A 144,179-nucleotide genomic window follows, 5' to 3' on the forward strand; every position below is an offset into this window, starting at 1 on the left:
ATCTCTCATGCCTTGGCCAAGACCCCCTGTGCACAATGAATGGTCTGGGCTTCACACAGGTCATTCCTTCTGCCACACATAATAGTGGTCACACTCTTGATCTTATCTTTCAGATTGGATTAGAAGTCACTGACCTAAAAATAAACCCAGTCAACTGGTAAAATCACCACTCCCTTTGGATCTCAGTTGCAACCCCTCAAATTAGATCTTTGCCCGTGGAGTTGACCAGGTATCAGCCAAGGAGGGGTATGACTCCCCAGGCTCTTGGAGCAAATCTGAATCTCTCTGCTATACTGGGTGCCTGTGAAGATCCCTGCTCCCTAGTCCATTATTATAATAGGGATGTAATGAATTCAACTGATATTATCTCCCCTGTGCGTAAAAGACCTCGTAAACCACAACGTCAAGCTCCCTGGTTCGACAATAGTGTTAGTGAGCTCAAGAAAAGGGGGCATAGACTGGAAAGATGATGGAGGACTAACCTAGTGGATGAAAAAATAAAACTAATAAAGCATAATGAAGAATATTAATCGACAATCACACCGTAAGAAATCAGTTCCTGTCAAATAAGATCACTGCAGCAAACAATAGGCCAGCTCAAGTTTTCCATACAGTGGAGATGCTTTGCAAGCCAGCATGCCTGCAGACTGATGAAACCTTCTCCCAGGCAAGATGCAACGAGTTTGCAAACTTCTTTGCAGATAAAATATCCACCATCCGGGCTGGAATCTCCACAGTGCCATCAAAGGAGTGCCAAACGACAAAAGCCTGCCAACGTAAGCCACCTGCCTTCATGGACCAGCTTTGACCCAGTGGATGTAAAGGACATTGCTGAAATTGCTCGAATTTTGCATCTCACCAACTGTGATCTGGACCCTGCCTCACCCAAGCTTCTAATAGGTTGTATGGATATAATTGGTCCTGTCTTTGCAAAAATAGTTCAATGCTCTCTGCAGACAGGCATTTTTCCTGAACTTCTAAAGGAAGCTATTGTTAGACCTCTTCGTAAAAAAACTAATTTAGATCCCAACTGCATGACCAACTACTGACCGGTATCAAACCTTCCTTTTCTAGGAAAGGTTATTGAGAAAGTGGTTGCAAATCAACTGGAAACCCGCCTGACAACCCATATTTATGATCCATTTCAATCAGTATTCAGGAGAAGACATAGCACTGAAATATGCCTGGTGTTTGTGTTAAATGATCTTCTGATGGCAAGAGACAGAGGTGACTGTTCAATCTTAATCCTTCTGGATCTCTCTGCAGCATTTGATACCGTGCACCATGGGCTTCTGATTGAATGACTGATACATTTTTGTGAACTGGATGGCACAGTCCTAAGCTGGTTCAAATCATTTCTCACAGGCAGGTCACAGAGAGTATGGTCTGGAGTATACTCATCACCATCAGTGCGATTGCCATGTGGTGCCCTAAAGGCTCTATACTATACCCATGCTTTTTTCAGTATACATGCTCCCACTGGGTGAAATAATCAGGAACCATGCCCTGGTCTACCACTGCTATGCAAATGATACACAACTGTACTTGTCCTTTGCTCCGGGCACTGATAACCCAATAGCAACCCTAAATGGCTATCTAACTGAGCTCCAGAAGTGGATGAGTGCCAGTTGGATGCGACTAAACCTGGATAAAACAGAGGTCCTTATGATAGGACCGCAACATCAAAGGACAAGACTGCATCATAGCCAACCAACTGGACTTACACTTGGGGATTCAGAATTACAAACCACTGATCATGTGCGGAATATTGGCGTTGTCCTGGATGGTGGCTTGACACTTAAACATCAGATATCAGCCACAATCAAATCCTCATTCTTTCACCTGAGGAACATAGCCAGAATCAAGCACTTAATTATCTCAGATGATCTGCCAAAAGACATACATGCATTTGTATCATCTCGATTAGACTACTGTAATGCCCTCTATCTTGGTCTCCCAGCAAAAGAATTGCACCACTTACAGATGGTGTAAAACACAGCTGCCAGGCTGTTAACCAACCATCCCCTTTCTAGCCACATAACACCCATCCTCTACTCCCTTCACTGGCAGCCTGTAAGATGGCAAATCATCTTCAAGATTGGCTTACTGAGTTTCAAAGCACTACATGACCAGGGCCCAAGGTACCTGAAGCAGCTTCTGATTCCATACTGCTCCACTCGATTACTGCGATCTGTAGATGAAGGACTTTTAGCAATACCTAGAATCTCCTGTAATTAATCTGGGGGTCGAGCTTTTAGTCACGCGGCTCTGACTCTATGGAACTTACTTCCCCGCACAGTGTGAGAGGCCCCAACTATAGAATCCTTCAAAAATAGACTCAAGACTTTCCTGTTTACTCAACATTTCCATAATGTCCCTTTAGTATCTACATGCTTCTGTATTTTATGAAAAACTGTTCTGTACCTAATTGTTTCTGTACGATATTATGCTGTGTATCTGTTAAGCGCCTTGGGTTCTATTGGAGAAAGAGCGCTATATAAATAAAATTATTATTATTATTATTATTATTATTATTATAAGGTGAATTTGGGGACACTGTATGTGATAAGGTGAATTGGAGATACTGTGCTGCATAATGCGTACTGGCAGCCCTACAATGTGACATAATGTGACTAGGGCACTACTAATTTAGTATAGTTCATATAGTAAAATAGGGCACTTTTATTGGGCATAAAATAAACAACTGCTGCAGAGAAGTGTCTCTCTAGGAGCATTTGGACAGGGGCCCCTTCAAAATGTTGCTGTTGGGCCCCAAAATTTTGGCTACGCCCCTGGAAGTCAAAGTTGGTGAGATGGATTGGGAGGGGATTTCAGGGAAAGGAGTAGGCAAGTTGTTGAGGGTCTGTTAGAATGTGATAGCCTGACATATGGGCCAAAATTTACTAAGAATTCGAGTTTGTCCGATTTGTGTTTTTTTTTTTCTAAGTCCCAATCCGGGAATTCACTAAGCACCAATCTCGGCAGTGTTTGGACTATTCGTAATGGTTTGATTATCAAAGTTCAGAAATACGAATGAATAGACCATCGGTCAAACACGCTGTTATTTCATACAATACGGGCATTCACTATTCATTCGTATTTGGGTGTTAGTCTCTGAGTGCTCAAGTGCGGGTCTGTTTTTTTTCGATTCGTTAAAAAAAGCAGCAAAAAAATAGACCTGCTTTTTCCAGTCGAGTTTGGATACCCATGCACGGATCAGTGAGATTTGTGCATGGTTATCTATGGGAAAGGGTCTGTTTAGTGTTAAAACATAAAAAAAATTGCGTGGGGTCCCCCCTCCTAAGCATAACCAGCCTCGGGCTCTTTGAGCCGGTCCTGGTTGTTAAAATATTGGGGAAAAAATTACAAGGGTTCCCCCATATTTCATCAACCAGCACCGGGCTCTGCTCCTGGTCCTGGTTCCAAAAATACAGGGGACAAAAAGTGTAGGGGTCCCCCGTATTTTTGAAACCAGCACCGGGCTCCACTAGCCAGGTACATAATGCCACAGCCGGGGGACAATTTTATACTGGTCCCTGCGGCCATGGCATTACATACCCAACTAGTCACCCCTGGCCCGGGTTACCCTGGAGGAGTGGGAACCGCATAAATCATGGGGCCCCCCCCTCCAGTCACCCAAGGGCCAGGGGTGAAGCCCGAGGCTGTCCCCCACATCCAAGGGCGGCGGATGGGGGGCTGATAGCCATGTGTAAAAAATGTGAATATTGTTTTTAGTAGCAGTACTACAAGTCCCAGCAAGCCTCCCCCGCAAACTGGTATTTGGAGAACCACAAGTACCAGCATGCGGTTGAAAACCTGGCCCGCTGATACTTGTAGTACTACTACTAAAAAAATACCCCCAAAAAAACAGGACACACACACCGTGAAAGTATAAGTTTATTACATACATGCACACCTCCATACATACATACTTACCTATGTTCCCACGAGGCTCGGTCCTCTTCTCCATGTAGAATCCTTGGGGGACCTGTGAAAAAAATGATACTCACATAATCCAGTGTAGATTGTGTCCAAAGTATAATCCACGTACTTGGCAAAACAAAATAATGGAAACCCGACCACGCACTGAAAGGGGTCCCATGTTTACACATGGGACCCCTTTCCCCGACTGCCAGGACCCACCCTGACTCCTGTCAAAGAGGGTCCCTTCAGCCCATTAGGGAGCGCCACGTCGTGGCACTCTCCTGATTAGCTGTGTGCTCCTGTAGTGTCTGTGAGGCGGCACATGGCAGAGATACAATGTAGCGCCTATGCGCTCCATTGTAGCCAATGGTGGGAACTTTGCGGTCAGCGGTTGACCGAAAGTAACCTCACCGCTGACCGCAAAGTTCCCACCATTGGCTACAATGGATCGCATAGGCGCTACATTGTATCTCTGCCGTGTGCCGCCTCACAGACACTACAGGAGCACACAGCTAATCAGGAGAGTGCCACGACGTGGCGCTCCCTGATTGGCTGAAGGGACCCTCTTTGACAGGAGTCAGGGGGGTCCTGGCAGTCGGGGAAAGGGGTCCCATGTGTAAACATGGGACCCCTTTCAGTGCGTGGTCGGGTTTCCATTTTTTTGTTTTGCCAAGTACGTGGATTATACTTTGGACACAATCTACACTGGATTATGTGAGTATCATTTTTTTCACAGGTCCCCCAAGGATTCTACATGGAGAAGAGGACCGAGCCTTGTGGGAACATAGGTTAGTATGTATGTATGGAGGTGTGCATGTATGTAATAAACTTATACTTTCACGGTGTGTGTGTCCTGTTTTTTGGGGGGTATTTTTTTAGTAGTAGTACTACAGGTACCAGCGGGCCAGGTTTTCAACCGCATGCTGGTACTTGTGGTTCTCCGAATACCAGCTTGCGGTGGAGGCTTGCTGGGACTTGTAGTACTGCTACTAAAAACAATATTCACATTTTTTACACATGGCTATCAGCCCCCCATCCGCCGCCCTTGGATGGGGGGGACAGCCTCGGGCTTCAGGGGGGGAACCCCTTGATTTAAGGGGTTCCCACTCCTCCAGGGTACCCCGGCCAGGGGTGACTAGTTGGGTATGTAATGCCAGGGCCGCAGGGACCAGTATAAGATTGTCCCCCGGCTGTGGCATTATGTACCTGGCTAGTGGAGCCCGGTGCTGGTTTCAAAAATACGGGGGACCCCTACGCTTTTTGTCCCCCGTATTTTTGGAACCAGGACCAGGCGCAAAGCCCGGTGCTGGTTGATTAAATATGGGGGAACACCTGTCATTTTTCCCCCCATATTTTTTCAACCAGGACCGGCTCAAAGAGCCCGAGGCTGGTTGTGCTTAGGAGGGGGGACCCCACGCAATTTTTTTCAGATTTTTTAAGACTTTAAACAACTTTTTAAGGTACACAATGAAGCCCTGCACGGATCTCACAGGTCCAGCCAGGATTCCTTGTGTTTTGTCAGGCAGTGTTTTACTCATCACTCCCGTAAAACACTGCCTGATATTACGAATCACATCGACATCGAAAAAAACGATTGTGCAAAACTCGGCAGCTTAGTGAATGATCGTATCAGGATTCAAAAAGTTGCAGTAAAATGCACCCGATACCATTTGAGTTCAAACACCCTTCAAAACGGCAAAAACACGTATCTTTGTAAATATACCCCATGGAGTCAATTTTGGATATGGGCAGTGGAGGTGGGCAGAAGAGGGAGATGACAGTGGCAGAGACACCGGGGGTATTGAAGATTGGGACATGAGGTTCTTGAAGTATGACTGCTTAGAGATGGGAAGGGAAGTATTGTAGGATGAGAATTGACATTTGAAATGGAGGAAGTCCTCTTTATAGCTTGATTTCCTGTACTGTCATTCAGTGGTATGTGAACAGTTTTGAAGATATCTGGTGAATTTGGAATGCCAGGGTTGAGGCATTAATCTGCGAGGGTGAACAGTGTTCACTGGAGAAACAGAGTCAAGAGCAGAAGGGAGGAATTGTATAGGGAAGTGGCTTGATCAGGATAGAGAGAGAGAATTGGAGAGAGAAGTGAGTCAAGCAGGGAGGATAAGGAAACTGTGTTGATGGCCTCAATGTTATGCTTAGTGATGATAGTCTTAGGAGGTAGAGATGGAGAAGCAGAGAGGGATAAGTTAAAAGAGAGCAGGTTATGGTCAGAGAGGTGGAATGGGGAGTTGGAGAAGTCAGAAATATAATGGTGAGTGAAGATCAGGTCAAGTGAGTTCCCACTCACATGGGAGAATGAGGTGGTCCACTGGGAGAGACCAAGATATGCTGTGAGGTTAAGGAGTTTAGAGGCAGAGGATTCTGTTGGGATATTGATTCAGATGTGGAAATCACCTAAGGTAATGCAGAGAGGAAGTAAATAAGCCAGTAAGCAAAGTGATTGAGGAATTTGGTAGAAATCACAGGTGGACAGTAAATGACAGCTACTCAAAGGTGAACAGATTGGAAGAGGCCTATAGCACTGTCCTCGAATGTGTAGTATTTAAGGGAAGGTTTTGATGGTATGATATGGTAGGAGTAACCGCAAGATAGAAGACCCAAATACCACAGCCACGTCAACCCCCAGGCCTTATCGGAGACAGCAGCGGGAGAAGTGGTGTTAGAGAGGGAAACCCAGGTTTCAGTAATGGCCAGGAGATTTATACCCCTTTTACACCTAAACCGCGGCTCGCAACCGGGAACCTGACACGGGTGCTACCCGGCTGTGACTTTCCTTCTGCAGTCACCAACCCCGGCATATTGCCAGGTTGGTGACCTTGCTGGTGACGCAGCGGGGGCAGCGCTGAGAGATCACATGATCTCCCAGCGCTGCCCTTCAATACACTGTGAATGGGAGCTGGGTTGCATCGACCCAGCTTCCGTTTACACAGCACAGCTTGCCGGATTGAACCTGTGTTCAACCCTGCAAGATACCCGAGTTGGAATACCGGGTCACTCAACCCAGATTATTCCAATTCAGACCTTTTACACCAACCAGCAACACTGGTTATGCGCATTCATGTGCAGTAACCCGTGTTATATGCTAGTTGGTGTAAAAGGGGTATTAGGGAGTTGGAAATGAAAAGGTCATAGGTGGGGACCGATTTGTTACAGACAGATCTGGCATTCCAGAGGGCACATGAGAGAGGAAGAGATGCAAATGAGACGCATCTTTGATATTGATAAATAATTGCAATACAATCTAAGTTAGTAAATACTTTGGGAATTTGTCTTTTGTACGGTAAGGGTATCGATTTTCCTATCATCCATCCTAGAGGTTGGCGCTCCATTTGTTACAATTTAAATAAAACAACTGTATTTTCACACAGAGTAAAGAAAAAAATTACATTAACAGACTCTAGTTAAATTGTCAAACTATGATTTATAACAATTGACTGAATTAAAGAAAATCAAAGCTTGGCAATACTGTTGATGCTTTCGTTAATTTTTTACTTTTACAAGATACAAATATTTAATTTTTAAAGCAAATTGTTAGGGATTGCGACCATAATGTGGGCATACCCATAATATTTTGTCTTCATTCTTCGTTAAGGTCACCTTTCAAAGGCATCACTAGGGGCGCGCAGACCTCACTGGTGACACCATCTGAGGGGTGACACCAAAATAGCAGAGCTGCTCTGCTATGGTGGTATCACTTCCACGGATGGTGTCACCAAGCAGCATCCACACTCTTTTCTTGTGCCAGGACCTGGAAGACAGGCTGTGGCAGCATGATGAGAGTGCCAGGAGAGCTTTTGGGGGCTGTCCTGCATGACGTGAATGGGGGTGTGAGTGCGCACACAAAGATATCACTGCACTGGGTGACACCACACCGATGACTCTGCTACCTATTGACTATATAAGTGTATTTTCAGATTGGGATGAGACCTCTGGACAGACACTGGGGGTCATTCAGATCTGGTCGCTGCTGTGCTTTTTTGCACAGTGGGCGATCAGAACCGAACTGCTCATGAGTATGCACCACAATGCGCAGGCGCAATGGACGTCTGCAAAGGGGATCGCCGGTCAGCGACGAGACTGTGTGATGGATCCATTCGCACAAGTGTTGGTGTTTGTGGGTGGCAACTGACCATTTTCAGGGAGTGTCCAGAAAAACGCAAGCAGGATCAAGTGTAGTCAGGGAGGGTGTCTGACATCAAATCCGGTTCCGACAGCCTGATGTGATTGCAGCGGCTGTGTAAGTCCTGGGCTGCGCAGAGAATGCACAAAATCAGTTTGTGCTGCTCTGCTACACATGCGATCGCACACTTGCACAGCGAAAATACACTCCCCCTGTGGGTGGAGACTATGTGAACGCAGGACAGCAAAAATTGCTGCCTAGCTATCAGATCTGAATGACCCCCACTGTCTGCGGTAACCAACAAAAGTCTACAAAACAAGTTTAGGCACTTGAAATAACTGTTTAATGATAATTTTCCATAGGATGATAGTGTTTGGAAAGCTTAACATACAAACAGTTGGAGTAGGGTAATATTTTATTAAAGGAAGTTGTAAAATATTCAAAACCCTTTAGAACATCCCTACTTGAGACGAAAATGTTTTCCCACAGAATTGTCTATAAATGCCAAGAATAGTAATTTATCATGTAAAACTGGAGTTAATAACTGCCAGTTGTGTCTTATATTAACTTTTTGATAAGGATTCACAGATGTCCATGTCTTGTTATCACTAAAAACCAGGTGTTAAATTGAGAACAAATTTACTGTTTTATTCTTTGGAGAAAAAAAAGAAGCCACGACACAGTCTATATTGAAAGGTATTAAAAATAAACTAGCATTTTATTTTAATTCAAGAAGGACACATTTCTGTTATTATAAAAACCATTAAGTGGTCAAAGAAGTCAGAATTTTCTTTTTTCTAAAATCTATGTTGGGTAGGTAATGTGACAACATGTGAAATGTATTATGTTCCAGTTCTAAAAAGAGGCACAATTGTGTGATTACTTTCTTCAATGAAAACTAGATTACTAACTTATTACGAAACATTAGGCAGTAGAAAAGATTTTTCACATTAATTTTTGTTTTATTTTCTTTCAGTTTAAAAAAAAAAAAAAATTATAATTTGGGAGAACAGACAAGAATAATTTTCTTGTTAATTTTTTCCTAAAATATAATTACATATGAATTTATTTATTGATAATTTCCGCGAATTAAGGAAATATTTGTTAAAAATACTCAATATTACATTTATTTTAAGAAGAATTAAGCATGACAAACTGCAACAGAACTCAACATGAAAATGCAGTTGCTACTAATTAGGATTTCAAATCCCTAAGTGGATAACATTACATGACTACATTAGTGTAAAACTATACAATACAAACTACAACTAGAAGACCGATTTTTGGTCTCTGTCAGTTTGGGGATCATGACAGTAATATAGTAATTTTTTTTAATGTTGAATTTCACAGGGGCTTAAAAAATATCCTTCTAAGCTGAGCAATTTTGTAATTAAAAAGTTAAAACCTTAAGTTAAATAATCAACACTGCTCCAAAGGGTTTCACTGAGACTCTACTGCTTATTGCAAACCAACAGTAAGCAGTAGAAATGAGCTATGACACTTCTCTATCATAATGGATAACCCCCAATTATTGGAATTTTTAACACTATGATTTCCAGAATGCTCACTTTCCAGGGAATAGTATATTGGAGATGTGCCAGAGGTCAGTTAAGAATTTTTTTTACTAGACTTATTGCACCTTTTAGCAATACAATCAACTACAGGGTTTGTTTAATATAAAAAAAAGGAAACTTTCATAAATGCACATTTCCCTACTCTCCTGCAAAGTCCAGTAGACTACTGAATTTCAGTGAGTTCTCCTGAACTTCAAGGGGAGTAGCCAAGTTTCAAGATCCAGCCCAATTTGTAGGGGACTGCTTTGTTAAGACTTGCCCCCTGGTTGTAGAGATCATAATTCTTTGTACTGTGCATTGGGAGGTGGGGCTTAATTATGCAAATCACATCACCATGATCCCAGTTACAATGCCAGCAGGTATGCATTAATTTAAATTATGCTTTATGCGAGCTTAATTAAATCAATGACGCAGATGAACTAGCTCGCTTTCAAAGGGCCACTAAGCCTACAACACAAGTTGGTTCAATATGAAAAATTATGTAACAACATCCACAAATGTGTGTGTCCCCATGCTTCTGCAGAACATATGATGTTTGGCATTGTGGGGGCTCTTTTAGTATTACAAACCAATACAGCCAATGGTTGTAAATTGCACTTGGAGATTATAATTTTTTCGTAACTGGTATGCAGGGGAAATACTGTAAATACTGCAGCTTTATTTTAAATCTGCAATTTAGAATTGAATTAGGACACTTACCTGTCCCAGATCTAAATCTGCAGCACATTTAACATTTTATACCACACCCCTCCCCCTCCCTCATTACCCCTTGTTTCACCAATGTGAAAGCTGCACTTTCTATCTGGATTTACTCCTAATTCCAAATATCTGCATTCACTCTGGAGCTATGTGCAAGCTATTGCATTCTGAAATGAGACATGCCACACTAAGTAATGGGCTGAGGTATCCTTTAATAATGTCCCAGATAGGAAGCCCAACATGCCTAGGCAAACACATCTCCGCTTGTGATCACAGCTTTACTTAATATATTTACAGTTCTGATAAATTCCTGAAATGTATTTATATATTTCTGATTGCTATTAGTAATCCCATATAAACCAACTTGTATTTTAGGTTTTAGTTGTTCTTTAAGCAATATGGTAACTCTAATAATTTATTTTCACATTTCAGAAGTTGCTAAAGAACATTAATCTTGATAAAAAATAATTTAATGGGGGGTGCAATATAATTTTCACTTTTTGAAAATACAAAACAGTTTCATTATGTCATCTTATTTCCTGGCATATGCATAAAAAGTAGAGATGAGTGGGTTCGGTTTTACTCGGATCTCAAAACGGCATCTTATTGGCTCACGGATGTCACGTGTTTTGGATAGCCATTAAGAAAAATCCAGATAAAACTAAACTGGCGTTAATTCTGGCGTTAAATCCGAACCCGCTCATCTCTAATAAAAAGGAACAAATGGGTTTAAATATGCAATCAAGTATCAATGACATAACATCTTTAGAAACAATGATGATCTGTTTTCAATGTCACCTGGAAGTTCGTGGGACACACCAAACAAAACGTTTGCACCTGGTGGGTGTGTTCAGTACTACATACCTTCAACAAGAAACATGAACTACATACAGTACCGTCAACAAGAAACATGAACTCGTAAGGAAACTGAACCATTTCCAAATTCCCAGTGTTCCATCTGTCTCAGCAGCCTTCCAGCACGTCATTGCTTCGCGGCAGAAATCTTAACAGTCAACAAATTTTACAGGCAAATTGCTTGACAACCCGGGAACACTGGCAATTGCTCACTATTTTATTTTAAAACAATTTTCCTATTAACCTATACATACAGCTATCAGGAACATTCAACTCACCTCTCTAATAATTATGAAGCTTACAATTTATGCATTTGAACATTCAACAGAATTTGTAGTCTCTGTGGTCATATAAATCAGTACTACTAACCCAAAGATGCATTGCAGAAGAAATAAACTATTTTCTGTTAATGGGCAAATGGGACCTTTCTAATAAGAGGAGTGTATAAATGTTGTATGTTGTGTGCAGACAGGATGAAACCAGAACAAATTGTTAGACATAAATCAAATATAACCCAGTGATTCTTTAAACATGCTTGAGATACTCGTGTATCATGTTTCTTGTGCTGCAGAAGCAAAGCTTACTTAATCCTCATATTGGATAGTCGTGTATGTCATTAAACAGTCCAAAGTCCATCATTTCTGACTGTTATTCCGGATGTAAAAGTAAAAAAAATAAAAAAATAAAGCATGAATCATAAATATATTGGGGAGGTTGAGAACCATTACAGTAACAGTAATTCTTATTATTACAGCAGAACTAAACCTTTCCAACAAGACAAATATATATTAGTATTAACGTGTGGAATATTGCCCACTGAGATTTCATTTACAGCAGCTTTTTCAGTCTCTTGTAGAAAAGCTCCTATTTTTGTTCCTGTCTAAAAGGAAACGTTTTCTGCAGATATGAGTAATTAATTAAAATAAGCCAAAGTTCCCAACATTCCTTTTTTTTTTAGGAAATATGGTGCTAGGCTACCTTCAACCCGTCTCCCTTTGCCTGAAAACAGGCCCCTAAAACCCTTCACTGATCTGCCTCAATGACTGTTGGGAGGAAACATTACGTAAGGGAGGGAGTGGGTGGTTTAATATCATTCGTTTTTTTACAACCCGTTTCTATCCAAAAATATGGTGTTTATTTTACTATTTGTCCCTATTTATAATGATGTGAAGTGCTTTTATTCTGGGTTATTTTTTACTGTGAAAAAAGTCAAGGTTGATACAAAAGGTATATTTCATGTTTGGCACGTGTAGGTTCTAATCTATACTGAAAACCTGCACTTACACCTTATCCGACAAGGGTGAAAGCTCTCCCTGTTTGTTTTTCAGGGTCATTCACAAAATGGAATTTCTCCAATCTGCACATCCAACTTCCCTTTTTGCTTTTTGGGTGGGTTGTGCTGCATGCACCAGGTAATTGTTCAGTGGAACCCCATCTGCAGGTTTGTCTGTCAGGGACATTTTCATTTGTAAAATTGTTAAATAGGTTATAAAAATATGCATACAAAATATATTATTTCTCCACAAGATTTCTCTTTCATGCCCCATTTTTATGATATATCTATCTAATATTTTATAATAGGCTATAGCACTGTACCTCCCGATACTACAGTGGTAACTATTTCATAGGAATGCAGCTTTTTGATGCTTGTTTGCAGTAAGTGTGTCTTATTAACTGATTCTTCAAAAACACAGCTGTTTACTTTGATATCATTTTGGAAAAGTATTATTTAATGGATATGTTTTTAATGAGATTCCATAATGCCCAATTAACATAAAATGGTTTAAATATATTTCCTTATCTTGGACCCAGGGAGTTACTGTAAAAAAAAAAAGTAGAAAAGTATAAACAAAATGCTAAAAAATAAACCCATAAAACTATAAAGCATATTTTACTTCTTTCAGCATTTTAACATAAATGCCAAGGTAGCAGTTATGCTTCATTCATTCATTCTTGTACTATATTACCCAACATAATTCAGCAGGAAACACACCGAAAAGGAAAAATAACAATTCTATGTGAAGACCAGCATACATCTCTGTCCATAGTCTGTCCTCAAGGAATGAGAATATATACTAAAATCTTTGTATTGATCTCATAGTTTTCTTAATAATCTTTCTTGTACAGAAATATTTGTAATACAAAACATGAATTTATATTTATATACATTGGTATAGATATAAAATACCTATGCTAACATTTTTGTTTCCATTTAAAAATATAATGAAAGTTCATTAGTTATTTTGGTCATTTGGTGGAAGTTAGTTAAATGTCACTGGAATAACAAGGTGGATAGTGGTCACCCTATATAAGTTTCTAGTATTCTCTATTTCTTTTTTCCATTTTGAAGATTGTTGGAGTTAACATTCCTTCAGCAGTTTTTGTGGGTCGTCATGTCTCGTTCTCCGTCACTATAGAAGCAGCAACATAAAGTAATTTCCACCATGTGTAGATGGGAAGCACGGACTCACAACCTCGTTGTTTGTTGGCAATAAATAAGATAAAGAATACAAATATACATCAATGATAATTTGGGACTTTAAATATTCTTAAAAAAAAAAAATCTATTGTCCCTTATCTTCTTTGCAGTCTTTAGAGCTACACCTGTCGTGGTAGAAGGAATGACATTGGTGGCGTGGAGAGATCCAAATCGTCCATTCTGGTTAAATACAGTAGGTTATTTCAGTTAGATCACCGACACGTGTGCATTTCTACTACTTTGTGGCACTGTTTACATTTGACAAAGCAGCACCAGTGGAATTTACAACTGCACCTTTCTATTATTTCAACTTCTTCTGTGTGAAACCCTCGACCACAGCACATTAGCTCACAACCATCAATAGCCTTGGAAGTCTTGTTACACTGTCGGCCAGTAGTTCCTAAGACTCCATTCTTTAAGTCGTGGTCACAAAAATCTGGGCTGGAATCAAGATATACCAAGTCTTCATCTGTGTGTGGTTTGAACTGAGAATTTTTAGGAACCAAGACTTTGGTTGTACCAATCTTTTTCTGCTCCACTTCGGTAGCTCCGTCAAACTTTTCCTTTAAAACGTTTCCAACTTTTCGAAATGGAGGCATGGCCTTCCAGCAAGTCTTCACCTCACAGGATCCAGAGACACCATGGCACTTACATTCCACTCGCATGTTGTTAAGGATGGCCTAATAATAAACGAGAGAATAGTTCAGGTGACAATTTCATTTTATTATATTTTCAGACAGAACAGGAAGTATGTGTACAGGAAGGAAGAGTGAGCAAAATCTTATGTTGGGATGCAGTTAATTTGCCGACGATCTTAATCCTAGCGGTCAGGATCCCGACGCCGGAATCCCGAACGCTGACAATGCTGACAGAAAGAATCAGGTCTAACAGTGGCTATTCCCACTTGTTGGTGTCCACGACACACATAGGGGGTCATTCCGAGTTGATCGCTCGCTGCTGTTTTTTGCAGCGCAGCGAACAGGTTACTACTGCGCATGCGTATGCACCGTCGTACGGGTACAAAGCGGATCATTGCTGGGCGATGGATTTAATGAAGAATCCATTTGCACAGCCAATCACAAGGAGATTGACAGGAAGAGGGCATTTATGGGTGTCAACTCACCGTTTTCAGGGAGTGTTTGGAAAAACGCAGGCGTGTCCAGGCGTTTGCAGGGCGGGTGTCTGACATCAATTCCGGGACCAAAAAGACTGAAGTGATCGCAAGGGCTGCGTAAGCCCAGAGCTACTCAGAGACTGCAAAAAATGTTTTCGTCCCGCTCGGCTGCACACGCGTTTGCACACTTGCAAAAAGAAAACACACTCCTCCGTGGGCGGAGACTTTGCGTTTGCACGGCTGCTAAAAGTAGCTAGCGATCGATCAACTCAGAATGACCCCCAAAGATTGAGAACAGAACCTGTGGCAAGTGCAGCGAGCCACCGAGCCTGCAAGGGGACTCTTTGCACTCGCCCCGCTACCGACATACTGTATACCGGGATGCCGTTGTCTGTATCCTGATGGCGGCCATCCCGGCTCGTTGGTATATCATATTGATCCCCTTATGTTATATCCCTCTCAAGTGTGCAGTTCAATATTAAGGGGGAGTATCCTATTAGCCGCCATAATTTTTCTTGTGAAAACAGACAGTTTTTTGCCAGATGGTAATTATGCGAGAAATCGTAAAAGCCGCGGACCTATGTGTTTTCGCAGCCGCGATCTATAAGAAATGTTTACTTATTGGAGATTTCGTTTTTCCTGCCTAAGGCAGTCGAAACAAAATCCCTGATAAGTACCGGCATCAGAGCTAATAGGATAGCCCCAGGTGAGTGGATTACTGGGGATAATTGAATACTACCCTAAATTGGAATGACATGGGCAGGTCACGATTTGCTCTGGGTGGCTGGGGGCATGAACTTATTTTGGAAAGTATGCACATCACAGAAAAATGTTGACTCCTAAAGCACATAGCAAAGCAAGAAAGTGGTGTACAGGTACAGTAAACAAGGTACTGTAACCCTTAATGTCAGTGTCTGTTGTTTTATGAGCACACAGTAGTTCTAAAACACTATCTGATTGTTCACTCATGTCTGTGTCCCCATCTTTCATTTCTATTCTTCGTACCCCAACCATTTCCCTGTATTTAAATTCTGCCCCCCTCACCTCCCCTATCTGTATCTCATCTCAAAGCCCTTACCTCCAATCCTCCCCATCTGTTATCTCTATCCACCTTACTCACTTCTCCATCTCCCTGGCTCTCATGTGTCTTCCTTACCTTCCGGCCTCTAACGTCTGTCTTTGTCATCTCCCTCCTAGTCTGTCATGTCTGCTCCTTTAAAACTGCCATCTCCTCACCTATATCCTACTTACCGCCTGTCTCCCTCTGATTCATCTCTGTCTCTCTCAAACCCCCCCCCCCCCCCCCAACCGTCTTCCTCCAACTAATCTTTGGCCCACCATCTCCCTGTCTCTTATATCAGTCCCTAATATCACAGTCCCTCTTAGTTCAGTGTGTGTTTGGGGGGTGGGGTTGTTGGGACAGTACAGACCCCTCCTTTCAGATCCTGCAGACTGATCCCAATGGGGCTGCTTGCTGCAGGTATTATTGGGGGAAGCACTCCTAAACTAACAGCCCTAGCCATAGAAGACAGTAGAATGTATCAATTGACCATCAATAGTTAATAACAATTGATTGTTTGCTACCAATGGTTGATGAGATCTGATGTTTCTGCCCCATTAATGACAGAAAAAGGTGCAATGTTTTCTTTTCTTTCTGATGAAGGAGCATGTAACCTAGCTCCATCGTCAGTTATGCTTACTGTACTTCTATATTGACCTGTCAGTTACCCCTGCCCCATTCAGTCCCACTCCCAAGCCTGTTAGAGACATTACTCTCAGTAAGAATGTTCATCTATGGGTTCCTGCCAGTGGTTTGATGCCATCAATGGTGACCCCTTTTATGGCCATCTTTAGAAGTAAGGCTATGTCTGTAAGTCTGCCAGTCAGTGAGATCTGTGCAGAGAGGGAATAGGTCCTCCCTGCAGTTAGACACACACTGAGATTATATAATAGATTCTAGCCGAATACCTGTGCTTCGCTACAGAATTTCAAGTCTAATTACAAAGAGATGAAGTTCGCTGGTATTTAAGCAAATGTACTATTGGTTTTTAAACTTTTTTTACATATATCTTTGTCAGGCCGTACCTCCGGACGGGCCCTCCCTGGATTGAGGCTGTCAAAAGGCTGATGCTGAGGAGAATAATCCACCTCCTTCTCTGCCCCATCCTGCCTCTGATGCTGCCCTGCTCAGTGCTGTAAATGCTGAGGCGACAGGACAAGCTCCGCCCGCTGTATGTTAAATATGCAAGGTTTGCAGGGATAGGCTGACTCTATTCCAAAGGGGGCTAGATCTCCTTGCTTAGCTTCTCGCTTTCCTTAGGGCTCCTCCTTTGAGATAAAAAGGTAAGGATTTTCGCACAACACTTGAGTCACTGGGAGAGCTGTCGGTACCCTTTACACAGCAGATAAGAAGTTGCTGACTATAAAGCTTTCCTTTAATGCATTTAAGAGTGAAAATATCTATCTCTCCTTTCCTCCTATTGCTCTCTGAGAGGTTCGGCAATGTTTTGTTCAAGTGACAGGTTAACCTCTGATAATTGAGACACTACCCTCTCCTGACTGGAAATAGGTTGGTTAAGTACTTATATCTGAAACCTATGTATATAAAAGGCAAATACCACTGACTCATTACAAAATCTCCTGAACCATAAGACTGGACTGCCTTGCCAGTGGCAGTTGCAGAGCAGTCCATTATTCAAATAGGGGAGCCACACCCAGTGATGTTTGACAGTGTTTAGGGGTGGCAGTTGATGTGGCTCCCCTATTTGAATAATGGACTGCTCCGCGACTGCCACTGGCAAGGAAGTCCAGGAACAGAGCATTGTTTTCTCCCCCCTCCGCAACTTGGTATCACCAGCACCATGCATTCTTTATAGCCCTGGCTGGGTGGGCTGTCTTAACTCTGCTCTGTGAGGTGCGAATTTCCAATAATCACCTCACCCCTTTTAACCCTTTTGTGGGTGGAATTTTGAAAAATCCCTTCTTAGTGGGTGCCAACAACACAAAATCAAGCTACTGTGCAAATGTCAAGTTCCTAGTTATTATGTTTCAGGAGATTTTGTGATGAGTCAGCGGTATTTGCCTTATATATATACATATATATATATATATATAATTCATAGTTGTCTGCCCTCTTGTGATGTCCAGAAGACCACAGAAACAGACCCGTTATACAATGGAATGAGTTTTGGATGCTGAGCTGTGATGACATAAATTGTGTCACCATACCACCTTCACTTCACACTTTGACTGAGTATATTACAGTATAAATGTATAAGAGCTCTTATAAATGAAAATCTTTGCACTTTGTGTTAAAGTGCACAGTATCTGTAGTTAGAAACGAAAACTTATGTGGTTAATAAAACATGATATCCTTACCTTGCGTCCTGCCTCATTATTGTGGAGATTCATGAGAGCGCGACTAGATGATGCCCCTTTGCTTCTCTCTCTAACATCTACAAATGACTGTGAAAAGGCTACGCCGTATGCAATATTATCCGAACAGCCAGACCACTGGAACCCTAAAGGTGGACGGAAAGTACAGTTTATCCTCTGCAGAAACAAATAATACTTTCCCAGTTTTCCATATCTCTTTTGAATTTTTTTTAAATTGTATTTTAAAAAGGTCATATGTTACTGCTTGTTCTTGCATACCCTGTATTATAATAGCTTTGATAATAAATTGCTCTTCATTTAAAATAACAATAATTATCTGAGTCATTTATTTTTCTACAATTTATTAACCAAACTGCCCCTAGGTTGTAATGGGCAGGAAGCTGTATAATAAACACTCAAATAAGCAACTAGGTGTGAAATTAAAGGCACAGGTATCAGTAATTAATGTCAGACTGGGGCAGGCGAGTGTCATACAAACTTCCACCTAAAAGATTCTTTTACAGAACAATGATTACATTATCAAGGTGTAATGGTTTAATATGTTATGAAAAGTGAAGATAGGAAATATACAATAGAGGATGATCCGTCAGTCTCGATTACTATATAGGAAATTAGAGATTTATGTCCCTTTACATTTCGCTATTTTTAAGCTGTCAACCATGTCTGAGCACGGGCATTCAGTTGGTTGAAATTCAGTTAATTTTCTGTTTTAATGCTATGTTTATAATTGAAATACATTATACATCATACAGTATTTGTTTCTGTGCCATTGTTTCAATACTTGTGCTTATCTCTTATCCCACGATACAGCAATAAATTAATTGTTGCACTGGTAATCCACCAATATATGCAAAGTATTTTAATTACTCATGAGGAAAATCAATACTTCATACTTATGTAATATTATTAAATGTGAAATTCCCTTAATCTCCCTTTATATACCAGTATGATGCAAATTAAAGAATTTAATAAGGAATGTTCACTTTCAGTAGTTCTATTATCATCCTCTCCCTAAGTATGGATCACTGTGGCCATTTTTTCAGGACCAGCCTCTCACCCAGAAAGGTTCAACCTCTAAGATAGCAGAACACGCTGCCTTGTAACTGTGTTGGATACTACTAAAGGCAAAGTTCCAAAAGGAGAACCCTCCTCAATCTGCTAGTTAAGCACATGCGAAATTATGGTTAAAACACTTTTTAAAGTGAACCTTCCCTATTTGAGGGGAATGGAACCGCCAGGATCATTCCAATATTTATAGAGATTGGATGTAGGAATACCTAACCAAGCAGGCATCCAAGGAATGCTTATTAATTATACAGTATGCTTAAATCTTACCAGGTGATAGCCTCATCTACCAAAGGTCCCCAGCCAATAGCTATAAATATTACATTGCTGCTGGAGGACTCCATTAAACTGCTATTAAATGATGCCATTTCAAAGCAAACATAAGGGACCGAAACAGTAGCATGCTGAGACATATTTGTCATGTAGGTTACAGGCTCAGACCCTACCCCCAGTGGTAATAAGTTCCAGTGGCAGAACCCCATTCATCCTTACACTTTTACTTCTAGCGTTTCTGCCCCAGAGTGCTGTTTGCACAGCATTTTGAGGCGTGATTTTGGCAGGGATATTGGCAGTCACAGCCACTGCTGGGGTGGGGGTCGGAGCAGGAGGAAGAAATTAGCTGGGAGAGGCACACGGACAGTACGGTCACATGGGACGTTCCGGGATAGAGTGGGCAAGTATGGTATAAATAGGAAAGTTTACAGCTATGTGATTACATACTGTAGATATTTGCTTTTACCTTGGGGGCTGACCCCATGCACGGTCCTATCACAGCCACATTTTTCTAGGTCTCCGCTACTACATGCCCGAGTCACTGCGAAGGCTACTCCTGCTGAAGATATTGCATACACAAAAGCTGCCTCTCTGGTGCCTGGAACAGAAAAATTATAGGTTATGAAAAATCACTAACTTTTTATTAATTATTAACCCCTATTTGTATAAATGTAATTTTGGACATAATAGGCCAATAAAGCATGCTTGAGTATGTATCGAAAATAATCAGAAGACCAAATCAAAATCTGATTTTGATTATTTAGATTTAAGTTTGGACAGATGGCTGCAATAGGCTCATGAACTACTGCCTGAGTCATGACTAACCAGATATGTCCAATCGCTGGACCTGTCCATCTATTATTAACTTAGAGGGTTTTTTTCACCTTCAGACAATTTTAATGCAAGTGCAAATGAATCATTGTTTTATCTTTCTGGCACCTTTCTCTGTTATTCAGTGTGTGCTTACAGCATCAAGAACAAATGATAATGTCACCCTGAAATAAGACAAGGCTTTTCTGTGCACTCTGTACTGGTCCAACTATGGGCCTAATTCAGAGATGTATGCAATCGTCATGTCAACATACATCTCCGATGATGTGAGATCTGCAAATTTGCAGATGCTACACTGTGTATGCGCAGATCTTGTTCGTTAGCAGTCCCTGGATGCCAGGCTGCGGACATTTGGGAATGTTGGGGTGGCGGCGACAGGGAACGTTTGTCTAAATGAGGGCATGTCAATCAGTTCTGTGTTATGCAGAGGCCAGAGTTTTATGGACCTCTAAACCATGATTGTACTGGGATACTCAGATGTCCGATAAAGGTCATACAGCATGGCAAGACTGAGCACAGCAACAAGACACAAGGTAGCTAAACTGCATCAGCAAGGTCTCTCCCAGGCAAAGATTTTAAAGCATACAGGACAACGAACCCAAACATACAGCCAATGTCATTAAGAACTATCTTCAGCGTAAAGAAGAACAAGAAGTCCTGGAAGTGATTATATGGCCCCCTTAGAGCCCTGACCTCAACATTATCGAGTCTGTCTTGGATTATATGAAGAGGCAGAAGTATTTGAGCAAGCCTACAACCCCAAAAGATCTGTGGTTAGAACTCCATGATATTTGGAACAACCTCCCTGTTGAGTTCCTTCAAAAACTGTGTACAAGTGTACCTAGAAAAATTTATGCTGTCTTAAAGGCAAAGGGTGGTCACACCAAATAATTTAGATTTCTCTTCTGTTCATTCACTTTGCAGTTTGTTAATTAATAAAAATAAACAATTAACACTTCTATTTTTGAAAGCATTCTTACTTTGCAGCATTTTTCTGCACCTGCCTAAAACTTTTGCACAGTACTGTATATATCATACATATGTAGCCAAACTCATCATTGCCACGATGCATACACACGTGCATACTGTACGCATCTTGGAAATGACTAGCTGCACCTGGCTGCACCAATTTGCACCCACAATCCATCAATGGGCCTAATTCAGACCTGATCGTAGCCGTGCAAAATTTTGCATGGCTACGATCAGTTACTCAGACACGCGGGGGGATGCCCAGCACAGGGCTAGTCCACCCCGCATGTCAAGCCCTAACACCCCCCCTCGCACGGGTACAAAAGCATTGCACTGCGGCGATGCTTTTGTACCTGGAGAGTAGCTCCCTAAAAGCGCAGCTCCTGCGCGCTGGCAGGGAGCTACCCGTCACTGTCCGGATCGCAGTGGCTGCATGTGACATCACGCAACCGCCACCTGCATGGTCCGGGCATGCCTACTTTGCGAGAAAAGTCTCCAATACAAGTCTGTTGGTGTGCAGCTGCAGTGTGAAAAAGATGTTATGCTGTATGAATAAGACGCAATGCTGTGTGAAAAAGATGTTATGCTGTATGAAAAAGACGCTATGTGGTGAGAAAAATATGTTATGCTGTATGAAAAAGACGCTATGTGGTGAGAAAAATATGTTATGCTGTATGAATAAGACGCAATGCAGTGTGAAAAAGATGTTATGCTGTATGAAAAAGACAGAATGCCGTGTGACAAAGACGCTCTGTTAGGTGAAAAAGACACTGGGGTCCATTCGTGAAGCAGTGAAAAGAGTAGAGAAGTGAGCCTGTCGAGAAGCAACCAATCAGCTGCTCCATACAATTGTATAGTATGCAAATTGTTAATGTTACTTCAGTGCTGATTGGTTACCATGGGCAACTTCTCCATTGGCTCACTTCTCTACACTTTTTACTGCTTCATGAATAGACCCCTCTGTCCCTCATTCAGATGTGTTTGGAGTTGCTGTCGTTGCTGCTTAAATAGAAGCAGCAGCGATAGCACTAATTTGGCAAAGCAGTAGGAGGCATCATGCCTCCTACTGCATTATTGATCTGAACTGTACGCAGTATTGGATCTTCCCCTGCACCATCGGGTGGCTTGGGGACGGGGTAGTATTGGATCTTCCCCTGCACCATCGGGTGGCTTACTGACAGTCTGATGCCGTCGCTACATCCTCTTTTGCAGGACCTGTTGCGCACGAGCAGAACGGGTCCTGCATACGTGCAAAGTGTCGAACATCGGTACTTTATGCATCAGGGCACATCTCCAACCACATCTAAATGAGAGCCACTATGCTGTGTGAAAAAGACGCTGCTCTCGGTGAAAAATATGCCATGCTGGGCGATATAGATGCTAATGCCGTGTGAAAATGATACTATGTAATGTGAAAAAGACGCTATGCCGTATGAAAAAGATGCTATGCTGTGTGAAGAAGACAATGGACTAAATGTAATAGCCTGTGAGCTGCCAGAGGTGCAGGAATATGTGACTCTGGTCATGTTTTTAAGCAAATATTCTCAGTTGCAACTGATGCTGAATGAGGCCCACTATGCGGTGTGAAAAAAACACTATGCTGTGTGAAAAACTCTATGCCATATGAAAAAGATGCTATGCTGTGTGAAAGACTCTATGCCATGTGGAAAAGACGCTATGCTGTGTGAAAGACTCTATGCCATGTGGAAAAGACGCTATGCTGTGTGAAAGACTCTATGCCATGTGGAAAAGATGCTATGCTGAGTGAAAGACTCTATGCTATGTGGAAAAGACGCTATGCTGTGTGAAAGACTCTATGCCATGTGGAAAAGACGCTATGCTGTGTGAAAGACTCTATGCCATGTGGAAAAGACGCTATGCTGTGTGAAAGACTCTATGCCATGTGAAAAAGGTGCTATGCGGTGTGAAAGACTCTATGCCATGTCACAAAGGTGCTATGCGGTGTGAAAGACTCTATGCCATGTGAAAGGCTCTGCAATGTGAAAAAGACGCTATACTGTGTGAAAAAGATGCTATGTTGTGTGGCAGACTCTATGCCATGTGAAAAAGACGCTATGCTGTGTGAAAAAGGTGCTATACGGTGTGAAAAAGATGCTATGCTGTGTGAAAGACTCTATGCGATGTGAAAAAGATGCTATACTGTGTGAAAAAGATGCTAAAGTGTGAAAATATGAACCTAGCTAAATCGCATCAAGCTTCTCATGCCATATAGCGCACAAACACTAGGACTCCGGAGTATGTACATGGAAACATCTGTATGGTCAGCTCAGCATCAGACACTTTATGAACAGCATAAAAAAAAAGAGAAAGAAAATCTAGATAGAAGTTGCTGTTAAGTTACTACATTTTCAAAAGTCTCATAGTCAAAGCAAGCATCATGTGCCACAGAACATCATAGCAGCTGTCCCAGTTTACCCTTGCAGCATTCTTCTCCAAATATTTATTATATCTAGTTCAGAGAAAAGCTTTCACTGTAAATCTGGGTGCTTGCTGTTTAACCTGATAACAAAATTGCACGTGCTTCCTTTGCCACAGTTGTACAGTACAATTCATTTGTAGATCTCACCAATAACAGTACAATTTTCAGACGATCAGATGCAAGGTTTCAGGTAATGGAGGGGCCTATTTATTTATCTACTTATCAATCACAATAATATTTTATTTTATTACAGCTCATTGCTGCATTTACTGTGACATTTTATATTGACATGGGCCCTCATTCCGAGTTGATCGCTCGTTAGCTACTTTTAGCAGCCGTGCAAACGCATAGTCGCCGCCCACGGGGGAATGTATTTTCGCTTTGCAAGTGTGCGAACTAGAGATGAGCGGGTTCGGTTCCTCGGAATCCGAACCCGCCCGAACTTCATTTTTTTTTACACGGGGCCGAGCGACTCGGATCTTCCCGCCTTGCTCGGTTAACCCGAGCGCGCCCGAACGTCATCATCCCGCTGTCGGATTCTCGCGAGGCTCGGATTCTATCGCGAGACTCGGATTCTATATAAGGAGCCGCGCGTCGCCGCCATTTTCACACGTGCATTGAGATTCATAGGGAGAGGACGTGGCTGGCGTCCTCTCCGTTTTAGAGAAGAGAGTGAGACTAGAGTAGAGAGAGACACAGTAGTAATTTTGGGGAGCATTAGGAGGAGTACTACTACTTGCTGAAGTGATAGATAGATAGATAGTGTGACTGTATAATGTATATCTGACTTGTGGGGGAGACACTGACAGTGGGGAGCAGTTAGAGTCTGAGAGCAGGACTCAGGAGTACATATAACGTACAGTGCACACTTTTGCTGCCAGAGTGCCACACTGCCATTGTGACCACACTGACCACCAGTATAATATATATTGTGATTGTCTGCTTAGGAGTACTACTTGCAAGTTGCTGATAGTGTGACCAGTGACCTGACCACCAGTTTAATAATCACCACCAGTTTAATATATATATATATATATATATATATATAATTGTATATAATATATATATAATATTGTATACCACCTACCCGTTTTTTTTTTCTTTCTTCTTCTTTATACATACTACTATAGTAGCTTACTGTAGCAGTCTGCGGTGCTGCTGAGCTGACAGTGTCCAGCAGGTCCGTCATCAGTCATTACATAATAAATATATATACCTGTCCGGCTGCAGTACTAGTGATATTATATATATATATATATATTGATTTCATCTCATTATCATCCAGTCTATATTAGCAGCAGACACAGTACGGTAGTCCACGGCTGTAGCTACCTCTGTGTCGGCAGTCGCTCGTCCATCCATAATTGTATACCACCTACCCGTGTTTTTTTTTTTTTTTCTTTCTTCTTTATACATACTACTATAGTAGCTTACTGTAGCAGTCTGCGGTGCTGCTGAGCTGACAGTGTCCAGCAGGTCCGTCATCAGTCATTACATAATAAATATATCTACCTGTCCGGCTGCAGTACTAGTGTGATATTATATATATATATATTGATTTCATCTCATTATCATCCAGTCTATATTAGCAGCAGACACAGTACGGTAGTCCACGGCTGTAGCTACCTCTGTGTCGGCAGTCGCTCGTCCATCCATAATTGTATACCACCTACCCGTGTTTTTTTTTTTTCTTTCTTCTTTATACATACTACTATAGTAGCTTACTGTAGCAGTCTGCGGTGCTGCTGAGCTGACAGTGTCCAGCAGGTCCGTCATCAGTCATTACATAATAAATATATCTACCTGTCCGGCTGCAGTACTAGTGTGATATAATATATATATATATTGATTTCATCTCATTATCATCCAGTCTATATTAGCAGCAGACACAGTACGGTAGTCCACGGCTGTAGCTACCTCTGTGTCGGCAGTCGCTCGTCCATCCATAATTGTATACCACCTACCCGTGTTTTTTTTTTTTCTTTCTTCTTTATACATACTACTATAGTAGCCTACTGTAGCAGTCTGCGGTGCTGCTGAGCTGACAGTGTCCAGCAGGTCCGTCATCAGTCATTACATAATAAATATATCTACCTGTCCGGCTGCAGTACTAGTGTGATATTATATATATATATATTGATTTCATCTCATTATCATCCAGTCTATATTAGCAGCAGACACAGTACGGTAGTCCACGGCTGTAGCTACCTCTGTGTCGGCAGTCGCTCGTCCATCCATAATTGTATACCACCTACCCGTGGTTTTTTTTTTTCTTTCTTCTTTATACATACTACTTTAGTAGCTTACTGTAGCAGTCTGCGGTGCTGCTGAGCTGACAGTGTCCAGCAGGTCCGTCATCAGTCATTACATAATAAATATATATACCTGTCCGGCTGCAGTACTAGTGTGATATTATATATATATATATATATTGATTTCATCTCATTATCATCCAGTCTATATTAGCAGCAGACACAGTACGGTAGTCCACGGCTGTAGCTACCTCTGTGTCGGCAGTCGCTCGTCCATCCATAATTGTATACCACCTACCCGTGGTTTTTTTTTTTTTCTTTCTTCTTTATACATACTACTATAGTAGCTTACTGTAGCAGTCTGCGGTGCTGCTGAGCTGACAGTGTCCAGCAGGTCCGTCATCAGTCATTACATAATAAATATATCTACCTGTCCGGCTGCAGTACTAGTGTGATATTATATATATATATATATATTGATTTCATCTCATTATCATCCAGTCTATATTAGCAGCAGACACAGTACGGTAGTCCACGGCTGTAGCTACCTCTGTGTCGGCAGTCGCTCGTCCATCCATAATTGTATACCACCTACCCGTGGTTTTTTTTTCTTCTTCTTTATACATACTACTATAGTAGCTTACTGTAGCAGTCTGCGGTGCTGCTGAGCTGACAGTGTCCAGCAGGTCCGTCATCAGTCATTACATAATAAATATATATACCTGTCCGGCTGCAGTACTAGTGATATTATATATATATATATTGATTTCATCTCATTATCATCCAGTCTATATTAGCAGCAGACACAGTACGGTAGTCCACGGCTGTAGCTACCTCTGTGTCGGCAGTCGCTCGTCCATCCATAAGTATACTAGTATCCATCCATCTCCATTGTTTACCTGAGGTGCCTTTTAGTTGTGCCTATTAAAATATGGAGAACAAAAATGTTGAGGTTCCAAAATTAGGGAAAGATCAAGATCCACTTCCACCTCGTGCTGAAGCTGCTGCCACTAGTCATGGCCGAGACGATGAAATGCCAGCAACGTCGTCTGCCAAGGCCGATGCCCAATGTCATAGTACAGAGCATGTAAAATCCAAAACACCAAATATCAGTAAAAAAAGGACTCCAAAATCTAAAATAAAATTGTCGGAGGAGAAGCGTAAACTTGCCAATATGCCATTTACCACACGGAGTGGCAAGGAACGGCTGAGGCCCTGGCCTATGTTCATGGCTAGTGGTTCAGCTTCACATGAGGATGGAAGCACTCAGCCTCTCGCTAGAAAAATGAAAAGACTCAAGCTGGCAAAAGCACCGCAAAGAACTGTGCGTTCTTCGAAATCCCAAATCCACAAGGAGAGTCCACTTGTGTCGGTTGCGATGCCTGACCTTCCCAACACTGGACGTGAAGAGCATGCGCCTTCCACCATTTGCACGCCCCCTGCAAGTGCTGGAAGGAGCACCCGCAGTCCAGTTCCTGATAGTCAGATTGAAGATGTCAGTGTTGAAGTACACCAGGATGAGGAGGATATGGGTGTTGCTGGCGCTGGGGAGGAAATTGACAAGGAGGATTCTGATGGTGAGGTGGTTTGTTTAAGTCAGGCACCCGGGGAGACACCTGTTGTCCGTGGGAGGAATTTGGCCGTTGACATGCCTGGTGAAAATACAAAAAAAATCAGCTCTTCGGTGTGGAAGTATTTCAACAGAAATGCGGACAACATTTGTCAAGCCTTGTGTTGCCTTTGTCAAGCTGTAATAAGTAGGGGTAAGGACGTTAACCACCTCGGAACATCCTCCCTTATACGTCACCTGCAGCGCATTCATAATAAGTCAGTGACAAGTTCAAAAACTTTGGGCGACAGCGGAAGCAGTCCACTGACCAGTAAATACCTTCCTCTTGTAACCAAGCTCACGCAAACCACCCCACTAACTCCCTCAGTGTCAATTTCCTCCTTCCCCAGGAATGCCAATAGTCCTGCAGGCCATGTCACTGGCAATTCTGACGATTCCTCTCCTGCCTGGGATTCCTCCGATGCATCCTTGCGTGTAACGCCTACTGCTGCTGGCGCTGCTGTTGTTGCTGCTGGGAGTCGATGGTCATCCCAGAGGGGAAATCGTAAGACCACTTTTACTACTTCAACCAAGCAATTGACTGTCCAACAGTCCTTTGCGAGGAAGATGAAATATCACAGCAGTCATCCTGCTGCAAAGCGGATAACTGAGGCCTTGGCATCCTGGGTGGTGAGAAACGTGGTTCCGGTATCCATCATTACTGCAGAGCCAACTAGAGACTTGTTGGAGGTACTGTGTCCCCGGTACCAAATACCATCTAGGTTCCATTTCTCTAGGCAGGCGATACCGAAAATGTACACAGACCTCAGAAAAAGAGTCACCAGTGTCCTAAAAAATGCAGCTGTACCCAATGTCCACTTAACCACGGACATGTGGACAAGTGGAGCAGGGCAGGGTCAGGACTATATGACTGTGACAGCCCACTGGGTAGATGTATGGACTCCCGCCGCAAGAACAGCAGCGGCGGCACCAGTAGCAGCATCTCGCAAACGCCAACTCTTTCCTAGGCAGGCTACGCTTTGTATCACCGGTTTCCAGAATACGCACACAGCTGAAAACCTCTTACGGCAACTGAGGAAGATCATCGCGGAATGGCTTACCCCAATTGGACTCTCCTGTGGATTTGTGGCATCGGACAACGCCAGCAATATTGTGTGTGCATTAAATCTGGGCAAATTCCAGCACGTCCCATGTTTTGCACATACCTTGAATTTGGTGGTGCAGAATTTTTAAAAAAACGACAGGGGCGTGCAAGAGATGCTGTCGGTGGCCAGAAGAATTGCGGGACACTTTCGGCGTACAGGCACCACGTACAGAAGACTGGAGCAACACCAAAAACGCCTGAACCTGCCCTGCCATCATCTGAAGCAAGAAGTGGTAACGAGGTGGAATTCAACCCTATATATGCTTCAGAGGTTGGAGGAGCAGCAAAAGGCCATTCAAGCCTATACAATTCAGCACGATATAGGAGGTGGAATGCACCTGTCTCAAGCGCAGTGGAGAATGATTTCAACGTTGTGCAAGGTTCTGCTGCCCTTTGAACTTGCCACACGTGAAGTCAGTTCAGACACTGCCAGCCTGAGTCAGGTCATTCCCCTCATCAAGCTTTTGCAGAAGAAGCTGGAGACATTGAAGGAGGAGCTAACACGGAGCGATTCCGCTAGGCATGTGGGACTTGTGGATGGAGCCCTTAATTCGCTTAACAAGGATTCACGGGTGGTCAATCTGTTGAAATCAGAGCACTACATTTTGACCACCGTGCTCGATCCTAGATTTAAAACCTACCTTGGATCTCTCTTTCCGGCAGACACAAGTCTGCTGGGGTTCAAAGACCTGCTGGTGAGAAAATTGTCAAGTCAAGCGGAACGCGACCTGTCAACATCTCCTCCTTCACATTCTCCCGCAACTGGGGGTGCGAGGAAAAGGCTCAGAATTCCGAGCCCACCCGCTGGCGGTGATGCAGGGCAGTCTGGAGCGACTGCTGATGCTGACATCTGGTCCGGACTGAAGGACCTGTCAACGATTACGGACATGTCGTCTACTGTCACTGCATATGATTCTCTCCCCATTGAAAGAATGGTGGAGGATTATATGAGTGACCGCATCCAAGTAGGCACGTCACACAGTCCGTACTTATACTGGCAGGAAAAAGAGGCAATTTGGAGGCCCTTGCACAAACTGGCTTTATTCTACCTAAGTTGCCCTCCCACAAGTGTGTACTCCGAAAGAGTGTTTAGTGCCGCCGCTCACCTTGTCAGCAATCAGCATACGAGGTTACTTCCAGAAAATGTGGAGAAGATGATGTTCATTAAAATGAATTATAATCAATTCCTCCGTGGAGACATTGACCAGCAGCAATTGCCTCCACAAAGTACACAGGGAGCTGAGATGGTGGATTCCAGTGGGGACGAATTGATAATCTGTGAGGAGGGGGATGTACACGGTGATATATCGGAGGATGATGATGAGGTGGACATCTTGCCTCTGTAGAGCCAGTTTGTGCAAGGAGAGATTAATTGCTTCTTTTTTGGTGGGGGTCCAAACCAACCCGTCATTTCAGTCACAGTCGTGTGGCAGACCCTGTCACTGAAATGATGGGTTGGTTAAAGTGTGCATGTCCTGTTTATACAACATAAGGGTGGGTGGGAGGTCCCAAGGACAATTCCATCTTGCACCTCTTTTTTCTTTAATTTTTCTTTGCGTCATGTGCTGTTTGGGGAGTGTTTCTTGGAAGGGCCATCCTGCGTGACACTGCAGTGCCACTCCTAGATGGGCCAGGTGTTTGTGTCGGCCACTAGGGTCGCTTATCTTACTCACACAGCTACCTCATTGCGCCTCTTTTTTTCTTCGCATCATGTGCTGTTTGGGGAGTGTTTTTTTGAAGGGCCATCCTGCGTGACACTGCAGTGCCACTCCTAGATGGGCCCGGTGTTTGTGTCGGCCACTAGGGTCGCTTATCTTACTCACACAGCTACCTCATTGCGCCACTTTTTTTCTTTGCGTCATGTGCTGTTTGGGGAGTGTTTTTTGGAAGGGCCATCCTGCGTGACACTGCAGTGCCACTCCTAGATGGGCCCGGTGTTTGTGTCGGCCACTAGGGTCGCTTATCTTACTCACACAGCTACCTCATTGCGCCTCTTTTTTTCTTTGCGTCATGTGCTGTTTGGGGAGTGTTTTTTGGAAGGGCCATCCTGCGTGACACTGCAGTGCCACTCCTAGATGGGCCAGGTGTTTGTGTCGGCCACTAGGGTCGCTTAGCTTACTCACACAGCTACCTCATTGCGCCTCTTTTTTTCTTTGCGTCATGTGCTGTTTGGGGAGTGTTTTTTGGAAGGGCCATCCTGCGTGACACTGCAGTGCCACTCCTAGATGGGCCCGGTGTTTGTGTCGGCCACTAGGGTCGCTTATCTTACTCACACAGCTACCTCATTGCGCCTCTTTTTTTCTTTGCGTCATGTGCTGTTTGGGGAGTGTTTTTTGGAAGGGCCATCCTGCGTGACACTGCAGTGCCACTCCTAGATGGGCCAGGTGTTTGTGTCGGCCACTAGGGTCGCTTAGCTTACTCACACAGCTACCTCATTGCACCTCTTTTTTTCTTTGCGTCATGTGCTGTTTGGGGAGTGTTTTTTGGAAGGGCCATCCTGCGTGACACTGCAGTGCCACTCCTAGATGGGCCCGGTGTTTGTGTCGGCCACTAGGGTCGCTTATCTTACTCACACAGCTACCTCATTGCGCCACTTTTTTTCTTTGCGTCATGTGCTGTTTGGGGAGTGTTTTTTGGAAGGGCCATCCTGCGTGACACTGCAGTGCCACTCCTAGATGGGCCCGGTGTTTGTGTCGGCCACTAGGGTCGCTTAGCTTAGTCATCCAGCGACCTCGGTGCAAATTTTAGGACTAAAAATAATATTGTGAGGTGTGAGGTATTCAGAATAGACTGAAAATGAGTGGAAATTATGGTTTTTGAGGTTAATAATACTTTGGGATCAAAATGACCCCCAAATTCTATGATTTAAGCTGTTTTTTAGTGTTTTTTGAAACAAACACCCGAATCCAAAACACACCCGAATCCGACAAAAAAAATTCGGTGAGGTTTTGCCAAAACGCGGTCGAACCCAAAACACGGCCGCGGAACCGAACCCAAAACCAAAACACAAAACCCGAAAAATTTCAAGTGCACATCTCTAGTGTGAACGCCTGTGCAGCCGAGCGGTACAAAAACATTTTGTGTAAAACAAGACCAGCCATGTAGTTACTTATCCTGTGCGATGAATCCGGAATTGACGTCAGACACCCGCCCTGCAAACGCCTGGACACGCCTGCGTTTTCCCAAACACTCCCAGAAAATGGTCAGTTGACACCCATAAACGCCCTCTTCCTGTCAAACTCCTTGCGATCGGCTTTGCGAATGGATTCTTTGCTAGAACCATTGCACAGCAACGATGCACTTTGTACCCGTACGACGTGTGTGCGCATTGCGGTGCATATCATTTGCCATTTTTTTAAATGATCGCTGCGCAGTGAACAACGACAGCTAGCGATCAACTCGGAATAACCCCCAATATTGCTGTGGCAGCTGTGTGGTACCAAGCTGGTTAATTTACCACTTCACCTTGGTAAAGATATGTACAGTATATGCATGAACCATGGACTTGCGCATATGCAGTGGAACTAAAAACAAAGATTTGGCCTTTTCACTCCACTAGTAAAATAAAGAAAAACTGTTAAAGCTGTATGGGCAGGATGTACTAAAGCCTAAAGTGCAATAAAAAACCCCAAAACTGAATTTTTACCACATATTCCATATGTACCAAGCTTCAGAATGCAATGCATTCTGGAGTTTGAAGCCAGTGGTTAATGCCATGTTTGGGTGACACCCAAAAGAAGTCTATGGGGTTCTTTTTATATTTCTTCCTGAGAGGGATACAATCGAATCCCTCCCAGTGCCCTCAGCAGCCGCCATGTCACTCTGTGCATGCGCAGCAAGGCACAGGGTCGGCGACAGGGGGGGTTAAAGGGGACACCTTTACCGGGACCAAAGGATCAGATGGGCCCTAAGAATATGCTATTTAGTGCCCAGCAGGGATGTGAGCCATCTTGTCCAAATAGGGCAGCGAGCTGTAGGCTGTGTGGGCTCAGAGTGACAGAAGCATCCAGAGCCGGCCCTAACCAATATGATGCCCTAGGCAAGATTTTGTCTGGTGCCCCCTAGCACCACCGCTAGTTCCGCCTCTGACCCTGCACCCCTTTCCCAGCACCATCACCCCTCACCCAAAGCAGTCCTTTTTTTTTGTTTTCCTACCCCCTGTAATTGAAATAAGAACAGTACACACATTCGGCGCACAGCCCAAAAAGGTATGTGTTTTTGCTGGCAAGGGGCATGGCCACACAATAGTACCCCCAATTCAAATTATGCCTCACAGTAGTGCAACTTTATTCACAATTTATTATGCAATAGTGTCCCTTATTCACATTACATCACACAGTTTACCTTATATACGTTACTCCTCACAGTAGTGCCCCTCATTCACATAACATCATACTGAATTGCTCCTTATTCACATTACACCACACCATAATGCTCTTTATTCACATTAGTGCCTTTTCTATACGTTACGTCACACAGTAGAGCACCTTATACACATAATGCCACACATTGGTAATGCATTTATACACATAATACCACACAGTAATGCCTGTTACACATATGACACACATCATTAATGTCCTTATAAACATAATGTGCCTTATACATTATGCCAACCCTTATTAATGCCCTTATACACATAATTTTCCTTACACATATGCCGCACATTGTTAATGCTCTTATGCACATAATGACACACATAGTGCCCCTTACACATATGTTACACATTATTAATGCCCTATACACATAATGACACATATAGTTCCTGGAGTGAGTCAACTGGCAGCTCTATTACGTCGAGTGCCTATTTTTTTATGAAAATGCATCTTATTTGCATTGCTATGTGGCTAGGATGCACAAGCAGCTTCTGCTGCTTAAAATGATATGCGGCATGCCTATATACTGTGTGCGACTGTGGCTGTATCTGCATACGAAATGCTACACACAGAATATAGGCATGCCGCATATCATTTTAATGTGCCCCTAGGCATACCAGATGCACTAGGCAATTGCCTAGTTTGCCTATGCCTAGGGCCGGCTCTGGGAGCATCTCACACACAGTGACTGTGGGGTGCAAGTGTGCGTCCACTATGCCAGGTCCAGCTCTGTTGCAGGCAGTTTCGGGACATGACAGCAGCTCCGCCTCATGGTACCTGCTGTGCAATGTTCGGGTCTGGATACTGGTGAGTGCAGCGCAAGTGAGTCTCTCCCGGGGCAAGAGTGGATTGGTGTGGGGATACAGGGCATTAGGATGGGGTAGTTGAGCTGAGAATGCAGCATGAAGTCATTGTGGAGAGACAGACTGTAGAGTTTGTGGGAGGAAGGAGAAATATACAAATTGATATATTTATATAAATAAATATATTTATTAACAGTTTCTTATATAGCAAAGCAAATTCCGTTGCGCTTTAATATATATATATATATATATATATATATATATACACAAATATATATATATATATATATATATATATATATATATATATATAAAATAATCTGAAGGGGCCCCAGAGATATCACTGTATGGGGCCCTGAGATTTCTGTTGCCGGCCCTGGCATGGCCCCCAGGTCCTAAAGCTTTGGAACCCTAGCGCTGTCCCAGAGCCTAGAGCACGTTCACAGATCTCCGGGAAAATGGCACCATGCCATATTCCCAGTGACTTATGCAACGCTACTGCTGCGCCACAGGGCTGTGGAGGGTGAGTATTAAAATAATGGATGCAGAGTGCCCAGGGGCCCGTGTGCACCGCACACACTGCACCCATTATAAATATGCCAGTGCTTCCAGGTTTGGACCACAGCTGAGTAACTGTGCATGCGTGGCTATCCAGCTGCACATGCGCAATGCGAAAATCATGCGACTGGCATAGAGATCATCAGCCCACTAAAGAGGGATCGCAAAGTTCCACTAAGACAGGACTGCCCCATTGAAGTTAATGGGCTAATGCCATCTGACGATGACATCAGCACATGCATGCAAGATCCAAATATCTATGCCATCCTAATCTCATTACATTCCATTACCATAGAAAATGATGGGGACTGCTGATGCGAGGACTGGCGACTGGAAAAGTAAAAATCAGGAGATATTTCAGATATCTGCTTTCTTTTTTTACACTTTTGGATTACTTGATTCTGCCTTTAAACTTGTGGAAATAGTAGTTTCCAAATATGTTTAGCACAGAATTGCTTGATAAATAGACCTCTGAATGTGTTGTTACCCATATATGATTTGAATTTCTTACAGAAGAAATCCGATTTTAATATTGGAAATTAAAGTGTATGGCCGGTTTCAACATTTGCTCTAAAACACCATGTACATGTTTTTATTTATACCTATACATGAAAGTAATAAATGGGTGTTTTGTATAAAAAAAAAAAACACATTTTTAAACCACTAACATCTTTTCTCCTCCTAAAATACTTCAAGTTTGATCCTAATCAAGCACATTACTGATGCATTTATTTAATATAATATTATTATTATTATTATTATTATTGTTATTATTATTATTATTATTATTATTATTATTACATTTGATTACAGTATTGAAAATCATTTCAACAACTGCAACAACTGCAACACTTAGAAAACATGAGGATATAATTTGTACTGTATGATGAGTACATTTTGGTACTGGTAAGATTTCTGTGCAATCTGCACGATCTTTAAGGGTCTTTAAAAATGTTATGCAATCACAGAAACAGCATAGAAAATACTAGAAGTATACAGTATTTATATGTAAGTGCTAAATACATTTTAGAGAGTAGATGTGATACAAATACAATATTCAAGCTTAGCCAGGGTCCATGCATTAATTAACCACATCAGCAAATATTCTGTGCATCCTGCCTGCGTTTACTTGGTAAGATGGAATGTTTTATCAACTTAGTGGTAACTCTGAATTTAGAACTGACTCTCACCTCTCAGTCCCTCCTTTGAGTACAGCTTGTCAACATAAAGTGGGACTACTTTGGTGGTTGTAGTAGCTGACTGGTGGCTAGTCCACACTGCAAATAATATGGCATAGTAGGAAATGTCTGCCCAGGAGAAGTCCAAGACTGAACTATTGTAGGACTGTCTGCCTTCCAAGTCAGTTGAGGTTAATAGCAAGTTTGTGTGGGTCGTCTTGCACTGTGGTTGCCTCAAAAGAGAAGACTTATATATTTGAGTATTGCTGGTATTTCCAGTCAGGAATCTCAGCTACCACAAGTCTTTTCCCTTTTTTTTTCGCACAACCCCAAAATACAACCAGTTTCAAACAATGAGGCCAGGCAAAGCCTTAAACTAGAGGTTTGCAGATTTGCCCTGTACTAAGTTCTTACCACAAAGTTACTTGTGTTATGCCAGCTTGGAAAGTAGAGCTATGCTAGCTTGGGCCCACAATGACGAGCACTGTTCAGTTGCTGTATTTATATAAACACATCTGCTGTAACTATGGTAAAAATTAGTGACACTTGTAACATCAGACAATTTTTGCACATATAGGTAACCAACTGATTAGTATAGTAACAACAGTTCATAGTATTTACATGTGATATCTATCTATCACATACAGAATGGTGGTAGCCATTTTATTGCAATAAGCAAATAGTTCTGCAAATACAGCCTATCAATTCAATAGGATCTAGTAACATCACTGAGGCATGAGGCACAAAACCTCAGTTACTAGTGACCATTATTGATGCAAGGAAGTGAGTTTTCCCGTAATTGTACGTGGGACTTCATCAGCTTCTTAGTTCAGAGGATGATTATAATCCACACAGTTAAAATTTGGAGCTGATACTGTGGCACTCCGAGGTGAGTATCACGTCAGTCAATACTTTGCTGGTCAGTATTTAGTTAGTCTTCAAGACTTGGGTAAATATGTTATTAACTCAGCACAGTTCAATGAAATCTAACAGAACACATAAAGCAAGTTTTATTACACTGGAACTTGTTATTCGTTCTGGGAGAGGGGATCCGCATCACCTCTTCTCCTGCCAACCAGCAATGATATCTCTGACCTCTGCTCCAAACAGGCACCTCCTCACTAGTGTCTCCAGGAGCCACGAGATTGCTGTAGGAGGCTGAAGAGGTAATCGGACTGCTGTCTCGTCAATTCCGGTCATCAGGAGCAGAGTTCACACCCAAACTGCTTCCTGTGTAAGCTGAGCAGCCCTCCACTCCCTTCAGGCACCGCTACTCTCTCCATCCTTCCCACCCCTCTTTCAAAATGGCTGCCCATCAAACTCTCCAACGGTCTCCCTGCCAGCACGAGCTAGCTCCAGCCTGGGGTCTCATTTCACTTAACTCCTCTTAAACCGCATTCATCTTTTAGCAAAGTCCACTGCTGCTCGCTGGCTACAGAAGTAAACTCTTCCATGCAGAAACTGTCCACAGATTTCACTAAAAGTCCCCCACAGTTAAATAGCAGGTAGTAGAATACTGTTTAAGATGGGTGTAGTATTGAAGGTCGACCACACTTAGGTCGACAGTGTCTAGGTCAACCACTATTGGCTGACAATAAGTAGGTCAACAAGGATTCTAGGTCAACAGGGTTTCTAGGTCGACATGGTCTAGGTCGACAGGTCAAAAGGTCGACATGAGTTTTTTAATGTTTTTTGGTGTCGTTTTCGCCGTACAGTGACTGGGAACCCCAATTAGTGCACATTGTCCCCTCGCATGGCTCCCGTTCCCAATCGTAGTCCACGTGGATCGTAAAGTATGAAAAAGTTCCAAAAAAAGTGGAAAATATCATGTCGACCTTTTGACCTGTCGACTTAGAACATGTTGACCTAGAGACCCTGTTGGCCTAGAAACCCTGTTGACCTAGTTACTGTCGACCAATAGTGGTCGATCTAGACACTGTCGACCTAAGTCTTGTCGACCTAGAGACCGGATACCGTTTAAGATATTGGTTCAGGAATGTCTGTATTATGGCTTAATGTATAGCTTTGCTAAAAGTAATTTTGCACAAAAACAATGTTAAGCTTCTGTTGCGTTAGGTGGCGTGCCCATGTCACAGGTGGTGTGGTCATACCGCTAGGACAGTGGTTCCCAAAGTGTGTGCCGTGGCACCCTAGGGTGCCTCGGGACACTTGCAGGGGTGCCTTGGGTTGGTGATCCAGAACCAATTCAAATTCTGCATGGTCAATGTAAAAAGCAAAACCAGTGTTAATGGCTGCAAATCATAAAATATACTGACAATCAGAAGCAAATCTTGTCCCTCACCACATAAGTTACCCTAAGGATGACATATAAAGACAATTTACTTAATTTAATACAGGTTGAGTATCTCATATCCATATATTCCGAAATACGGAATATTCCGAAATACGGAATTTTTTGAGTGAGAGTGAGATAGTGAAACCTTTGTTTTCTGATGGCTCAATGTACACAAACTTTGTTTAATACACAGAGTTATTAAAATATTGTATTAAATGACCTTCAGGCTGTGTGTATAAGGTGTATATGAAACATAAATGAATTGTGTGAATGTACACACACTTTGTTTAATGCACAAAGTTATTAAAAATAATGGCTAAAATGACCTTCAGGCTGTGTGTATAAGGTGTATATGTAACATAAATGCATTCTGTGCTTAGATTTAGGTCCCATCACCATGATATCTCAGTATGGTATGCAATTATTCCAAAATACGGAAAAATCCGATATCCAAAATACCTCTGGTCCCAAGCATTTTGGATAAGGGAGACTCAACCTGTATTACTTCCCCCCCAAAAAGTAGCACTTCAATTCCACTTTAAAAAGCAGGACATATACATACCTTCCACATGTCCTCTAAATAGGATTTTAATACCTACCGGTAAATCCTTCTCTCCTAGTCCGTAGAGGATGCTGGGGTCCACTTTAGTACCATGGGGTATAGACGGTTCCGCAGGAGCCATGGGCACTTTAAGACTTTTCAAGGGTGTGAACTGGCTCCTCCCTCTATGCCCCTCCTCCAGACCTCAGTTTTAGAAATATGCCCAGGCAGACTGGATGCACTCCAGAGGAGCTCTACTGAGTTTCTCTGAAAAGACTTATGTTAGGTTTTTTATTTTCAGGGAGAACTGCTGGCAACAGTCTCCCTGCTTCGTGGGACTGAGGGGGCAGAAGTAGGAACCAACTTCCTAAAGAGTTTCATAGCTCTGCTTCTGGCTGACAGGACACCATTAGCTCCTGAAAGGAACTGAACGCTAGCCGTGCCTAGATGCTCACCCCCACTGCACACCATCACCCCCCTCACAGAGCCAGAAGTCAGAAGACAGGTGAGTGTTAGAAGACAGATATTCAATCAAGAAAGTGACGGCTAAAGGTACCGCGCGGCTGGCGGGAGTGCAGCACGCCATGTTGCCCACACATACACAGGCACTGCAGGGTGCAGGACGCGGGGGCGCCCTGGGCAGCATAAAACCTATGGAAACTGGCATAAATAAGGGGCATAAGTTGCTGAGGCACAGTCCTACCCCCGCCAGTATAAAAAATTACCTCATAAAAGTTGAGGAGAAACACACCATTGAAGAGTGGAGCTTCCTCCTCAGTCAGCCAGCACACTGCTCAGCGCCATTTTCTCTCTCTCCTCAGGCTGCAGAGACAATGCTGGTCCTCCTCCACTACTGAACAAGTATTAGGGTGCAAAACAGGGGGGCCACAGTGAATTTGGTGCTATATAATTGTGTGATTAGCATTATAAAAGCGCTGCATGTCAGTGGGCATTTTGTGTTCACAGACATTGTGTTACTGGCGCTGGGTTGTGAACTGGCAAATCCTATCTGTGTCCCTCTGACAGATTTTACTGTGGGTCTGTCCCCTATAAGTCCCAGAGTGTCTGTGGTCTGGTTGTGCACGTGTGTGACATGTCTGTGGCAGGGAACTCCTCCTCTGTGGGAGACATGCTAGAGACACAGAGGTGTAATATGACACCAAGAGCCTGACTGAGTGAAAGGTTACATGATAGTGTGAATCATATCAGTAAGAGGTTGGACTGAATCTCATACAGAAAACTGAATATAATCTGTTGAAGATGTGATTTTTAATAGTTCTGCCTTTTATCCACAGGGACCCCTCTAGGTCACATACAAATTTGCACAAGTAGTACAAACTGATACCGTGATAAAGTGCCCATGGCTCCTGCGGAACCGTCTATACCCCATGGTACTGAAGTGGACCCCAGCATCCTCTAGGACGTATGAGAAATGGGGACAAAGGGGGTCATTCCGAGTTGATCGCATGCTGCAACTTTTTGCAGCCGTGCGATCAGATAGTCGCCGCCTATGGGGGAGAGTATTTTAGCTGTGCAAGTGTGCGTATTTTAGCTGTACAAAAACATTTTGTCTAGTTTCTGAGTAGCTCTGAACATACTCAGCCACTGTGATCACTTCAGCCTGTCAGGTTCCGGAATTGACGTCAGACACCCGCCCTGCAAACGCCTGGACACGCCTGCGTTTTTCCTCTCCACTCCCAGAAAACGGTCAGTTGCCACCCCGGAACGCCTTCCTGCTGTCAAGTCACCTTGCGATCGCCACTGCAATCGAAATCTTCATTAGAACAATCGCTGCCTGGCGTTCCCCATTGCCGGGCAGCGATGAGCCTGCGCATTGCGGCTGCAGCGCATGCGCATTCTGGACCCGATCGTACGGCTGCGAATAACTGCAGCGTGCGATCGGGTCGGAATGACCCCCAATCTCTTGATAACTGGGATGTTGAGACAATCCTTTGAAATCCGGTCTGTCCCACCTAGACAAATTGAAGCTATGGTTTATGAATTTGTAAATTCGGAATTCCAGAGTCTACCAATAGTGTCAATTGATTCTGCTCTTTGATGTGTTTTCAGGGGAATGCGCCTGGATGCAAAATTCTGCTATGCAGATTTAGGTTACTATACTACTGAACATTTTTAGAGGGACAGTCCCAATTTGAGGGGACTGTCCCGCTGTCGGCATGTTTGGCCTTCCTCACAAAATGTTGGACGATACGTCATGCAGTGAATGTACTGCACATAGGGTGGGATACAACAACCATCTCATTTGCATGCGCACAATCCCACCACTCATCACAAGCACAATGGTGTTTAGTAACGCTGTATTCTTGAAAAAATATTGTAAAGGACAGCTCTCCTGAAATGACCCAGGAGTCCTTCTGCCTATGCATCAGATGACATGCACGCTGCAGGGGACACTGGGAAGGATCCGATTGGATCTCTCTCAATGCACATTGATTTCTATTAGGTGACGCCATCTACAGATGGCATTGCCTACAAGGTCCTACCAGCTTGATGCATATGAGAAATGCGAGCAAAACTCAGAAAATTGCATTTTCACAGGTTTGACCTCATTTTTACCTTTGAAGCATCCCGCCCATGATATTTATGCTTTGCCTATTGTATTCTGTCTACCATATATATTTCCATCCAGAAATACTGTACTGTAATACCCCCCCTCCCCCCCACACACACACACACACACACACACACACACACACACACACACACACACACACACACACACTCCACAAAACAAAACAAAAGAAAATGAAATAAGCCCATATTGGGACAGTTCCAAAATGTGGTATGAGTATGTGCTGGGGGCATTTGTTGCTGTGCTACATGGACTATTAGGTGTACAGTATTTGTGAAAATTTGGGAAATTCCAAAAATTTGGTGAGAAAGTTATGACTTCCAGGACAGGCAGGGAACCCTCACAGATCCCGTCCATTTTTTCAGTGAAGTGAACAGGACAGGGGCTTGTTGAGGTGATTCCCCACAAATCAACATCATGATCCTGCCGACGCTGGCGTAGTGCCATAATTCACCATAATACGTTGTAGGGGTCAGGGTCACAAACATCTGAATCCCTTTACCACACCCCCCACACCTGCCACTTTGGCTTCCTCTGTGGAACCTCTCAAGCTGGTGTTCCAAAATTCTGCCAGTATACTTTATACTGTTTGATTTAGCCACATGCATGTCTTAACTAAATCATGAAAGTGTGGGGACTTCAGTAATGCCTTTATTATATATGTAAGATTTTTGTGTGCTTCATTTTTTCTATTAGTGTGCCTAGAAATGTGCTATTCTTCAAGAGTGCTGCAGTGTAAAAGAAAAAGTGAGCAATGCGTTTCATTTAAATGGCAGTAACACCTAAAACTCAAGTTCTCTTTTACAGGGACAGACTGTAAAGTGACTCCCATCCTCTTAACATTTGGAGGGCTAGCAACTTGTTACCTGAGGCAAACACAAATACGTGGTACAGGCTTTAACCTGTAGAGAAGATGTGTGCAAATGCACAAAAGTATGCCCATGATAGGGGTCATTCCGACCCGTTCGCACGCAGCGGTTCTTCGCTGCGGTGCGAATGGATCGGGACTGCGGCTGCGCGGCGCCCGCAATGCACACGCGCGTCAGCGCAGAAAGTGATTGCAGCAGCGGTCGCAAGAAGACTGACAGGCGAGAGGCGTTCCGGGGTCTCAACTGACCGTTTTCAAGTTGTGGTGAGGCGGACACAAGCGGATCCAGGCGTTTGGAGGGCGGATGTCTGACGTCAATCCCGGGACCTTCGTCGCTGGATCCGTCGCACAGTGTAAGTAACTCTTACCCTGGTCTTGTTTTGCATGAAACTTTTCTAGCATAGCAGGGCTGCACAAGCGATTGCAGCCCTGCTATGCTAAAATACACTCCCCCATAGGCGGTGTCAAGTTGATCGCACGAGTAGCAAAAAATTGCTACGTGCGATCAACTTGGAATGAGGGACGATGTTACAGTACAGCATGTATAATGCACTTTTTCGCTTTTGCAAGCTCTGATGTCAAGTTTAAGATCATGTTCACACTCACCTCCATGCAGCTGGTAGCACAGTGCCCCTCTGCTGTTATGCAATTGGCTGTGGTGCAGCCAACTGTAATACTACAAGAAAGGTGTGCACAACCCCCTGCATTATGGGACACCACCTGAGAACAAGAACATGTAGGTCTAGAGGAAAAAGAAAGCACTGACACAGAAGCTTAAAAAAGATCACTAAAACTGGGGTATTTTTAAATAGCATTACTGTATAATGGAAACATGAAGGCTGGTATTCTACAAGCACATACTGTAGCTGTGGACACAGCTCTCAACATTTAGTGAAAAATCTGTGTACTTCTTAACCTATGGTACTTTAAAATACACATATTGCAAACTGTAAGTACAATACAAATGTGGTTTCATCTTTCTAGAGAATTAGGATTTTTTTTCCATTTAATGTTTTGCCCTCTGAAATGTGTCAAACAATGACGTACAGTTCTGAGACCAAGAGGAAATAACCATTTCACCATAAATTGCTCTTTTATCCCACTGGATCCTTCACACAACCACTGAAAAAACAGTCAACAGTGGAGTACGGTGAGTCAGCAAAACCTAACGGAAACAGAGACCAGGACTCTCTTACCAGAGGATATTTAATGTCCTTCAAGTATGCTGGCCTGAGGTTTCAGGTCTCATCTACAAAATAGCAGAGTTAAAGTTGTACATCTGTTGTGCAATTCTGCTGTGAACTACAGTATGTGTGTACTATGCTTTCACTGGCTGCTATGGGTGTGCACTATTTGGATTAGAGGACACAATCCCTATGCATTTTTTATAAAGATAACAAACCTAGCCATTCAATATTTTATTCTTCACAAAAAAAAAAAACTGTAACATCATAAAAACGAAAGGAAAAAAATAAAATAGTCAAGTAGCAAATTTACAAACACTGCAAATAATGTTGGTGCTAGTAAAGTTTATTTCGTTATAACATTTTCTGGTTGATGTAAGTTATAAGGTGTAGTATGCTGATCTTCCATCAAATACACACTACTTTGAACAGTGATTGGAAGGGAGGATGCTATAGGGGGCAGCATCTGATTGGTGATTTGGTGCTATCGTCCATGTCTAATTATATATTGCCCTATTTAGAACACACTGATCCAATGTTAAAGTGTCTTCTGGACGATTTCTGTCTAAAACACTGATCTGCTTTTAACTGAAGGCTGTGTACAACAATTCCTTTGATACCATAATCACATTTTAAGTTTTAGATCTGATATTTAACTATGGGATACGGTCGTTAGCTCGACACATCTTAGGTCAACAGTCATTAGGTCGACCACTGAAGGTCGACATGGTCAATGGGTCGACATGGTCATTAGGTCGACATGTACTAAGTCGATAGGTCAAAAGGTCAATGTGAGTTTTTCAAATTTTGGGGATTTTTTTCCATACTTAACGATCCACGTGGACTACAATTGGAACGGTAACCTTGCCCGAAGCATGGCGAGCCAAGCGAGCCATGCGAGGCGACACGGTGCACTAATTGGGGTTCCCCGTCACTTTATGAAGAAAACAATGCCAAAAACAGTCAAAAAACCCATGTCGACCTTTTGACCTAGTACATGTTGACATAATGACCATGTCGACCTATTGTCCCTGTCGACCTAATGCATGTCGACCTTCCATGGTCGACCTAATGACTGTCAGCCTAAGTTGTGTCTATCCAACGACCAGGGCCGGATCTAGGCCTTGTGGCGCCCAGGGTAAAAAAATAGGGGCGTGGCTTCGGAGAAAGGGCATGGTCAGTTATGCCACCTGTAGCTGTGCCCCGATCACCAAAAAAATAATAAATAAATAAATAAAAAAATACTCACCATCCCCGCTCCTGTTTCCCGACCGCTGCTGTCCTCTGTCTCCGGCCGCTGGCGCCGCTCCATGACGTCTCTCCCATAGTACAGCATAGACACTAGAGGTCAATTATGACCCCTAGCGTCTATGTGCCGGTCCCACAATGACGGCATCGCACACCGCACAGCACCGGAGGGCACCAGCAGTAGCGGATCTTGCCACGACAGCGGTGCCCTCTGGACGGCAACGGCGCCCTCTGGAAGGTGGAGTCCCGGGCAAATATCCTGCGTGCCCAAAGCAAGATCCGCTACTGCCAGCGGCCCATACCCATAACTATAGCATTAACTATGGTTTATTTTCAAGGTAACATTGTATGTTTTTGGCTGTCACTGTGTTAAACACATTACTGGTCTGTGCATGCAGACTTTCAGTGCTAAAACGTGCACTGATTGCTTGCACACCATGGAGATATGTCCTTGGGATGAACAGTCAAACCTGTTGGGTCATCATTTGAGTGTTTACAGTATGTGGTCTGGAATGGATTTACATTCTTCTCAATTGACAACTAGTAGTTTCAATTCAGATGTTATTCAGATGTTGCTCATGTTTCCGATCCAGGATTTAGTGCCAGTTAAGTCTAATTGATTGGTCGACTATTGCACAGCGTATGGCTGTGACCGAGCCCCAATTATCGCTCAGTCAGGCATGATAAATATTTCATCATGCACGACTGATGTAATAAATGGTGCTCAGATCTGATAGCGGATATACGGGGGTATGCAATTAGTGCCATTTTTTTTCAGCTACCCCCAAAAAAACTGAACTAATTCGACCTACCCTAGTCAATTGCGGGCATTTTTGTCCGTTTTTTAATACATTTTCGCCATGCCGTTTCACCTTTTCTTTTGGTCGAATCGGCATGGATGAAAACGGGCCTCAAAAACCGGCGAAAACACTGTCAATTCGACAAAACATGTGGATTGGCGGTATTTTCGCCGATCCATGTGTTTTTTTGCCAGTGCTAGCATTTTTGACAAGTTGAAAATGCGGCACTGAAATTGAATAGTGCAAATCCAAATTCGCCCTAAAAACAGCGAAAAGCGCATTTTTTTCAGCACTAACTGCATAGGGGGTTAATTCAGAGATGGATGCAGATCGCTGCATACGCAGCAAGATCTGCGTCCATCTCCTCACATGCTGGGGGCCGCACACTACAGGGCACGGCCGCTCAGGATCTGTGTGGCGCCGCCTCACGATGCGTCTGCAATGTAATTATGGACACACCGAATTAAGGTTGATCCCTGGCTGCGCTGTCAGGCAGTCCACTGGAATTTTGTTAATTGGTGCGGCTGCGTGTGACATCACGCATCCATTCGACCCGCCACACCCATGGAACGCTGCATCGCCGTCCCCGAATCCCCACCGCAGTCAGTCATCTTGTGGCCGCAACCTTCCAGGATGCAGCCCCAAGGAAAAGGGTCGCACACGTACTCACACCAGATGGACGCGGCCGCTGCAGCTGCGTCCATCTCTAAATCAGCCCCATACTCACAGAGAGAGAGAAAGGCTAATTAACTGACAGTGTATGGCAATGTGATGTCAGATAATTGGTCTAGCTGTCTGATGATGAGTTTTATCTCACAGGTTAAGGTCAGCCTAAATTAGCTCATGTTTGTTTATAAGGTCCATGGTCCCCGAAAGATAATGAATTATATAAAGTATGGATGTAAAGATATTTAAAAAAAACGACTTTTATGAAAAATGAAATATTATAGCTAAACATTTTTCCAAAACTCCTCATTAGAAAATGTAAATGTAATATAATATAATGTAATATAATAAAGTTATAGAGAGATTGTTTAAATCATATCTTAAATACAAAATAGAGGGCAACTAATACCTATGCAATTTCCATTGTAAAGTAATATACACTGCTGAGTCTTCTAATGCATCTTTTTAAAATGTTACAGTAAAAGAAGTGTTTATACAGGAGAAAATGCTCAAATGCTAAAGAATATCAGCTGTATTGCTCTGACATTACTATCTTTGTTCATATGTGTGATTAATCAATAATAAGCCTGTACAAAAATATTATTTAACTATGAGACTACAAGTCAACCACAAAAAGTCTCATAAGAAGAGTCATGCAAAACAGAGAAGTATCCCAGAATAACCACGTAATATAGCGAGCTTATTAGCCCACAGGACAGCCTTTTGTGTCAATAATATTACCCCTTCCAGACTCACATACCCGGGAATGTGTACACAGGTGCTTCTCAGGTGCAACCCGGCTTGAGACCCCTTTCAGACTTGCGGCCCGACTCGGCATATTGCCGGATTGGTGACATCACCGCTGATGTTACTGGAGGCTGTGCTTGGAGATGATCATCTCCAAGTACCGCCTCCTCCTATGCAGAGAACGGGTGCCGGGTCGCCTTGACCCGGCACTCCTGTTCACAGTGCACGCATCCCGGGTCGATTCTGGCTTCAACCCAGGTCACGACCTGGGATGAAATGCCGGGACGCTCGACCCAGGGATATTCTTTCAGGACCCTTTCACACTGAGCAAATCCCCGGGTTTCATGTGCAATAACCCGGGAAATACTTGTCAGTGTGAAAGGGGTAAATGTATACAGTAATCTGTAGCTAAATTGGATACTCTAGATGCAAAGAGGACCAAAGACTATTTATATAAAAGGTAACTGTGGACCTGATTCAGAGGTGGACGCAAATGTCTCCACCACAGCGGCTGTGCAACCATATGCAAATGCCGCAGGAGGCGTCTTGTATAAAAAGACACTCACTGCCAGCTTCTCTGATCCGCTGCATGCAGCATCGGATCAACATCAAAGCCATTGGCTGCAACACAAGACCTCCAAGCAACCTGAGGGTTAATCAGGATGTCCAGCAAAACTATGCCGGGCCAGTGAAACTGCATCTGAGGACACAGCCGCTGGCTTCAGCATGGCCAGAAAACTGGGCCAACATTACCCAGTTTTCTGGAATGCTTCCCATTGCTGCCCTGAAACGCTTGCAACTATTCAATTAGGCTGCAGCTAACAGGGCACTGCAACCAAGACATGCGACCTGTGGCTGCGGCTTAAGCGGAGTTCAGAAAACATTGGTCATGTGCCAATGAATAAGGACTGCATCTGGAGGTATATCATCCCCTATTATGTGCTGTTTACAGTATGTGTGGACATCTATCTATTTCAGTGCTGAATTATACTGTTTTTAATGATACAATATCCTCTTGTCCCTAATGGAGTAATTACTTTATAACTGGCCTAGAGTATGAGTTGCTCAACTTATACAATTTTTACACTCATGTATTGAAATGTTCATATATCCACTGCAATAGCTTAAAGTTCCCTAGTGAATTGTATTTTGTAACCATTGCATTTTAGTCACGACTATGATGTTGATGAAGCTACATTTATCAGTTATTTAACACAAAGCAGCTTTGCGTGTCTGCAAATAAAATATTTGATCATTTCAATGTGGACAGGAAAAAAAAATTGGTATTCTGCCTGGATTCTCTAGGGTCTGCGTATCACAAAAAAATGGAATATTTACATTATTGACCCCTGGCCAATACACTTAGAACTTGTAAATAGCTGACATTTTTACCTTTTCTTATTGAGTCTGGCGCCCACTTTACGTCTCAGAATTCGAAGGATGTGTTTGATAAATTGGAAAAAGATTTTTTACTTAAAATCCTATTTGTTACAGAAACAGGGTTTTTTTTTGGGTTGTTGTTTTTTTTTTTTTTTCATTTCAATTTGTAGTAATAATTCCAAAACATACAATTCTATAACCAAAGACAAATGTCTGTTTTCTGCTCTTAACAATAATCATCATCATCATCATCATCACCATCACCATCATACATGCATACTATGCTAAGCAGAACAAATAGTGATTTTATTGTCATTAAACCGGTCTTAAATATATATATATATATATATATATATATATATATATATATATATATATATATATTTATATATATATATATATTTATTTATTTGTTGTTCTGATTTTATATTGAAAAAACAAATGTGAAACCTATATACTTAAGTAAAGATTAATCTTCTGTTATTTCAGCTGTAACAAATTAAATGCAATACAGGGCTCTTTGAGAGTATTTAAAATCAGAGTGGGATGATAATTGTGTCCCTGTAGAGGGAACTATCACTTATAATGAAAAAAGATATTTTGCATGTTTTTCCCCTTCTGGTTAAATGTGGCTTTACTGTATAGTGTGTCTACACAGAGAACCAGAAGCCATTTTGTTGGTTAAAATATCAGTGCAGCCTAACACAGGGCCGGTTCTACACCTTGCGGCGCCCAGTGCGAAAGCTTCCACTGGCGCCCCTCCTCCCCCCGGCAAAACAGTTCACAAAAAATAGGGGCATGGCTTCATAGGGGAGGGTCGTGGCCACAGTTATGCCCCCAATAGCTGTGCCCCCAGATTTGCCCCAAGTAGTTGTTCCCCCCAGTTGATTTGCCCCCTGTAGCTGTGCCCCCCTGTAGATTTGCCCCCAGTGGTTGTGCCCCCAGTTAATTTGCCCCCGGTAGCTGGTCCCCCTGTAACTGTGCCCCCTGTAGCAGTGCCCCTTGTAGCTGTGCCCCCAGTTGATTTGCCCCCAGTAGCTGTTCCCCCTGTAGCAGTGCCCCCTGTAGATCTGCCCCCAGTAGCTGTGCCCCTTGTAGCAGTGCCCACTGTTGCAGTGCCCCCAGTATGTGCCCCCTGTAGATCTGCCCCATTAGCTGTCCCCCAGTATGTGCCCTCTGTAGTAGTGACCCAGTAGCTGTTCCCCCTGTAGCAGTGCACCCAGTATGTGCCCTCTGTAGCTGTGCCCCCTGTAGTAGTGCCCCCAGTAGCTGTTCCCCTTGTAGCAGTGCCCCCAGTATGTGCCCCCTGTAGTAGCGACGCTTTCAAAGCCTAAAGAAAAAAAACAATACTTACTAGCCTCGCTCCAGCTTCCGGACCCGCCGCTGCTGTCTCTGGGCGCCGGCTCCTCTCTATGGGAGAGACGTCATGACGTCTCTCCCATAGCAGCGCCGCACTGACACTAGAGGTAAATTTTGACCTCTAGCTTCAGTCAGTGACGCCGGCTGCAGCGGGCGCACACGGCACTCGCTGCAGCCGGGGGCCGGGGAGGGAGGATTAGTAGCGGCTATTGCCACGGCGGCGCCCTCAGGGTAGCGGCGCCCTGGGCAAAAAGCCTGCTTGCCCGTGGCAAGAGCTGCTACTGGCCTAACAGTTCAACGGGAAACAATGGCATGGCTGAGGCAGGAGGCACTTACTGTCTCATGTCTCAGTGATGTCACTAGTTCATAATGGTAGTTCATAGGTAATTACTAGGATGTATACTCATAGATACTGTTTCAGATTAGCTGCTTCCACTGAGTGTAGATAATGTGTACTTTTTCTAATTAGTACATATCAGATTGTCATCATATTATTCTTTTTTTATAGAAAGTGCATATTCAGGACACTATACAGATAATATTGCACATAACCTTTCTGCTCAATCTTACATTGGAAATGTTGGTGTTTGGGATTCAGGGAGATAAAGTACCATCTGTATATATTCTAAAGTTGTCCTCTGCAGCAAATGCACTAAAAGGGACATAGGCCCTCATTCCGAGTTGATAGCTAGCTGCCGTTGTTCGCAGAGCGGCAATCAGGCACAAAATTGTCACTTCTGCGCATGCGTATGGTGCGCAGTGCGCACGAACGATGTACTTTCACAAAAGCCGATGCAGTTTCACACAAGGTCTACCGACGCTTTTCAGCCGCACTGTTGATCGTTGAGTGATTGACAGGAATGGGGCGTTTCTGGGAGGTAACTGACCGTTTTCCGGGAGTGTGCTGAAAAACGCAGGCGTGTCAGATACAAATGCAGGCGTGCCTGGGGAAACGGGGGAGTGGCTGGCCGAACGCAGGGCGTGTTTGTAACGTCAAAACAGGAAGTGATCGCAAGGCAGGAGTAGGTCTGCAGCTACTCTGAAACTGCTTGAAAAGATTTAGACGCCGTTCTGCGATCCTTTCGTTCGCACTTCTGCTAAGCTAAGATACACTCCCAGAGGGCGGCGGCTTAGCGTTTGCACTGCTGCTAAAAGCAGCTAGCGAGCGATCAGCTCGGAATGGGGGCCATTAGCTCTTCCACAGTGGTAGATAGAGTAGATGTCAATTCCCTGGGTTTCCTAATATTACTTAAGTACAGTACACTTCTCCACAAAGGACAAGGGCATCTGAGTATTGTTAACACTGAGATGTTATTAAAGTAACAGGGGTAAAACTTTTATGGGGTTGGTGAAGTTTTCCTTCAACGAACAAATCATTCCATCTTCTATTAAAAAGGGCATGTTTTATGAATGTTTGGGATTGAGAAACAATGGCTGCAATTACCAGGATGTAAAAATTAGCACTTTCCAAATGGAAAAAAATGGTGTGCTTTGCTAAGTACAGCTCAGGCACATCATATGATGATCATACCTCCAAATATTAAACATTTTAAAATCAAGACACCCATAACAAAGGGGGTGTGGCTACATCTCAATGATAACGTTCACATACTCCAGGGGTGGGGCTAATACTTTTGAAGCCCTAAGTCTCCCCCAGCCTCCTCCTCTAAAAATAATGTTATATTGCCTGGCTGTTGACATGGTAGGACTGTCTATTGGAGTTGAGACTGAAATCTTGAAGTATACGTGTAATGGACACACAAGTGTGCCTAGTTTTGCATTGAAGTGAAAAGAGACGTGTTTAAATAGGTTATTTAAATAAACATTACCATTTTTTACAGATGGGTGTTCAGCATTTTTCTGCACACAAAGGATCAGATTTGTCCACCTGCTCAGAGGTGGTGTAAACTAGGCTCCATACAGCACTTGTTATGTGATGGATGTTATAGTGTACCTTTTAGATGTTTTTTGATAAAAAGCAGATCTACTGACACACAAACATTCACACTCACAAAAGTGACACGTTATAAATGGTTGGGTATGAAATTCTGGCAGTCGGGATCCCAACCTTCAAAATATCGACAGCGGGATCTTGACGTCAGAATCGAGATAAGTCTTTTTACCCTACTCCTATGCCTAATCCTACCACTAACCCTAACCCACCCCTCCTGTAGCCTAACCCTAATTTCCCCCTTCCACAGCCTAACCCTCCCTCACCCCCGCAGCCTAACCATAACACTCCCCCTAGTGCCTAACCATAACCCCAAGGCCAGTATTTACCTATGGGATCAGTCCAGATTCTGACCATCAAGATCCCGCTGTCGGCATTCTGACTATCAGGATCCTGCATCCCATTATAAAGAATTCTAATGTCCACTTATTCACATGATTTATTTAGGATGTACTGAGGTTAATGGGCAGTATTACAGGAGAAAATGTTTAAGTTTACATGAATAAAAGGACCACCACCTAATCTCAACTTTTTACTGTGTACATCAATGTATATTCTAGGGAATCTCCAAACCAGCAAATGTGGATATATCCATGGACTCCAAGAAGGACGCAGTTACACTGCCGGCAGTTGGGATCCCGGCGGTCAGGATACCGACGCCGGAATCCCGACCACTGACAATGCTGACAGCTGGAATCCCGGCTAACGGGCTATTGCCACTCGTGGGTGTCCACGACACCCATAGAGTGGGGATAAAATCTGTGGCTAGCCCAGCAAGCCACGAGCCCGTACGGGGCTTCGTTTGCGATCGCCCCCTTGCCAGTATTCTGGCAGCCGGGATCCCAGCATTGGTATGTTTACCGCCAGGATCCCAGCCGCCGGCATACCATACACAACCCCTCCAAGATTCCTTGGCACTGAAGATAAATGTACAGCTTCTCTGTAAATAGGCATATCTTTCTCCCATATGCTCTGGGTTCTGCACTGTACTGTGCGCAACAGGGAGGGCTGAGCGGTTACATGCAGAACCTTTTCATTTTGTCACTAGGGACATGTTGTACAAAAAAAAATGCAGCCAAAAATCTGAAAATGCATTTCCCATATGTACCAAACTTTGGAATGCAATAGATCCTGGAGCTTGGACCTGGTGCGTAATGCCATCTTTATGTGGAGTTACCAAATAGAAGCCTGTGGGCCCCTGATGGGGATCCATCACAGCACACCCGGCGCCCGCTGCATCACACTGCGCTTTGCTATAGTCCTTCTATAGCAAAAAACAGCTCTTATTGGGAGATCTGTCCTTTGTGCATTTCTAAGTATATACCTGTAGCAGTGTTATTAACACCGGTATGCACCCGATAAAAGGCGGAATCTAGGGCAACGCGAATGCAATGCTTAGTACATATCGCCCCAAGAGTTTTCCAGTAGACAGCTCAGAGAGGAGGGAAACTTTAGCTGGCTGATCCATAGTTTCCTCTGCCTGTATGTCTTTTCAGTGCGTCTGTCTCCCAGCCATGAGTCTGTTCTGTGAGCCTACAGTATTTTCCAGTATTGTGTCAGTCTGTCCATCAGTTTATTTCCAGTCCTATATATCTGTCTCACAGTCCTGTCTGTGAGTCTGCACAGCCATTATGCTTTTACATGCAGTCATAGTCCACCACCAATCAGGGCCGTAACTAGGTGTGTGCGGAAGGGGCACTGCACATAGCGCTGCAGGGTAGGGGGCGCTGTTGGCAGCACTTGTCAGTTATCATCTGTTTTAATTACTTTTACTTGCAGGTTTACCCCTCTTTGAAGCCTAGTATGTCCTGACCACCGCTGTCTCCTACCCTGATCCCTTCTGTCAATAATACACCTATACAACATTCATGAACTCAACTTAAGATTTTGTATTTATTCAGTCACACTGTCCTTTATTACATTTCAAGATGCTGACATACCCGGGATTCAATCCCATTGTCTGTGGCATTGCAGTCAGACAATCTATTCATTGAGCTATCTGCCCTTGCATAGAAAGGTAGATAATTCTAAGATACACAAATCTATTTGTAGCTTAACTTTTATTTGTGAAAAAATGATCAGCATTGTGGCTGAGCAGATCCACTGTATGTAGTGTGTGGCTGCAAGGGATTGGATGTGTGGCTGCACACTACATAGATCTGCTCAATTGCAATGCTACATAGATCTGCTCAAGTACCAGTAGCTTGGGAAGGGGCCTCGTAGCATGGGCTCTATCTGGGATAAATCTTGTCATAGGTATGTGAGTGTTTTTTAATAGTATCATTACATGACATTTTTATTTACTAATATTGACAGTGATTGTAATCATGTCAGAAGGCATATCATATGCCTGAAGAACAATTAAACTCTTTGGCACAGGGAAGGCAAAAGGTGTCATCGGCCATGGAGAGTTTAATTTGTAAGCTTACCTTGGGAATAGGAAAAGACTACTATTTTGGTACACCTTAATCTTTAATTGCTTTGTGTTTCACAGTCTGTTAAATGTAATTTATAGTATTTGCTGTAAGGGCTAAAACACACAAAGTGTGTTATGTAACAGATCCCTTTTTCATGGAACCCGCAGGAGTTTAGCGAGATTGCTGCTAAATTTAGAGCTACAATCAGCTATAAGGCTAACCAATATAAGTGATTGCTGCTTTAAATTTAGTGGTAATCTCGCTGAAATCCTGCCAGTTCTGTGAAATTGGCACCTATTACAATAACATTTCACCTACAGTCTAGCCAGCTGCATTGAGCACACAGTGGACACAGTCAGAACAACTGTTTTTATAGACACAGTATCTATGAACTTTCTCGTAAATGTATGCTCCATGCTCACTGCAGTAAAGTGTGAACCTGATACACACTGGGTCTGATTCTTAGTCGCATGCTAATGCTATGGCTGGTTTTGTGAATACTGGGAACACCTACTTGCAGCATCATATGGTGGAGCAAATCTGTTAGACGCACCATCGAAACTTTCACCAGCCATATGGGAGGTGTAGTTTCTCCATCTGAACATGGCCTCCTGTGTGTTTTGCTGTCCACCTCTGAATGAAGCCGCTGTCAGCAAAAAGGCCATAACTGAATCACATGGCCACTTACCCCCCTGTTACCTCATGGAAATAGCCACTGAAATCCATACTCCCTGCATTCAGATCCGTTCTGCATCTCCATGTGGTAATGATCGGGACTAAAATGCTATTGTATAGTGTGTAAGAAAACTTTTACCTTTTGAAATATAATGTTAGTCTAAAGCTTGTCACTATGAAAATAAGCAACGCCTTAATGCTTATTACAGTATTTGTTTTGTTCTGTAAAGCAAAGCATTTGGTCACCAATACCCCATAGAAGTCCTGAGTTTGCCCCTAATATCCTCTTTTTAAAGGAAAGTGTCTACATGCTGAAAATTGGACATGTACACTACGTAGACATACACATTTTCCCTTTGAATGAATATGTCCACTTGTTTATAAAACCTTATGGAAGTAACACTTATTTAATAGAAAAGACAGTACAACTAGAACAAATATTGGCTAATGTGGTTTAATACCATTAATGACTGTAACTAGTGGGCAAACGCGGTGTTGCAGGCAAGTTCAGCCACAGTTGCACTCGCACTGCCTGCACAAATCTAATGGTGATCATGGAGCAGAGCAGTATACACTCACCAGTCGGTGAGTGTATACTGTACTTCAAATGGGTAATGGTGCAGGGCTGCTTGAACAGTTTTGTAGATTGCAGGTAATTCAGGTCACTCTAGTGCTAAGTAGGAGACTTCTGTCTCCCACCATGTCACACTTCAAAGTCTCTCATGCAAGAAAGTAAAGATGGCCCCTGCCAGGGGCGTTTTAAGAGAGGAGGTGACCCGCATGCAGCCTCCATCGCGGGCCGCCTCCTCTCTGGCAGCAGTAGACTCTGGCATAATGCCAGAAACTACTGCGCATGCGCAGGTCTCCGGGAACATGGTGCCCGCACCTTGTTTCCGGGGACACCTCCAGTGCCCATGCACAAATCACTTGGAAATGGCCGCGGCGGCCATTTTCCGAGTGATTTGTGCCTGCACAGCAGGGCTGCCATCGTGGGACTTCAGGGGGGGGGGGGGGGGGTAAGTATAATATATGGGTGCAGTGTATACGGTGTGGGCCCCCCTGGACCCAGGGACCCGTGTGCACTGCACACACTGCACCAATTATAGAAACACCTATGGCCCCTGCACATTCCCAATTCGAATTGACACTGCTGACCTGGCTGGCTCTGTTTCTCCACACCGATGCTGGGAAGAGGCGAGGTTATGCTGACCCTGCCGGGACATTCCCAGACCACAACCACACCCCCTTCCAGCATCAGTGAGGAGAGACAGGACCAACTGGGACAGCAGATGTTCCTCTGCAGCAGCACACTGCTATGAAGGGAGATGTTGCCCATGGGACTCAGGAGGTGAGCGCCCACTCTGTACCGAGCACTGCACGACCAGGGGGCCCATGGAAGTTTTGCTATGGGGCCCCCACAGGTCTAGCTATGCCCCTGCGTTCCAGTGTTGTGACTTATGTCTACCTACACAATACTAGGATATCTAATATATAATTTTTTATAGTATATTTATCTAACAAGCCTCATACACAGTGATGAGTTTAGTAAGTACAGTATAATGTCCCTCTGCAGTCAGATCTTGGGCAAACCCCCAACAAACATGTAAGGATTGACTTTCAGACTATTTGTTGCACCGGTAATAAAGACAGATCCCTTAATCACTTTGCTGATAACCTTTCCTATCCTCTGCATCCAATTTCCAGCTCTCAGCCCGTCCGCATCCGCTCAACAACTTTCCAGTCCCAAACAGTGACACAGTACTGAACTCGTGTGTAATGAACTCAGCCCACAAACATGCAAAGAAAACATTTATGGTAAATATCCATGTAAGATGCACAGACACATGAAAAATGGATGATATTCAAGGAGTTATGTGAATTATCTCACATTTTTCTAACTAATGTGACTTGACATTTGCTCTATATATCTCCTCCATACAACCTTTTAGTGTGGTCTATTTATCAAGCAAAGATAACTACTTTCTCTGGCATTTTTGTAGAAAAATGGTTATCATTGATTCTTTAGATTCATCAAGAGGTATACGTATATCTTGTAGCACTTTTCCGCCGCCCCCCACAGCCTGCTCTGTGGATGGTGTTGAGAATCCTAACTTTTCATCATTAGGAAATCTTAAGATGGCATTATACCCAGCAATGGAAGATCAGCAAAGCCAGAGAGGTTTCACTGGATTCCTTCCCTTCGCCACCAGCGTGAAGCTAACAGTGAGAGATAAAAGCATGCTTAGGCTTAGGAGCAGGGTTTTGATACAAAATAGACACATATGGGATAAACTGCGTTCTGTATTGTTGCTATATAGTCCAGAGTGCCAAATGCAGGTATATGAACCTATTCCTAGTTATGCTTTTAAGTTGTGTTCATCAAGAGTGTAAATGATGGTAAAATAAGTATTGTGCATTAAATATTTCCCATAGAGAATAGGAGATAATCCTGAGAAAACCAGGATAGATGTTAAATCAGTTTTGGTTGTCTGCCGGTCACATAACTACACCCCGTTAGTAATCGTGAATTGCTGGTAATCAGACTAATCTTTCAATGAGACATCTTAGGCCAGTAATGTTATTTTCTTGCTCTCATGAGCACATTAAAGCTGGTGTATATACTATACAATTATCTGTCAGATAATCTGTGGTTGGCATGAAAATCTGGTAATGGATGAGAGCAACTGACAATCGATAATTTGCTACCAAACAATGGAAAATTGACAAAACCTGTCATTTATACAAATTGGTTAAATCACGGACAAGTTTTGTCCATTTTCCAGTGTTTGGCAGCAAATGGGTGATTGTCAATTGCTCTCATCCATTACCAGGTTTTCAATCCAACCGCAGATTATCTGACAGATAATTGTATAGTGTATGCCCAGTTTAAAACTGCACATGAATTGGATTTGTGAGAGCCTCCTCAGGCAAACAAGCTGCAAATTTTGTTTATGTGGCGGTACTATGGCTTCAACAAACATTTACATGATACAGCAATGTGCAATATTTTGGTGGTTGTATGAAAAAGTTTATATTAATTAAGACAGTGGTCCTAATGTGAAACTAAGTTGTCTGTGTGACTGTAAATTTTGCAGCAACTGTATCACCTTTAAAACACACTTGCCTAAATTTTTAGCACTCCCTTCCGGTAAAAGCCCAGAAAGGAGACGCTGCAGGCAACTGTAAGGGGGAGAGGGGGTATGGTCTGGGCTAACAGGTCATTCGGCCACATCCCTGGTGTTAATATACCGTGACTCGCTGGTCAGCGCAGAGCATACTTTAATCATACTTTATTCAAAAATCTTTAAACAAAAATCAGGAGCCTCCCATAACTTCCGAGAGAGTAGGCAAGTATGGTGAAAAGGGGTAAAAACGGGTGTGCGATTCGGGTGTTTTCTCCACATCCTACCCATTTCCCTATGAAAATGTGTGATTTGCAGGAGATCCGGCTACTCTTCTGGGGGTGGGTGGGAGAGGGGAACTACCCGAAAAATAAGGAGTCTGTTGCAATTTTCAAGAGAGTAGGTAAGTATGCTTTAAAATGCTTCATGCCTCAGTGATGTTACCAGGTCCTGGTGAACTACCACAAAATGGCTGCCACCACTGTGTCTACAGGGGGCAGGTAAACTATCAGTTTGCAACAATGATATTGGACATTCAACTGTGTTTTACTGTATGTGAGTCTCTGGCATTACTCTGAGTTCCTCTACACTAGTTTAAATTTTAGATTACTGGGAATGTTGCCAAGTTTAAAGGGAAACACACATGTCAACACAGAGTGCTTATATGAGAATGCATGTTGGGCTGAGATGGAGCATATGTTTATTTTCCTTTCATTTTTATTTTAGCATTTAAAACAACACTGTGGCCTTCTGCTAACACAACATACCCAGAAAAATAAAGTACCTCAACACACCCCCTTGTGGGCAATTCTACATCCAACCACTGTGTCTGTCTAATTAATAATAATTAGATGCAATTTGATGTTTGAATGTGCCAAACTGAAAAGATAGCACAGTGTTAATTTATTTGATTTAGCAAAACTAAAGGTGCATACATTACACTGGGTGTTTTTGCCCAGCGTGTATGCACAGCAATAAACGCTGACATCGCTGGGCTGAAAATCGCTCAGTGCATACACACTGAGCGATACCCCCCCCTGCCCAGCGATGTCAGCGGGGGTGAACGGCTTTCCAGAGCAGAATGCTATGGAAAGCCATTCACCCCGTCGTTCATCTGCTGGTAATACGATGAAGCAGGGGCGCGCATCAGCGCTCATTGCTTATCGCCGGGGCATACACACTGGGCGGCTTTGAGCTGAAGCAGATCAACACACCAAAAGTGAGCTGCTTTCAGCTCAAAATCGCCCAGTGTGTATGGGCCTTTACACTACAGCAATTGACTTATTTCTACATCCCATATCATTCTGACTGAAAGCTCTATTACACAGACACTTGCCTCGCATTATGCCACCACCTCTTCTGTGTTCCGTTTAACTAATGCTCTTAAACAGGGTCTCCAAAAAGGAATTAATGATCCATATGAGGAGCACAAGGGTCATACACCTTGACTTTCTGGGAAGAACATGGGAAGGAAAGAAGTATCTTGTACTATTACACTCTACATATGCTGTGTCATGCCCTCCCTGTGTTTCCTTATCCATGTGCACGGCCTTAACCAATCCAGTTTTCTGAGCTGGTTTCTGCATACCTCTCAACTGTCCCAATTTTTTCGGGACAGTCCTGTTGTTTGGGACTGTCCTGCTGTCCCACACATGGGCTGCAGTGTCCCGCGGTGGGGAGGTGGGGGGGTTGAGAGGCCCCCTGCCACTCACTGATGCTTAGCAGACCAGCGGTGAATATACGCTGTGGGCATTGTCTATCCAACGGAGACAGAGGGACTAGGGGCATGGCGCTGGGCATGCCCCCATAGTGACAAAAAAGGAGCAACACAGGTTTTACAGTTGTGTGAAAAAGCTCTAAAGTATTTGGTTTATAGAATTTTACTGGGAACAGCTGTGACCATTGTATACCAGATTACAGTCCTCCAATATAAATGAAAAAAACAAGATAATGGGTACATGTAATAGGGTGCAAGAAGCCAGTGTGTAAGAGTTTGTGTGAGAATGGCCATATTTTTTAAGTGGCAATCATTTACAAGGCAAAACCCTGGATTTGCCTTGTAAATGACTGCCACATTAAAAATATGGGCATACCCATCAGACCTGGCTCGTTGTGCAGTGTGAAAGCCTCTGATACAGGATATTTAACCCAGGTTTCAGAAAAAGGTGCTGATTGTCTATTTATGTGTCTGCTCAGAGCAGTCCCCAGCACCTCCTTTTATTTCCTTTAAAACCTCATCAATGTGAGCCAGAAAAGTCCATTTTAAATGACATCACAGTGTTTAACATGGGTGACCTGGGTTCAGTGTGCAAGGCACCAACCCGGTAATAAGTTATAACCCGGGTTGAAACTACAATGTGAAAGGGTCTGACCCAGGTTTGCGATCTGAAAGTGGTATAATGGGCCATTATGATAATTTTGCACATAAAAATTACAAAGTGCTGTTTTCTGAGGATTTCCACAATTTTTAAGTATTCTGCAGATCTATTAATGAGGACCCTCAGTTTTTGATCAAAAGTCCCTATTGAAATCTATGGGGACTGAGATATTCATCATGCTCCAAAAAAATGACTAATAATCACTAAAGTAAGTCTATCTTGTCATGGTGTTAGCCGGATTGGGAACAAAAAGCGGCCCTGGAAAAATTTGTACTAGTGTCCTTACATGGGCAGCACCAGAGGCGTAAGCCATGGGTCATGGCAGCAGCACCCTCCCCCCAAGACTTTCCAGATAGTGGGCATGTCCAGCATCAAGGGGGAAGTTAATAGGAAATAAAGTTAAATATTATGAGCACATTATATGATACACCTTTAGAATTTAGGAAACTATATAATTTCTTTAGAAAGATATATTTTCTTGCTTATTACACCAACCGTATCCCAATCACTATTCACTCAATCTTATATGTCACCCAAGCAGTCAGACAGAGCATACATCATCTGCAATCACAGGCTAAGTGGCAAAGAAATTTTCATATATGCAAATTATTTTGCATCTTATTCATTATGTCTATAAATAGGACCACTTGTCCTCAAACAAAACAGGCCCCACGGGTGCATCGGCCCACCGGGGATCTTCCCTGTAAGGCCTATGGCCAATCCGCCTTTGGTGTTAGCCAATGTAGCCTCTCCTCTCCAATACAGGCCATATGAGTATACACAATAATGCTTATGTGATCACTATGGTGGTCATTGCAAGTTTTTCGCTCGCTAGCTGCATTTAGCAGCATTGCAAACGCTAGGCCGCCGCCCTCTGGGATTGTATCTTAGCTTAGCAGAATAGCGAACGAAAGATTAGCAGAACTGCTACTAAATATTTTCGTGCAGTTTCTGAGTAGCTCCAGACCTACTCCTAGATTGCGATCAGCTCAGTCCGTTTAGTTCCTGGTTTGACGTCACAAACACGCCCTGCGTTTGGTCAGCCACTCCCCCGTTTCTCCAGACACTCCCGCGTTTTTCCCTGACACGCCTGCGTTTTTTAGCACACTCCCGGAAAACGCTCAGTTACCACCCAGAAACAACCCTTTCCTGTCAATCATTCACCGATCAGCAGTGCGACTGAAAAGCGCCGCAAGAACACCCGCAAATCTACTAAATTTTGTGTTAAATAACTTAGCGCATGCGCTCTGCGTACCATGCGCATTTAGCAACAAATCGCAGCATAGCGAAAATTGGCAACGAGCGAACAACTTGGAATGACCACCTATAATTTTATTTAACTTTTTTTATTTGTTTGATTTAATACGTTCAATTAAATTTGCAAAGTGAAAACTCTTCCATCCCAGCGAAGAGTTGGAAGCAAACTATTTAGTACTTTTCAAGTTCAGACCCAGCTAACTGAATGCGCAATGACTGCACATGCATCAACAAGGACTGATGGTCAGAGACCCAATATGGATCCCTCTCAGGTCTCAGGTAAAAAATGCAAAATAGTAGCCCAGAGGCTACATTGGGGTAATGCCACGTGAAGATGGCGTTAGCTACCAGGGCCAAGTTCTGGAATGCTTTGCATTCTGGAGCTTGGCAAATGTAACAGTTTAGCAGCCCCCACGCTTGCATTTTTGCTGATATCCCCTGGAAATGGCTGTTTTTGGAGGATTTCTCACAAAATTACTTGCATAAATATGCCTCTTAGTGTACACAAACCAATTGATGAGGTTCTATTAAAAAAGCTGGTCAAATTATTGTGGTCATCACAGTTGTTTTCAAAAACATGAATTTACATTTCTATTGTCCTCATCCTTCACTGAAGCTCACAGAAAAAGTGACTTGAGGACAATATGGCCTAAACCTGCTCAACTAAAGGGTGCCTAGAGCCTAGAAATTTATCACAAAAATACAACTGGAAGCTAGTAAATGTGTCTTATTAAAGTGACAGAGATAGGGTTGGGCTCCCGAGACGTCTGACACATGAAATATTAAATACCTTTTGTGAGGAATTCAAAGCTGTCCACCTACCTACAGTATAAAACTGTGCAAAAATAAACTTGCATAAGGACAGTGGCATCACTAGGGGAGTGCCAGCCACACTGGCGACACCATCTAAGGGGGTGACACCAAAATAGCAAAACTGCTCTGATATTATGGTATCATCTCCTCGGTCTATGTCATCAAGCAGGAGGGAAAGGAGGTGGGTGGCCATAGAGGAGGCAGGCAGCGGACACTGGTTGGAAGAGCTTGTCAGCACAGAGGGGCTGAGTCACACAACGTTGGTTTTGTGAACATAAGGCCACTCCCGCTTCAAGAGTACACCTCCGGCGTGTGTATACTTGTCTGCCACACCTGGTGATGTCACTGCCTGAGGAATACTCCCATGAAACAATCTCTCCATAATATGCACCCCAGAAATATCACTGCATGGCCTGCAAATGAATGCAGTTACCCACAAAAAGAAGTGCATTTGTACAAAAATAGATTGTTCACTTGCAGTTTTATTTCGCACTTCTGTAAATCAACCACATTATCTTTCTTCCTGCCATTTACTGGGGTTTATCTGGCTCGCCTCATACATATTGATAAACATAAACAGTATGTAGCCTATTGGGATGGTTGTCACAAAACCACATTAGGTGTATTGGCATCAGCAGTAGCATGTAATGCAAGGGTTAATGCAATGGCACATACACAGTGATGAAGTTGCAGTATGGCAGCCTGGAGTAAGCATGGTGTGCTGGGTTTTGTAGTGTGCATCGCGTAGAATGCACCATCAGGCTATAAACTAATTGTGCAGGTACCCAGTTGCTTGTGCACTTAAGCAGTGGTGGTATAGCATAGATAGGCCGCCCTTGTAGCTGTAGTGTTTTCCGATGCATGTGAGGCACTGTCCATGCACCCAGGATGTCTGAGGAGAATAGCGTGCAGCAGGGGTGTAGACAGAACTTTGTGGGCACCATAGCAGCTGCACTCCCTGCACCTATGGTAGCTATGCCCTGGAATATAACCCATGTAACTGTGACAGGGAAGGTGGGCCCCTCTCAGCTCAGGGCCCCATAGCAGCTGCATTCCCCGCACCTATGGTAACTACGCCCTTGGCATGCAGCATTGCAGTAGCGCATGTTGCAGGATGGATCTGCTGTGAGAGCTGCGGCGGGTCCTAGTACCCACCAGCTCTAAATTAAGTGATGGAGGCAGTGCAGAGTACTGCTCTCCCCACAATATATAACATAAAGCCATTCTTTAGAGGATATACACGTTTTAATACTGTGTCCATATCAACCAATTGGCTTATACGTATCATTTTCTAGAAAGTATTTGATAAATGCTAGCTAGAACCTGATTTATTGCTATGGGCAGCATCTTTCTTTGGAAGGTTTAAAACATTTCCCACTATTCTTTAAAGGTCAAATTTGATGATTACTTATAATGCTACAGAGTAAACAGTACACCGTCTAGTGTTACCTTGATTACATATCAGCTATTACTTCCATATTGAATTATTTATTGAATTATAGATAGCCTAAACCACATTGAACATCTTTATGAGAGTGTCTTAACTGCCCATAATACAAGTGTGAAAACTCAAGCTGCTGTTGCCTTGCTGCACTGTATGCATTAATCAGTACATACAGTCTATTTATTTACAGCAAGACAACACATGGCCGAGAATTATTAAAAAATACAGGGGCACCTCCCTCCTACATGGCAACCTATGGTAAAGCGGTGAATAGCGAAAAATAAACACATTTAGTTACATTTAAACACTTTACCTTGCGTCACTACCTTCCCAAAGACAGGCAATGTATCAAGTGTTGAGCAGTTCCACCGTCGATTCCTAAACTGATACTGGCATTCTTCAATTGCCAGCTGTGCCCCTCGCCTTACAGAATCCATGACTTCTAGATTCCTTTTGCACATTTGCACCTGGCGTTGAATTAATCCCTTTAGCTTCTCACAAGTTTCTTCCTCTGAAATGCTCCCTACCGAGGACAATTTTGCAAGGTACCTACAACAGAAACATAACGTAAATGTGTGACTTGCAGAACAAAAATTAAGCAAAAAGCAGCAGGCACACTTTTTTAAGACACCATTGTGGTTTCAATGTTGTTAAATATTTTAGAAATATTATAAACTATTTAATAAGAATATTGGAAGCTATAGAGGAGGTCAAGTGCTTCAGTTCAGATTGCAGTCAAATTGCAGAACTCGCATAGTGATACACAGAACTGCACAATAATGTGTTAGAGGCACACCAGAGTTCATTATAGGCAGCATAATCTCTGTCTGTAGTAACTAATACAGATTTCCTTCCACTCGCCTCTCGCCTCCAATCAAGCATTTACTGCTTTGCGCCCCAGTGTCAGGTGCTTGCGGAACCCGTTTACCTTTACTATACTACACAGTCAATCAAAGAGGGACTGTTCAGCCAACATTGGGACAAGTGGGAGGTATGGGATCTTTCAAAACCATTGAGGCATAAACCAGCACTTTGTACCTCATATCTTAGCGATGTCACTAGTTTCATGTGAATTTTTACTTCAGCTGTATATTGGATAAGCCCCTTAATGGCTGCCTCTTCTGTGTATCCAGAAATTATAATTGCACTTGTGAAATGACGACTACTTATTTACCAATGATGCAGTAACAAATAAAAAGATTTGCAATGCAGTGCAAAAGCGAATGTTGATTAAACCACAATGGATGTTTTTATTCCCTGATAACAGTCTGTGGGATACAAGATGTGCAGTGAACTTGCAGCCGTGCTAGATAGAGCTGTGATGACAGACTGTTTCAGTGTGTTCTCTTTTCTCTAGTAGATTTGCAGGATGTTTTGGCGATACATGAGTAAATTATTTACAATTACGTATTCTGGCTGATTAAACACTATGTGCTTGTTTCATTATAGAGCGGACAATGTGCAAAGTGTGAGAAATAAAGTGAATGTAATTTAATGAGAATGTTATTGGCTGTAAGAATCTGCAGGCACTTGGCCTCTAGAGCTTACAATCCAAATTTTCTTCTGTGCTGGAAACTCTTCCTCCTCTTGTAAATGTAATCTTGGCTGTCTGACAACCCATCTGTCTCCCACTCGGTGATCAATCGTCTTCATACTGATATATCTCGCAGGAAGTTTGGGCAGTGATCCGCCCTCATGCTTACAACTCGGCAGCTTTGTCCTGTGCCTCGCTGATACTGTAGAGATGTGCATTCCTTGCTCTGGATCTATCTTGTCAGAAATCCTGATTACTGCTGTATCCAAGTACTACTCAGAAAAGCCAGAGGTCTCTAGAGTCAGCCAAAATAAGCAGTAAATAGTTATGTGTGCCAGCTCACAGCTGCCATACCATCCTCTAGCCTTCTGCTGTTTTATAATCACTTACAAACATCTCTTTTAAAAAGCAAACCTTCTGCAATCCTACTTTCAGGCCTGTAGCTCTGCTATACAGCAGGATGGTCTGCAAATGCAATTTACTCAGTCAGGCAGTGCTATATTGTAATTACTAATAAGGGAGTTTACCTTCCAACTATCCCAATTTTGGCAAAACAGTCCAGTTTTTCAGGGACTGTCTCGCTGCCCCAACCATAGGCCGCAGTGTCCCATAGTGGGGGGTAGGGGGCAGTTGGCGCTGGATATGCCCCCACAGTAATGACATTTTGGGCATGCACAAACAGTATGTCCCTCCCCAGGACATCAGAAAGTTGGGAGGTATGGGTTTGGGATGGTAGCCTGGGACTACGGCACTATGGGAACCAAGACCTCAGATATGTACAGGAGATAACATGAGCTTGGGCATACTTATTAGAAGCGACTTAAGTCCAATTGGAGAAAGAGCGCTATATAAGTAAAATCATTATTATTTTTATTATTACCTACTCTCCTGAAATGTCCAGGAGACTTACAATTTGTAGGCGTATTTTTCTCACAAGTCGATGAACTTACTGCATGATGCCCACTTCTCCAATGAAATGAATGGCACTGGAAGCTGATGATGCAATTCCCGACTGTATAAGATGAAAATCATTGCATTGAACAGCAGGGAGCTTGACATGAACCCACAGGCCACGCCTCCTATACCTGTGGCCTCCTCAGAGGAATTCTCTTGAAAGAAAATAAGTATGGCTTGGGGTGATGGCCTTACATTGCAGTGAATTTGGGGGGATGTACGTGTGTGTGTGTGTGTGTGTGTGTGTGTGTGTGTGTGTGTGTGTGTGCGTGTGTGTGTGTGTGATTTTATATATATATATATATATATATATATATATATACACATACAAAGAATCGAAGTGATCCACACTCACGTTTGCAGTGTTAACGATGGGGTGCATTCCAATGAAAAACAACCAACAGGTCATCGTTCCAATATATCCATATAATAGGGGAGCACTCACTAGACTTCTTAAAAGCAAATCCTTTATTCAGAACATGGAATGGTAAATCACATCACATGCAGGGTGCAGGCTGTGCAGGAATTCTGGCAAGTCTGCCCCTATTTTTAAAGTGCCAATCATTTACAAGGCAAAACCAACCTGGTTTTGACTTGCAAATGATAGTCGCTTAAAAATACGGGCAGACTTGCCAGAATTCCCGCACAGCCTGCAACCCGCAGGCTATTAAATAAACTCCTTAGTGTTTATTGATTCAATTGGAACCTTGTCTAGCTTTTGGGTTTATTATGGAAGTCTTTGGTGATATGACTTTGACGAAATGACTATATGAGGTCCATCTATCATAGACTGTGGGAATCAAATGGGTGGAGCAATTCATCCCTTATTTAGGAATTGATTTACCCAAAAAATCCTCTTACCTCCATTGACAGGATAATGGGATGGGAACATATTGTTTTGTTGTACTCTATATGGCTTGGGGATCAGAATGGGCATGTAGATGTTGCAAAGGTGCATGTACTGTAGATGTTGCCAAAGTCCAGAAAGTGCATGGTGTAGGCACTAAAAAGATGTCTGACCTAATTTGTGTTTACTAAAACCTAATGTGGTGGAATGGTTAGAATTTCTGCCTCACAGCACTGAGGTCATGGGTTTAATACTCATCACGGCCCTAACTATATTCTCCCCATGCTGGCGTGGGTTTCCTCTAGGTGCTCTGGTTTCCTCCCACAGTCCAAAAATATACTGGTACTGTAGGTTTATTGAGTCACAACAAAAAATTAACCCTAGTGTGTGTGTGTGTGTGTGTGTGTGTGTGTGTGTGTGTGTGTGTGTGTGTGTACACACATGTGTTTAGGCCAAACTAGATGGGCCAAGTGGTTCTTATCTGCAGTCAAATTCTATGTTTTTATGTCATACCTGCCTACTTTATGACTGCTCCCTCCAAGAGGGAACAGCAACTTCAGAAATAGGAGGAGTTCTGGTGGGGAGTGGAGATGCGACTGCATCATTGGGGCCCAGTACCCTGCCTTAAAAATCCCACATTACCGGCATTGTAAAGTGGGGGCGAGGCTTTGATTAAGTGATTTAGCCAGGATCGTGTAATTGCCCTTCCCATGTTTCCTCTTTGAGCAGTAGGCACATACGGGGGCAACTGGATGCAGGAAACTTGCCAGTGGATGTAGTTACTACGCCGGAATCCCGACAGCTGGTAAAATGCCGGGATTCCCACTCGGGTGGTGGGTCCATGCCACCGCTCGACTGAAAATAGAACTCGTGGCAAGCAGAGCTCTCCACTGGGCCCAAAGCATGGTGCGGCAAGTCCATGAGGGGACTCACTGTGCTCGCTGCATTTGTTATGGCTGGCAGGATGCTGCTGTCGGGATCCTGACAGCTAGCATACCGTCAGCCGGGATATCCAACCCCTTTTCCAGGTGGCTGGGAGTGCCACACGTTCTGATAGGGTAAGCAAGTAAGTTCTATGGTTCTAATGCAAGTTGATGATGATGATGATGATGACAGATGCTGGACAGCGTCTGTTTGATCGAAAGTGACTAAACCACACCCACTAATGCAAACAGAGTGTAACTGCAGCAGATGCATACCCTCCAACTGTACCTTTGTGGCCGGCACAGTACCATTTTTTTATGGTCTGTACCGGCCAAAAAGGGCTTTGTATCGATTTTTGACTCACTAAATCTCCATTGAAAGTATAGAAAAGTGGGTGTGACCACGCCCTCTTTACCCGTGGCCACGCCCCTTTTGCTAATTTGTACATTTTTTAGTTTAAAATGTTGGAGGGTATGCAGATGTATTTTAAAAGTCATATTACATTGTATTGAATATTAATTTATGCAAATAAAGTATGTTTTATAGGGTGGGATGTACTTAAGGAAAAATTAGGTAAAACCCCCGTTTTTGGGGTAAGTTGGTATTAAAAAGAGTTTCAGTTTGTAATGGGAGGATTAGTTACCGTATACACATAGGTAATCCAGTGAGTAAAATGGTTAAGTACCAAGGGGCAAGTATCTCTCTGCAGTTCAGTGCAGTCCCGCTCTGTGGTAGCACTATATATTCACCAATGTAGTTGGAAAGACCACATAGGAAGCCCAAATGACAGAGTAATAGCATACCAAGGGGTGTTGAATCTTCTGCTGCTCTGAGCAGTCCCACTGTATTGAGGTTCTATGTGGTCACCCATTATGGGAAAATGGTTGGAGTGAAATAAATGACCGGTATGTTTCCAGTGATGTCCCTTTAATGGGTGATGATATACCCAAAGGGTCATATTTATCAACATTTTTTTACTAAAATAATGAGTAAAAGAGGGTGTTTTCACATGCTTTTCACATTATTTAGTATCACTCAAATGTATTAAAGGGCTTTTGGAGCAATTTTCATGAAAACTGCTCCAAACACTTTAATTATTTTTTTTTAATAAGCAAGATAGCAATTCCCATACTTATAATGGTAAATGCGATCTGATCAGATTTACTAAAAAAACAAAAAAAACAAAAACAAAACACTGCAGTGCGCCCTGTGATAATGCCAGCTTCAGCAGATTGTGTACTTCTGTGCAGCTTTCTCTGCCTGTAAGCAGAGAAAGCTGTGCAGAGATACGGCAGTGTGATCAGCTCTGTGTATCCTATGGACACACAAGCTGATCACTGTGTAAAGCCCCCCACCCCCCCCCCCCCAAAAAAAAAAAAAATTTATACTTACCTACCCAGGGACCGGTGATCTGTGCTCCAGTGCAGGTCAAAGGGGCTCCCTCCTGCTCCTGTGACCTCCGGTGTAGTAAAGTAAAGCTGCAAAGTGGCAGATCACTTTACAGCATAAAAGGTCACAGCAATCAGGGAGTCCCGATGACCAGCAGCCACCCAGGAGTTCTGACCACCGATGCCCGCCTGGTGAGTATGAGTCAGCGGTGAAGGAGGGGTCGCAGTGAGCGCGAAGGGGGAAGTCGTCCCGGCGGCGGTAGCGGCGGTGACAGCACATGTGCAGCATATGCAAAAAATACCCCGATAATGCTGCGGAGAGGCATTGCAGGGACAGAGCTTTCTCGCAAGCTCTGTCCCTGCATGCAATTTTTGATACATCCGTGCGATGTAGTCAATTAATGCAATGCGGATTGGGTCATTTTTATCACATCCCATCCGCATCCTCAGATGCGGATGGTGATAAATCAGGCCCAAAGTCTTTAATGTGCAGTCTTATGCATAAAGAAGGAGGCAGTTGTGCCAAACAAACAGCAGTTCAGGGATTAAAAGTGCCTAACATGTTTCCCTGTGGTTTACAGCTTCAACAGAGGCATACACAGGGAAACACATCTGCCTCTGACGAAGCTGCACATCCGCAGTAAGGGTCCGGCACGTGCGCAAAATTACTGAACATCAGCATACCTCCCAACATTACCAACCTTTAAAGCGGGACACCTGCGCGCCTGCCTGAAAAGGGGACGTGGTCTACAAGAAAAGGGCGTGGCTTCGTGGGAGATCCCGCAATCACGAGCCATGCCCCATTTTCATCACTGAGGGGGCATGCCCAGCTCTCTGTGAACTGCTGGCATGCCCTCTCTCTGTCTGTCTGCACTGAATGCTCACAGCGTCTATTCTCCGCTACAGGAGCCTCCCAACTGCCCCCCACCACCACGGGACACTGCGGCCCGCGGGTGAGACAGCAGGACAGTCCCAAAAAATGGGACTGTCCCGCGAAAATCAGGAGAGTTGAGAGGTATGCATCAGTACTTTGTGCCATATGCCGCTTCTTGGTCAGGGCCTGAATCAGTCCCATAGTTTCTTAGTATACCTGCATCTCAGCATATATACGTAATTGCATCATTTTTTCGGATGTATTTTACACCATTATTTATTAGTGTATATGAGTCTAACTCTGCATGACTCCCATTTGTTTTGTTTCAATATGACAGCATAATCTTAAATACAATGTCAGGTTAATAAGCAAGTAAGCTGTACAATGCAACCTGCACTGTTTGACAGCTTCGGGATTGAAATACAAGCAGTGCCTCCAGCTCTTCGGCCTGCAGTGTGAATGTGAGGTACTATACAGTTCCATTATTCATTTTTTTTTTGCTGTGGAAGCTGAGCTATAAATTATGTGCTAAGCTGCTTAAATTCCTTTTCTTGACTTATAGACAAACCTCCAGCAAACTCAGACCTCTCAGACTACAGCTTACAGGACCACGCACATTAGACTCTACTTTTGTCAGATTCATAGATAGAGCTTCTACATTACAGTCATGCCCACGAAAGATTTAAAGGCCTCAAATATTTTAAACTTCCTTCCCACAGCTATCCAGAAATCATATTTATCTTCTGTGTATCTTTGAGATTCTCCTGCTCTAACACTTTGGTTCAACCTGCTTTCTGCCACTGACACCAGGCGATGGGTTTACCATCTGTTGGAGACTCCCAAATATGGATGCTCCAACCACTTTATATTATTGATCAAGTTACGTCCTTTGAAACGCAGCCCTGGGTCAGGAGATTCTGTGCCAGCTAAAACAAGATTATTGATAAAGTTACCAGTTACTAAATTCAGCACAAAACTAAGGATGCCATCTTGCAGTGTAGTAACGTTCAAATATTATTCATTTTGCAAATTTGAAAAATTAAAAAAAAAAAATTCATAGCCATAGGTACTGCAACTGCTAGAAAAAAAAGTGAAACCATCATTGACAGGAGCAATATTTTCTTCATAGTACAAGTGATGCTTTATTATGTGCTTACTTATACATACTTCAAAGCCATTAAAATGCTGATATAATGTGACATTTAAAGCCTGCTAAATATGTTTCACTAGGGCTTGCAATCACTGCCGAAACACAATGGAACTACTGTACTATCGGAATACATACGTATTCCCGATGGACAGAATGACGGCTGTCAAGATCCTGACAGCGGCATCCTACCTGCCAGAATGGCAGCAACGGGGCAGGCGCATAGAGTCCCCTTGCGGGCTCGGTGGCTCGCTGTGCTTGCCACAGGTTCTATTCCCACTCCATGGGTGTCGTGGACAACCACAAGTGGGAATAGCCCATGTGCGCCAGGATCTCAGCAGCTGGCAAATTAACTGCATCCTGTACTATCACCAGCTGTGACTCCCTTGATGTACTGGATGGAAGCCCCATCAATGGTGATAATATGCCCCTATGTTGATAGGGTAGTGGTGTTACCCTATCGGGACTTTTCAATGAAGTTCTGCCCTTGGTGAAGGGGGTAGAGATGGACAGGTTATAACTTATAACAGGTTGGGTGGAAAAAGAATGATTAAGAGATGGTTTACTACTGGTCCTTAAATAAATTGATACTTTCAGTGGGAAGTTCTTTTCATCTAAACTCACACAATGCACCTGGTTACCCCTGCTGTTCTAGAAAGTAATGCAAGTAAAAGATGGAATTCTATAAACATGATACAAGTGAACCTGAAGCTAAGTACACACTAGGACAACAGACTGGCCGTCCTGTTGATCTGCTGACCTATATTACAATTGCTAAGTGCAAACACTTACCAACTGGCACGATGTGTCATGGCTGACATCACAACTGGGCAGCCATTTACATGTGTCTGCCCAGTTGTGATGTCAGTCACCGGTGGCGTCTGCAACATGTGTGTCGACCACCCATACACATAGCACAATGCAGTTAAATATCTGAAGAAATTTTGGCCATCAGCTGTGCTACGCAGCAACACGATATGTCTGTGAACGACGTCGTTTACAGACATTACACTAGTACACACTCGCCAACGTGCCCACGATATATCGGGAGTTCAATTAATATATAGGCCAGTGTGTACCCAGCTTTACTGTCTCAGAGGGAAAAAAACAAGCAGTTAAATATTTGTGCTAATGTCCTCATGAAATAATGATTTAAAAAGAAGGAAGAATCAATTAAAAACTGGAATAATTATGGCTCTTTTAAGAAAAAGCAAAGAATGTGCATTTATAGGGGCAGTCCCAGGTTACTTGGGAATAGCAAACCCTTATTCTTACAAAAATATATTCAGCATCTCTGCAGGGGTGGAATAAAGAATCGCCAAGATTACACAGGGCATAACAGTCCGGGTGAGCAAAGACATTACCATGGTGAGAAGATGCACGCAACGAGTGCACGTGGCAATTTAAAGCTATTTACAGGGTGGGGGACTGATGTTACCTAGAACATCTGCAGTAGTAGACATGCCCAGGACATGGCACTGTTCATAATGAAAAATAATTAATAGCAGCCTAAGAAAGCAAGCCAAGATTGCTAATACAGGTTGAGTATCCCTTATCCAAATTGCTTGGGACCAGAGGTATTTTGGATATCGGATTTTTCCGTATTTTGGAATAATTACATACCATAATGAGATATCATGGTGATGGGACCTAAATCTAAGCACAGAATGCATTTATGTTTCATATACACCTTATACACACAGCCTGAAGGTAATTTTAGCCAATATTTTTTATAACTTTGTGCATTAAACAAAGTGTGTCTACATTCACACATTTCATTTATGTTTCATATACACCTTATACACACAGCCTGAAGGTTATTTAATACAATATTTTTAATAACTTTGTGTATTAAACAAAGTTTGTGTACATTGAGCCATCAAAAAACAAAGGTTTCACTATCTCACTCTCACTCAAAAAAGTCCGTATTTCGGAATATTCCGTATTTCGGAATATTTGGATATGGGATACTCAACCTGTATCATAATTAATTTTATAGTATAAGATATTTTTTTCTGCTTATTGCTTTATTATTATTATTATTATTTGTTATTTTTATATTTGTGTGTTTTTGATGATATAGTAAATGCACTGAATCATCTAAACCTTCAATGTTTTTTTTCATCAACTGCTGGTTTTTACTTACACAATGTATTTCTTACTTTTGTTAGATGGGTTATTATTATTATTATTATTATTATTATTATATTTTATTTATAGGGCACCACAAGTGTTTCGCAGCGCCGTACAAAGGACAGTACAGGGAGACAAAACTTAGCATAAAAGTAAATAAATAACAAAAATGGAGTGCAGGTAACAAAGAACACCACAATTCTCAAAACATAATACAGCTTAGATGTAAGTAGCGAGGGAGTAATCATTGTACTACTTGGGGCATGCGGCCATAGATAGAGAGGAGCCATTTACCAGTAGGAGAAAAAGCAGGTAAAGATGGTCGCTGAGTGAAATGTGTTGAGACGAGGGCTTAGACAAGAGGAAAGAGGGCCCTGCTCTGAAGAGCTAACAATCTAGTGGGGAGGGGCGACAGACAGATGACATGAGGTACAACCAAGCAGATAGAAGCCTGATGGTGGTATGCGAGCAAAGCAGAGATGTCCAAGGCATGGGGATGGAGGAGCAGCCTAAGGACTAGGTTATGCATTGGAGGGGTACGCTTTGATAAATAGCTGGGTTTTCAGTGCCCGTTTGAAGCTTTGCAAGTTGGCTATTTCCCTTCTTTTTGGAACATCTGCTGTTACATACAATGTTGACTGAGCAATGAGTTGATAACCTACATGTGTCAAGAGCTTGGTATATTTTTTTTAATTAGGGATTATTATTACCTCCTTCAGTTCTGAGGGTTATCTCACCCTTGTGATAAGGTAATTGTTTCACCTTTTTCGCCTGTCAGATTCCAACATCAATATCAGTGTTTTTTTTATGTGGTACCCACAGAAATTATATGCTTTTTTTTTTTTCAGGAGACTTTCAGGCATATTTATCTAAATTATTTTTACTAAAATCTTATGAAAAATGGTGTTTTAAGTAAGTAGATTCAATTTCCCATTCTTGCCGGCGGTGCATGAGTGGTACAATCTCAGGATATTTTTTGCGAAAAATACCCTGAGATTTGCGGTAAGTGGACTTGTAGGGACAGAGCTTTCTCGCACGCTCTGTCCCTACATGCGATATTGATACATCCCAGTGATGTATTAATTGATCGCGTTGCAGATTGGGGCAAATTTATTGCATCCTATCCACATCTATGATTGTAATATATGTGTCCCTTTGTATTTTCAGGAAATACAATGTCTTTTTAAACATTCTTACATGTTAAAATAGGATTTTACCACAAATTCCCAAAAATGTATTTTTAAGAAAGGGGAACAAAAGCAAACGTTACTTTTTTCCATCTCATGAACACCAGAAGTTCTTGTTTCACCAATAATTCACCATTCCAAAATTGTAAAAAGCGGATTCTTTGTAGGTTTTGGGGGGAAAATGAGCACTTTTACATTTTCACAGTTTTGATTTTAATGATTCCTATGTGAAGTAAGAATATAGTAGTCCAAAAAGTCCTACTATTTTGAAAACTAAACAACCTACACAAGATGGGGAGATATGAGCTCCCCCCAACCTGCCCCCCCCCTCCCACACCCCATCTCTGGAGATTTGTATTATTCAGTTATCCAACGGGATGTAATTTTGTCCAAGTTTGCCTTGGAAATGACTGCCACATAAAAATAAAGTTGCGCATCCCGCCCTTGCCAGCAAAAGCTCGGACGCCATTACATACTACCCGCTATGGATGTCAACTTGGTTGCCAGCAATAAGTGCTAAGGTGCATCAACATTTCTGATGTTTTTATGTGGTCACATTGTTTGAAAGAGGGGACTCCTCTCTTTCAAATGGGTATCCGGTCTCTAGGTCGACAGTAACTAGGTCGACCACTATTGGTCGACAGTAACTGGGTCGACAGGGTTTCTAGGTCGACAGGTCCTCTAGGTCGACATGTTCTAGGTCGATAGGTCAAAAGGTCGACATGAGTTTTTCCAATTTTGTTGAACTTTTCATACTGATCCGCGTGGACTACAATTGGGAATGGTAACCTGTGCCGAGCGCAGTGGTAGCGGAGCGAGGCACCTTGCCCGAAGTACGCTCGCCATGCGAGGGGACACGGTGCACTAATTGGGGTTCCCGGTCACTGTACAGAGAAAACGACACCAAAAAAACCCATTAAAAACTCATGTCGACCTTTTGGCCTGTCGACCTAGACCATGTCGACCTACAGACCCTGTCGACCTAGCATCCCTGTCAACATAGTTACTGTCGACCAATATTGGTCGACCTAGACACTGTCGACCTAGTTACTGTCAACCCTCTATACCACAGCCTTTCAAATTAGGGTATACCCATCTTTCTAGGTGATAGAACTGGGGAGTAAGAGGGACTGAAAGTGCCCCTCCCCCAGCCCCCTTCTGCCTCCCTAAAATCATTCCTTCGATGCAGTGAGCAACACCTCTGGTATGCACACACTGAAGGGACAAACCTTAGTGGGACATATCTCCAAATTGTACCAAAATCAGGAAAAGATTAATATATGCAGGGCTTTGTCCGAAACTTAAGGTTGCCCCATCTAAATCGGGACATTTCTAATGTATGTCTTATAAGCATCATCTTTATGTAGAGTTAGGGGCTAATTCAGGTTGGATTGCAGTGTGCGATCCAACCGGAAATTTTTTGCTGAAAAGATGCAGAGGGGCCGCAGGAAATGCGGTCGCCTCTGCCTGTCAATCAGGCAGAGGCGGTCGCGGGGGTGGGTGGGGGGTGGTGGGGCTTTAACGCTCCATTTCCAGTGAGGAGATAGAGCGTTGCAGGGGCGGTACGTCGTGAACGGGGGGCGGAGGCGGACGAACGGGGGCGTGTCATGGGCGTGATCATGGTGGCTGTGTGACGTCACATGCAGCCGCTGCGATCAGGAAACTGTCGGCGAGTCTCCTGCTGCCGGCAGGAGGCTCCTACAGTTTCTGCTAACAGGCAGAAATTGTTAACACTTTGCAATTTCTGCTTGTTCAGCGGGGGTGAGGCTCCGGTCAGCATGCTGAGCGGCTTTGCCCAGCGATGGGCGGCCCCCAACATGCGAAACAAAGGATAGCAAATTCTCCTGATTAGCAGAATTTGCTATTCAACCTGAATTAGCCCCTTAATCAGCAGTTTCATATGTATTATATAACAACATACCACATTTGCTGAAAAGTACAATAAGGCTACAACTGGAGCGCAAATCACAAATATAGCATGCACATTTAACAGATCAATCCTTTATTACACTCATCAAGTTAAATAATTTATTCACTTACAGACATGTCTAAAATAGTTTTTCATTGTTACATTTATACAAAACGATGTCAGTCTAGTTATCATTGACGCAGAACAACATTACAAATTACAGTAAAATAATGGAAAAGATATGAGTTCTATATGGTGTACAACGAGTGCTGTAGTGCTAATTTCATTGTTCAGCAGCATGCCAGGAAAATATTGATAGTTATTAAAATGATCAGAAGAAATAATTTCTTGTTCCAATGCAGTGTTTTTTTCTAACAATATCAATTTTATTCTTGCTAAAATGATAAAAATCCTATAGCAATATTTCCACACCGCTGTCTTTCATTAGTTGTAGATAACAACTGGGTTTTTGTAATATTCTCACAATCATCACATTAACATAAGTGACATGTGTGTTAACAGTTGATGCAATAAAGCAAACATATTTCTTCCTAATGTAACTTTACATTCCATCTGCAGGACAGGGTGAGTTTAATGTCATGCTCTATTTACCAAGGACAACATTTAAAAACAGGATTACTGCTTTTTAAATAAGCAATGAAATGACCACTTGGGTTACAACTAACAAAGTCAGGCCATGAAGATCTCTTTTGATCATATATTTCATTAAACATTTATCTATATTAATAAGTCAAAATGTATCAAGGAGGAAATTCCAGTCATGTGCTGAATGCAAGCCAAGTATCTCTATCATTCAATCAGGGAATTACAGGAGAGGTAAACATATGTATAGTAAATGTAAGGCAGTTCCACCTACAGCTAAGAAAGCACAGCAGCTGAACCATCACACTACTCAGGATAAAACAATACTAGTACAGTATACTGTAAAACAGGTGCGGTAAACCTGACCTTTATCTTATGTAATAAATTATATACAGAGGTGTAGCTATACCCATGGGGCCCCCCTGGCTGACTGCTCAGGTACCCCCTACCCCCCCGGACTACTCACATACACAGAATTCCCCCTTCCTCTCCCCCCAACCCACTATGCGGACTCTTCCTCCCATGGACTGACCAAATACCCCACCCCAAGTGTCAGCAGGCAGGCACTCACCATCGGTGCCTCGTTGCCTGCTTTTGATTTCTCAGCAGTGTGTTGCTCAGCTACCCGTCCTGGCCGGCTCTGTCTTGTCTGTACTTACGGTTGATTCTATATCGGAGTGGGAGAAGGGACCTTCTGACGTACCTAGAGGAGGAGACACGTCACCAGGGGGAGGAGCTACTGCCGAACAGGGTACCCGAAAAGTAAAGGTAATAGTTGGTGGCGTCAATAGTAGAGGAACTATCCCGCTGGCCTAGCCCCTCCCCCTTGTGTCGTGACTCCTCCCCCTGACAGAAAAGGTCCCTTAGCCCACTTGGAACTAGCTTCAACCCTGTACTTACTAACGCTGGGACGAGGCATGGCTGGGGTTCCGGGATGTCCCTCTAGGCTCAGCCACACCTCCTACCAGCCTCAGTTAGGATTCAGGAGAAGAGGAGCCACCTGCCAAATCAGATGTGGCTGCAGTGCTGCAGCACACTGCTGAGAAATTAAAAGCAGCCAACGGGGCTCCGCAACTAGGTACAGGAGGAGGGACTGGGCCCCGTACCAGCCGCAACTCCTGCACCTATTATAGCTATGCCCTTGATTATATATATGTATCACTTATAGCAGGACAAGCACATATCACACTGGAAAAGACCATGGGGGATATCCTATTAGCCCAGATGCCAGTGTCCTTTTCCCCGATACCAGCAGTTATTGGCTATTATGGACACGCAAAGCATAATTCCTGATAAGCAGCTGCCGGAGCCATGAAAACTCATTGGATTGGAGACTTCTCTCTGATCCCATGTGTTTTTGTGCGATCGCGGGTCAAATTTCAGCCATTAAAAAATGACCTCTAATTGGTTACTGCGATAATGACCATCGGTCTTTACTCTCAATATCCAGACTTTTTTGATGCCCGAAATTGCATCGGGACTAATTGGATACCGTCCCTGGTCAACATGGCTAGTAGATAAGTAAAGTGAAATATCCTGGTTTCTGTAAAATATTAAATGATGAAGACTACTTATGAACTATACGAATGCAAGAAAATTATATATATCCTGCAATTTTAACCCAGCAGCTGGAGTCCTCCCCAGGACAACCAATCCCCTGTGCAAACCAAAAACTAAAAAATGGGGAGGACCCAGCGTTGGATTAATCCTCTGTTTCAAAAGAATGTATGGGTGAATGGCTAAATAATAATCCTCAGTAGAGGAAAGATTCTTTATACCTAAGATCACCTTGACCAGGTATATTAAGGCCTTGAAAGGTGTCTTTTTCCTCAATAATAGTGCTCAAGACGCCGGATGTCCTCTAAGCCACTCCAAAATACAACTTAAGCTATGCTCCGGGTGGCGTCTCCATTTTACAGGCACTGGAATCTGGCACATCTAAAGCAGCCAGTGGTGCCTCCCGCGCTCCACGCTTGCTAGGCAGTAACGTCACACGGTGACGCCTGATACCAGTGCCCGTACCAGACACATTGCCCGGAGGATAGCTGGAACGGTATATTGGTATGTCTTAGAGGACATCCTGAATCTTGAGCCCTAATATTGAGGATAAAGATACCTTTCCAGGCCTTAATACACCTGGTCGTGGTGAGCTTAGGTATAAAGACTCTTTCCTCTGCTCAGGATCATTATCTAACCATTCACCCATATATTCATTTGAAACAGAGTATTAATCCAACGCTGGGTCATCCTCCATTTTTTAGGGTTTACTTACTGTATAAACTATATATATTTCCTCCTATAAAGTTATAGAAATATTTTGATACAGTATACCAAAAAATAATACAATTTTTATTTTTATTATTCATAATGTGCACATATTTCTATTTTTAGATCAGTATTTTCATGCATATTTGCATATTCAGGAAAACAATATAATGACAAACTACATACCCCCGCCATCCTTACCCCACCCCCTCCCAAAATAATATCAATCTGAAGGTGTGTACACACAGTGAGATATTTTCTTGCGATTTTGACTATACAGTATAGTCAAAATCGCAAGGAAAGTTAGTGCAGATCGCAAGGTGAAAGTCACCTTGCGATCCTGAAACGATACCGATGTGTGGTCCCACAACATCAGTATCACAAGCCTAGATAGACTGTGCAGGCAAGTCAATTTTGACTATCTAGTTTAAAAGTATAGTAAAAATTGACACTTAGCCAAAATCTTACATAGTCAGTATCGCAAGCACAGTCATCTATGCTTGTGATACCGACCACAGTCCATGTTGCATAGTGAGAATCGGGGTTTAGCCCGAATCTCACCATGGGGGTCATTCCGAGTTGTTCGCTCGTTATTTTTTTCTCGCAACGGAGCGATTAGTCGCTAATGCGCATGCGCAATGTCCGCAGTGCAACTGCGCCAAGTAAATTTGCTATGCAGTTAGGTATTTTACTCACGGCATTACGAGGTTTTTTCTTCGTTCTGGTGATCGGAGTGTGATTGACAGGAAGTGGGTGTTTCTGGGCGGAAACTGTCCGTTTTATGGGTGTGTGTGAAAAAACGCTGCCGTTTCTGGGAAAAACGCGGGAGTGGCTGGAGAAACGGAGGAGTGTCTGGGCGAACGCTGGGTGTGTTTGTGACGTCAAACCAGGAAGACAAGCACTGAACTGATCGCAGATGCCGAGTAAGTCTGAAGCTACTCAGAAACTGCTAAGAAGTGTCTATTCGCAATTCTGCTAATCTTTCGTTCGCAATTTTGATAAGCTAAGATTCACTCCCAGTAGGCGGCGGCTTAGCGTGTGCAAAGCTGCTAAAAGCAGCTTGCGAGCGAACAACTCGGAATGACCCCCAATGTGTACACACCTTGAGGGGTTTATTCAGGTTTGTTTGCAAACTAAAAAAGTAAGCAGTTGGGCAAAACCATGTGCACTGCAGGTGGGTCAGATGTAACATACTGTATGAAGAGACATTTAGATTTGGGTGGGGTGTGTTGAAAATAAAATCTAGTATTTACCCTGCACAGAAACAATATAACCCACTGAAATGTAAATCTCTCTGCATGTTACATCTGCCCCACCTGCATTGCAGCATGGTTTTGCCCAACTGCTTACTTTTTGTTTGCTAACAAATATGAATAAGGCCCTAAACCCTTTTTTCTGAACCTCCATTTGTTCCACCTCAAAACGTAGACCCCAAAACTCAGTACTGTCTTATGAAGGAGATGTAGGAGGGAATTCATCTATGCCCGAAGACCAAAACATTTTCAGGGTGAAAAAAAGGGTCTTTATTGCAATCTTTTACCCAATGTTTTTTTACGGGCAATTCAATTGAAGACAATTTTTCTTAGCTGAAAATTGACCCATTTTTGGACAAAAAACACATAGGCCAATATTTACTAAAAAATCGAGTTTGTCCGATTTGTGTTTTTTTTTCAAAGCCCTAATCCGGAAATTCACTAAGCACCAATCTCGTCAGTGTTTGGACTATTCGTAATGGTTTGAATGACAACGATCACAAATACGAATTAATAGACCATCGGTCAAACGCGGCTGTTATTTCATACAATATGGGTATTCACTATTCATTCGTATTTGGGTGTTAGTCTCTGAGTGCTCAAGTGCGGGTCTATTTTTTTGCGAATCGTTAAAAAAAGCAGCAAAAAAATAGACCTGCTTTTTCCAGTCGAGTTTGAATAACCATGCACGGATCAGTGAGATCTGTGCATGGTTATCTATGGGAAAGGGTGTGTTTAGTGTAAAAACAGATAAAAAAAATGCGTGGGGTCCCCCCTCCTAAGCATAACCAGCCTCGGGCTCTTTGAGCCAGTCCTGGTTGAAAGAATATGGAAAAAATATGACAGGGGTTCCCCCACATTTCATCAACCAGCACCGGGCTCTGCGCCTGGTCCTGGTTCAAAAAATACGGGGGACAGAAAGCGTAGGGGTCCCCCGTATTTCTTAAACCAGCACCGGGCTCCACTAGCCAGGTACATAATGCCACAGCCGGGGGACACTTTTAATGTGGTCCCGGCGGCCCTGGCATTACATACCCAACTAGTCACACCTGGCTGGGGTACCCTGGAGTGGGAACCCCTTAAATCAAGGGGTCCCCCCCCTCCAGCCACCCAAGGGCCAGGGGTGAAGCCCGAGGCTGTCCCCCCCATCCAAGGGCGGCGGATGGGGGGCTGATAGCCAAGTGTAAAAAATCAGAATATTGTTTTTAGTAGCAGTACTACAAGTCCCAGCAAGCCTCCCCCACAAGCTGGTACTTGGAGAACCCCTACGCTTTTTGTCCCCCGTATTTTTTGAACCAGGACCAGGCGCAGAGCCCGGTGCTGGTTGATGAAATATGGGGGAACCCCTGTAATTTTTTATCCCATATTTTGTCATCCAGGACCGGCTCAAAGAGCTCGAGGCTGGTTGTGCTTAGGAGGGGGGACCCCACACAATTTTTTTCTGAATTTTTAAGACTTTAAACACCTTCTTAAGGTACACAATGAAGCCCTGCACGGATCTCACAGATCCGGACGGGATTCCTTGTGTTTTGTCAGGCAGTGTTTTACTCATCACTCCCGTAAAACACTGCCTGACATTACGAATCAAATCGACATCGGAAAATATGAATTTGGAAAAATCGGCAGCTTAGTGAATGATCGTATCAGGATTCAAAAAGTTGCAGTAAAATGCACCCCATACCATTTATTTATTTATTTATTTATTTATTAACAGTTTCTTATATAGCGCAGCATATTCCGTTGCGCTTCGGTTCCGTTACCATTTGAGTTCAAACACCCTTAAAAACGGCAAAAACACAAATCTTTGTAAATATACCCCATAGGATCCAGATATATGTGTTTTTGTGATCACAGGCATGAAAACAGGTCACTTATCAGGGATTTTTTTGGGGGGACCTCATCAGGTCCCAAAAACAAATTCCTAATAAGTGGAATCTAATTGTGGGCTAATTGGATAACCCATGGGGGATCGACAAGCAGCGGTAAATTACCATGGCTAATTGAATTCCCCCAACAGTGTTATAATAAAATGTACTACTTTGTAATTTCAGACAATTGAAAGTGTTGAGTCCTTTTTTTTATACTGTAGTTCTAATATATAAAGATGTACAAATTATAACCATATCCATTTAATTACTGTACATGTTTTAACATGTGCAAAGCGGTACAGTATGATCTTGAGTACTAATAAAGGAAGAATCGTTCACCCATATCATGACATCCATAGTTTTTAAACAAGTGAGTACTAAAAATAGGATTTTAATTACATACCGGTAAATCCTTTTCTCGTAGTCTGTAGAGGATGCTGGGGCCCACATTAGTACCATTGGTTATTGGGGGTCATTCTGACCCGATTGCTCGCTGCAGTTTGTCGCAGCGCAGCGATCGGGTCGGAACTGCGCATGCGCCGTCGTCGGTGCCCAGCGATCGCCTCTGAGACAGAGGCGGTCGCTGGGTGGGAGGGGGCTGAATGGCGGCGTTAAGCCACCGTTTAGGGGGAGCGGTCCGGCCAACGCAGGCGTGGCCGGACTGTTTGGGGCCAGCGGGAGCGACGAGTAACTCCCGGCCAGCCGCAGGAGCTGCGCTGGCCGGGAGTTACTCCTCAAATACAAAGGCATCGCCGCTGTGCGATGCTTTTGGATTTGTGCAGGGGGGGGGGGGGCACTGACATGCGGGGCGGACTAGCCCTGTGCTGGGCGTCCCCCCGCATGTCTGAGTTTACAATCGTAGCTGTGCTAAACTTAGCACAGCTACGATCAACTCGGAATGACCCCCATAGACGGGTTCACTAGGAGCCATTGGCACTTTAAGAGTTTGAGAGTGTGGGCTGGCTCCTCCCTCTATACCCCTCCTACCAGACTCAGTCTAGAAACTGTGCCCGAGGTGATGGACATCTTCGAGAGAAGGATTTTACACAGATAGTGGCGATATTCACACCAGCTCCCACACAAGGCAAACCAAGCTAACTAGCTTGAAACATCAGCAACGGCTGAACAACATAACTTACCAAGTAACAAAACAGTACTTAACCAAGAACTAAGCAGTACTGAACTAAGTAACCACTGCAGGATCACGAAGCACTGGGCGGGCGCCCAGCATACTTTATGGACTACGAGAAAAGGATTTACTGGTAGGTAATTAAAATCCTATTTTCTCTTACGTCCTAGAGGATGCTGGGGTCCACATTACTACCATTGGGATGTACCAAAGCTCCCAGAACGGGAGGGAGAGCGCGGAGGCTCCTGCAGAACTGATTGACCAAACTTCAGGTCCTCAGAGGCCAAAGTATCGAACTTGTAGAACCTTGCAAACGTGTTCGACCCCGACCAAGTAGCCGCTCGGCAAAGCTGTAAAGCCGAGACCCCCCGGGCAGCCCAGGAAGAACCCACCTTACGAGTAGAGTGGGCCTTAACAGACGTAGGACACGGCAATCCTGCCATAAAATACGCATGCTGGATAGTGAACCTGATTCAGCGAGAGATCGTCTGCTTATAAGCAGGACACACAAGTTTCTTGAGATCATACAGGACAGAGAGTCTGATTTTCTGTGACGAGCAGTCCTCTTCACATAGATTTTCAGAGCCCTTACAGCATCCAAGGACTTTGATGAAATTGAGGAGTCAGTAGCAACTGGCACCACAATCGGTTGGTTGATATGAAATGCCGACACAACCTTCGGAAGAAACTGCTGACGTGTCCGGAGCTCAGCTCTATCTTCATGGAAGATCAAGTATGGGCTTTTACATGACAAAGCCCCCAACTCCGATACACGTCTAGCAGAAGCTAAGGCCAACAAAGTGACAGCCTTTCACATGAGAAACTTGACCTCAACCTCCTGTAAAGGCTTAAACCAGTCCGACTGGAGGAACTGCAACACCACGTTAAGATCCCAGGGCGCCGTAGGCGGTACAAAGGGAGGTTGGATGTGCAGAACACCCTTCAAAAAAGTGTGAACCTCAGGGAGGGCAGCCAACTGTTTTTGGAAGAAAATGGATAAGGCCGAAATCTGGACATTTACGGAACCTAATCTCAGGCCCATATCCACACCTGATTGGAGGAAGAGGAGAAACCGTCCAAGTTGAAACTCCACCGTAGGAAACTTCTTGGATTCACACGAAGACACAAACTTTTTCCAAATGCGATGGTAATGCTTTGACGTTACTCCTTTCCTAGCCTGTATCAGGGTAGGAATAACCTTATTCAGAATGCCCTTCCGAGCTAATGTCTGGCATTCAACCTCCATGCCGTCAAACGTAGCCGCGGTAAGTCTTGATAAGCGAACGGCCCCTGCTGCAGCAGGTCCTCCCGAAGAGGATGAGGCCTCGGCTCTTCTAGCAGTAGATCCAGAAGATCCGCATACCAAGCCCTTCCTGGCCAGTCCGGAGCAATGAGGATTGCCTGAACTCTTGTTCTCCTTATGAGTCACTAGGGCATCCACCGCCATTGCTTGCGGGTCCCTAAACCTGGAACAAAATCACCAAAGCTTCTTGTTGAGACGAGAGGCCATCATGTCTATTTTGGGTACGCCCCAAAGATCTGTTACCTCCTTGAACACCTCCGGATGGAGATCGTGTATGCTGAGGAAGTCCGCTTCCCAGTTGTCTACTCCTGGAATGAAGATTGCCAACAGCACCAAAGCGTGTTTTTACGCCCAGAGGATGATTCTTGTTACCTCTGACATTGCAGCTCTGCTCTTTGTTCCGACCTGTCGGTTTATGTATGCCACTGCCATTACATTGTCCGAATGCACTTGAATGGCCCGATTTCTCAGAAGATGGGCCGCTTAGAGAAGACCGTTGTAGACTGCTCTTAGTTCCAGAATGTTTATCGGTAGGCTGGCTTCCAGACTTGACCACCTTCCTTGGATGGTTTCCCCTTGAGTGACTGTGCCCCAGCCCCGGAGACTTGCATCCGTAATTAGAAGGATACAGTCCTGAATCCCGAACCTGCGGCCCTCCAGAAGGTGAGGTAATTGTAGCCACCAGAGGAGTGAGATCCTGCCCTTTGGCGACAAATGTATTCTCTGGTGCATGTGTAGATGAGATCCCGACCACTTGTTCAGGAGATCCAGTAGTAAGGACCGAGCATGAAATCTCCCGTACTGCAGAGCCTCGTAAGAGGCCACCATCTTCCCCAGAAGGCGAATGCACTGATGAACCGACACCCGGGCTGGCTTCAGGACATCCCAGACCATTGTTTGTATCACCAACGCTTTTTCCTCTGGAAGAAACACCCTCTGCACTTCCATGTCGAGGATCATTCCCAGAAATGACAACCTCTTGGTTGGTTCCGAATGTGATTTTGGAAGATTCAGGATCCAACCATGTACCCTGAGAAACTGAGTTGTGAGACCTATGGACTGTAACAGCTTCTCCTTGGATGATGCCTTTATCAGCAGATCGTCCAGATATGGAATTATGTTCACCCCTTGCTGCGGAGGAGAACCATCATTTCAGCCATCACCTTGGTGAATACCCTCGGTGCTGTGGAGAGACCGAATGGCAGGGCCTGGAATTGAAAATGCCAGTCCAACAGTGCGAATCGGAGATAAGCTTGATGCGGCGGCCAAATCGGAATGTGGACATACGCATCCTTGATATCCAGGGATACCAGGAATTCCCCCTCCTCCAGACCTGATATCACCGCCCTTAGAGACACCATTTTGAACTTGAACTCCCACAGAGACGGGTGTAGTGATTTTAAGTTCAGAATGGGCCTGACCAAACCATCCTGTTTCGGTACCACGAAAAGGTTCAAATAGTAACCTTTGTTTTGCATCTGGGGAGGAACTGGTACAATAACCTGTGCCTCCACCAACTTCTGGATGGCCCCCTGTAGGATAGCCGTGTCTGCCAGCAAAGCTGGCAAGCCTGATTTGTAGAACCGGTGAGGAGGGAGATCTTGAAATTCCAGCCGGTACCCCTGGGACACAATATCTTGCACCCAGGGATCAAGGCCGGACGACACCCAGACATGACTGAAATGCCTGAGTCTCACCCCCACCAGCCCTACCTCCAGGCTGCATGGTCCACCGTCATGCTGAGGGCTTTGGCGTACCTGAAGCAGGCTTCTGTTCCTGGGAACCCGCAGCAGCAGATTTCTTGGTTTTTGGTCGACCTCCTCTAAAGAAGGTGTTGAACGGTTTGGCTTTTCATGTTTTAGCAACCCGAAAGGACTGTGATACAGCTGAAGAAAAAGGATTCTTCGTAGCAGGTGCAGCTGAGGGAAGAAAAGGTGACTTACCCGCTGTAGCCGTGGAGATCCACGCATCCAACGCTTCCCCAAAGAGAGCCTGACCTGTGTAGGGTAGGGTCTCCGCACCTCTCCAGGATTCTGCGTAGGCAGACCACTGGCGCAGCCAAAGTACCCTATGAGCTGAGATAGACATGGAAGATATCCCTGCAGCCATGGAACCCAGGTCTTTCATGGATTCCACCATAAATCCTGCAGAATCCTGAATGTTACGTAAAAACAATTCAACATCACTTTTATCCATTGTATCCAAATTCTCAAGTAACATGCCTGACCACTTTACTATAGCTTTGGAAATCCATGCACAGGCAATAGTGGCACGTAGAATCGCCCTTGAAGCCGTGTATATGGATTTGAGCGTAGTATCAATTTTGCGATCAGCTGGCTCCTTTAAGGCGGTAGATCCTGGAACAGGTAAAACCACTTTTTCGAGAGTCTGGATACAGACGCGTCCACTATGGGTGGGTTTTCCCATTTTTTCCTATCCTCCTCAGGGAAGGGGAAAGTAACCAGAACCCTTCTAGGGATCTGGAATTTTTTCTCTGGGTTTTCCCATGCTTTCTCAAAAATAGCATTTAATTCTTTGAACGCAGGGAAGGTTAGCGACGCTTTCTTATTGTCAGTGAAATAAGCCTCCTCAACCTGCTCAGGTGTTGTATCAGCAATATTCAACACATCCCTGATAGCCTCTATCATCAACTGCACCCCTTTAGCAAGAGATGCGGCCCCCCTGAGCACATCCCTATCACCGTCTGCCGTGTCAGAATCGATATCCATGTCATCTTGCATAATCTGGGCAAGAGCACGTTTGTGGGAACCTACAGAGGGGGGCCCTGAGGTAACGGAACTGGACCAAACTGCCATAGAGTTCTGTAAAACCTGAGTTGCAGATTCATTCTGTGCAACCCTAGTAGAAATCTGAGAAATCATAGATTTGATAGAGGATAACCATTCAGGCTCCCTTGCTAGTATCTGCGCTAAAACAGTGCAATCCTGATTACAAGGAATGAGATCATCCTGAGAGGACATATCCTCTGCAGCATATGACATAGAGTCCCTGGACATAGCTAAATAGAGACCACAGACACGCCACACATACAGGGGAGGATAGACAGTTTCCCCCCTGAGAATGGCAAGAGAGACACAGAGATTGGAGCCAACCCACACACAGCGCTTTCAAGGTATAGGGAGACCCCAACCAGCGCTGACTGTGCACCTTAATAGGTTACACAGTCTGTACACAGCCTCCCCATCCCCTTCTACAACCCCCTGGTACCGTAAGAGCAGTGGCGTAACTAGAAATTTTTCTCCCCCAAGCCAAAAAATTCTCTCCCCCCCCCCGCCCCTATAATTGGCACTAGTAAAGCGATGAATCTGCACGCGCCGAAGACGCGTGCCGTAAAAAGGGGCATGACCTTGCTGATATGGGCATGGCTTTGCATAAAGGGGCGTTGTTTTGCAGGAAAAGACTACCGTATACCCCAGTTTTGCAACCTGCACGCCCAGACGTTGGCCACCACAGGGTTTAAAAAAATTATCCTGATACATTTCCCTTACATTATTTGTCATTTTTCCTCCGTATAGTAATGCCCAGTATACATTATGCCACATACTGCAATGGCCCGTAGACATTATGCCACACACAATAATGTCCATGACACAATATGCCACACACCACAATGCCCCGACACATTATGCCACACACCGTAATGCCTGTGACACATTATGACAGGCATCGCAATGCCCGTTATTCATTATGCTACACACTGCAATGCCCCTGATACATTATAGCACATACAATGCCTGTGACACATTATGACACACACCGCAATGTCCGTGATACATTATGCCACACACTGCAATGTCCGTGATACATTATGCCACACACTGCAATGACCCTGAGACATTATACCACATACCACAATGCCCGTGATATAGTATACCACACACCGTAATGCCTGTGACACATACCGCAATGTCCGTTATACCATATGCCACACACCGCAATGCCCGTTAAACATTATGCCACACACTGCAATGCCCCTGAGACATTATGGGGGTAATTCCGAGTTGATCGTAGCAGCAAGTTTGTTAGCAGTTGGGCAAAACCATGGGCACTGCAGGGAGGGGCAGATATAACATGTACAGAGAGAGTTAGATTTGGGTGGGTTGCGTTCAAACTGAAATCTAAATTGCAGTATAAAAATAAAACAGCCAGTATTTACCCTGCACAGAAACAAAATAACCCACCCAAATTTAACTCTCTCTGCAAATGTTATATCTGCCACACCTACAGTGCACATGGGGGGTAATTCTGAGTTGATCGCAGCAGCAAGTTTGTTAGCAATTGGGCAAAACCATGTGCACTGCAGGGGGGACAGATATAACATTTGCTGAGAGAGTAAGATTTCGGTGGGTTATATTGGCCCTCATTCCGAGTTGTTCGCTCGTTCTTTTTCATCGCATCGCAGTGAAAATCCGCTTAGTACGCATGCGCAAAGTTCGCACTGCGACTGCGCCAAGTAACTTTACTATGAAGAAAGTATTTTTACTCACGGCTTTTTCTTCGCTCCGGCGATCGTAATGTGATTGACAGGAAATGGGTGTTACTGGGCGGAAACACGGCGTTTCAGGGGCGTGTGGCTGAAAACGCTACCGTTTCCGGAAAAAACGCAGGAGTGGCCGGAGAAACGGTGGGAGTGCCTGGGCGAACGCTGGGTGTGTTTGTGACGTCAAACAGGAACGACAAGCACTGAACTGATCGCACAGGCAGAGTAAGTCTGGAGCTACTCTGAAACTGCTAAGTAGTTAGTAATCGCAATATTGCGAATACATCGGTCGCAATTTTAAGAAGCTAAGATTCACTCCCAGTAGGCGGCGGCTTAGCGTGTGTAACTCTGCTAAATTCGCCTTGCGACCGATCAACTCGGAATGAGGGCCATTGTTTCTATGCAGGGTAAATACTGGCTGCTTTACTTTTACACTGCAATTTAGATTTCAGTTTGAACACACCCCACCCAAATCTAACTCTCTCTGCACATGTTATATCTGCCTCCCCTGCAGTGCACATGGTTTTGCCCAACTGCTAACAAACTTGCTGCTGCGAACAACTCGGAATTACCCCCCATACCACAATGCCCATGATATAGTATACCACACACACCGTAATGCCTGTGACACACACCGCAATGCCCGTTAAACATTATGCCACACACTGCAATGCCCCTGAGACATTATACCACATACCACAATGCCCGTGATATAGTATGCCACACACCGTAATGCCTGTGACACATTATGACACACACCGCAATGTCCGTGATACATTATGCCACACACCGCAATGCCCATTACACATTAAGTCCTACAGTAAGGCTTCTAATTACTTTTAAATTACTTGCTCGTTGCCAGGGGTTTCATGCTCTTGGTTCCATGCACGCTGCCAGAGGTTTCATGCGGTAGGTGTTATGCTTGTTGCCAGAGTTATCATGTGCTGGGTTTCAAGCTTGTTGCCAGGTGGTAATATTCGTTGCCAGGGGTTTCATGCACTGGGTGTCATGCTCATTACCAGGGGGTAATGCTTGTTGCTAGGGCTGTGCTCCCAGTGCCACATATGCCCCCAGTGCCAGATATTCCCCAACAGTGCCAGGTACACATATGCCCCAGTGCCTAATATGCCCCCCCAGTGACAAATATGCTCCCCCCAGGGCCAAATATGCTCCCCCAGTGCCAAATATGCCCCCCAAGTGCCAAATATGTTCCCCCAGTGCCAAATATGCCCACCCCCCAGTGCCAAATATGCTCCCCCAGTGCCAAACATGCCCCCACAAGTGCCAAATATGTTCCCCCAGTGCCAAATATGCCTACCCCCCAGTGCCAAATATGCTCCCCCAGTGCCAAACATGCCTCCCCAAGTGCCAGATATGTTCCCCCAGTGCCAAATATGCCCCCCCCCATTCCAAATATGCTTCACCAGTGCCAAACATGCCCCCCCAAGTGCCAAATATGCTCCCCCAGTGTCAGGTACACCCTCCCGCCCCTCACAGCTCCGCACTATGTACCACTGAGCCCCAGAGCGCAGTTAGTACTGCACTCCATACCCTGTTGCCGCCATCTTCACACCAGCTCCCCGTTTGCTAGGGGGGCCGGTGACTGACTCGCCACTAATCTTCTGGCTCTGTAAGGGGGTGGCGGCGTGCTGCCGGGGTGAGCGATCCACTGTGGCGGGGAACGTTCGATCCCCTCAGGAGCTCATTGTCAGCAGAGATAGTGGCTCTGACCCCGGAGGGCGGTCGGACACTACTCCCCCCCATAGTCCCACGAAGCAAGGAATCAGTTGCCAGCAGCCTCCCTGTAAAATAATAAACTCTAAAAAAAAACTTTTACCAGAGAAGCTCTGTAGAGTTCCCCTAGCTGTGACCGGCTCCTCCGGCACATTTTCTAAACTGAGTCTGGTAGGAGGGGCATAGAGGGAGGAACCAGCCCACACTCTCAAACTCTTAAAGTGCCAATGGCTCCTAGTGGACCCGTCTATAGTTACCCCATGGTACTAATGTGGACTCCAGTATCCTCTAGGACGTAAGAGAAATAAAGGTGACAGACACTAGCTACTTAGCTACTTACAGTACATTGTGGAATGGTGCATCATCTTTATTGTAACAGTGGTGAAAGCTGAAATATCTTCAAATAACAGTGGTGGAAACTAGAGAACCTCAGCAAGAAAGCTACTTTTTCAGTTATGTGAGAATACCTTACTGAAATACATTAGGACTGATCAGGGCAGCCATCAGGGGGGACTGCGGGGACTGGTGCCCCGGGCTCTTACAGAGATACTAGGAGAGCTGCACCAGGTGTGTACAACAACAGCGGGCTCATGCGCAGGGAGGACTTCTTAAATCAAGGCTTCCCTGTACATCAGCTCTCTGTGAATCGTTCCTGCAGGTCCATAACGCTCCACCCATATGTAACTTCACGATGTATGACATCACATAGGGGGAGGGCCCTGTCTATTTTGTCAGTCCCAGGCCCCACTATTTCTGATGGCAACCCTGGGACTGATTCAGGGTTACACACAAGTCCGTTTTACAAACAGATATTGCTATTTTTTGCACTGTGCATTATACACACCTTTGAGCAAATAAATGTGATCCAAAGCATGTTTGCCTACTTTCCTGGAAAATTGCAGGAGACTAACAATTGTTTTGGGTAGTCCCCCGCATCCCGGAAAGAGTAGGCGGATTTGCCACATGCCGTTCGCGTCCTAGTGAAGTGGCCAAGAAAGGGCGATAGTTACGGGAAATGCAGCGTTGTATGGAGTGGCAGGGCTAAGTCACACAAATTGAGTTGTTTTAGCCCCGCTCCTCCCTGCGGATCCACTTCTCCAGAGAGGAGACACAAAATGTCAGCAAGTATGATTCAGAGTCATACACAACTCAGCTGCATCTCCACTTAAGGCTGAGTGGGGGTAAGTAGACTGAGGGCATGTTGTGGACATGTAGGCAGAGGGGGCAGCCAGGTCGGCTCAATGGAGGGGGAAGTGGGGTGTTGTGGGATATTGCAGCACCTTGGCCCGGCACCCGCTACACAATGCCACAGTTACAGGTCTTGTGAAGTGGGGATGGGGGGGGAGGGGGCAGTAGGGGGTCCACGATGATGCATTTCAGAGTCTTCCATGTAGCCAGGAGCATCACCGGACTTTTAGGAGACTCCCACTTGTATAATCATCATATTACTCAGCAGGCAGTCACATATTTTCTGATACTACATATACACACCATAACTAACGACTGTTAGTAGATATGTATAGCCTTTTCAATACATGGAGTAAATTAAGCTCGATTGATCATAAATCTGACATCTGCACTCAATGTTTACTTAAACAGTTGTAACTCCAATATGCATACTAACGTCATGTAACAGCCTTGTAAACCACAATGGTTTATATATAAATGATACAGCTCCCCCAAATATGCACTCACTCTGTGGCTGAGTGGCTTTATAGACGTATAAACCACAAGAGCAAAGGTTAAGTGATTATTATAGTCAAAAAGGCCATAAAAGAATTGGAAAATGGCACACTGTAATTTAAAGATCCTATTCCATGTTGTAATAGTGCTTCAGTGAAATAAATAATCTAGGAAGAGATGTGGGAATTTAAATAGGTTTAAACTTAGTTACGGTCTTATTAATGTAAGCATTGGAGATGCCTTACCATGTAACTTATGTTAGTGGTGAAGAGGATTATGCGCGCACATATACACGGAGTAGTATGATTGGCTGTTTCTGCACATGCAGTATATAACGTTAGGTAAGTACAAGTTGGAGTGTAACATGTGCAAAATGACCATTGCAATAGCTTAAACATAAATAGACTGTACTGTTTGTAGCAATATATCCTATAAAAGATTTCTCAGTTGTGCAAAGGCAGGCAGCTGCTCTGGGTCTTGACCACTGAGGAAACCCTGTGAGGCCCATAACATGCCGGTTCCTGTGTAACTGCAGCTTGTGCTACTCAGGGCCTTGCTCTTCCCTGGGGTGCATGTAGTCAACGTACACCTTAATGAACAATGTCTTCTATTTGATTGCACAATGCAAGACATCTTCATTGCTGCCTTCTGTCCCTCTCTCTTATAAATAACCTCTTCTATTTACGGTATTATTCTTATTAATTCTGACATGGTCAAAATTATTTCTTTAAACCAGGGGTGGGGTACCTTTTTTCTACCAAGGGCCATTTGGATATTTATAAAATCCTTCGGGGGCCGTACAAAAATTATCAACTTAAAAATTAGCCTGCCCCCAGTAGTTATGCCCACAGTCAGTAGTTATGCCCCCAGTCAGTAGTTATGCCCCATTAGATATGTCCCCAGTCAGTTGTTATGCCCGATTAGATATGCCCCCTAGTAGCGCCGCTTACACACACACATTAAAAGAAAAAAAAAAAAACCACAATACTCACTAGCCCAGCTCCTGCTTCTGGACCGTTGCCCTCCACCTGGCCGCCCACTCCTCAGAACTATGGGAGAGACGTCATGACATCTCTCACATAGCACCGCACAGCTGCACACTGCCAGAGCCGGAGCTCAGGAGTGAGCTCCTGCCTCCGGCTGCTGCTGAGGGGAAGAAGCCGGGCGCCGGCTAGTAACAAAATCTCAGCAGGCGTCCGGCATCTCCCTCGGTTAGGTGAGCTTGGGCGGGCCAGATTAAGTGGCTCTGCGGGCCTTATACGGCCCGTTGGGCTGAGGTTCCCCACCCCTGCTTTAAACAGTACTTCCACCCACTACCTGTATTTTCTTCATTCAAAATAATTTGAAACTATCCAACAGGACAATTTTTTGAGGAATTATCTAAAGCCAGGTGATTTTAAAAGATTTTACTTGCAACATACTATAACAAACTTATTTATATAAATCTAAAATGTAATATGGAAATGTAAAAGGCACTACATATTCAAACACAATGTTAAGAGTCTCACTCTATTTTAATAATTAATTATAGTAAATACTAACTTGACTTCTATAACAATATCTTTCCCTTTCTCCACTTCAGTTTATCCTTTAATCGAAAATATTTTCCCTGATTAATACATAAATTACTTTGTCTTATGTACCTGAATAAATACTTTTGTTAATCTTACATATCTATTAATCCTAAACTTTAAAGCAAACCTACTCCCAGTTTGTTTCACAGTCTCCTTTTCCCCTCATCCACATGCCACACTCACACTATTTACCAAACCAACCTTCATAGATAATCAGCTTATATTTGAAACTAGCTCTAATGCCTGTCATTAGCTGACTTTTTGCTTCTTCTTTTTTTCCTATCTCCACTTTCCCTGCCCCCACTCTTTCTGTTCATCTCTATTTTTAAACCCCAACCCCCCCCCCTCTCTCTCTCTCTGTCAATCTTGCCCTGAAACAGCGCAGAAACCTCAAAAACAGACTACGTGGCATACTCATCCTGAGGCTGGCGTTGCTACTGCATGGTGTGCGAAAGGTCTGCGCATGGCAGAATGCTATGGGGGTCCTGATCACAGCAGCGGCTGGCTCTCTTATTCGGTCTCCTCTCCTGGCTTGTGCTGGCTGGGCTGTCATTCCATGTGTTGGCTTTCCCACCAGGCCGGGACTGTGGGCGCTGTCCGACCAGTGGGGAGACAGCTCCTGTCCTTCCTGCAACTCTGGCCAATCAGCTACCACCAGTTCCTATAAAAGGATCTTAGCAGCAGTCTACAGACTGCCAGTACAACAAGTCACTACTCCTGTGTGTAAGTTCTATCTGTGGTCCATAGAGTTCTCTCTGTAACCAACCAGTGCTCAGCCTGTATATCCACTGCAGCCAGCAGTGTTCAGCTTGTATTCTCACTAAAGCACCCAGCCAGTGATCAGACTGTATTCTCACTGCAGCAAGCCAGTGATCAGTCCGTATTCTCACAGCAGCAACCAGCCAGTGATCAGCCCAAGATTTCACTGCAACCAGCAGTGTTCAACCTGTGTTCTCACTGCAGCCAGCCAGTGTCCAGCCTGCGTTTCCTCTGAGGCCAGCCATGTTCAGTCCGTGTTTTCACTGTAACCAATCAGTGTCCGGTCTATATTACTATTGAAGGCAGACAGTGATCAGATTATACACTCAATGAATCTGCTTTTGCTCTGTTCCACTCCCAGTCCAGGATTTGCCTCTCTGGTACCTTACTAGCCATAGACTATCACTGTATCTAGAGTGTCTTACCTCTTCTTGTTGAGCCTGCCTAGAATTTAGTTCACTCAGTCTATTACCACATTGTTTGCAAGTCCATGTGAAGGAACTACATCAGACCGCCACACTTGGTGCATTCAGTAGTGTCATCATCCACTAACCTACACCTACTAATCTACACCAGGTACACACATTGAGCCATCCTTGACACTTGTCTTCTGACACGTTTTTCCACATTTTTCTCTTTCCTCTTCCTCCCTTTTCTGTCTTCCCCATTCAACACTGTCTCCCCACCTCTGTATCTTCCTTCTCCACTGTCTCTATCGCCTTCGCTTACTCTCTCTTGGGCATCTCTGAAACTGAAGGGAGGGATCAGAGCTCATACCAACTGTCATTACATTCAAATGTGATTATCAGTAGTCGAGTTTATTATATAGTTTAAGTTCAGATGGCAATAACATTGGTGCACATTAATTAGTACATTTTGATTATCACATAGCCATACATTAAATACATAGCTATAAATGAAACACTTGATGTAGCCTACTGTAATGTGGTATGCTTGTTGCACTGTTGATTCATTGTTACCTTGATGTTTACAAGTCTACATACGTTATAGACGCTGTAACACTCAGGTCAACTTGTAAGTCTCTTTTGAACAAGTAAATTAGTATCTGTTGGAATAATGTATGATGGGAAAAACTCACACAAGTTTATAATCCAAAATTGGATGATGCATTTCACTCTGCTGATTGTAATATACAGAAGCAGGGGAGTAACTTGATAGTTGTAGGCCCTGATAGCATAAGTTTGTATGTACCACCCAATAGTGAAACATGTAACATTGACATAATTCCCCCCTCTTCTCTAATGTATGCCAAACAATTTTGGCATACATTAGATATTAAGTAACTATACTTGAACGTGCGACCAGTAGCTGCCAGTTATATTGCTTAGTGACATGTCTACCTAGGGGATTCTGCAGGGAAAACTAAGTACTGTATTCTCAGGATTTAATATATGTGTCATAGTACCTCCCTTTTCAGTGGCAAATGAAGCCCTCATAGGTAGTTGTAAGTACTGGGACCAATTCCTGATTATATGCTGTTTTTCTATTATTATTTTTACATTTTATTTATAAGACACCTCAAGTGGTTTGCAGCGCCATATATACGCATACATTAGAACAATACAAGGTACACGAAACGTAACATTACTGTAACTGAAACAGAGCACAGGTAACAATTAGCACCACAATTCTCAGTACACAATTCAGCTGACAAGCAAACAAGCAAAGGAGGTTATGAGTGAGAAGAGATGTGGGTATAGACTAGGGGTGGGCAAAATACGGAGGTTATGAGGTTATGAGTGAGAAGAGATGTGGGTATAGACTAGGGGTGGGCAAACCGATCCTGTCCGGCCCACTGCCTCCCACCAGCCAGCAATGACAAGCGGCCCAAACGGCTGAGCTGCTTGTCATTGCTCTGAGCTGTAGTACCTCCAAGCTGCCGGCGGCGCCTCTCTCCCCTGCTGCTGCTGCGTTGTAGCAGCCTCCTCCTCCTCCAGAGACCCCAGTGACAACGGCTGGGTTCAGCCGAAAGGGGGCGGAGCTACGTACCGAGGAGGGGGCGGGGCTACACCGGGACCTCAGGGGGCGGAGCTACACGGGACAAGAGCCAGACTTGTACAGAATAGATCCATCCTTCCTGCCACTGCCAGCCAGCCAGATCAGTAAAGTTAATGGGAAAAGTGAGTGAGAGAAAGAAAGAAAGGGGTGTGTGTGTGTGTGTGTGTGTGTGTGTGTGTGTGTGTGTGTGTGTGTGTGTGATAGTGTGCGTATATTTGTGTGTGCGGGCAGTGGCGTCAGTCTGTTTTTAGGTTTGGGGGAGAGATCTTTAGCTCTCGCTGTACCAACCCCTCCCGTGTTCTGTCACCATGTCACCCCCGTGTTCTGTCACGTATAACCCCCCCATGTTCTGTCACTGTCACCCCCCCCCGTGTTCTGTCACCGTGTCACACACCCCATGTTCTGTCACTGTCACCCCCCCCCGTGTTCTGTCACTGTGTCACACCCCCCGTGTTCTGTCACTGTGTCACCCCCACCGTGTTCTGTCACCGTGTCACACCCACCGTGTTCTGTCACTGTGTCACACACCCCGTGTTCTGTCACCATGTCACACCCCCGTGTTCTGTCACCGTGTCACACCCCCGTGTTCTGTCACCGTGTCACCCCCACCGTGTTCTGTCACCGTGTCACACCCCCGTGTTCTGTCACCGTGTCACCCCCACCGTGTTCTGTCACCGTGTCATGCACCCCGTGTTCTGTCACTGTCACCCCCCCTCCCCGTGTTCTGTCACTGTGTCACATCTTTCCCCAGGGGCCATAAGACACTGGATAATTTGCTTGCTGCACAATAATTATCCTAAATAAAATGTTAATGTGTAAAAGGGGGCTCTACCTGCTGTAATGTGTAAAAGGGGCTCTACCTTCCATACTGTGTAAAAGGGACTCTATCTGGTGTAATGTGTGTAAGTGGCGCAATTTGAATAATGGAGACTATTGTGCAGCCTAATATGAATCTGTATTATTTTTTGCCCACACCCCTTCCACATGAAGCACGTCCCTATATTTTTGGCAAGTGGGGGGAGCTGCTATTTTGTATGTGGCCCTCGGATACTGACAGGAAATGTCAAGTGGCCCCTCAGCTGAAATAATTGCCCACCCCTGGTATAGACAATTGCTGAGTAGGAGAAAGCTGTAATTGAAGTGTGAGAGAAGAGGGCTGTGAGAACAGGAGGAAAGAGGGTCATGCTTCAAGGAGCTTACAAAATAGCGGGGGAGGGGGGGGGGAGACAGGTGACATGAGGCACAAGCAAGCGGAAGGGGTCCTGATGGCAGGAAGTAAGTTAGGCAGGAAAGGCCAAGGCATAAGGCAGGGGGTTGGAAGAGTGGCCTCGAAGCTAGGTTATGTGTCAGAAACATATGCTTTGATGGACAGGAGGATTTGCAATGCCGGTCTGAAGCTTTGCAAGGTCAGGGAGAGTCTAACAGAGTGAGGGAGCTCATTCCAGTGAAGGGGGGCAGCATGGTCAAGATCTTGGATAAGCGCATGTGATACAGTGACCAGGGTAGAGGAGAGGCAATGGTCATTGACTAACCGGAGTGGGTGGGAGGGAGTATGTAGGGAGAAAAGGTTGGAGATATAGGGAGCAGTGGAGTTAGAGAGGGCCTTGTATGTGAAGGTGAGGTGTTTGTAGAGGATTCTGTAGGGAATGGGAGACAGTGTAGGTTGTGATGAAGTGGACTGGCAGATGGTGGAGCGGCGGGAGAGGAAGATAAGTCTAGATGCGGAGTTGAGAACAGACTGGAGGGGAGTGAGATGGGCGCATGGGAGGCCATTGAGGAGAATGTTGCAATAGTCGAGCCGTGAGATGACCAGTGAGTGGATAATAAGTTTAGGCACACTCTGGGAGAGCAACTGCCTGATGCGAGTGATTGTCTCACATCAGGCCTAGAAGTACAAACCCCTGAAGGTAGTAGGTAGATAATCTGCTTTTTAGAAAAATTTGTTTAGCTGACTTCTCTCATGTTATCCATATACATGGGGGAATAATGATTGTGGTCAAGGTCAATGGGGTTGCACTAGCCGCGGCAAGCCTTTACTCACAGTCCCAAACTACTTTAAGTAATTTCTTATCTCCCATCTCGGCTGCTTCCTTAATCCTCTTAGTCAACATTAGATGTTCTACTTCTTCAAGGATACAGCAAAGCAACTTTTTAGGACCCTGATATTTTTTAAATCAGTCTCGGTTGCAGTTACATCCTTCTGTTAATCCCCACTCTGTGTCTTGATCAAGTACTGCCAACAGAATTCTTTCTTTGTATACCGTCAACCAGAACTTTCCATGAGCTATAATTTAAGCCACATCCTTTATTAATCCTCACTCATTATATGTTGCAATAGACAGTTCAGCGATTCTGGGTGCTGTCTCTGTTCACTGTACATCATTAATGTTTAGTAACTCTCATATAACGGCATTAACTCTGAAAGAGTGCTACACGCGGTCTGGACTTTTCTTGCACAAAGTTGTGTATAATTTACACACTGAGGATTATTTGCTGATTGCTTGCGATGGTTTTATTGCAGATATGCACCATTCAACAGTGAGTTACTCTTCAGGGAACATTTAAAATCACATAATTCAAATTTTTGTTTGTCACATTTACACATTTAGATGACTTTTAAATGATTGGCTATGCTTTATGTCTATATATATATATATATATATATATATATATATATACATACATCCAAGTAGAAAAGAAGGCACTCACCAGACTTGTATTAAATGCAGATAAAGCCGTTTATCAAATTCACAACGGTGATTAAATCATGGTTGGTCGACGTTTCGGTCCTAGCCGGACCTTCTTCCAGACCAATATGTGCAACCGTCACAATCACAGATCAAATGACCAGTATTATTGTAGAGCCCTAAATACCCAAACAGAGCCCGCCCTCTAATTAACTAATGATAATGTCGTGCACCTGAGTAAACACATGGTTCTATATTGAACTAGAAGTATAACAAGTAGAACATCACAAGTTTAACACATAGTGGGATGTAAACAATAGTCATGATATTCAATCTTAAAAGCGCTCACCAAGTTCCCTGTAGGTATTAAAATCATCAGTGGAACGCACGCCAGCCGTGACACGCACGGCGCTTCCTCTATATGTAAGAACATTACTTCCGGACTGACGATGCTGCACTAAGTATGCTGGTGGAACGCAGTGCGTCAATGACACGCAAAGCGCTTCCACCTGTGATGGTGTGCATGTTCCCTGTAGATGTAAGTGGAACACCAGCAAGCCGTGACCCGCACGGCAATTCCGTTATAAACAAAGCCATTACTTCCGGAAGAGTGTTACTGAATAATCAGGTGGAACGCAGTGCGTCAGTGACACGCAAAGCGCTTCCATCATAGATCAATATTACAAATACAAAGGGAGAACGGTGGCTCTATATAAAGATAGATACCCAGGCATGAATAAAATAAGTAGAGTGTTTCAAATCTCAACTCAGCCAATATTCAACTAGTAGGGCAGGTTTAAGGGATATATAGAGCTCTACAAGAAACAGCATAATTACTACATATAACATATATAACTAACAAGACAATACATTTAAAAACATATATATTAACCTAAACCATATTAAATAAACTAAACTACAGTGGACTGAAAAGCTAGGTGGCCACAGTGGATACCCTAAAACACAAAAATACTCTCAAAAAAGTTTCAAAAAAATCACAAAAAAATCGCGAAAAATCACGGTTGATTCATAGTTACAGAAACACACTGAGATGGTTCTGTTCGTTCAAACCCCTTGGGGATACAGTGCCCAGGTGATGTATCCAATATGCCTCTTTTTTCAGTAGTGATAACCCTCTATCACCTCCTCGTGGTGGTGGTGGGATCCAATCAATTATCATATGTCGTAATGTAGCTACTTGATGTTTGAACTGTAGAAAGTGAAGTGCTACAGGTTTATCGCTCTTGCCGCTGGTGAGTGCCAACTGTATCGAGGATCTATGTTGGTTGATCCGTTCACGGTACGTCCTAATAGTTTTCCCCACGTACATTTTTCCACAGGGGCATGTAAGATAATAAATCACATGGTCCATTAGGCATGTTAGATGATATCTTAATTCAATTTTAGTGCCGTGCAGTGGGTGATTGAAGAAACGTCCAGTTATCATGGCTCTGCAAGTCATACATTTCAAGCACTTAAAACAGCCAGGGTTCACATTTAGCCAAGTAGTGCCAGAAGATGTTGACGGTCGCATTGTAGGTCTCATCAACATGTCCTTCAAATTGGCACCTCTTTGTACGCTTAGTAGAGGTGGTCGAACGCCAACTTTCTTGAACTTTGGATCAGTGCTGATCATAGACCAATTTTTCTTGATCGATCTCTCCACGTTGCGTAAGCCAGTATTGCAACTGGTTTTAAAGATGACCCGATCACGGGACTTATTTTTGCTACTGGTCTTGTGTATGTGTAGATTGCGAGCCTTGGTCATGCATCTGTCAACCACTGCGGCTGTGTAACCACGTTCAATGAAGCGCTTTCTGCATTCAAATAATTGAGTCTCGGCATTTGACTCATTAGAGTTATTTCTTAATACTCTAAGAAATTGAGAGACAGGTAAATTAGACTTTAAACTGTCTGGGTGATGACTGGAAGCCCATAACAACGTGTTCCGGTCGGTGGGCTTGCGATACAAAGTATACTCCAGTACTGAAGGTAAATCAGGATTCTTGTATATTGAAATGTCCAAAAAATTAATCTTGGACTCACTTACTGTAACAGTGAGTTTAATGGGACTAGTGAGGGCATTTAGGGTATCCACCATGGTAAAAAGTAGTTCAACAGAGCCCCGCCAAACTATAAAAAGATCGTCAATGAATCTTTTGTAACACACAATGTGCTCCGCATAGTTACCCAAGATATTTTCGTGTTCATACTTGGCCATGTACAAATTGGCGAACCCCGGGGCTAAATTCGAGCCCATAGCGGTGCCCGCCAATTGCACATAGTACTCATCCTGGTATTGGAAATAGTTGCATTTAAGAACCAATCTGATCAAGCTTAGGATAAACTCAATAGGCGGACCCTCGTACGGGCCCTTGATAAGTGCCTCCCTTACGGCAGCAATTCCCTCCTCATGGGGGATAACCGTATACAAGGAAGTTACATCTAAGGTGGCTAATGTACAAGATGATAAATCATCAGTAATAAGGGCTAGCGTGCTTAGGAGGTCATTAGTATCACGGATGTAGCTGTCCATGACCCTCACACAAGGTTGAAGAAAATGGTCAACAAATTTGGCCAAAGGTTGTAGCAGTGATCCTTGTGCCGATATAATCGGCCTACCTGGTGGTGTGGTTAAGGATTTATGTACCTTGGGTAAGGTATAAATAATGGGGCAGATAGGATAAGCCACCGATAAATAATCAAAGACCTCATCATTGATCCAAGTGCATTGTAATGCCTGTAATAATAAATCATCTACTTCTTTCTTAAATCTCGGAGTAGGGTTATAGGGAATTTTGAGGTAGGTGTTACTATCAGACAGCTGTTTTCTGATTTCGACATCATAATCAGCGAAATCCTGAAGGACCACTGCTCCCCCTTTGTCAGCATTTCTGATGACCACATTAGTATTTCGTTTAAGATCTCTCAACGCTTGCCATTCACTTTTTGATAGATTTGAGAATCCTTTGTTGTTACTGTGATTCAATAACACCTCATTATCAACAACCTGTAGAAAAGTTTTCAAGCTGGCGTTATTAGAGATAGGATCAAACTTGCTAGTATTTCTAAATATGCCAGATGAGCGTATATCAGACTGTGCTTGGTTGTTCATGAATTTGTTATCGAAAAATTCCCTAAGGCGTAATTGTCGCCCCATTTTATATTTTTGGATAGACCAATTAAACGATTTAAAGTGACAAGTGGGAATGAAGGACAAACCCTTCTTTAACAAGGAGGTTTCAGCCTCTGTAAGTACATGAGAGGACAAGTTAAATATTAAGTTCGAGAACCTCTCCCTCCCCGTCCTCGAGGTTTTGAACCTCCCCCTCCGCGGGTGGGGTCGCCTGTGGCGGTTTTGGCTCTCCGTGCCCTGGTGCCCGGTCCTAAAAAAGAGGATGAGGCACCAGATCCGGATGGGGGTACACTGTCAGTAAATTCAGAGTCGGAGGAGGAATAGCCCTGTGGGTGATTAAATCTTTGTTGTCTATGGTTATACCTATTTGATCGATTGTGTCGCCACCTGGTGGATGAATCATCCCCAGTCAGCCATTTGTATACCGAATGTTGCTGATAATCAGTTTCCACAGTTTCCCATTTTTTTCTCTTGAATGCTAGCAAGTCAGATCGGTATTTATCAATTTGTGTTTTAATTTTATCTAACCAATTATCCGACTTATCAGCCTTCAAGACAGAAACATGTTCTCGTTCAAATAGATCAATGTCACTTTTCACCTTTTTAAGTTCTACTCCGACCTCTTCAACAACCAGTATAAGGAGGTCAGAGGAACATTTGTTCAATATTCCACACCATTTCACACAAAAGGAAGGATTTTTCCTACCAATGGTGGGAGTATTGGCAATCCTAAATCCCCTAGGGATTCTTTTTTTCCGATAGTACTCGGATAGAAACTGTCCATGAAGAGTTAAATCTATTTCTCTCTTCTTTAATTTATTAAGTTTGTGAAAAAGGTCAAGTGGTGTACGGGCTGGTAATTGATCAAAGTCTGTTTGATTAAACAAGACTTTCTCAATATCGTCATCAGTGTAGCTGACAAAAGCATTCTCTGCTTCACTTAGAGAGTTCTCATCCAATATACCTACACCAAGAGACATTCTATACCAGGATGCAGTGTGAACACTAGTGCACCAAGCGATTCAGTCCACAAAAAGTCAAACAGTTAAAATAACCAATCTTTGGTCAAATAGATATAGATAGTAAACGAATTGATTCAAAAAAATTAATCAAAAACAAATGAAAAAGACCTCATAGAGAAAAATATTCCAAAAAGATTTTTCAAAAAAAGGGTGCTCACTTAGAAGAATATCATAAAGATACCATCCAATATTCCAAGATAGATGAAGTGGCACTCACTATAAAAGCAGTATCGGCTGCTGGGGTGTCCAAATTCCAGGGAAAGTCCTGTTTTCACAAGGTCCCATAATATATCCAAGTAGAAAAGAAGGCACTCACCAGACTTGTATTAAATGCAGATAAAGCCGTTTATCAAATTCACAACGGTGATTAAATCATGGTTGGTCGACGTTTCGGTCCTAGCCGGACCTTCTTCCAGACCAATATGTGCAACCGTCACAATCACAGATCAAATGACCAGTATTATTGTAGAGCCCTAAATACCCAAACAGAGCCCGCCCTCTAATTAACTAATGATAATGTCGTGCACCTGAGTAAACACATGGTTCTATATTGAACTAGAAGTATAACAAGTAGAACATCACAAGTTTAACACATAGTGGGATGTAAACAATAGTCATGATATTCAATCTTAAAAGCGCTCACCAAGTTCCCTGTAGGTATTAAAATCATCAGTGGAACGCACGCCAGCCGTGACACGCACGGCGCTTCCTCTATATGTAAGAACATTACTTCCGGACTGACGATGCTGCACTAAGTATGCTGGTGGAACGCAGTGCGTCAATGACACGCAAAGCGCTTCCACCTGTGATGGTGTGCATGTTCCCTGTAGATGTAAGTGGAACACCAGCAAGCCGTGACCCGCACGGCAATTCCGTTATAAACAAAGCCATTACTTCCGGAAGAGTGTTACTGAATAATCAGGTGGAACGCAGTGCGTCAGTGACACGCAAAGCGCTTCCATCATAGATCAATATTACAAATACAAAGGGAGAACGGTGGCTCTATATAAAGATAGATACCCAGGCATGAATAAAATAAGTAGAGTGTTTCAAATCTCAACTCAGCCAATATTCAACTAGTAGGGCAGGTTTAAGGGATATATAGAGCTCTACAAGAAACAGCATTATTGTTATTCAGTAACACTCTTCCGGAAGTAATGGCTTTGTTTATAACGGAATTGCCGTGCGGGTCACGGCTTGCTGGTGTTCCACTTACATCTACAGGGAACATGCACACCATCACAGGTGGAAGCGCTTTGCGTGTCATTGACGCACTGCGTTCCACCAGCATACTTAGTGCAGCATCGTCAGTCCGGAAGTAATGTTCTTACATATAGAGGAAGCGCCGTGCGTGTCACGGCTGGCGTGCGTTCCACTGATGATTTTAATACCTACAGGGAACTTGGTGAGCGCTTTTAAGATTGAATATCATGACTATTGTTTACATCCCACTATGTGTTAAACTTGTGATGTTCTACTTGTTATACTTCTAGTTCAATATAGAACCATGTGTTTACTCAGGTGCACGACATTATCATTAGTTAATTAGAGGGCGGGCTCTGTTTGGGTATTTAGGGCTCTACAATAATACTGGTCATTTGATCTGTGATTGTGACGGTTGCACATATTGGTCTGGAAGAAGGTCCGGCTAGGACCGAAACGTCGACCAACCATGATTTAATCACCGTTGTGAATTTGATAAACGGCTTTATCTGCATTTAATACAAGTCTGGTGAGTGCCTTCTTTTCTACTTGGATATATTATGGGACCTTGTGAAAACAGGACTTTCCCTGGAATTTGGACACCCCAGCAGCCGATACTGCTTTTATAGTGAGTGCCACTTCATCTATCTTGGAATATTGGATGGTATCTTTATGATATTCTTCTAAGTGAGCACCCTTTTTTTGAAAAATCTTTTTGGAATATTTTTCTCTATGAGGTCTTTTTCATTTGTTTTTGATTAATTTTTTTGAATCAATTCGTTTACTATCTATATCTATTTGACCAAAGATTGGTTATTTTAACTGTTTGACTTTTTGTGGACTGAATCGCTTGGTGCACTAGTGTTCACACTGCATCCTGGTATAGAATGTCTCTTGGTGTAGGTATATTGGATGAGAACTCTCTAAGTGAAGCAGAGAATGCTTTTGTCAGCTACACTGATGACGATATTGAGAAAGTCTTGTTTAATCAAACAGACTTTGATCAATTACCAGCCCGTACACCACTTGACCTTTTTCACAAACTTAATAAATTAAAGAAGAGAGAAATAGATTTAACTCTTCATGGACAGTTTCTATCCGAGTACTATCGGAAAAAAAGAATCCCTAGGGGATTTAGGATTGCCAATACTCCCACCATTGGTAGGAAAAATCCTTCCTTTTGTGTGAAATGGTGTGGAATATTGAACAAATGTTCCTCTGACCTCCTTATACTGGTTGTTGAAGAGGTCGGAGTAGAACTTAAAAAGGTGAAAAGTGACATTGATCTATTTGAACGAGAACATGTTTCTGTCTTGAAGGCTGATAAGTCGGATAATTGGTTAGATAAAATTAAAACACAAATTGATAAATACCGATCTGACTTGCTAGCATTCAAGAGAAAAAAATGGGAAACTGTGGAAACTGATTATCAGCAACATTCGGTATACAAATGGCTGACTGGGGATGATTCATCCACCAGGTGGCGACACAATCGATCAAATAGGTATAACCATAGACAACAAAGATTTAATCACCCACAGGGCTATTCCTCCTCCGACTCTGAATTTACTGACAGTGTACCCCCATCCGGATCTGGTGCCTCATCCTCTTTTTTAGGACCGGGCACCAGGGCACGGAGAGCCAAAACCGCCACAGGCGACCCCACCCGCGGAGGGGGAGGTTCAAAACCTCGAGGACGGGGAGGGAGAGGTTCTCGAACTTAATATTTAACTTGTCCTCTCATGTACTTACAGAGGCTGAAACCTCCTTGTTAAAGAAGGGTTTGTCCTTCATTCCCACTTGTCACTTTAAATCGTTTAATTGGTCTATCCAAAAATATAAAATGGGGCGACAATTACGCCTTAGGGAATTTTTCGATAACAAATTCATGAACAACCAAGCACAGTCTGATATACGCTCATCTGGCATATTTAGAAATACTAGCAAGTTTGATCCTATCTCTAATAACGCCAGCTTGAAAACTTTTCTACAGGTTGTTGATAATGAGGTGTTATTGAATCACAGTAACAACAAAGGATTCTCAAATCTATCAAAAAGTGAATGGCAAGCGTTGAGAGATCTTAAACGAAATACTAATGTGGTCATCAGAAATGCTGACAAAGGGGGAGCAGTGGTCCTTCAGGATTTCGCTGATTATGATGTCGAAATCAGAAAACAGCTGTCTGATAGTAACACCTACCTCAAAATTCCCTATAACCCTACTCCGAGATTTAAGAAAGAAGTAGATGATTTATTATTACAGGCATTACAATGCACTTGGATCAATGATGAGGTCTTTGATTATTTATCGGTGGCTTATCCTATCTGCCCCATTATTTATACCTTACCCAAGGTACATAAATCCTTAACCACACCACCAGGTAGGCCGATTATATCGGCACAAGGATCACTGCTACAACCTTTGGCCAAATTTGTTGACCATTTTCTTCAACCTTGTGTGAGGGTCATGGACAGCTACATCCGTGATACTAATGACCTCCTAAGCACGCTAGCCCTTATTACTGATGATTTATCATCTTGTACATTAGCCACCTTAGATGTAACTTCCTTGTATACGGTTATCCCCCATGAGGAGGGAATTGCTGCCGTAAGGGAGGCACTTATCAAGGGCCCGTACGAGGGTCCGCCTATTGAGTTTATCCTAAGCTTGATCAGATTGGTTCTTAAATGCAACTATTTCCAATACCAGGATGAGTACTATGTGCAATTGGCGGGCACCGCTATGGGCTCGAATTTAGCCCCGGGGTTCGCCAATTTGTACATGGCCAAGTATGAACACGAAAATATCTTGGGTAACTATGCGGAGCACATTGTGTGTTACAAAAGATTCATTGACGATCTTTTTATAGTTTGGCGGGGCTCTGTTGAACTACTTTTTACCATGGTGGATACCCTAAATGCCCTCACTAGTCCCATTAAACTCACTGTTACAGTAAGTGAGTCCAAGATTAATTTTTTGGACATTTCAATATACAAGAATCCTGATTTACCTTCAGTACTGGAGTATACTTTGTATCGCAAGCCCACCGACCGGAACACGTTGTTATGGGCTTCCAGTCATCACCCAGACAGTTTAAAGTCTAATTTACCTGTCTCTCAATTTCTTAGAGTATTAAGAAATAACTCTAATGAGTCAAATGCCGAGACTCAATTATTTGAATGCAGAAAGCGCTTCATTGAACGTGGTTACACAGCCGCAGTGGTTGACAGATGCATGACCAAGGCTCGCAATCTACACATACACAAGACCAGTAGCAAAAATAAGTCCCGTGATCGGGTCATCTTTAAAACCAGTTGCAATACTGGCTTACGCAACGTGGAGAGATCGATCAAGAAAAATTGGTCTATGATCAGCACTGATCCAAAGTTCAAGAAAGTTGGCGTTCGACCACCTCTACTAAGCGTACAAAGAGGTGCCAATTTGAAGGACATGTTGATGAGACCTACAATGCGACCGTCAACATCTTCTGGCACTACTTGGCTAAATGTGAACCCTGGCTGTTTTAAGTGCTTGAAATGTATGACTTGCAGAGCCATGATAACTGGACGTTTCTTCAATCACCCACTGCACGGCACTAAAATTGAATTAAGATATCATCTAACATGCCTAATGGACCATGTGATTTATTATCTTACATGCCCCTGTGGAAAAATGTACGTGGGGAAAACTATTAGGACGTACCGTGAACGGATCAACCAACATAGATCCTCGATACAGTTGGCACTCACCAGCGGCAAGAGCGATAAACCTGTAGCACTTCACTTTCTACAGTTCAAACATCAAGTAGCTACATTACGACATATGATAATTGATTGGATCCCACCACCACCACGAGGAGGTGATAGAGGGTTATCACTACTGAAAAAAGAGGCATATTGGATACATCACCTGGGCACTGTATCCCCAAGGGGTTTGAACGAACAGAACCATCTCAGTGTGTTTCTGTAACTATGAATCAACCGTGATTTTTCGCGATTTTTTTGTGATTTTTTTGAAACTTTTTTGAGAGTATTTTTGTGTTTTAGGGTATCCACTGTGGCCACCTAGCTTTTCAGTCCACTGTAGTTTAGTTTATTTAATATGGTTTAGGTTAATATATATGTTTTTAAATGTATTGTCTTGTTAGTTATATATGTTATATGTAGTAATTATGCTGTTTCTTGTAGAGCTCTATATATCCCTTAAACCTGCCCTACTAGTTGAATATTGGCTGAGTTGAGATTTGAAACACTCTACTTATTTTATTCATGCCTGGGTATCTATCTTTATATAGAGCCACCGTTCTCCCTTTGTATTTGTAATATTGATCTATGATGGAAGCGCTTTGCGTGTCACTGACGCACTGCGTTCCACCTGATTATTCAGTAACACTCTTCCGGAAGTAATGGCTTTGTTTATAACGGAATTGCCGTGCGGGTCACGGCTTGCTGGTGTTCCACTTACATCTACAGGGAACATGCACACCATCACAGGTGGAAGCGCTTTGCGTGTCATTGACGCACTGCGTTCCACCAGCATACTTAGTGCAGCATCGTCAGTCCGGAAGTAATGTTCTTACATATAGAGGAAGCGCCGTGCGTGTCACGGCTGGCGTGCGTTCCACTGATGATTTTAATACCTACAGGGAACTTGGTGAGCGCTTTTAAGATTGAATATCATGACTATTGTTTACATCCCACTATGTGTTAAACTTGTGATGTTCTACTTGTTATACTTCTAGTTCAATATAGAACCATGTGTTTACTCAGGTGCACGACATTATCATTAGTTAATTAGAGGGCGGGCTCTGTTTGGGTATTTAGGGCTCTACAATAATACTGGTCATTTGATCTGTGATTGTGACGGTTGCACATATTGGTCTGGAAGAAGGTCCGGCTAGGACCGAAACGTCGACCAACCATGATTTAATCACCGTTGTGAATTTGATAAACGGCTTTATCTGCATTTAATACAAGTCTGGTGAGTGCCTTCTTTTCTACTTGGATATATTATGGGACCTTGTGAAAACAGGACTTTCCCTGGAATTTGGACACCCCAGCAGCCGATACTGCTTTTATAGTGAGTGCCACTTCATCTATCTTGGTATATATACATACAGACATAAAGCATAGCCATATATATTCATCAGGTAGAGCTTATTGCCGTTAACCTGGGAGATACAATTTTATCTAAACAACAGCAAACACCTTTTGAATAAATTCCATGGCTACAAACATCTCAGGAAGGTGTTAGATATACCCATCAATGTGGCACAGTGAAGCAGAAAGGAGTCAATGGATCCTCACCATCACCAGCTTAAATAACTAACTTCTGTACATTTCACGTTAACATCTTACCTGTAGCGGTAGGCTACAGGTCAATTGGAAAATCACACCAACGTACAGGGATGTTTTAATTGGGGCTCCCAGAGCAGGCCCTGCATAATGTATAGCAGTGTTACAGCATTCCATATACATTCCATGGCCCTCATTCCGAGTTGATCGCTCGCTAGCTACTTTTTGCAGCCATGCAAACGCATAGTCGCCGCCCACGGGGGAGTGTATTTTCGCTTTGCAAGAGTGCGAACGCCTGTGCAGCCGAGCGGTACAAAAACATTTTGTGCAAAACAAGACCAGCCCTGTAGTTGCTTATTCTGTGCGATGAATGCTGCGATGAAGGTCCAGGAATTGACGTCAGACACCCGCCCTGCAAATGCCTGGACACGCCTGCGTTTTTCCAAACACTCCCAGAAAATGGTCAGTTGACACCCATAAACTCCCACTTCCTGTCAATCTCCTTGCAAAATGGCAGCGAGCGATCAACTCAGAATGACCCCCTATATACAGTACTTTGATCAGCGACAATACAGAATGGTACCTAGTATCTACTGTAAATATACAGTACAGTTATAAGAGCTCTAAGCATAAAACAAAACTAAAACAATAACACAATGGATTAGTAAAAGTCACAAGAGGGCATGAACAAATCAATAAATTAAATAATCTGAAATTTAAAAAAAATCTTGTAATTGATTAAATAATCTAAAAAAAAACCCAAACCTTTAAAGCGAGAGAAAGATCATGTCGTATAACAGCCACTGAGTGGCACTGCTCTATTGTTTACATGGAGTATGCGCTTGCCCCAACAAACAACACAGTCACCAGAATTTATACCCGATATAATGAAGTTCTGCATGCAGAATAATTGGTGGTTTAATGCTGGTTTTGTGCTTTACTCAGCATTGCTGGAATTATGAAATAAACTAGACCATACTTGTAAGAAAGCTATATGTTCACTTTTATATATAAAAAACATAAATAAATGAGAAAGCCAGACACATTATATAGTAAATATAAGAGATCAATGAGAGCTATACTGCAGAGATTACAAATGGCTCAACTCATGGTCATCACTTCTGTCCTGTTGGAATTGTGACGACAGCATCTTTCAAGACATATATGATGGAGCAGCCGGCTGTCATGCTCTGCGTTCCCATCAGTCTTACAGACATCAGAGCAACAGTCTAATGCCAGGTAGAGAGCCTGGGATGCAGTAACCATTACTCCACAGAAACTGCAATTATTACTAGAACCTACTTATGGAGAGATAACATTGCACTTTTATCCTATCAACAACAAATTCACAAAGTTTTTTCTTATATAAACATATCAAAGACTTGATAGAGTGCAAATATGCAATAAACTATAACAACCAATCAGAAATTACATCTGAACAATCTCCTGTAAGACCAATCATAAAAGCTAATGTTTGATTGGTTATCCTTTATTAGTATCAATCTGCATGTTATCATATACTTATATTTTGCATTTTATAACAGTAAGAGTATAACTAGCACAAAAAACTATGAAATCAACATTTTTGCAAATGTGCAACTTTTAGAATTTCCCAAAAAGTGAGTAATGATGTAATTTAATGGCAATCTTTACAATGAGTTTATACAACACAATAACATAACACCATCACAGAGGCATAACCTTCTCATAAGCCAGTAATGTTTTTTAAGCAATTCTATGCAACCAACAGATATTCAATAACACCATAAACAGCGCAACATGTAAAATGAAAGACAGTATTGCAACTTTTACTAATCCGTCTAACTGCACAGTGCAGCCCTATACAGAAAGTGTGATTTTCTTTTTCAAAATACTTAGTTACATATTAACAAAAGGGAACCAGATGATAGCAGGGGGAGGGCTGCTAAATGGAAAGAAATAGTAAACTAAGAGGGTATTAGTAATACATAAAATGAGCTATAACAAGACAGAGTGCTGTGTCAGTGCTAACATCCTATTGTGCATTCTCTATTAAAATCATATGGGGGAATTCTATTAGTATTTAAAGTTATACATAATAAATGTCAACAATACTTTATCTTTTATGTGCTGTTTTATGTCAACTATTTTCACCCAGGGGGTTATGGCTTTGTACAATAATGGGCCCCAATTATCTTATCATATGTCTCTTTGTTGTATATATAGATATTATACAAAAAGGAAAATGTACAGCTGATCATTGACCTTTGCTGTAACATAAAAATCCTTGCCAGTTTTGCCTGCGTTAATCCAAAGCGATTTGCTTCATTGATATTGCAGCAATCACACTGTTTATAATAATAAGAGATTTTAAACATTTTACTGTGATTTAATAAGCATCTGTTTAGCTGACACAACGATTTGTAGTCCAGATTTTTTTCCTTCTATAAAAAAAGAAGATCTTGCTAAACTGAACAATATAGTGTAAACTTTCATCCAAAAAAACACTAATTAAACATGATTGCAAGGGACACTTATATTTACAGGACCACCACTGGATTACTAATGAGGCCAAACTTCAAGAATAACTGGTTGCAATTAGTTAATCATTTTCAATGCTTCTAGGTTTTTCTTTAAAAAAATTGTAATGCTAAAAAAGGATGTCTGCTTAGTCTGTGAAAGGCACATTTCAAAAAGGAATAACTAAAATAAAAGCACGCACACCCAGCACATTTTTAAACAATACAATGTACTAATGCTAATTAGGAATGTAAATTATTAAAATATCATTGTAAATGAAGATATACTACTATTTAAAATACACCTCAACACAATCAAATATATTAAATCAACAAAATATTTCCTAATATTTTAATTATAGGCAATTTTAAATTGGAGAATATATAATTGAAATTGTACTTCATACAAAGGGCAACTTAGAACCATATATTGCAAGATTAATGTTCTGATTTGGGACATGAGTGAAAATATTACATGGGTGGCTAGTGCTAACCTCTTGGGTCATAATGAATTGAAAACAATTCTAAATGTAGACTCTACCAGTAATATTTTCAGTGGCCCAGTACTATGGGTGAATCTCAATTTTAGCTCCATGAAATGTATATTACAGATCAAATTACTCTATCAGCAATACATAACTGACAGGCTTCACTTGCAGCTAAGCAAAGCTCCCTGAGGATAGACGAGTGACCTACAAAAGCAAAGTTAAGAATATCTCTGATATCTGTTGTATTATATTTCATTTCATGCAGCTGATTTTATGCAGCAGATCTGCAAATTTGATGCACATTTTTTGCATGGTTCTTCAACTGTATTTTTACCTTAAATAGATAATAGTTTTTATAGCCTATCATGGCAAGGAAACTTGTGCTTTCAGCTGTTGTGGAACTTCAAGTTCCAATATTCCCTCCCATTCAAGGCATGCTGGGCCTTGTAGTTCCACAACAGCTGGAGAGCTGCATATTACCTAAGACTGATTTTAAATGAAAAATTACTAATTTTACTAGGAAATAATAGTCAATCTATTCTGCATATTGGTATTTTTAAACTTATAAAGTTTTGTGAATGAATGCTTCTTTATAGAAATAAAATAGTTTGAATAAAAGCAGTGCTATCTTTGTCACCACTAGGGGTCAGTTACTATGGCTTTTTGGCGCTAGAATATTTGGAAGCCCTACCTTGAGTTACATACATTTCTTGAACTAACAAAAACTTTTAGCCGAAGGTATCCATACAATGATCCCACACTGCTTCCCCACCAACAATGACAGCATGTCACTCCTCGTATTCAATTTATAAGCAAAGATTTCACTTTTTTCCCAATCGGATTAACCTGGTAATGTGTCTCTCAGTCATTACTAGTAATTTACATTGCAATCAGACCTGTTATGAATGAAATTAGAAATACAGTGTGCAACTGTATCCAGGAGAGAGACATACAACTGTATTGTCCTAAGGGTCACAAGAAAAAAGCATAAAACTGTAACTTAATTATTTAATGTTGCAATGTGTAATTTATAAAATGTTCACAACCACTATGGGAAATTTAAGTACTGTATGTATGTATGTATGTATGTATGTATGTATGTATCTATCTATCTTACATTAAAGACAGCAGCTTCCTATAGATTTGCAGTTTCTTTGAAAACCAAAATAGTGATTTAACACTTTTATTTTTCTCTTCACCCTCATCTTGTCTTTTCAACTTTACGAACTTTATTATACCATAATAAGTACACTGCTACTCAGACTGACTTCCCTATATACAGTATGATACAACCTAAAGGAGGGTGATTTTATATATGTGCTATTTTATATCATAGGATAAATCGTTCAGAAATACAATATTATTTTACCTATATTTCATGCAAATGACCCAGGGAATGTTGCTGTTTTCTGTATTTCTATCTAGTTGCTTAAAATGTCATGATTGATAGATCAATAACTCACCCTATTAAAATGTATTTAGGAGAAGAATTGCTTGAATCCATGAGAATTCATTAAATAGTAGCATTGGGAGATTGAAGGCGACCATTGCACACACAAAACCCACTTGTGCAGAAGAGCCCATATTAAGCACGCGATAAAGCCAGCGATCTCTGCTTTACAGCGCACGCCTCAGCTTGTGAGCTGTGCACGAATACAGCAGAATAATTCACTTAGAACATTTTCCATGTACAGTATTTTCTTAGGCATCCCTTTCCCTGCCATGGATTCACAATTGGGGCACAAAGGCACAGATAGAAGTCAGACATGTGTAAAGTGAAATAATACCAGGACTGATTTGTAATAAAACACCTGTTATGTTGCTGGTGTTAAACATGCATGTGCGGACAGAGGGGTAAAGGCAGTAAACTGTAACTGCAGCGTTATATGTATAGGAAATTGGGATTAATGGTAAACAGAGCTGCACGCTGTCCTCAGTGGATCACTTTCAGGGCTGCCGGATTCAGTTTACCACACTGCAACAAAAATAATCTTAGCACGCTTCCAGCTTCCTAAGTGCTCCGGGCAGCTCATGCCTGGCATTGCAGAGAGGCAGCTAGTTGTACAGTAGGAGCAGGTTGTACCTAATCTACTTTTCTCACAAGGGAGTTGCTGACATCTATTGAACTAAAAGACCCCTTATTCTGCCTTTCTGCTAGACTTCATTCAACTCCTGGACATCTATCAATGGAAATTCCTAAGAAGATCTGATCAGGAGTGATTGGATTGCTAGCTCTGCTGCCTATCAAATTCCGCGGCAGTTTTTCCTTTTCGGAAGACACGAATTGTGGACACGACACCTGCTATAGTTTTAAAAAAACTAAGTTGCCAGGACCACTTATGAAGATTATTATTTTAATTTTTCCACTTAATTAAAATCCAGTGGCTCACACTTTAAATCAAGTTCTTCCGGTGATCATTATATTTCACGGGACAACAAAACCATAAATCCCCTGCTGGTTTATAGCTCAGATAAAGGAATAGATAATAGAATAGAAATCAAACTTACAGCCAGTTGCTAGCATTTGCAGAGAACACAGCTAAAATCATCATCAACAGGGACCTCAAAAAGTACTCAGGGGTCATCCTGGTGAGCTGTGGGAATCCCCCCAAAAGTGAGAAGAAGTGACAGAGATAGTGTAACAGGTTGCTGTAGCTCCTCTCTCTTGCCTGATTGTCCTGCGCTAGAGAAGAGAGGGTCCCGGGAACATTGTGTCAGCTGTGGCACTGATCTGTCCAGTCTGGCCCCTGCTCTCCTCCTGCTCCTTGCTGTATGTATCCAGAGAGAATAGAGTAATAGAAGCAGAAGAGTGCTGGGGGAGAGGTACTTGGTGGCAGCTCTGCCTTCAGCCTAATGTCCAGAGGGATGAAACCAGACAGCTGGGTTTGGGGGTCCCCCGCTCTGTCAGCTCTGGACCTGCAGGGGAGGTGAGATCCCCTCTGTGCCCGATCCTGCAGGTGGCAACTAAGCGACTTCCAGTTGGTGGCAGCAGCCGGAGCCACAACAGTGCCAGTCCTGGCAGTGCCCAGTCAGTGCGCCTCCTGCCTAGGTCAGACGCAGAATGTCAGCTCAGCTGGAGGAATCCCGGGATGGAGCAACAAGGAGAGAAGGAGGAGGAGAAAGGGGCAGGTCCCAGGCGTGGTTACATTGCCCAGACACCCCCGTGGGGCGGGGCTTTGCCTTATAACTGCAGCTTGTAGTACACGCTGCTTTCATTCATTGCACTGGCTGTGTCCTGGCAGGATAGACATGTGAGATCGACTGCTGCTCAGCCGGGTCTCTGCTTCTCACTGTGTGACTGGCATAGGAGAGATAGACCGGGAAACCTAGTATGTGGAATCTTGCAGCACTTGGACACGAGTATCTGTACCTGGACGTTTACAAGTAACATCAATCATAATAATATAATACGAGTCATGCACACAGAGAGAGCTGTATAATGTATAGTGATATTACTGTGTGAGATGCGAATCTTCTAACTGCAGAAGTACTGTATATTTCTCTATCGTCCTAGTGGATGCTGGGGTTCCTGAAAGGACCATGGGGAATAGCGGCTCCGCAGGAGACAGGGCACAAAAAGTAAAGCTTTTCCAGATCAGGTGGTGTGCACTGGCTCCTCCCCCTATGACCCTCCTCCAGACTCCAGTTAGATTTTTGTGCCCGGCCGAGAAGGGTGCAATCTAGGTGGCTCTCCTAAAGAGCTGCTTAGAGAAAGTTTAGCTAGGTTTTTTATTTTACAGTGATTCCTGCTGGCAACAGGATCACTGCAGCGAGGGACTGAGGGGAGAAGGAGTCAACTCACCTGCGTGCAGGATGGATTGGCTTCTTGGCTACTGGACATCAAGCTCCAGAGGGACGATCACAGGTACAGCCTGGATGGTCACCGGAGCCGCGCCGCCGGCCCCCTTGCAGATGCTGAAGTCAGAAGAGGTCCAGAATCGGCGGCTGAAGACTCCTGCAGTCTTCTAAAGGTAGCGCACAGCACTGCAGCTGTGCGCCATTTTCCTCTCAGCACACTTCACACGGCAGTCACTGAGGGTGCAGGGCGCTGGGAGGGGGGCGCCCTGGGAGGCAAATGAGTACCTATAAAGGCTAAAAATACCTCACATATAGCCCTAGAGGCTATATGGAGATATTTAACCCCTGCCTGATTTCTCTAAATAGCGGGAGACGAGCCCGCCGGAAAAGGGGCGGGGCCTATCTCCTCAGCACACGGCGCCATTTCCTCTCACAGCTCCGCTGGTCAGGACGGCTCCCAAGTCTCTCCCCTGCACTGCACTACAGAAACAGGGTAAAACAGAGAGGGGGGGGCACATTTATGGCGATATTTTGATATAACAAAGCAGCTATAGGGGAGCACTTATTATAAGGCTATCCCTGATATATATATAGCGCTTTTGGTGTGTGCTGGCAAACTCTCCCTCTGTCTCCCCAAAGGGCTAGTGGGTCCTGTCTTCATTAGGAGCATTCCCTGTGTGTCTGCTGTGTGTCGGTACGTGTGTGTCGACATGTATGAGGACGATATTGGTGTGGAGGCGGAGCAATTGCCAAATATGGGGATGTCACCTCCTAGGGGGTCGACACCAGAATGGATGCCTTTATTTATGGAACTACGGGATAGTGTCAACACGCTAAAGCAGTCGTTTGACGACATGAGACGGCCGGACAATCAATTAGTGCCTGTCCAGGCGACTCAAACACCGTCAGGGGCTGTGAAACGCCCTTTGCCTCAGTCGGTCGACACAGACCCAGACACAGGCGATGACTCCAGTGGTGACGGTGACGAATCAACCGTATTTTCCAGTAGGGCCACACGTTATATGATTTTGGCAATGAAGGAGGCGTTACATTTAGCTGATACTACAGGTACCACTAAACAGGGTATTATGTGGGGTATGAAAAAACTACCTATAGTTTTTCCTGAATCAGAAGAACTAAATGACGTGTGTAATGAAGCGTGGGTTGCCCCTGATAAAAAGCTGATAATTTCAAAGAAATTATTGGCATTATACCCTTTCCCGCCAGAGGTTAGGGAGCGCTGGGAAACACCTCCTAGGGTGGACAAGGCGCTAACACGCTTATCTAAACAAGTGGCGTTACCCTCTCCTGAGACGGCCGCACTTAAAGATCCATCAGATAGGAGGATGGAAAATATCCAAAAAAGTATATACACACATGCAGGTGTTATACTACGACCAGCTGTAGCAACTGCCTGGATGGGCAGTGCGGGGGTAGTTTGGTCAGAGTCCCTGATTGAAAATATTGATACCCTGGACAGGGACAATATTTTACTGTCGTTAGAACAAATAAAGGATGCATTTCTTTATATGCGTGATGCACAGAGGGATATATGCACACTGGCATCACGGGTAAGTGCTATGTCCATTTCGGCCAGAAGAGCTTTATGGACGCGACAGTGGACAGGCGATGCGGATTCAAAACGGCATATGGAAGTTTTGCCGTATAAGGGGGAGGAGTTATTTGGAGTCGGTCTATCAGATTTGGTGGCCACGGCTACAGCCGGGAAATCCACCTTTCTACCTCAAGTCACTCCCCAACAGAAAAAGGCACCGACTTTTCAACCGCAGCCCTTTCGTTCCTTTAAAAATAAGAGAGCAAAGGGCTATTCATATCTGCCACGAGGCAAAGGTCGAGGGAAGAGACAGCAACACGCAGCTCCTTCCCAGGATCAGAAGCCCTCCCCGGCTTCTACAAAAGCCTCAGCATGACGCTGGGGCTTCTCAAGCGGACTCGGGGACGGTGGGGGGTCGTCTCAAAAATTACAGCGCGCAGTGGGCTCACTCGCAAGTAGATCCCTGGATCCTGCAGATAATATCTCAGGGATACAGGTTGGAATTAGAGACAGATCCACCTCGCCGTTTCCTGAAGTCTGCTTTACCAACGTCCCCCTCCGAAAGGGAGACGGTGTTGGAAGCCATTCACAAGCTGTACTCTCAGCAGGTGATAGTCAAGGTACCTCTTCTGCAACAAGGGAAGGGGTATTATTCCACTCTTTTTGTGGTACCGAAGCCGGATGGCTCGGTAAGGCCTATTCTAAATCTGAAGTCCTTGAACCTGTACATAAAGAAGTTCAAGTTCAAGATGGAGTCACTCAGAGCAGTGATAGCGAACCTGGAAGAGGGGGACTTTATGGTATCCTTGGACATCAAGGATGCGTATCTCCACGTTCCAATTTACCCCTCACACCAGGGGTACCTCAGGTTCGTTGTACAAAACTGTCACTATCAGTTTCAGACGCTGCCGTTCGGATTGTCCACGGCACCTCGGGTCTTTACAAAGGTAATGGCCGAGATGATGATTCTTCTTCGAAGAAAAGGCGTATTAATTATCCCATACTTGGACGATCTCCTAATAAGGGCAAGGTCCAGAGAACAGCTAGAGATGGGATTAGCACTGTCTCAAGAAGTGCTAAAACAGCACGGGTGGATTCTGAATATTCCAAAATCCCAGTTAATGCCGACAACTCGTCTGCTGTTCCTAGGGATGATTCTGGACACGGTTCAGAAAAAGGTTTTTCTCCCGGAGGAAAAAGCCAAGGAGTTATCCGAGCTTGTCAGGAACCTCCTAAAACCAGGAAAGGTGTCTGTACATCAATGCACAAGAGTCCTGGGAAAAATGGTGGCTTCTTACGAAGCAATTCCATTCGGCAGATTCCACGCAAGAATTTTCCAAAGGGATCTGTTGGACAAATGGTCAGGGTCGCATCTTCAGATGCACCTACGGATAACCCTGTCTCCAAGGACAAGGGTGTCTCTTCTGTGGTGGTTGCAGAGTCCTCATCTATTGGAGGGCCGCAGATTCGGCATACAGGATTGGATCCTGGTGACCACGGACGCCAGCCTGAGAGGCTGGGGAGCAGTCACACAAGGAAGAAACTTCCAGGGAGTATGGACGAGCCTGGAAACGTCTCTTCACATAAACATTCTGGAACTAAGAGCAATATACAATGCTCTAAGCCAGGCAGAACCTCTGCTTCAAGGAAAACCGGTGTTGATCCAGTCGGACAACATCACGGCAGTCGCCCATGTGAACAGACAGGGCGGCACAAGAAGCAGGAGTGCAATGACGGAAGCTGCAAGGTTTCTTCGCTGGGCAGAGAATCATGTGATAGCACTGTCAGCAGTGTTCATCCCGGGAGTGGACAACTGGGAAGCAGACTTCCTCAGCAGACACGATCTTCACCCGGGAGAGTGGGGACTTCATCCAGAAGTCTTCCACATGCTGGTAACCCGTTGGGAAAGACCAATGGTGGACATGATGGCGTCTCGCCTCAACAAAAAACTGGACAGGTATTGCGCCAGGTCAAGAGATCCGCAGGCAATAGCTGTGGACGCGCTGGTAACGCCTTGGGTGTACCAGTCGGTGTAAGTGTTTCCTCCTCTGCCTCTCATACCAAAAGTATTGAGAATTATACGGCAAAGAGGCGTGAGAACGATACTAGTGGTTCCGGATTGGCCAAGAAGGACTTGGTACCCGGAACTTCAAGAGATGATCACGGAAGATCCGTGGCCTCTACCTCTAAGGAGGGACTTGCTTCAGCAGGGTCCCTGTCTGTTTCAAGACTTACCGCGGCTGCGTTTGACGGCATGGCGGTTGAACGCCGGATCCTAAAGGAAAAAGGCATGCCGGAAGAAGTCATTCCTACTTTGATTAAAGCAAGGAAGGAAGTAACCGTGCAACATTATCACCGAATTTGGCGAAAATATGTTGCGTGGTGCGAAGATCGGAGTGCTCCGACGGAGGAATTTCAACTGGGTCGATTCCTACATTTCCTGCAATCAGGATTGTCTATGGGTCTCAAATTGGGATCTATTAAGGTTCAAATTTCGGCCCTGTCGATTTTCTTTCAAAAAGAATTGGCTTCAGTCCCTGAAGTCCAGACCTTTGTTAAGGGAGTGCTGCATATACAGCCTCCTGTGGTGCCTCCAGTGGCACCGTGGGATCTCAATGTGGTTTTGGACTTCCTAAAATCTCATTGGTTTGAACCACTAAAAAAGGTGGATTTGAAATATCTCACATGGAAAGTGACCATGCTTCTAGCCCTGGCTTCGGCCAGGAGAGTGTCAGAACTGGCAGCTTTATCTTACAAAAGCCCATATCTGATTTTCCATTCGGACAGGGCAGAACTGCGGACTCGTCCGCATTTTCTCCCTAAGGTGGTGTCAGCATTTCATCTGAACCAGCCTATTGTAGTGCCTGCGGCTACAAGTGACTTGGAGGACTCCAAGTTACTGGACGTTGTCAGAGCATTAAAAATATATATTGCAAGGACAGCTGGAGTCAGAAAATCTGACTCGTTGTTTATATTGTATGCACCCAACAAGATGGGTGCTCCTGCGTCTAAGCAGACGATTGCTCGTTGGATCTGTAGCACAATCCAACTTGCACATTCTGTGGCAGGCCTGCCACAGCCTAAATCTGTAAAGGCCCACTCCACAAGGAAGGTGGGCTCATCTTGGGCGGCTGCCCGAGGGGTCTCGGCATTACAACTCTGCCGAGCAGCTACGTGGTCAGGGGAGAACACGTTTGTAAAAATTTTACAAATTTGATACTCTGGCTAAGGAGGACCTGGAGTTCTCTCATTCGGTGCTGCAGAGTCATCCGCACTCTCCCGCCCGTTTGGGAGCTTTGGTATAATCCCCATGGTCCTTTCAGGAACCCCAGCATCCACTAGGACGATAGAGAAAATAAGATTTTACTTACCGATAAATCTATTTCTCGGAGTCCGTAGTGGATGCTGGGCGCCCATCCCAAGTGCGGATTATCTGCAATAATTGTACATAGTTATTGTTAACTAATTCGGGTTATTGTTGAAGGAAGCCATCTTTCAGAGGCTCCGCTGTTATCATACTGTTAACTGGGTTTAGATCACAAGTTGTACGGTGTGATTGGTGTGGCTGGTATGAGTCTTACCCGGGATTCAAAATCCTCCCTTATTGTGTACGCTCGTCCGGGCACAGTACCTAACTGGAGTCTGGAGGAGGGTCATAGGGGGAGGAGCCAGTGCACACCACCTGATCTGGAAAAGCTTTACTTTTTGTGCCCTGTCTCCTGCGGAGCCGCTATTCCCCATGGTCCTTTCAGGAACCCCAGCATCCACTACGGACTCCGAGAAATAGATTTATCGGTAAGTAAAATCTTATTATAAGTGATTTCTATCCTCTTAGTTGATTTAAATAGTACATGTCACCTACACAGAATAGTATATTTCTTTATCAATATTTTACTCATATAAACGACTTACAGTCATTAGGACGACATGAACAAGGTCGACATGGAAAAAGGTCAACATGAGTTTTTTTTTAAATTTTTTTGTGCATTTTTTGAACTCATACTTTACGATCCACGTGGACTACAATTGGGGACAGTAACTTGTGCCGTCACTCGCCATGCGAGGGGACACGGTGCACTGATTGGGGTTCACCGTCACTTTACAAAGAAAACGTCACAAAAGTAAAAAAACGCATGTCGACCTTTTTCCATGTCGACCTTGTTCAAGTCGACCTAATGACCATGTCGACCTAGTCACCGTGTCGACCTAGTGCATGTCGACCAATGGTGGTTGACCTAAATCTTGTGGACCCAATGACCCATACCCCATATAAACTCATATTTTGCTTTCTATGCATCCCGCAGCTCTTAGCGAGCATGACAGCGTTTATTATGCTTGATGAAAATCCCAAAACCCAGCTTTTGCTGTAAGAGCAGTCCTTTGCGATGACAGGCCTTCCGGGTTTGTGACCCAGAGTCCTATCTTCGCTTGCGTGGGCTGAGTCATGATAGAAGCCCGTAGGCACCACATCCAAGCGACTTGGTACATATGCGGTAAGCGGCCAAACCTCTGAAAGCTGACTTTTCAGACCGTTGGTTGCATTTTTAACCTTGTTGCATATTGCCCAATGGGAGATGTATCATCTTTGGGCAGGATGTACTAACGTAATTTCCGCCCATTGCCGCCAATCGCAGCAATGCTAATCGCATATGTACTAACATATGCGATTAGCATCGCAATGCGATGACAGAGGCCCCCTGCGATACCTGTGAGAAGGTTGTCAGGTGTTTCTGTGTGGTCCGTCACCTCCACGCCGCAGGAGGTGACATGTGGTGCGCAGGGAGTCCCTGGTCTCTTGCTCCTCCACCTCCCTGCAGCCGGTTTGAGAAATGGCTCTGTTGCGGGGGGAGGAGGAGGTAGGGGACCGTGGAGCCAAACCAGGAGACTGACAGGACACAGGTGAGGGTGGGTTGGCGTGAGCGGCGTGGGGCAGTGGGTGCTGAGGGATGCAGAAAAAAGTCCATAGGCTTGTATAGGGTATCACCATAAATATATGGCAATACCCTCCACAGGGGTGGTCTTCAGTATGCCGGCTGTCGGGATCCCGGCGCACAGTATACCGGCGCCGGAATCCCGACAGCCGGCATACCGACACTTATTCTCCCTCGTGGGGGTCCACGACCCCCCTGGAGGGAGAATAAAATAGCGTGGCGAGCGAAGCGAGCCCGCAAGGGGCTAATTTGCGCTCGCCACACTGTCGGTAAGCCGGCGGTCGGGCTCCCGGCGCCGGTTTGCTGGTCGTCGGGAGCCCGACCTCCGGCCTACCATACTACACCCCTCCACAGCGATACGCGGGCGGACGGGTCTTAGTACATTTGAAAAATGCGGTAAAACCCCCGAAACAGGGGTTTTACCGCATTTTTCCTTTAGTACATCCTGCCCATTGAGAGATAACGTAGATTAATTGCCCACAGCAACCACTCAGCTTCTAGTTACCATTTATCTAGTGCAGTCTATAAATTGTCAGCAGCTGATTGGTTGCTGTGGGCAATTTCACTTTATCTCTCAGGAAGGTTTGATATATCTCCCCTATAGTACCAGCATATTCCATCGGGCTTTAGAAGGGGGAATAAAACCGACAGACAAGATAACAACAGAGGTTAGAGGGCTGTGCTGATCATTTTAAATATAATAGTTACTGTGTAATAAGCAGGGTGGGTGTCAGACCATCTCTATTGCACAATATGCTTTCTTATTACACGACTCCTCCAGCACATTATTTGGAATAGTATTTACATCTCCTTCCACCTACTTGTGTTATAACAACAAAAAGGAAAATATATGCTTCTGCATGCTAGTGCTATCATTCCACATATATCCCCTTTCTTATACAGGTTGAGTATCCCATATCCAAATATTCCGAAATACGGAATTTTTTGAGTGAGATAGTGAAACCTTTATTTTCTGATGACTCAATGTACACAAACTTTGTTTAATACACAAAGTTATTAAAAATATTGTATTAAATGACCATCAGGCTGTGTGTACAAGGTGTATATGAAAATAAGAATTTACTTACCGATAATTCTATTTCTCATAGTCCGTAGTGGATGCTGGGGACTCCGAAAGGACCATGGGGAATAGCGGCTCCGCAGGAGACTGGGCACAAAAGTAAAAAGCTTTAGGACTACCTGGTGTGCACTGGCTCCTCCCCCTATGACCCTCCTCCAAGCCTCAGTTAGGATACTGTGCCCGGACGAGCGTACACAATAAGGAAGGATTTTGAATCCCGGGTAAGACTCATACCAGCCACACCAATCACACCGTACAACTTGTGATCTGAACCCAGTTAACAGCATGATAACAGAAGGAGCCTCTGAAAAGATGGCTCACAACAACAATAACCCGATTTTTGTAACAATAACTATGTACAAGTAATGCAGACAATCCGCACTTGGGATGGGCGCCCAGCATCCACTACGGACTATGAGAAATAGAATTATCGGTAAGTAAATTCTTATTTTCTCTAACGTCCTAGTGGATGCTGGGGACTCCGAAAGGACCATGGGGATTATACCAAAGCTCCCAAACGGGCGGGAGAGTGCGGATGACTCTGCAGCACCGAATGAGAGAACTCCAGGTCCTCCTCAGCCAGGGTATCAAATTTGTAGAATTTAGCAAACGTGTTTGCCCCTGACCAAGTAGCTGCTCGGCAAAGTTGTAAAGCCGAGACCCCTCGGGCAGCCGCCCAAGATGAGCCCACTTTCCGTGTGGAATGGGCTTTTACAGATTTTGGCTGTGGCAGGCCTGCCACAGAATGTGCAAGCTGAATTGTACTACAAATCCAATGAGCAATCGTCTGCTTAGAAGCAGGAGCACCCAGCTTGTTGGGTGCATACAGGATAAACAGCGAATCAGATTTTCTGACTCCAGCCGTCCTGGAAACATATATTTTCAGGGCCCTGACTACGTCCAGCAACTTGGAATCCTCCAAGTCCCTAGTAGCCGCAGGCACCACAATAGGCTGGTTTAAGTGAAAAGCTGAAACCACCTTAGGGAGAAATTGAGGACGAGTCCTCAATTCTGCCCTGTCCGTATGAAAAATTAGGTAAGGGCTTTTATAGGATAAAGCCGCCAATTCTGAGACACGCCTGGCTGAAGCCAGGGCTAACAGCATTACCACTTTCCATGTGAGATATTTTAAGTCCACAGTGGTGAGTGGTTCAAACCAATGTGATTTTAGGAATCCCAAAACTACATTGAGATCCCAAGGTGCCACTGGAGGCACAAAAGGAGGCTGTATATGCAGTACTCCCTTGACAAACGTCTGAACTTCAGGAACAGAAGCCAGTTCTTTTTGGAAGAATATTGACAGGGCCGAAATTTGAACCTTAATGGACCCCAATTTGAGGCCCATAGACAGTCCTGTTTGCAGGAAATGCAGGAAACGACCCAGTTGAAATTCCTCTGTAGGGGCCTTCCTGGCCTCGCACCACGCAACATATTTACGCCAAATACGGTGATAATGTTGTACGGTTACATCCTTCCTGGCTTTGATCAGGGTAGGGATGACTTCATCCGGAATGCCTTTTTCCTTCAGGATCCGGCGTTCAACCGCCATGCCGTCAAACGCAGCCGCGGTAAGTCTTGGAACAGACATGGTCCCTGCTGGAGCAGGTCCTTTCTTAGAGGTAGAGGCCACGGGTCTTCCGTGAGCATCTCTTGAATTTCCGGGTACCAAGCCCTTCTTGGCCAATCCGGAGCCACGAGTATAGTCTTTACTCCTCTCCTTCTTATGATTCTCAGTACTTTTGGTATGAGAGGAAGAGGAGGGAACACATACACTGACTGGTACACCCACGGTGTTACCAGAGCGTCCACAGCTATTGCCTGAGGGTCCCTTGACCTGGCGCAATATCTGTCCAGTTTTTTGTTGAGGCGGGACGCCATCATGTCCACCTTTGGTTTTTCCCAACGGTTCACAATCATGTGGAAGACATCTGGGTGAAGTCCCCACTCCCCCGGGTGAAGATCGTGTCTGCTGAGGAAGTCTGCTTCCCAGTTGTCCACTCCCGGAATGAACACTGCTGACAGTGCTATCACATGATTCTCCGCCCAGCGAAGAATCCTTGCCACTTCCATCATTGCCCTCCTGCTTCTTGTGCCGCCCTGTCTGTTTACGTGGGCGACTGCCGTGATGTTGTCCGACTGGATCAACACCGGCTGACCCTGAAGCAGAGGTCTTGCCTGACTTAGGGCATTGTAAATGGCCCTTAGTTCCAGGATATTTATGTGAAGTGACGTTTCCATGCTTGACCACAAGCCCTGGAAATTTCTTCCCTGTGTGACTGCTCCCCAGCCTCTCAGGCTGGCATCCGTGGTCACTAGGACCCAATCCTGAATGCCGAATCTGCGGCCCTCTAGGAGATGAGCACTCTGTAACCACCACAGGAGAGACACCCTTGTCCTTGGAGACAGGGTTATCCGCTGATGCATTTGAAGATGCGATCCGGACCATTTGTCCAGCAGATCCCACTGAAAAGTTCTTGCGTGGAATCTGCCGAATGGAATCGCTTCGTAAGAAGCCACCATCTTTCCCAGGACCCTTGTGCATTGGTGTACTGACACTTGGCCTGGTCTTAGGAGGTTCCTGACTAGGTCGGATAACTCCTTGGCCTTCTCCTCCGGGAGAAACACCTTTTTCTGTACTATGTCCAGAATCATCCCTAGGAACAGCAGACGTGTCGTCGGAATCAGCTGCGATTTTGGAATATTTAGAATCCATCCGTGCTGTCGTAGTACTACTTGAGATAGTGCTACTCCGACCTCTAACTGTTCTCTGGACCTTGCCCTTATCAGGAGATCGTCCAAGTAAGGGATAATTAAGACGCCTTTTCTTCGAAGAAGAATCATCATTTCGGCCCTTGGTAAAGACCCGGGGTGCCGTGGACAATCCAAACGGCAGCGTCTGAAACTGATAGTGACAGTTCTGTACCACAAACCTGAGGTACCCTTGGTGAGAAGGGCAAATTGGGACATGGAGGTAAGCATCCTTGATGTCCAGAGACACCATATAGTCCCCTTCTTCCAGGTTCGCTATCACTGCTCTGAGTGACTCCATCTTGAACTTGAACCTTTTTATGTAAGTGTTCAAGGATTTCAGATTTAAAATGGGTCTCACCGAGCCGTCCGGCTTCGGTACCACAAACAGCGTGGAATAATACCCCTTTCCCTGTTGTAGGAGGGGTACCTTGATTATCACCTGCTGGGAATACAGCTTGTGAATGGCTTCCAATACCGCCTCCCTGTCGGGGGGAGACGTTGGTAAAGCAGACTTCAGGAACCGGCGAGGGGGAGACGTCTCGAATTCCAATTTGTACCCCTGAGATACTACCTGCAGGATCCAGGGGTCCACTTGCGAGTGAGCCCACTGCGCGCTGAAATTCTTAAGACGGGCCCCCACCGTGCCTGAGTCCGCTTGTAAGGCCCCAGCGTCATGCTGAGGACTTGGCAGAAGCGGGGGAGGGCTTCTGTTCGTGGGAAGAGGCTGTCTGCTGCAGTCTTTTTCCCCTTCCTCTGCCCCGGGGCAGATATGAGTGGCCTTTTGCCCGCTTGCCCTTATGGGGACGAAAGGACTGAGCCTGAAAAGACGGTATCTTTTTCTGCTGCGAGGTGACTTGGGGTAAAAAGGTGGATTTTCCAGCCGTTGCCGTGGCCACCAGGTCCGATAGACCGACCCCAAATAACTCCTCCCCTTTATACGGCAATACTTCCATATGCCGTTTGGAATCCGCATCCCCTGACCACTGTCGCGTCCATAATCCTCTTCTGGCAGAAATGGACATCGCACTTACTCTTGATGCCAGAGTGCAAATATCCCTCTGTGCATCTCGCATATATAGAAATGCATCCTTTAAATGCTCTATAGTCAATAATATATTGTCCCTGTCCAGGGTATCAATATTTTCAGTCAGGGAATCCGACCAAGCCACCCCAGCACTGCACATCCAGGCTTAGGCGATTGCTGGTCGCAGTATAATACCAGTATGTGTGTATATACTTTTAAGGATATTTTCCAGCTTCCTATCAGCTGGTTCCTTGAGGGCGGCCGTATCAGGGGACGGTAACGCCACTTGTTTTGATAAGCGTGTGAGCGCCTTATCTACGCTAGGGGGTGTTTCCCAACGCGCCCTAACCTCTGGCGGGAAAGGGTATAATGCCAATAACTTTTTAGAAATTAGCAGTTTTTTATCGGGGGAAACCCACGCTTCATCACACACCTCATTTAATTCATCTGATTCGGGAAAAACTACGGGTAGTTTTTTCACACCCCACATAATACCCTTTTTTGTGGTACTTGTAGTATCGGAAATGTTCAAAACCTCCTTCATTGCCGTGATCATGTAACGTGTGGCCCTACTGGAAAATAAGTTTGTTTCCTCACCGTCGACACTGGAGTCAGTGTCCGTGTCTGTGTCTGTATCGACCTGAGGTAACGGGCGCTTTAGAGCCCCTGACGGTGTTTGAGACGCCTGTACAGGTATTAACTGATTTGCCGGCTGTCTCATGTCGTCAACAGTCTTTTGTAAAGTGCCGACACTATCACGTAATTCTTTCCATAAGACCATCCAGTCAGGTGTCGACTCCCTAGGGGGTGACATCACTAACACAGGCAATTGCTCCGCCTCCACACCATTTTCCTCCTCATACATGTCGACACAACGTACCGACACACAGCACACACACAGGGAATGCTCTGATAGAGGACAGGACCCCACTAGCCCTTTGGGGAGACAGAGGGAGAGTTTGCCAGCACACACCAGAGCGCTATATATATACAGGGATAACCTTATATAAGTGTTTTTCCCTAATATAGCTGCTGTATATATTTATATGCCAATTTAGTGCCCCCCCTCTCTTGTTTTACCCTGTTTCTGTAGTGCAGGACTGCAGGGGAGAGTCAGGGAGCCTTCCTCCAACGGAGCTGTGAGGAAAAAATGGCGCCAGTGTGCTGAGGAGATAGGCTCCGCCCCTTTTTCGGCGGCCTTTCTCCCGCTTTTTTATGTAAAAATAGGCAGGGGTTAAATACATCCATATAGCCCAGGAGCTATATGTGATGTATTTTTTGCCAAAAAAGGTGTTTTTATTGCGTCTCAGGGCGCCCCCCCCCCCCCCCCAGCGCCCTGCACCCTCAGTGACCGGAGTGTGAAGTGTGCTGAGAGCAATGGCGCACAGCTGCGGTGCTGTGCGCTACCTTAGTGAAGACAGGACGTCTTCTGCCGCCGATTTTCCGGACCTCTTCAGTCTTCTGGCTCTGTAAGGGGGACGGCGGCGCGGCTCCGGGACCCATCCATGGCTGGGCCTGTGATCGTCCCTCTGGAGCTAATGTCCAGTAGCCTAAGAAGCCCAATCCACTCTGCACGCAGGTGAGTTCGCTTCTTCTCCCCTTAGTCCCTCGATGCAGTGAGCCTGTTGCCAGCAGGTCTCACTGAAAATAAAAAAACCTATTTAAACTTTTACTCTAAGCAGCTCAGGAGAGCCACCTAGATTGCACCCTTCTCGTTCGGGCACAAAATCTTAACTGAGGCTTGGAGGAGGGTCATAGGGGGAGGAGCCAGTGCACACCAGGTAGTCCTAAAGCTTTTTACTTTTGTGCCCAGTCTCCTGCGGAGCCGCTATTCCCCATGGTCCTTTCGGAGTCCCCAGCATCCACTAGGACGTTAGAGAAACATAAATGAATTGTGTGAATGTACACACTTTGTTTAATGCACAAAGTTATTAAAAATATTGGATAAAATGACCTTCAGGCTGTGTGTATAAGGTGTATATGTAACATAAATGCATCCTGTGCTTAGACTTAGGTCCCATCGCCATGATATCTCATTATGGTATGCAATTATTCCAAAATACGGAAAAATCCGATATCCAAAATACTTCTGGTCCCAAGCATTTTGGATAAGGGATACTCAACCTGTATTGGGTTCTCATTAATCTTCACAGTTACAGAGGGATATAATTATATCAAACCTTGGAAATAGATCTTGTGCAGCAGTTGCCCAAAACAGCTAATCAGCATTGAGCTGTCTTTTTACAGACTATCCAAGATGAATGACAGAAGCTGATTAGTTGCTTTGCAAAACGTCTCCATTTTATCTCTCTCAAAGGCTTTATACATCTCCCCATAGTCACTAGGCATACACTCAGCTCATATGAAATTACATTCAGTGGCGTCACTGGGGGGAGTGCTTACTGCAATGGGTGTCCCTCTCTGAGGTGGTAACACCAAATTGACAGCTACTCAGTGACTGGGAGCCAGGTGCTGCACTGTGGCATTATCATGCATCATGCAGTGCCCTGCTCTTGTCACTGAGAATGAGCCGGCAGTGAAAGGAGGGACTATGCGGGCTGCCCAGCATCTTTGACAGTGCTAGGCACGCCCCCGGAGTGATGAAAACAGGGACATGCCACCAGGGGCGTAGCCAGAACTTTGTGGGCCCCATAGCAACATTTTAAAGGGGCCCCATCCCAATGCTTCTAGAGAGACACTTCTCTGCAACAGTTGTTAATTTTCTGCCCTGTAATAGTGCCCTAGTTAATTTTTTAACCATAGTAGAGCCTTATTTAATGTTATGCCCCATACTAGTGCCCTAGTTTCTTTTATGAATCGCAGCAGTGCTTAAGTTTACCCTATGTCACATTTCAGAGCTGCCAGTACACATTAGGCCGCACAGTACCCCCAATTCACATTATGATATATTGTGCCTCAGAGTTCCCCGGTTCAGATTATATAACATTAAAATGCCCTCAAGTTCATTTATACCACACTACAATGAGCAGGTCCAGGGGTATATGTAGATATAGTGCAGGCCCCAATGAAAAAGTTTTAAAGGACCCCTACATACCACCCAATGATGAAAAATGTAAATAACACATGTAACTTTGACAGGGAAGGTGGGCCTCTCTCAGCTCTGGTCCCCATAGCAGCTGCACTGCCTGCACCTATGGTAGCTACGCCCTTGCATGCCACAAAGCCATGCCCAATTCGCACAAGGCCACACCCCTTTTTGGTCACACACAGGGGGGCTGTTTATGGGATTGCACTTGTTATTGCATTAGCATACAACTCTGAATGCATTAGAATACATCTCTTTTCACTGCTCTACATCTCTTTATTGGGTCTATTCAACATCACAGAATTTATACAAAAGCAGGTGAAGATTCACACTTCACCTACTTTTGTATAAATTAAGTGTCTGTGCCATTTACAGGGCCGGTGCAAGGCTTCTCGGCACCCTAGGCAAAACTTCTGCCTACTGCCGCCCCCCCCCCCCCCCCCTCACACTACCCACACCCACCCGCCCCGCAGGTAAATGTGTGGCAGTGGCTTCTTAGAAGTTCCACAGCTGTCAAAAAGAGACCGTCCCCTAAAAAAAAAACTATGTAAAAAAAAAGTTTACTGACACAGATTCCGCTGACACAAACACACTGACACAGATAGACTACCACTACTTACTGACACAGACATCACTTGTTGGCACATACATACTTACTGACAGACACCCCCTAAATGACATAGACACTAGTTACTGGCAGATACCTCTTACTGACACAGATGCCCCTTACTGACAAATACCCCTGACATAGACACCAGTTATTGGCACATACATACCTTACTGACACAAATTTACTGACACAGATACTTACTGACATATACCCTTTACTGACACACACTACTTACAGATATACAGTACACCCCTTACTGACGCCACTTACAGGCATGTACATAGACACCCCTTGCTGACAAAGATACAACTTACTGACACACAATACACAGACACCACTTACCGACACAAACGCTTACTGACACACACACTACTTACTGACACACACACAGCACTTACTGACACAAATGCACATACTACACAGAAACCACTTACTGACACACACACACACACACACACACACACACACACACACACACACACACACACACACACACACACCACTTACTGACATAAATGTCACAAGACACCACTTACTGACACACACACACACACACACACACACACACACACACACACACACACACCACTTACTGACACATTTACCACATAGGTGAGACTAAGCGCTGTGTTAGTGTAGTGATGAATAAATAAATGAAAACATTATGATATAATATAAATGAAAAGAATGAACAAAATAGAAAAAAATATGGTGGTAAATAATAATGATAAAAAATAATAATAATAAAAAAATTATGAAAAAAAATTGTGGCTTGCGGCAATGAATAGGAAAAAAGAGGAGAGTGCAGTGGGTGCAGCAGGTGAAGAAAGGAGAAAGATTGGAAAGAGGACACTAGGAATAATTTAAAAAATAAAAAATAAAAAAATATAAAAACAATGGTCTAGTGACCGGATGTTTACAGGCCCTTCTACGTGATTTGATTTGATTTGGTGTGGAGCTGGTTAGAGAAAATTATAGTCCCGCTTTGAACGCTTGGTGGACACTGTCCCTGGCTTACCATAAGTCAGGTCCCGCTCTGTGCGCTATGCGCTTTGACCTGAAGTTCGGGTCTCGGCTTCCGGTGATGGCAGACGCTGGCGGCGGTGCTTTCTCCTTCTCTTGTGTCTGCTCCCACGCTATATCCAATTCATTTCGAGTGGGACCTGACAAAATGTAAGCCCTTTTTTCCTATTCATTGCCGCAAGCCACAATTTTTTTTCATAATTTTTTTTATTATTAGTTTTTATTATTATTATTATTATTATTATAATTTTTTATCATTATTATTTACCACCATATTTTTTCTATTTTGTTCTTTCTTTTCATTTATATTATATCATCATTTTTTCATTTATTCTACACTGTGCCAGACATACACTAACACAGCGCTTAATCTCGCCTCCAAAAACGGATTCCCTGATCTATAAATTGAGCAGCTCACATCAAGCACAGCAAACTATTATCATTTACCCCAAACATTTACCACAGACACCACTTACTCACACACACACACACACACACACACACACACACACACACACACACACACACACACACACACACACCCTACATAGACCCCACTCACTGACACACACACCCTACGTAGACACCACTTACTGACACACACACACACACACACACACACACACACACACACACTACATAGACACCACTTACTGACACACACACACACACACACACACACCCTACATAGACATCACTTACTGACAAGAATACAGACACCACTTACTGACACACAGACACAACTTACTTACACAAACAAACACCACTTACTGACACAAACTCACTAAACAGACACCACTTACTGACAGGGTAACCCCCGGGTGTGCGCTGCATCTCGCAGATGTCCGCCCGCTCTGCCATCCACGGACCCGGCTGTCATCTTCTCAGTGCAGCCTCCTCCTCCATGCCCAGGTGTTGGTCCTTCTGGCAGGCGGGGGCCAGGTTCTCTGGGACACTCCGACACTGACGTATATCGCAGCGGAGCGGGGACAGGAAGGAGCCGGTAACACGATGAAGGAGTTGAGCGGGAGGCAGCGGCTACCAATCGTGAGCGGGAGTCCAATTGCGGGGGGAAGGGGGGGAGCTGGTGACAACATGCAGTAGGGCAGGAGCCAATCGCGGGATTGCGTGAAGGCGGGGGGGGGGGGCGGGTAACATTCGGCTATTCAATCACGAGGGGGGGGGGCGCGGATAACATTCGGGGGAGCCCAATCGCAGGGGGAGGGGAAGTAGCCAACATGACGTGGGAGCCAATCGCGAGTGGAGCTGCCGGCTGGTAATTTCTTCAGTGTGTTGTGCCGCTCTCCAGTGGTCGCCGCCCATAGGCAGCTGCCTAAAGCTGCCTAGTGGTAGCGCCGGCCCTGGCCATTTATTATAAAGGTAATGCAGGAGATATCACGGCTATCTCATGCTTACCTTTCAGAACTGATCAGGACCACTGTGGCCTAAATTCGGGATCCGGTCTGAAGATCGACACTGACTAGGTTGACAATGTTTAGGTCGACCACTATAGGTCGACAGGGTTGGAAGGTCAACATGAGTTTTTAAAAAAAATAAATCTTTTTTTTTAACTTTTCTTACTTAACGATCCACGTGGACTACGATTGGAACGGTAATCTTGCCCAAAGCATGGCGAGTGAAGCGAGCCATGCGAGGGGACACGGTGCACTAATTCAGGTTCCCGGTCACTGTACGCAAAAAACAACACAAAACAAAACAAAACCTCATGTCGACCTAGAAACCCTGTCGACCTACCACCCCTGTCGACCTAGTGACTGTCTACCTACAGTGGTCGACCTAAACATTGTCTACCTGATGATCCACACCCCCTAAATTCATCAAGCTCTGAAAATACTAAATTTTCAGAGCTTGACTGCGGGAACATTCTCCACTTTAGATGGAGTTTGTTCCTGCACCCCCGCTGCTCTCCTATGGGCAGGAGTCGTCATGAAGAGGGATCAATTTGGATTCTTCCGCCACTGCTTGCCTCCTTCCATTGGAAGTAGCATGTATGTGCAGTAGCCAAGTCAGACTCAGCAGTGCTATGATTCAACGCTGTACCATTCCAATGTCACATATTGGACATTTGCACAAGTATAACATATCAATTTTTGTTAAAACATAACACAATGTAGTTTTTTTTTGTTTGTTTTTTATAGGTGGATGTAATATCAAACTGTCTAATGAGGCTTATTTTTAGGTAGTCATGTACAGGATAAGTTAAGTCCACCACCTTTTTGTAAAGGAAACTTCCACTTGATAATTCCCCTCAACTCTAAATTAAGAGTTTGCATTATTATTATAATTTTTTTTTTAATGAAAACCTATGAGAAAGAGCTATAATTTAACTTTGTTGAAAACTCAAAAGATTACGTATAGGACATTTTTAGTAATTTTCATGGAATAGCTCCTCTACTAAAGTAGCGGTGAAAAGATTTGCAGGGATGGTTGATCATTGGTTCTGCTATCTTTGCGCCAGATCAATGTTGAATTGCTCTGGCGCTTCCAGCTCTGCATCTTTATTTATTACTGTTCTGCATCTCTTTGGGCTCTATTCAGAGCCGGCCATAGGCATAGGCAAACTAGGCAATTGCCTAGGGCATTTGATATGCCTCGGGGCATCAGCAGCTTCTGCTGATTAAAATGATATGCAGCATGCCTATATTCTGTGTGTAGCATTTCACATGCAGATACAGCCATAGGCATGATGCATATAATTTTAATCAGCAGAAGCTGTTTGTGCATCCTAGCCACATAGCAATGCAAATAAGATGCATTTTCATCAAAAAAAGGTGCCAGATGTTAGCATTGAGGCAAGATTTATAAGGACACATCTGTATCTGTATCCAAGCAGAGGCAGAGGTCACAGTGTTAGAGGCTGTGTGAGTGCTGTGTGTGTGTGTGTGTGTGTGTGTTGGTTGTGCAGTAGTGTTCGGAATATGTGTAAGGAGCATTATGTGTGTCATGTAAAAATGCATTAATAATGTGCAACATATGTGTAAGGGGCACTATGTGTGTCATTATGTGTATAAGGGCATTAATAATGTGTGGCATATGTGTAACAGGGCACTACTGTATGTGTGTCATTATGTGTATAGGGGCACTAATAATGTGCAGCAAATGTGTAGGGTGCACAATGTGTGTCATTATGTGTATAAGGGCATTAATAATGTGCGGCATATGTGTAATTAACATTATGTGTAAACGGGCATTAATAAAGGTTGTCATAATGTGTAAGGCGCATTATGTTTATAAGGACATTAATAATGTGTGTCATATGTGTAAGGGGCATTACGTGTGGAATCATGTGTATAAATGCATTACTAATGTGTGGCATTATGTGCATAAGGTGCTCTACTATGTAGCATTGCGTATAGAAAGGGCACTACTGTGTCGTCTAATGTGAATAAAGAGCAATAGGGTGTGGTGTAATTTGAATATGGAGCGATTCAGTGAGATGTAATGTGAATAAGGGGCTCTACTGTGAGGAGTAACGTTTATAAGGTAAAGTGATACTACTGTGGGATGTAATATGAATTATGGACACTATCGCATGATCAAATGTGTAGGGTGCACAATGTGTGTCATTATGTGTATAAGGGCATTAATAATGTGCGGCATATGTGTAATTGACATTATGTGTAAAAGGGCATTAATAAAGGTTGTCATAATGTGTAAGGCGCATTATGTTTATAAGGACATTAATAATGTGTGTCATATGTGTAAGGGGCATTACGTGTGGAATCATGTGTATAAATGCATTACTAATGTGTGGCATTATGTGCATAAGGTGCTCTACTATGTCGCATTGCGTATAGAAAGGGCACTACTGTGTCATCTAATGTGAATAAAGAGCAATAGGGTGTGGTGTAATGTGAATAAGGAGCAATTCAGTGTGATGTAATGTGAATAAGAGGCTCTACTGTGAGGAGTAACGTTTATAAGGTAAAGTGATACTACTGTGGGATGTAATGTGAGTTATGGACACTATCGCATGATCAAATGTGAATAAAGTTGCAGTACTGTGTGGCGTAATTGGAATTGGGGTTACTATTGTGTGGCCATGCCCCTTGCCAGCAAAAACACACCCCTTTTTGGGCTGTGCGCCGAATGTGTGAACTGTTCCTATTTAAAATATAGGGGGTATAAACACCAAAATAAGGACTGCTATGGGTGAGGGGTGATGGTGCTGGGAAAGAGGTGCAGGGTCAGAGGCGGAACCAGCGGTGGTGCTAGGGGGCACCAGCCAAAATCTTGCCTAGGGCATCATATTGGTTAGGGCCGGCTCTGGCTCTATTCAGCAAAAGTGGTGAGATTGTCCCGATCATAATTGGGCAATATCGACACAATAATTTTTTTTCACTTCTATTCGCCAATAAACTTCAGTGAACTGCGGATGCAGTAGCACACTGTTCCTGCAAAGTCCTAAAAGGCTTTTTTTTCCAGAAATTCAAAAACAAAACCTTATACATTTGGTTCCGCGCGTGCTCAGTCATGCTCTTTCTTAACAAAGCGCATAGTCTCCTATTGTTAAACCTGCAGTGTGAGGAGCGGCAATTCTATGTAATTGATTAAAATAGGATTTACATTAGTCTGTATACATTTTTATTTATGTGGTTCATATATATATATATATATATATATATATATATATATAAAGGAAATATTGAGGTTGGAAGCAATATGGATCCTCAACCTGGACACAGTGGCGCCACAAGGATTAAATAAAAAAAAAAATATTTGAAGTCTTTTATCTTTTTTTCTGTTTATTGCTTTTTTGTATAATTCTTTTTCTTGAATTTTTTTGGGTATTTTGAATTTTTTATGTTTCATTTTGTAATTTTTTTTATTTTGTTTATATTTATTTGATCCTCATCCTCAATAGTGTTATAATATCAATCTGATTTTGTTCCTGATTAATTATGTAATAATACATCTTTGAGCTTGGTTTAGTTATATATGTTAATCAGTGGCATATTTTATCTATGTGCTGCAAGACTGCAGCTCCCTCAGTAAAATTCACCACCTCAGCTCATGTTATTAGTCTGTGAGACTGCATTGGCTTCACTGTGATTGGCAGTGACTTCCTATTGGAAGTCCTACATGCCAGTCACAGACACCTGCAGTCGATACAGTCCATAGAAGCTGGGTTTTGCGCATGTGCAGTACCATCACCGCTACTGCGCATGTGCCGGTCCCATCGTCTATCAACTACATTGTACAGGTGCTGGGACTTGGCCGTGACGGGGACAAGGCAGCAAAAAAAATGGTAGCACTGCCAGTGGCAGCCCCCATCCTCCACCAGGGTAGGAGCCGCCGATGATGTTATTTTTTATTGTTATTTGCATATTTTTATCTTTTATATATATTTGTATCATTATGGACACCTCTGCTTTATCTCTGTGCTCTTTGGTGATTGGTGCTTACTTTGTACATATGTACGGATCAGTGTTTTTATTACATGTTTCAGCAGCGGGGTACACTGGTATTCCACAGGGAATAACATCGGGGTGTAGAGTTGGATCTTGATCAGAGGCACCAACAGATTAAAGGTTTGACTGTTCCCAGGATGTATTGCATCATTGCATCGCCTCCTCTATAGCCCCACCTCCAGGCACTGGAGCTCAGTTTGTAAGTTGGTGCCTGCATAGCAGGTCACTAACAGGGGGAGAGCTTTTTAAGAAGACTTCAAGGGCCGCAGCACTTTCTATGTCATTCTGACATGCTGTGCTGCGGTTCCATCACCTCCCCCAGCAGCCCTGCATACTCCCGTGGCCTGGGTCCCGGGTACTTATAGCGGAGGCGCACCGGACTTCAGGCACACACCGCTGATGCTCTCCTGGATCGCATGGCTACACATCAGGGAGGAGGTAAGAGGGACCCCAGGTGGGACCCGCAGAAAATCGCGATCCGGCTGCGGTCACTGTATTGGCTTAGAGACTGTACTGCACAGGGACCCCACTATATCCACCAGGGCAGGGAGCACAGGTCGGATTTACTAAAATCCATTTAATATAGGCTCCATAGTACCCGGTGGTGAGGCCCAGTATAGGGGATAAGGCGCTGACCTGTAGCCCCTCCCCCAGCTCCAGGCGCCATCTACTGCTGGTGTTCCCGCCCTGGAGCTGCATCTCTCTCTCCCTCACTCCCTGACAGAGATTTTGGAGCCATCTTCACTAATATATGGGCTGATCTCCGGGACTGCAGGGCTCTATCTCCTCTGTAAAGCCGCTTGTCTCATCAGCGCTGTGCATTTACGGGCACTTAAGTATTCTTCATGTCATTTTAGACAGTGTTAGTTAAGAACAAGTGTACTGCTATCTGAATATTTAGTACAAGTATTCTGTGATATACATCTAGTATCTACTGTGCATTGTTATATCTATACTCCTACATATTTATATGTAGTTTTACTAGTCCAGTGCAGTTTTATTGTTTATATGTAATAACTTCTGCATTGTACATGTGACTGAGTGTACCTGTAGCTGTTGTGTGGTATTCCATTCTCCTATATTACATATTGCTATCATATATTCTGCACCCTGAGGGCCTAAGTGCATCAGGGTCCCATATATATATATATATATATATATATATATATATTTATATGTGTTACACAGAATATACGGTTGGGTATCTTTACTGTTTGTTTCAGTCACCTCATACCGCTTAAAAACTCTGTTTTGTGTACTGTGTTTACTGTCACATAACATAGGGGGTTTTCTGCTGTGGGGTACACTGGGCTCCACAAAGAACAAGGAAAGACATAGGGGTGTAGAGTAGGATCTTGATCCGAGGCACCAACAGGCTCAAAAGCTTTGACTGTTCCCAAGATGCATAGCGCCGCCTCCTCTATAACCCCGCCTCCCTGCACAGGAGCTCAGTTTTGTAGTTGGTGCCGCAGATAGCAGGCACATAACAGAGGGGCTGCTCTGGGCAGCCCTAAGAAGAGCTTTTTTGAGAAGAAAAGTGAAGACTTCAAGGGCTGCAGCAGTGTGTAGATGTCTCGAGACATTCACTGCTGCATCTCCATCACTTCCCAGCGGCACTGTACACTCCCGCGCCCTGGTTGCCGGGTAACTACAGCAGGAGGCACCGGTTTTCTTCTGGTCAGGCACACACGACGGGGGCTCTCCGGGATCGCGTGGCCGCGCTTCGGGAGGTGGTGAGTGTGTCCCTCTCCACCAATGACCCCGTATCTGTATGGAAAGGAATGCAATCCATAACCAACTATAGGAAAACATCAAAGTCCACCGCCATGCACCAAGACCTTGCAGATGAACTGAACCACTTTTATTGCAGGTTCGCAAAAGAAGTCCCCTGCAACCCAAACAATCACCTCTACGATGCCCCGAACACTGACGGCCAACCCCAGGCACTGCAAGTCACCCAAGAAGAGGTGGAGGCATTGTTCAAAAGGACCAAAACCAGGAAAGCTCCGGGTCCTGACGGAGTGTCACCATCTGCCCTAAGAGCATGTGCAGGTCAGCTCGCCCCCATATTCACCAAGATCTTCAATAAATCGCTGGAGCTACAGAAAGTCCCTTCCTGCCTCAAAAGGTCTACTATAGTCCCGGTCCCCAAGAAACCCACTATCACGAACCTGAACGACTACAGGCCGATAGCACTGACGTCTGTGGTCATGAAAACGTTCGAGCGTCTGGTTTTGAATCACCTGAAAACTGTGACTGGCCCCCAACTGGACCCCCTGCAGTTTGCCTATCGCTCGAATCGGTGTGTCGAGGATGCAGTCAACCTGGGCCTGCACTACATTCTACAGCACCTAGACATTCCCGGTACCTACGCGAGGGTCCTGTTTGTCGATTTCAGCTCGGCCTTCAATACAATCGTCCCCAGCATCCTCCACCCCAAATTACTTCGCCTAGGGGTCCCAGAAGCTACCTGTTCCTGGATAATAGACTTCCTGACAGATAGGACACAGGTGGTGAAAGCGGGGGAATTCACCTCTCAAGCGCGGTCCATCAGTACAGGGGCCCCTCAGGGCTGTGTCCTCTCACCCCTGCTCTTCTCCCTGTACACAAATGACTGTACCTCAGAGGCGCAATCAGTAAGGATCATCAAATTCGCCGATGACACCACCGTCATCGGCCTCATCAAGGATGGGGACGAATCGGCCTATAGACGGGAAGTAGACCGGCTGGCCCAGTGGTGCATCCACAACAACCTTGACCTCAACCCCCTCAAAACTGTCGAGATGATAGTGGACTTCAGGAAGAAGTCATCTAGTGCACCTCCGCTAACGATTGCTGACAGTGTGGTATCGCTAGTGGACTCCTTCAAGTTTCTAGGGACCACAATCTCCAGGGACCTTAAATGGGGGTCCAACACTGACGCCACTGTTGGGAAAGCGCAGCAGAGGTTGTTCTTCCTCAGGCAACTAAGGAAGTTCAACATCCCACAGAAGCTCCTGCTCCTCTTCTACTCCGCGATTGTGGAGTCGGTACTGTGCTCCTCGATACTCGTATGGTACAGCTCCGCCAGCGCGAGGGACATATGCAGGCTCCAAAAGGTGGTCAGAACCGCAGAGAAGATCATCGGGGCCGACCTTCCCTCAGTCCAGGACCTGTACTTGTCCAGAGCTAAAAAGCGGGCAATGAAGATAGTAAAAGACCAGCTACAGCATGTTTAACTTGCTTCCTTCAGGCAGGCGTTACAGGGCTGTCCCCGCCAGATCCACCAGAAGCCTCAAAAGTTTCTTTCCCCAAGCTGTCCGCCTGCTGAACTCCTGAACATTGACTGACTAGACGTACATGCAACTCACTTGTGTCCCTACGGTATACCTATCTGTGTAACTTTACTTGCCGACCCCCCCCCCCACACACACACACACACCCCTGTTTACCTGTTACCTACTTGGCTGTTGTATAGCAAACCGAAGACAAATTCCTAGTATACGTAAGTATACCTGGCCAATAAAGCTGATTCTGATTCTGATTCTTGCGGGACCCGTACTTTATTGCGATCCGGCGCGGCCGGTGCGCGCTGGCGGTGGACAGCAGTACAGGCGATCCCACTAGATCACCAGGGCATGGGTGCAGGTCAGGTTTTCTCTTAAAACCTTTTTGTGTGTAGCCCGCAGTACCAGGTGGTTTTGCCAGCAGAGGGGATAAGGCTTAGACCTGGAGCCCCTCCCCCAGCCCCGGGGTACCATTTCCAGCAAATGTTCCCGCCCTGGAGCTGCATATCTGTCTCTCCCTCACTCCCTGTCAGTGTTTGGGCGCCATTTCTCTCGGCTACACTGTTCCTGGGACTGCTTGGGCAAATGCTCCTTAGTAAAGCCGCCTGGTTGTCAGTGGTGTGACTTTACATGACACTTAAGTATTCTACATGTCAATTAGACAGTGTTAGTTAAGAAAGAGTGCATTTAGTCAGGGTTCTCTGGTACAAGTACCCTGTGATATACATCCAGTTCTTACTGTACAGAGTTCTTACTTACAGTTCTTACTTACAGAGCTATATATATATATATATATATATATATATATATATATATATATATAAGCTGGTCCAGTGCAGTATTATTGTTAGTAATAACCTCTGCATGGTATAACTGTGACTATATGTGTGTGCATTAGCTTGCTGAGTGATTTCCATTTCGTGTCTCTCACTCAACTTGCTATCCCTATATTCTATAACCTGAGGGGGCTTGGTGCGTCAGGTTTTATAATAATACAGGTTGAGTATCCCATATCCAAATATTCCGAAATACGGACTTTTTTGAGTGAGACTGATAGTGAAACCTCTGTTTTTTGATGGCTCAATGTACACAAACTTTGTTTAATACACAAAGTTATAAAAAATATTGTATTAAATGACCTCCTGGCTGTGTGTATAAGGTGTATATGAAACATAAATGAATTGTGTGAATGTACACACACTTTGTTTAATGCACAAAGTTATTAAAAATATTGGCTAAAATTAACTTCAGGCTGTGTGTATAAGGAGTATATGAAACATAAATGCATTCTGTGCTTAGATTTAGGTCCCATCACCATGATATCTCATTATGGTATGCAATTATTCCAAAATATGGAAAAATCCGATATCCAAAATACCTCTGGTCCCAAGCATTTTGGATAAGGGATACTCAACCTGTATAGGATTTTCACAAGATATACAGGTTGAGTATCCCATATCCAAATATTCCGAAATACGGAATATTCCGAAATACGGACTTTTTTGAGTGAGAGTGAGATAGTGAAACCTTTGTTTTTTTACACAAAGTTACTAATAATATTGTATTAAATGACCTTCAGGCTGTGTATATAAGGTGTATATGAAACATAAATGAAATGTGTGAATGTAGACACACTTTGTTTAATGCACAAAGTTATAAAAAATATTGGCTAAAATTACCTTCAGGCTGTGTGTTTAGGGTTTATATGTAACATAAATGCATTCTGTGCTTAGATTTAGGTCCCATCATCATAAGATCTCATTATAGTATGCAATTATTCCAAAATACGGAAAAATCCGATATCCAAAATACCTCCGGTCCCAAGCATTTTGGATAAGGGATACTCAACCTGTACTTTAATACGTATTTTTCTGTGATTTTAGTCACCATATCTCTCCTGTGTCTCTGCTTGTGCTGATTACACTGCGCAGGGGTCTGAGTAAGAGGTATTGTGATGCTGACAATTGTACTGTGTTACCTGATATTGCAAGTTATATCATGTCTGCTTCTGAAGGTAACGGTTCTGGAGCTGAACACACTGCCGGAGTTGCTGAAGCCACAGATGCCTATGAGGAGACTATAGCAGCTGCGGGCTCTGGTTCTGGGGGCTCTTTGCCCCCCCAGTGGGACTGTGGCAACGGGGGTACATAATGACCCACCGTGGGCTGCTTTCTCCACGCTTCTGCATACGCTAGTTACTAAACTAACACCCCCTATGGGACCTCCTATGCCGGTGCAACCGTATGTGGTCCCCGCAGCTAACCCGCCGTGGGTGGATATTTTGTCTGCTCAATTGAAGAAGTTGAACCAGTCCTTGACTACTAAAAAGTCTGACCCTCGCTCGCCTAAGACCAAGGGGTCCTCT

The 144,179-nt window shown here is 44.0% G+C and overlaps 1 protein-coding gene across 1 annotated transcript; it reads right to left on the reverse strand.

The window, feature by feature from the left end:
* Window positions 1-8,752: 8,752 nt before the first annotated feature.
* Window positions 8,753-116,344, reverse strand: WNT4 (Wnt family member 4). Its single transcript, XM_063942960.1, has 5 exons — window positions 115,806-116,344; window positions 63,694-63,929; window positions 19,987-20,118; window positions 18,165-18,307; window positions 8,753-14,352 (listed from the first exon to the last, which is right to left on the reverse strand). The coding sequence occupies exons 1-5, from the start codon at window positions 115,880-115,882 to the stop codon at window positions 13,885-13,887; spliced, it is 1,056 nt and encodes a 351-aa protein (XP_063799030.1). The 5' UTR covers window positions 115,883-116,344; the 3' UTR covers window positions 8,753-13,884.
* Window positions 116,345-144,179: the final 27,835 nt, after the last annotated feature.

This window comes from Pseudophryne corroboree, chromosome 10 (genome assembly GCF_028390025.1).
Source record: "Pseudophryne corroboree isolate aPseCor3 chromosome 10, aPseCor3.hap2, whole genome shotgun sequence".
NCBI classification, from domain to species: domain Eukaryota; kingdom Metazoa; phylum Chordata; class Amphibia; order Anura; family Myobatrachidae; genus Pseudophryne; species Pseudophryne corroboree.

Excerpts from the sequence above, each read along its gene's own strand:
- WNT4 (XM_063942960.1), bottom strand. The coding sequence starts at position 115,882 with ATGACCCCTGAGTACTTTTTGAGGTCCCTGTTGATGATGATTTTAGCT. Across the intron at positions 63,930-115,805 it reads GCAAATGCTAGCAACTGGCT|GTACCTTGCAAAATTGTCCT; the intron begins GTAAGTTTGATT and ends TTTCTGTTGTAG. Across the intron at positions 20,119-63,693 it reads TGGGAAGGTAGTGACGCAAG|GCACCAGAGAGGCAGCTTTT; the intron begins GTAAAGTGTTTA and ends TTTCTGTTCCAG.